At 43.3% G+C, this 126,187-nt stretch overlaps 4 protein-coding genes across 14 annotated transcripts; 2 read left to right on the plus strand and 2 right to left on the minus strand.

The window, feature by feature from the left end:
- Window positions 1-259: 259 nt before the first annotated feature.
- On the plus strand, window positions 260-35,583 carry CTXND1 (cortexin domain containing 1). Of its 6 annotated transcripts, none has more exons than XM_032122567.1 (5): window positions 278-755; window positions 6,007-8,237; window positions 8,885-9,073; window positions 27,252-27,426; window positions 31,906-35,583. In XM_032122567.1, exon 5 carries the CDS (start codon window positions 31,960-31,962, stop codon window positions 32,137-32,139), a length of 180 nt encoding a protein of 59 aa, XP_031978458.1. In that variant the 5' UTR covers window positions 278-755; window positions 6,007-8,237; window positions 8,885-9,073; window positions 27,252-27,426; window positions 31,906-31,959; the 3' UTR covers window positions 32,140-35,583. The 6 variants fall into 6 exon arrangements, 5 of the variants coding, with proteins under 5 accessions (XP_031978462.1, XP_031978458.1, XP_031978459.1 ...); XM_032122568.1 differs by having other exon boundaries at window positions 6,007-6,105; XR_004242744.1 differs by lacking the exons at window positions 27,252-27,426; window positions 31,906-35,583 and adding an exon at window positions 11,101-11,398 and having other exon boundaries at window positions 260-755.
- A 6,047-nt stretch (window positions 35,584-41,630) lies between these two features.
- FAH (fumarylacetoacetate hydrolase) lies at window positions 41,631-58,337 on the minus strand. The gene is made up of 14 exons (XM_032122559.1): window positions 58,166-58,337; window positions 55,827-55,937; window positions 55,119-55,240; window positions 53,953-54,002; window positions 52,377-52,467; window positions 51,756-51,853; window positions 51,450-51,502; window positions 49,941-50,040; window positions 49,121-49,251; window positions 48,297-48,372; window positions 47,665-47,711; window positions 46,569-46,670; window positions 45,445-45,562; window positions 41,631-41,850 (listed from the first exon to the last, which is right to left on the minus strand). Exons 1-14 carry the CDS (start codon window positions 58,334-58,336, stop codon window positions 41,771-41,773), a joined length of 1,350 nt encoding a protein of 449 aa, XP_031978450.1. The 5' UTR covers window position 58,337; the 3' UTR covers window positions 41,631-41,770.
- Window positions 58,338-61,236: 2,899 nt separating this feature from the next.
- On the minus strand, window positions 61,237-95,978 carry ZFAND6 (zinc finger AN1-type containing 6). Of its 6 annotated transcripts, XM_032122562.1 has the most exons (8): window positions 95,882-95,978; window positions 94,289-94,331; window positions 93,107-93,197; window positions 70,741-70,910; window positions 69,682-69,793; window positions 67,507-67,607; window positions 62,822-62,935; window positions 61,237-62,237 (listed from the first exon to the last, which is right to left on the minus strand). In XM_032122562.1, the coding sequence occupies exons 4-8, from the start codon at window positions 70,889-70,891 to the stop codon at window positions 62,089-62,091; spliced, it is 627 nt and encodes a 208-aa protein (XP_031978453.1). In that variant the 5' UTR covers window positions 70,892-70,910; window positions 93,107-93,197; window positions 94,289-94,331; window positions 95,882-95,978; the 3' UTR covers window positions 61,237-62,088. The 6 variants fall into 6 exon arrangements, with proteins under 6 accessions (XP_031978453.1, XP_031978452.1, XP_031978455.1 ...); XM_032122561.1 differs by lacking the exon at window positions 94,289-94,331 and having other exon boundaries at window positions 95,882-95,974; XM_032122564.1 differs by lacking the exons at window positions 94,289-94,331; window positions 95,882-95,978 and adding an exon at window positions 95,403-95,545.
- Window positions 95,979-121,718: 25,740 nt separating this feature from the next.
- BCL2A1 (BCL2 related protein A1) lies at window positions 121,719-124,475 on the plus strand. The gene is made up of 2 exons (XM_032122922.1): window positions 121,719-122,263; window positions 123,721-124,475. Exons 1-2 carry the CDS (start codon window positions 121,844-121,846, stop codon window positions 123,823-123,825), a joined length of 525 nt encoding a protein of 174 aa, XP_031978813.1. The 5' UTR covers window positions 121,719-121,843; the 3' UTR covers window positions 123,826-124,475.
- Window positions 124,476-126,187: the final 1,712 nt, after the last annotated feature.

The raw sequence follows: 126,187 nt of genomic DNA on the forward strand, positions 1-126,187 counted from the left end.
TCTGCCTTTTCATTATTACTGCTCGTCAATTCTGCCCCATCTGCTGCAGGAGCCCCCGTAAATGACAGGCACTGCAGACAAAGGACAAGGGTGACGGTCCCTCCTCCAAGACTAGAGCAGTGCTTGGAGCCTGTTAAATGTGAGATGTTAATCCATGAAGTTTTAGGCTACTACTTTTTGACTGTATCCAGCAGGGCTGGTACAGTACGTTTCAGAGCTAGGAAACCCCTCCCATTCACTTGTACTTCTGAAAAACAGAAAATTTAGTTCAATTGCCAGAGCACGTTCCTCAACATTTCAAAATGCATTGGCTTGAATTTGTATTCTTAACTTGAGGTCTCTCTGAAACGTATAAATTAGCCTTTGGCTGAGAATTCCACTGTAATTTGCAGAATACAACAACTTGCACGACACAGAACTGTGAAGCAAGATGAAGCATCCCCAGCCCCTTTGCCTTTAAAATGCCATGGAAGCACAGAGGCTCTCGGCAGAACACCTTATCTGCTCTCGAAAGCTGTGACTCTTCATCCTTTCCTTATGAAGACCCAGGGGATTGCTTACTTAGCATACACCAGAGGCAATGGGTAGGGTGAGCAGCCACTGCAGCCAGAAACCCCCAGTACCGAGCACAGGCAATTCCCCTCCACATGCAGAGACTTTGGAGCTGAATTGTGCTGAATAGAGAACCCTCCGGCTGAGCGAGCCATGTGTGCCCGGGAGGAGCAGCCCCTTTCGCTCCGCTGAAAAGCAATGCAGTAAGTGCTGGGATATTGCAGCAGGCACCGCTTCCCCGGGCTAATTAGGAGCTGAAGCCTTTTGCCGCTTCTGCTGGGAGAGACACAACCTCCAGTCCGGGAGCAGTGTCAGGGCTGCATGATTTTTGTTGCTCTTTCTAAACGAAGTGAGCGGATGGAGTGGATTTGCAGTGCCAGGGACTGTGTGGTTTGCTTTGTGTGGCTGTGTGGGTGTTGCAGGGGTGTGCTTGCTGTGTGTCCTGTGCTGAACTAGGACTGCTCGCTTTGGGGGGGTTTTCTGTAGTCATGTTTGACAGTGTTTGAACAGAGATGGGGCTTAATAACTTAATGTCAGCGGGCATTTGTGTTCTCCTTAATCATGCAGCATGTTTCCTGTGCCTGGGTGCAAACTATTTTCTGTACTAGTACTAGGTACTCTGATGCTGGCTTTACAGGGGCTGTGCCTTTGGGTAATGATGAATTGTAGATGGAAACTACGTGAATGAGTGCCCTGATGGTGGGTGATACTTTTATTTCACTTCAGCAGATATGGCTGATTTCTAGTTTGTGGTAAATTCTTCACCGTGGTCTGAAACTGCAGATGCTTTTTTTGGTAGATAAATGTTTGTAAGCAGCACTTTATCATAGGATAGCTGTGGCTTTCTTCAGATTCAGATGCTCTGTTTCTGTAGTCTGCAGTAGCAGCTTTCTGTTTGTACTGAGTAGGAGAGGGAAAGCATGAGTTAAAGTTTGCTTTGTATGAAGAGGGATTTTTACATAGTTTGAAAGTGTTTGCAAAATTAGCATTTGGGCAGTAATTGCAGGCCTTTGGAAAGGTCTGTGCAGCATTTAAAGCAAATTTTTGTTCTCTTACTTACGAACTACTACCAAGCTTCATTCCTCTGGTTTTTTGGTACAGCTTCCTCAGTGACTTACGAGCTCCAGCTTTAGGCTCTGGCACTGCCATTTTGGGCTTCAGGCATGTTTTACTCTTTAAGGCAATGTATGGTGATTTTTTTAAAGAGAGCAGTACATGCGACTGCCAAAAGTTAGGGATTCTGGTTTTGCTGCTCAGTCAAATGTCAATAATAAATAGCCATTGGTCTCTTGTAAAGGAGCACTAACGAAAGAATTCCTTGGTTCTCCCACTCAATTTTTGTTTAAAAGTTGGGGGTTTTATTTAGTTATTGTAAAATACTGGGAAACATATTGGAAGTCTTCACATACTGAAGAAAGAAAAATTCCTCTGCTTTATCTGTCATTTTAGGTTTGAGCAAAATTTGTAGCCGTCACTATATTTGAAGGGATAATTCCCAAAAATTAGACAAATGAAGTTCAGTTTTTTCTGAAAGAGTTTTTTGCAGAGATGCTGCTGAAGATCTGTGTAATGTTTAGTCCCAGGCACAGCTGATAACACCAAGAAATACCATAGAAGTTATGGCACCTTTTAATTCCTGTGCAACATGCGTGTCTTGGAGAGTTTTCTCCTTGAGATTAATGCTCAGATGCTGAAAAGAGCTGTTTCCTCTTACACTGCAGTCAAGAGGATTTTCTCTTTTTCATCTAAGAGAAGCCTTGTGACATATGGTGCTATTGAGCTGCAATTTCCAAGATAATGCAACATTAATAAGTGATAATTATTCTTCATTAGCCGTACAACTTTGAAGATGGACAAATCTACAGTGAGGGTGGATCACATCTGAATCTGATCTGCTCCCCTCATCCCTTTCTCTCCAATCCCAACTTCTCCCCTTCTGTTTATGAGCACTTGATAGGTGCTACAGTTGCTCTCATTTAAGGACCTGAACCTAAGATCAGTGCAATTTTTCCAGTCACAGGCTCACAATCCGTGTGTGTCTCATCTCTCCCTGTTTTCTCCATCTAGATTTCCAGCAAAGCCAGTAGCAAACTTGGAACGTATGAGGATTTATGATAAGATATATCTCTGACTGAGCATTATAAAGCCAGTGTTGGTATATCTGTCATGAGGAGAGAGCAGGCGTTTTAGCTGTAACTAGAAGGTGCTCACAATGCACAATTTTGATGACATTATCATCAGATATTTTCAGGTAAACTAACTCTGGTAATTTAACAAGCTGCTGTTTTCAAATTATTTTCTCTGAGGAACAAAATGGGGGAGGTAAAGAAATGCAAATAAAGGTTTAGATGTTGGAAAGTCACTGGATTCATAATGAGAATCACAAGACAAAAAGAAAGATTATGTCTGGTGTTATGCTTTCATGCAATTCTGAGTCTCTAATCAAAATGTGTTTCCTGAACTGGAACCTCAGAATTATTTGCCAAGTATTATTGTTCATGTCAAAGGTAAAATGGAGAACATTAGGTATAAAATCTAATTTCTCAGTCTAGAATAAGCATATTAGTAAAGAAACATTTTCACCTCATCTTGTCTGTAAGTAACCCTGGCAGGAGCCTTGCCTCGGAAGTCAAGTTCACTTTATTGCATTGCAACCTGAGAGAGAAACACGCAAAGGGAAGTTTACTAATTTTGTCCTACATCGCCAGTAATGAGCTGCAAGTCAATTTAATTAATGAAGAGTAGCTGCTCAACATCTGTAGTCACCTGAACTACTTTAATTTGCATCACTGTATTTCCACCAGCTTTTGACGTGTAGAAGCACGGACAGCGTTCCCTGCCAGTAAGAAATACGACTGTCATTCAAGTACCAGAGACAAAACTTCCAGTCCAAAACTGTATAAAAGAATATACAGTGGGTGGATAAACATGCTGCATAATTTCAAAGCCCAGTGAAAGTGTGTGTCGTAGTTGCACCAGGAACCAACGGCGCAGATGATGTCACATTCAAAGACACAACATTCGGCACATTCTCAAAGAGATAAGTTTAGCTGTGTTCCTACAAGAGCAGGGAATTTTTGTACCATGCTTAGTAGAACTGTCATGTTTATAGAGAAATATATCTTACAGCTAGTGACATCCAAAATGTGCCACATGCATAGTCAATACTTTCTTTCTAACTACAAAAGAAAGGACATTTTCTTCCTTTCTTGTTTTTCAAGGGTAGACTTTCTGGTGGCATCAACTACTTAGATATGCTGCATAGTAATTATTTTATTCGTAGGTATGAAAGAAAATCTCATAGAATCTTCATTGTACTTATCTGTTGTGAGCATCGATTGAATTTAATTGGGATACATGCTTAGACAGTCCATTTTCAACAACAAAATGAATATGCTATTATTTTCTACTATCACTTCTTACCAAGGGCAATTACTTAATACTGCGTAATAGCTGCAATTTGGGATACTTCATTTGCCACAGTGACTCTCCTCACTTTCTGCACCCACACAAACCCCAGAACTTACTGTGAGTAAAGCAGCAGTGCAGTAGCATTCAAGGAGGATTAAAGGACTAAGATTGAGTATTTCCTAAAGCCTGCTGCCTGAGCTGTCATTTAAAACAGGAGCAAAAATGATGTGCCTGCCTTTCCCAAGTGTTATTCAAAAGGTGTAGATATGCACACAAAACCCACAAAGAAGTAGAAAGATCACACGCTGTGTTTGGCAAAGTATCTTCAAAGTGCACCTGCTAAGGCAGGTCGACCTTCAGAAGGTGCAGAAGAGCTGGTCCAGGATCCCATCACCTTCTGCATCCATTCCTTAAAGCTTTAGGCAAGAATTCTGGCATCTGGCTTTTTGGAAGATGATTCAAGACATTGAGCTTTAAACGAAGGCTGTGGAAGTATGTATTCTAACACATAGTCAAGAGCAACAAACTGCAAATCAGTATCTGATTTTCAGTGAAACATCTGGAAGAAACTCCAAATGCTGTGTGCTCAGCTCTGAATCTTCATGAGTTCGTGGAACCTTTAATGATCTTTTCATTCCTTTTGGACACAAATAGAAAGGAAATACGGGAACTAAACAAGGGTTTTCTTGCACAATGGCTGCAGAAACACACACCTCTTCTCAGCATTGTTTTAGCATTTGAGTTTCAAATCTATTTCATCCAGCCCTGGGGAGATTAAGCCTCTGGGGATCCTATCCATGGGTACTCAGAATTCATAGTAGTCAGCCAGAGGGATTCCTAGAAGGAAGAACATTGTATCCCCCAGTGTCAGCCAGGACTTTGTTCAGAGGGGAAGATGAGGAAATGAGACAGAAGGTTGCTGAAAACACAGATGCTCACATTTCTTCTGCTAGAAACAGGGAATGATTTATTTCTTTTTATCATAAATCACAGGTTTTCCTTCAAGGCTTTGCTTTAGACTTTCAATCAGCACTGATGGCTGTGAAGTATCACATGCCCAAGCAAATCTAAACTACCTGGTGGAAAAGCCTTCCATTTTTCTCCCTGCCCCATCTGATTGATTTCATGATTACTGGAGAATTTGCTGCTTCACGCATTTAGTTTGTCTTATAAACCAGTCCAAGGCAGCCAATGTCACCCATCAAATTTTGCCTCCATATTCAAATTCAAGCTCCCACTCCCTCTGTCAGCATCACCAATATATCTATGCCTTCTTACCAAATAACCACATCACACCATATGCTGCAGAATTGTTTTGGATTTTCATCAGTTTAGTTTAGAATTCAGCCCTCAGTCTGAGCATAATTCAGCTGGGAGGAGATCAATTATAGAATCACAGAATGGATTTGGTTGGAAGGGGCCCTAAAGCTCATCTCATTCCAACTCCCTGCCATGGGCAAGGAACCTTCACTAAACCAGGATGCTCAGAGCTCCATCCAGCCTCTCCTAGAACACTCCCAGAGAAGTGATTTTTAAAAAGCCTGGTGAGACCCATGAGCCAAAAACCACATCAGGGACTATGAAAAATAGTGGGAATGAAAACAAGAGGAAACCTCAGCTTTCAACACAGAGGGAGCCAATTTTTGTAAGATCTTGTCAGGAAGGTGTCTCCCATTATTAGAAGTCCAAATAATGATAAGTCATAATTACTCAAAGTCAAGAAACTCAAAGTAACCAACCAAAATTACTGAACTCTGAAAAAATAAACATTGCATTCATCTTGTCTTCCATTTTGAAATATTCTTTAGGATTTATGCTTCAAAGCTTTCATCTTCAAGCACATGAGAGCATTTTTGAATAAAGTATTTTATATCCTTGCACAGTAACCTTAGCAGAGCTTCAAAAGCATCACCGCATATGAAAATCACACAAAGTTAAAATTTAGATAATCCCTATATTTAGAATCACAATTTTACAAAACACTGCTTGCTTTTGGTTTGGTTTTTTTTTACAACCTTACATGACCATCTTTGTGTCTTACAGCCAGCAGAAAAGTTTCCCAGGAAGAAAAACTGAGAGATTTTCTGCCATCTGCATCAGCAAACCACCAGAAAATGGTGTTTTCTGGATTATATTCTGCCTGTGAGTTCACTGTATCATCACTGCAGTTTTGCAAGTCTCAAGCAAAAGGCAGCCAGAAAGGAAATACCCAAGTAAAGTTGATCCAATTCTTGTTCAGCTGCAGAAGTATTCAGAAATCTCTCTCCTTACTCTTTTCATGTGCTATATTTGGTCAGCACACTGAAGATGACTCGCATTATATCCTGCCCCATTCAGGCTCTGTCACACCATTACAGCATTGACAGTTCTCATCTCCATGTTCATTATGGGTATTTTCTGGAAAGAAGCAGATTCTCCAGTTTGGAAACACCTGCTTTCTCTTCATATCATTTTCCTTCTGCCACATCTTAGTAATGAGCTCTTTTAAGAATTGCCTGGAGAATGGGAACAGGTTGCTAATAGCAAGCAAAAAACAAACAAAAAACCAGAACAAACTCAGAATTGCATCTGTGAAGGAGTTTTTCCCCAGCTGCCTTCTGCTTTGGGTCTTCATCCCATATCCATGGAAGGCAGTGAGGAGACTCCCACTGACTTTGCATCAGAGCCCAAGAGACTTCTGTGGAAGGTATATTGGGAGCATTTTTGGTGATGTTTATGATGCAGAAAAAAAGAAGTGCAGGAGATTGTGACCTTGCAAACCCTGGCCATGGTGAGCAGCCCCTCCTGGGCAAACACCCAGCTCCCATCAGGGCCTTTATTTGCCTAAGTCCCACACACATTAAACATTCATAGCTGGACTGTTATAGACAATTAAGTTTTGTGCCATCCTCTTGTTTTCTAATATTGTCTTGATTTAAATTATGTGTGGAACAAAGGAAATAATATTTTAGGAGAGGAATGAAAGCATAATACAGGCACAAATAAAATTTGGTTACAGATAGAATTAAAGTAGATGGAGTAACTCTTCTTATGCAGAAATACTGCACCTAGGGAGGGTGTTTTGTATAATACTTCATAGCTTGGGATTTGATTTAAAAAGCCTTTTGGACATCCTTAGATCTCAAAATGTAGAGAAAACCAGCAACAGACTCTTTTTTATATAGATTTAAAGCATTTCCTTCATATAATCCTTGTAAAACCGAGATTTTGGTGAGAAATAATAAGTGCATACAAACGAAGTAGATTCTCTGAAAGAAGCAAAACCCCAAAAAACCCCATCAAATCAAGATCTGGCAAGAAAATGCAAGCAGCATATATTCCGCAGTAAGTTTCCTGAAGCAATATTTAGTGCTGGGGCATTTTCTGTCTCTAAGCTAAGAGCAAAAGCAGTGGGTCCCAGCTGGATACACCTGTTTGTCTTGACAAAGCAGCTGAACGTTTCAGCAAGCAGCCAAGGAAGGGGTATGTTCATGTGCTGCTTCATTCCAAGCTCACTGGACAGACTTGCACAGCAACTTGTCAGGGAATGGCTGACATCAGTACTTGTCTCCAAAACTACCCCGTGACACTGTGATTGACTTAAAAGGACACTATCTAGCTGTTAGGAAGCACAATCTGTGCAGGAAACATCACTGTCCATGAAAGCAAGAGGCTGAATAGTGGTAAAATACAGAGAGGGCATTTAATTTATAATTGTGTACGAGTACATACACACAGATGCAAACCTCGGCGTTCATCTTTGGGGTATCCACCAGCTGCCCACTAAAAAGGGCTGCTAAGAAGGACTTGAGAGCAACTGGAGTCCACAAACACCACAAAATTCTTGTAGCATTTGTCTACGTTATGAAGACAATATACTGAGTTTCTCATGAACAAAGGAAGCTCAGAGCTCTTCTATTCCTCTTTTTTTTAAACACTCCTAGTTTCCTTCCTTGAGCCTGTAGACCTGAAGGAATAGCACCTTATGAGTACTGCTCCTTAGCCCTGCCCATGGGCAAGGGAAGCACGGATTAAACACAGCAGAGATCGAGCTAAACGTGCTGTCTGACTCCACAGAAGAGCCTTCTGCTTCCCCCACCCCTGGGATCCTGCTTTAAAAGCAATGTTATGTTTTCAGGTGATATTTAATCAGTTGCCATCCATAAGAAAACACCTCAGCTGACTGCTTTTCTTTTTGTTCTGTTTAACACTGAAGTATGCCTGTAATGAGCATGGAACAAACTCTTCTGTGATACCTGCCTGGGTTTCAAATGCCTGGACGTGCTCCATGTGTGGTAGGTGAAACTTATCAGCCTGCACGTTGCAAATACAAAGGATCAGTCTCACCCTTTATCTGCACTGCAGTTACCATTGCTGTCAGAGCAACTTGGCCCCATATATTTGAAATTAAAGAGTGGATGTAAACCTGCTGCCCTCAAAACCAATTCTGTGTGCTCCAGTGACTTCACTGGGCAGTTTGGCAGCAGAGGACCACATTGAACTCTGAGTTAAAATTCACAGGAGTTATAGTTTAACACTGAAAGGGACAGACTGGCTGTGTAAGGGAACCACAGGAGCAACCAACCTAGGCGGAGGTTTTTTATGAACTCTGATTTCATGATTTAAACTTATTTGGTTTCCTGAGATGGTCTAGAGCTCATAGGCAGTCTATTACTCTGTTTTGGCTGACAAGAGGTAACTTCTAAAGATACATGACCTTGGTTTCCTGCTGTCTTGGAAACATAGTAATAACCCTAGCACACTGGAAGTAATACTTTTTATTAAAGTTCCCTACCCCATCTGCAGTTATGGCCACGTTATGTGCTATGCCACAGTAATAACTGAAACACATCGACATGAACTTTGCTGGAAATAGCTCTAGCACAGCTTTGAAAGCCATTTTTTCAGGTGAATGAAGTAAAGAGAAACTTTTCATCTCCAGGAACATATGAGCCTTTCTAGTGCACTTCGAAGCTTGGCCAACTGGAAGCAGGAGCTGTAGCAAACTGCTGTGGAGTCTGCTTGGAAGCTGACTCCAGCACAGGAATTGAAAGAAATGAATTTGGCATCTAAAAGGAGGTTTTGTGGAGTCAACGCTTTCCAAGCAGAGGACAGAGAGAGATTTGGCAAGGTTGGTACATACATTATTGACATTTTAATGTCACAAAGGGGTAATCCCAGGTCTAAGTCTGAGCCAGATGAACTTGTCGTGGTCTTGAAGCCCACCCTTCTCAGGTGGAGGGCTGAAGTGATGCTGAAATGACAGCCTGTGTGGGAAGGGGAGTGTTAGAGACTGTCAGAAAACACACACATGCCAAATAAACACCCCACCCTTTTTGTACTAACCTGTGATTTTCTGCATTCCCTACTACCCACCCACCAAGGACAAAGCTTTTATGTGAATAGTTGTCAGAGAATGAGCATGGGAATGTTGAGAAAGGAAATAATTTATGGCTGCTTTTGGTTGTTCAAACCGAAACACTTTTGTAAAGGAATCATTCCGAAATGGAAATCAATGATGGTTGGCATCATTCTCAGAACATTGCCTTGGGACACTGAAGTGCACAAATGCTTTGCTGATATTTTGGACACAGTGCAGAAGAATTTTCCAAGTGATTTTCCATCTTCCAGGAAAAAAAATATTGTATTTTCCTATTTGCATTTGGACAATTATTTGTATCTTAAAGCAAGTATCTGCAAAACATTCATGCCTGCAGAATTTTTAAAATTAATAGCAGAGAAGGAAATAACACTGGCAGTCTAGCAGAATTTTATCTGTTGGATTTGGTAAGAACGGGATACTCTGTGTAAAGAAAGTCTTGTTTCCTTATTTGTATAGGGATCAGAACCGTTGTCTTTAGCTTTCTTTTCTCCTGACAATTTGTTCCTGTAATCTCCTTATGTTCCTACATTAAAACCTTAGGCTAAATTGAGAGGTAGCTTAACTGACAATTTAAGCTACACATTAGCAAACATAACAGGAGGCAATGGAACAAGTCATCTCACAAAGAGAGAAAAAGAGTGAACAACAGGAATCTGTGCTGCCTCACCTACTTTTTATTCAGTTTTTAAAATAAAAAAAAATGTGTCCTGCAACACCTTTCTTCCTCCATTTGCAAGTTACATCTGCTCACACAAAGTTCATGATGTACAAAATAGTTTGTACCATGGTTAGATCTGTTCTAGGGAGATAATAAATGGATATCAATCAGTGGCAAGCATGGGAACTGCATGTCTGGAGGACAGTGAGAGTCTGAGCATGCCCAGGGGAGTGAAGCAGCAAGATTTGAGATGGCCCAAGTGACCTTGTCTGGGGGCACATAGAGCTCCTCAAAATGGCTCAGCATTGGCTGAAAGCATCTTCTCCAAGTGCAAGGTGTGTGGTGTTACAAAAGCCTAACTCCAAAATCACACAGCAGGTAATTCCAGGCCATCCCTTCTTAGAAGTGGAGAAGAGGCAGAAGAGGTCAGGGAACCTCTCAAAGAACATTGCCATCACTGTTTCTCTGGGAAAAGATTGTGGTCTGTAACCAACACAGCTGATACTGTACTTCAAACCTGCTTGCTGCAAGAAAACCAGGATTGCCTCCCTTGGAGCTAGAGCCATACCACCAAGGTTCTCTGTTCTTCAGGGAGGAAGGGGCTTGGGGAAGGAATAATTCTAAATCCTCAAACTAGAACCCCAGCTCCCTAGCTAGGACATTTTCCTTGCTTTTCCCCCTCTTCCTCACGCAATCCAACAGTGTCTCACCCATTGACTGGAAAATGTGATAAGTTTGATCAGGAAAAGAAAAATTTCTCCCCCAGCTCTATTAAATTCTGTGAGTGACCTGAGAGAAGATGATCTTTGGTCAGCAGCAGAATATATGATTGCAAGCAGACAGTAATTTTATTACACAGCTGCCCAATAGCACTTCTCTGAAATATTTGGAAGTTCAATGGCATAGAGAAAGTCAGCATTTTTTTAAAGCAGTTTAAACCATAAAACAGAGTAGTAACCAGCAGGGGAAAATAAGAAGAGCTGTTCCTTCAGAATTTTTGAGCGATTAGCCTAATTTCCAACCTTTTCTGTACATGATCTATTATTTAATCTCCCACCTTACTTCATAGCAGCAAACAACAATCTAATCTAAACTTCTGTTTTTCCTCCATTATTAGAGCATCACTCTCTAAAAGAATGGATTTTTGCAAAATGCTACTGTAAGAGAGAAGAGAAAGCAGGAGCAGCTCCAAAAAAGCTTCAGATGGCTGTGCCAGTCCTTCTGCTGTGCCATGTCACTGCCGCTGTCAAGAATATTCCTCACCTTGAAAGCCAAATCAAAGAGAATTTTAAAATAAGGAATGAAATTAGAACACTAAGCATGTAGAGATGAGGAAAGTGGGATCTGGTCCAGTACTTACTATATTCTTTCCTGTATTTGTGTTACCATGAAATAAAAATCAGTAAGTGCTCTAACTGCAATTTATGTCAGAGTAAAAAGGAGAGGAACAATCAAGTTTCTACAATTTTTTGACTTTTATCACATAACATGGGCTAACTACTGCACTTTTTTCCCCGACTTGATCTCTTTGTAAGGTTATCTTAAGGAGTTTCCTCCCCCTTTATTTGAAGAACGGAATACAAAGCATGAATTCTATTTCTAAACAGATTTGCTCAGCAAATTTTTCTGATTTCTGTTCTTATAGTTTCTTTTCATTGTATTAGCACTTTCTTTTCCTGCACAGTTCTTGCTAATATGAACTGGCATTAACATGTTGCTCATTGGACCCATAAGCAAATTGACGTGCAGGGTGTTGAATAACTACTAAAGGTCTTGTAAAAATACATTTAGTGGGCGAGAATGTGTTTGAATGAATAATAACCACATCAAAATAGCAAAGGTGATTCTATATTCCTCTTTCTTTCATATCTATTTTTAGATCTCGGTAACTTTCTGAGAAGCTGTGCTTAAAACACTGGTGGGACTACAGAGCAGAAAATCTGGAGTAATTTACTTTCAGTCCTTCTCAAAAATACGCTGCATTTGCTTGTACAGCAGAACAACTCTGGGGACGCTGAAAGGGTGCTGTGAAAATCACTGCCCCGTAAAGTCCTTGCTGGCTGCTGTTTAGAAAAGGAATTTGTGAAGGAATAAAAGCACTTTTTCACCAGGTTACAAAGAAGGAGAGGGAAGAAATAGTTTCCAGTTGCTGGAACTAAAAAAGGCGAGGAAGTGCAAAGCATGCAAAGAGGGAAAACCACAGTACTCCTTTGCAAAAAGGAAGGGATGATGAGTAAAGGCATTCAAGAAAATACTTCTACCCCAGCCACAGGAAAGATTTGTATATAATCAAGTTCTGTTTGCTGCAGAGCAGTTGTCGATGTATTTTCATGCAAGCTGAAGTTGTTTTCTCTGCTTGAGTGGCATAGCAATAACAAATACATTTATTATTCATTAAATGCCTTCAAAATATTTTAATATGCCTCAGCATTTCCAAGGTGTTCAAATCACAGCAGTACAACACCCTGCTCACATAATTTGCTGCCTTAACAACCGAATATTACAGTTTGTAGTTTAAAGTTTCTGAGTGAACATTTTCAGACAGAGTGGAGAATCACTTTAGGTATCTGGAGTCAAACCCTTAAAAAGATGATTTTCTCTTAAAAATCACACCCCACCCACCCATCCCCCCTCAAAAGAAAAAAGCTGGCATTATACACAACTCAGTTGTCCCATATTTTAAAACAGGATTCATAAAATTCACCAAGCTCAGAGGGTGGCAAATGAGGAAAAGGATGTTTTTAAGGTAAAGGCAGATCAATAGATAGGTGCTGTGCTGTGTGCATGCATTTTTTTGTGTGATTTGGTTTGATTTTTTTTCTTTTATATGCCCAGAAAAAGAAAACAGGAAAGGATCGAGGAATCAAGATTCAGTCTGGTGGTTTTCTTTGCTTGCTGTTAGGAAGCAAGCCTTCACATTGCTGACTTCACTGGCCACAGGGTCCCAGCCTATATTTGCATGATGGAGAGCTCTGCATAGCATTGCCTGAGTGCCACTGCATGCCAAAGCAAGATGGAAGGTGATTTATGGACTTCATTGTTTATGGGGATAAATGAGGAGAGAATTATGCCTAGATCACTGTGTCCCAAATAATTCCTTAAGGTTATCAAGTTTGCACAGCTCTGTCTTATGTTAAGTTTATGCCAGAAAAAAAAAATAATCAAAATAAGGGGAAGTGAAGCACTGAAGCAGAATGCACAGGGAATGTACCAAAGCACATAGTGCTTATTTATCTACAGCTGAACCACATCAACCAGGGAGAAGTTTTATTCCCAGTCACTGCTCAGAGCTTCCAGTGAAACACTTCCAGAATATATTATTGTCACCAAGTCCAGCATTTGGTGAACTTTATCTACAGTTAGAGTCTGGCAACATGTAGGGCATAAGCAAATGAATCTGAAAGCTAAATAGTTTTTCTTCTTAAAAGATTAGCACTTGAAACATCTAACAGCAGTTACCAATGTTGTGTCCTGTGAAATATAAAGAGAGAAATCATTCAGAGACCTAAGAGCAGCCTGTGATACAACGAGCAATATAAATGAGATACTCAGCTCTTTCAGCAGCCTGCAGATGACTGCTGCCACTCTTGAAAAGGGTTCAGAGACACTGGAGACATGATTCTGCATGACTGAAACTGGCAGGAACCTCTACCAAGATGCGAAATAAGGCTAAAAATGAATATGTAAGTCCATTGGTATTGGTGTTATTTACTACGTCTCCCAAATAAGAATAGGGAACTCCAGGTATCCAGAGGATGTTTCCCAGAGGTCTGGCCTGTGCTGTCTTCCGAGTTCTGACAGTGACAGAACTGCCATTCATGAACTTCAGCACATCCCAGGAGCCAGGGCTGGTTTTGTCATTTGCGAACATCGCTGCAGTCTGAAACTTCAAATGGAGCTTGTTACCACCCTGGCCAAAGACTTATCACAGGGAGTTCTCTTTTTGCTACAAGAACTCTTGCTTTCATACTAATAAAGTCAGGCATTGACAAATTTGCTGTTGTTGAGGGCAAATGCTGCTGAAGGGGTTGTGTGAGGCTGTGGTCTCAGTCAGTGTGGGACAGGATTCACCATTCAGTTCCAAAATGGAAAAGCGCAGTTAAATGCTCTTGAAAACGTCCCGTGCTAGGAAGAAAAGCCTTCCACAATAGATTTCTATCTACTTGGTCCAAGCCCATGGTTCTTTAATGTTTCTGTAAGCAGTAGTGGTTTTGTCCTGCAAGATAAATTCCCATTGATTTGAGTTTCTAATGACTGCTAGGTCAGGCTTGCTATATATTTGCTTAATTAATTTCTCTGACCTTCCTTCCCTTTAATACTTGGGATGACAAACTTCCACTTTAGCAGCTGTGTGGATGTTAATCTGAAGCACCTATGATGTCAAAGACTTTGTATCCATTTACTAAGCAAGTTATTTTGAGCCTTTTTTTAAATAATATGCACGGTCAGCACAGATTCATGATTTGTTTTTTCCAGCTTAATCTCGTATCACTTATCACATGGATTGAAATTAATTCATACCCCTTAACGTACAGGAAAGAGATGGTTACTGTCTCTTGAGATATGAGGAAACCAAGTGAATTCCAGGGAGGATTTCAGTTAAATGCATTAATTTTTAAAGTTGAGAAGTTCCTTCCTACTTTAATTAGCAATGCTTCAATTTTCTGCCTCAACATTCAATGACAAAGGTGGAGAAGTGCCATGTCCAGTACAGAGACTGCAATGTACAGGCAATTCCTGGTGCCATCCAGCAAACCAAGCACATACTTTAAACCTGACAGTATTAGCTGGACTTAGGTTAAAAGTCAAAGGCATAGGAGTAAATTGGTTCTTGAATCCTTCCTAGAAACCCCTGTTCTCATTCAAGTCTTAGTTGGTTTGAGCAGGGTGCTGCCAGCACCAAGCTTGTGGGTTCCATCCCCATATGGACCATTTACTCAAGAGCTGGACTCAATAATCCTCGTGGGTCCCTTCCAACTCAGAACATTCTGTCAATCTGTGAAGTGTTAAACAAGTTTACAAGAAGTTAGGAACCTAAATGCAGTTATATATCTTGTCCTCACTGCTTTATTCTCGGGACTGCCCTTAGTACCTATTTAAAGCCAGGCATGTGCTTCAATCCTTGTGTGAAAATTGCATTCAGATAAGTGATCTAAAATTAAAGTATCAGCCCAGCTCTTGTCTATTTGCAAATCAAATTTATTTTGACAACAGGTTAATATAGGACACAGATGAGACATGGAGCCTGGAGCAAGATGGGTCGTGTGATTTAAGGCTCTGCAATTAAAAGACAAGGCCCAGAGATGCTGCCTTTCAAATGTGGGTGTTCAAGTTCTGCCAGGACTCTGCTGTCTGCATGCCTGCCAGTGAACTGGAGCAGTTGCCATGCTATTTCATGGAAAATTATTTATTAAGTCAGTGATTTATTTAGTCTATTTAAAGTAGGTGGGATAAAACACTGGGCTGGCCATAATGATTATGCTGTTGTTATTTCTTTTTTAATTAATATTGGGCAACCTGTACTGCAGCCAGCTTCAAGACACTTCAGAAGTGCACTCCACATTCTCTGGCTGGAGAGCAAAAGCCTTGGTAGGATAAATAATGTTTTCATTCTAGGACCCTACAGAAAACTCCTTTTCCTAGTATCTTCCTTGCACAGAGAGAAGAGACTCTTGATTTTCCTACCTTATCTTACAGGGAAAATACTCACCTTTTTTCCACCATCTCTGAGATATGAAATATAAGACTCAGCGAAGATGCAGTCCCAGGTCTGAAGTTCCCACAGAGGAGAAACTCAATTCCTGTCTCACCATGCTTCTTTAACTCAATGCAATATTTACCAGGACAGAGCCAGGCGTGGTCCCCCCTCACCCTGCTGACCTGGGATAAATGTTTTGGTTTTTTTCCACTTGTCCATCCCAAACCATTCATCACTCTCCCCTCCCTGCAGTTTGCCAGGGTGGCTGATCCTGTGCTCACTCCCAGACTTGCTCTGGGTTATTGAGGGGGAAGTTAATATTAACACTTTCAAACTCAGGTGAAACCCCACCCAGTTTTGTATCAGAGGCTTGCCATTGGGATAGAGGGAAAGAAATAAAGAAGAGAGCAGCTGGGCACAATGCCCCCAGCTTGGCACGTCTGGCCACCAATCTCTGCTTTCTAGAAGCTGAACTTTACATTAACCACTGGAAAAGACTCTTCCAGCTTGCATGGAGACAGCAGGCTTTTGGTGCTGATATATTGCAGTTGCCCCTCTGGTGAGGTCAGTGGGACAGAGGCAGGTGACTGTCAGTACCAAGTGATACGCTCTGAACTGTGGAAAACTCTCTGACCCAGAGAAGAGACACGTAGTTGACCACAAGCTCATCCTGGTGCAATGGTATAACATCACGTTGTGTTAGATCCACAACAGAACCGCCTTCAGAAGCTATTTTAATCAATTAAGAACAGTTGGACCCTTTAGCACATGCTTACCATCGTCTACTTATTATGCACTTAAAATGCAATTATAGACAGGAAAATAATGTTCGTTTTCTACTGGCCTCGTTTTCCTTGAGTGAATTAAGTCTGCTTCTCATCTGCATTCACAGTCCCAGCTGCTTCCTGACTGAAGCAGATCCTGTAGGCTTTTTATATCCAGTAGCAATGCAGCAACACCATATGTAAGGTCAGGGTGTGTGGGGGAGCTAGGATGTCTCCTGGCTCCTGAACTATTAGGCTGTTCCAAGTTCCAGTGAGGAATCATTCCCTGGGTGGTGATTTGTGAGGTGGAAAAGAACCTAGATCCAGTCCCCAGGCTATGTTTTTAGGGTCAGAAAAGTGATGTTGCTTCTCAAGCTTAAAAAAAAAAATAACAGAAGGGAAGATAGTTTTTAGAGTCCCTGCCTATAACAGAGCCGGTCTCTGAGGCTGTTAATTATCCAAGACTGGTGGTAAAGTAGAAAAGGTGAATGTCTAGTGAAGGAGTTTTTCTAAACATAAATAAATAGCAAACCATTACACTTTCACTGGAAGAAGAAAAATTTGCAGACAGGGCAATGCTCAAGAGCTCCCAAGCCCACAAATGCTTGTGTTCCCTGAATGTCATTGATGCAAGTCACTTGCTGCCATAATTAGCTTTGTCAGAAACCTGAAATAGAAGGGGGTGGAGAGGAGTCCCTGCAGCAGAAGCTGACAGGGCCCTGTACCAGGCTGGTGTGTAGTGAGGATACCCCCAATTTCTTAAAAGCAGATCTGCTTTCCTTCCTAACCCTGGCATTTACAGTGTCATTTGATGGACAGATAAGCATAGGCTGGCCACATTTCACCAGTAGTCTGCTCCACAGTTTCAAGGTTATATTTATAAGAAACCTGCCAAATGCTTTAATTGGTGTGCACTGCAGCAGGTCACCAAGGGAAAAAAAAGAAAAATCAAACAAACCCACCCCAGGGAAGCATTCAGGAAACTACTTCATAGGAGAAGTTGTGACAAGACAACCTATCAGACTTCTGGAAGACTTACTTTAAACTATACCTTCAGTAGATGCCAAAGGAATCATTTGGACACCATTCTTTGTGGTCAAGTGTAGGTTTTTATGCTGCTACTATAATATTTAAACACTTCCTATTAAATATTGCATATCAATAGAACTGGCTCTGTCAAATGGCAGATAATTGCTGGCACTTATTTTTCAAAGTCAAAACTCTGCTTGAAGTTCCCTTTGAGAAAATTAGGGTTTTATTAGCTGGCAGAGAAGGGGAAGTGATTCCAAGGGCAATTTGTCTTGGGAATGCAGTGTTCCCATCAGAGCACCCTTTCTGGCAGTAAGGCTTTCCTCAGAGACAAAATTCAGCAGGGTTTCCCAAGGCTGTTTAACTCTCAGACCTGATTTTCTGGAAGGCTTGGAAGATGTTGAGATGGTACCTTCAGACATACAGACCCAGCACTGCACAAACCCCACTGTCTTTCTCACTGCATAGTCAGTAGTGAGTCAGGGCACGGAATAAAAAAGGTTGAGGGGGAGGAGATCTGAAGTTTGTGTTTGTCATACCAGTGCAAAATGTGGGAAATGCCAAGTGTAGGCTGCCAGCCCATACATCCCACTGATTTCACAGAGGTGTCTTGGAAGCACAAAGTTTACCCACTGAGTATCACACTCTCCTCAGCCCTGACCCACCAGATGTCAAAGTAAATGCTGCCCTTGATTTTTGTGCTCATGAGAGACATTTACCACAACCAGGATGACATTAGTGTGTTGGTTAGCCCCAAAGCACTGGGTTAAAGTGAAGCAGTCAGAACTTTCTAGCTGCCCACAATCTGCCTGGTTGAAGTCAATGCAGTTTTTATGAGGCATTTTATTATTAAAATAATTTCTCTAGAAATCAACCCTCCCACTGCCAGTCCAGCATTTACAAAACTAATTTAGTTCAAGGGTGCTCGCAGTCATGTAGATAGAAGCCAGACATTTTTCTCTGCTAGGGGAAAGTCATTCAAAGAGAGGTACCCAGCCATGCACAGGCCGTATTTTAGCATGCCCATAAAGAGCTTTTTTCTAGCTGAGTGCTGTATATCTCACTGCTTTCAAATGGTTTGCAGTTGCAGTGTTCCTTCAGCCCAGGAAATGTGCCTGAGGCAGCTCTGCCACACGGGCCCCATTATTTACTCCACGTATCACTCCAGGGTTGCTGACCTTGTTAACACCACATGCATCAGGCTGTGTGTGAGCAGGCTCTCCACCTCCTTCCTGCTCTCCATCTGCTTTAGCCACCAGCCTGTACATGACTTTCCTACTTGAGTCTTGGCATTCTTACAAGAACTCAATTTTATAGCAATCTCGGGCTGCTTTCCATTGCTGCCCCACCTCAGAGCTGTGGGGGCAGGTGGGACAGTGATGTACACGGACAGAGATGCTGGAGGAAATCTCCATTTGCAAAGTTCAGTTTGCAGAGCAGACCAAGAGGAGGCAGAGCCCAGACTTACAGACTGTGGGGCAGTGTTGGAGATTTCTGCTGTTAGAAGAGCTCCCTTGTATCTTTGCTTAACATATTATTCTCAGTTAATAATTAGTTTCAGTAATTCAGAAAAACTGAAAAAGTCATAGGATTTTATTTGCCTTCCTTTGGAAGTGTTAACTCCTAGACTCAGCTAGAATTGAGGTCTGTGCTTTCTTGTTACAGGCAACTTGAACAATCCTGCTCTAAACAGACAACTTGAAACCAAACCTGGCTCCTTGCCTTGTCCTGCCATAGATAATCCCTGTGACTGTGTTCGCTGCCCCTCCACAAACCCCGAGCATCTCACACACCTCTGTGTGCCAGCCTGTACCTACACAGAGGCTTCCACCCTAAAGAGAGTGTCAGGGTTCTTCAGAATAGAGGGAACCATTTTTTCCCAGCCACTGCATCCAGGTAATTCTTTGTGCTAACCTGCAGTGACATGGGAGAAGATCCTGAGGTTCTGTTATTTCTGTGAATCAGAAACACTGCAGAACTGGGCAAAACCAGTTACCCTTGTTTGCCTTCTAAGAGAAGGCCGATGCTGAAGCATGATGGAGTTATAAATCTCCTTCTGCCACTTCGCTCCCCCCTCCTCAATCAAACCCCTGTTTTAAGAAGTCTGACTGTTGCTGGAACGTGAGCACTAACATCTTCTGAGCACAGCCCTGATGGAGCAGCACCAGGCAGAACTGCAGCTGAGCAACTGAAAAGTAAGGGCTGCTTTTGAGCTGTGTCCTGTCCTTCCAGATGCTCCAGTCTCAGCTGCAGCACACTGAACCTGTGGGAGATCTGGAGTCATCCCGTACCATGAGGCTCAGCAGTAGGATCATCTAGAAGACCTTGCAGGGAAAACAGTCCAAGGGGAAAGAAAGAACACAGCTAAAAAAAAAATCAGTTCCAGCTCTGCATTTGCACATATATAAAAATTTGCCTTAGAAAAAGCTAGTTCTGTATTGAGTCATGACTGCAGTCCTGTTAGTTCCTGTCCTAACATAAATCTTCACACAGAAGTACACCAAATGAGGTAGGAAAATACAATTAATCCTAATGGTGTCATCATGTCGTGCTCCCTGCACAGTTTTAAAGATCACTGGCTGGATGCTCTGTACCGAGCTGCGTGCCTGGCGAGATGGTGCTCGAGGGTAATTGTCTCTCTTTCAGCCCACACAGACATGGGGATGGAATTCCTACATGTTAGATGTATATTTGCTTCTGGCCCAAAGTCTACTGTACTGCAAAGCACCTCTCCATCACCTGAATTTGCAATTAATTAAACTTCCAAGAGTGTGGGCATAAAATGAGCCTGTGACAATAAAGAAATAGCAGCCATGGACAGGCAGAGACCCACTGGGACACATCTCACCTTATTATTCATAGGATTGAGCTGTTTGAGTTTAGTTTCTTTTCATGCATGAAAAGCTTTTGAGGAATCTCCTTATTGCACTGAATATAAATATATTCAGTAAATATAAAGAGACAGAGTTAAACTAGAAGCAAAGATCAGTGCCTGGTTTTAAAAGTATTAGATCTATATTACTTACAGATACAAATAGAAGTTGAAGTTGAAATTGGATCAGATCTTAAATATCTTCTCATTTCTTAGGGGGACTTTTCAGAGGCAGCCCAAAAGCATTATCAATCCAAGAAATAAGAACATGAAAACCTGTTGCTGGGGCAGCCCAGTGGTCTGAGGGGAGATGCTCACTGGGAACCCTGTGTTAGCCTGGCCACGTTTTGCAGCCCATCCTCCAACACCCACAATTGCTCTATTAGGAAGTCATAGGGAAGACCTCTGGTTCATGGTTTCAGGGTCTGTTTCTGGATCTGTTTTCTGTAATTCCTCCAGCTCAAAAAGCCTGCTGGCACTCTCCACAGACCCCTATGGTAGCAAGTTTGGGAAGTCACTACCTGCTGAATAAAGAAGTCCTGTTTTCAATTACAAGCTGGTTGTCTATTAGTTCATTGAATGCCCCCCACTGTTTACCTATTTTTAAAAACTGGTAGGTTTTTTTTTTTTTAATTGTGAGGAAACAATTTTCCCACTCACCTCGTCTATGATTTTTGTGTGGTTCAAACATGATTCCTCAGCCGCTTTTTTCCCATCTTCTTCAGACACTTATAAAGTAACTGATCGCCCCTTTGACCATTTTAGTTATCCTGAAGAAAACTCCCCTATGGCAGGTATCTATTCCTCAAACCACAGTGATCCCAGTCCATAAAAACCAAAATAATAAAGGCACCTACAAGGGGAAAAGAGCACTTAGGTTTGAGACATCTGAGCACATTCAGAAGTCAGTGTGATCCCTTCAAGGGAGAAAAGACCTTCCAAACTGCTGAGTCAGTCCAGGCAAGCCCTCGTGGCTCCCTGTACGTTAGGTTCACTTAAAAATGTTCCTTGTGGCTAATGGTGCATTAATAAGGTATTGGCTGTCTGGGACTGTTGGGTGCTGTGCCAAAACCAGTCTTTTATAAATTGAACCTGTACAAAGGTTCTGGCAGTCTGATTCCCAGTGACCCACTGACAAGCTACTGATCTAGCTGAAGATGTGGAGATGGAATGTAATTGCCCACAATCTTTTTAATCAAGGACTACACTTACAGTAATCTGCTGCAGTGACAGAGAAAACAACATCAGGCTGTAACACACGTCTGGAATCAAAGCTCCTTTCAGTACAGTCTTAATTAAAGAGTGTTTCTGACTACAAGTTTTACAGAAAAGTCAACGAGCTTCCAGCTGAGGAAAGGACCTTTCTTGATGTGGTGAAAAAGCTGCACGTATACTTAGAGTGTGTACATGAGTACACAATCAGAAAAAAAATCTGTGTAGAAACACAGGTAGCACTCAGGCTGTGGGTTATACTTGGGAATATCATCAATACAGATTGGGATGAGAGGGAAGGAGAGAATGAAACGGCATCAGTCACCCCCAAAACCCCAAGCACAAACAAAGCTCTGGCCAAAGCCATCACCAGCATGGATCAGAGCTGCTGCAGGGATGCTGCATTGGAGCCTGGCCTGGAGCACCCCCAGGGCATGGGTGCCTGAGGATTCACCTAAAGGTGATCCAAGGAACATGCCCCAGAAATGACAACCAGGGTAATAATCATTGGGTGGCTTTTCACTACTTGGACAGTCTTCAGTGTCAGGCTGTGCTGGTGATCACTAAATTGGTGCTCTGCCCACCTCCTGCTGCCAAAGCCCAGTCACAAACAGGCCCATTTTTTCACCATTCTCAGAGATCATTTTTGTCTGTTCTCTGTCTTTGATTAAACATAAACTGCATTTTACACCCATCCATCTGGCACTTCTCATAAATACGTTCTATAGCTAAAAGATACTTTAAGTTTACAGGTTTAATTTGTCATCCCTCTGTATAATCACATTATAACAACCTGCCACAGAGGCCTAATTTAACAGGATTTCATAGAATCACAGAATGGTTTGGTTTGGAAGGGACTTTTATAGGTCATCAAGTTCCAAGCACCCTGCAATGAGTTGGGACATCTTTAATTAGATCAAGTTGCTCAGAGCCCTATTCAACCTTACCTTGAATATTTCCAGAGATGGGGCATCCATTACCCTCTCTGGGTAACTTGTACCAGTGTTTTACCACCCTCATTGTAAAGATTTTCTTCCTTATATCTAATCTAAAAAGACCCTGTTTTAGTTTAAAACCATTACCCCTTACCCTAACACCACAGCTAAAAAGCTGGTCCCCATTTGCACAAGCAGCTCTTTACCAGCCAGCCTTGATGCCAAAAACCAGCCTTGGGCACATTTGATTTACTGCAATAGATGTTGCCCACATGTCCTAGGGAAGGACAAGAGGCAGAGAGCATGAGCAGCTGGGGCTCAGACTCAGGGTCCTGACTGATCCTCACTCATCTCAGCAATGGGCCATTTATCCTTTCACCCAGCCTCACCTGGTGACATGCCACATTTGGAGGCTGCTATATTTGTTACCTACCTACAGAGCTATAGACTAGAGCTCAATTATCCTTAAATTCTTATCAGGATCCTTCACTCCAGCCAGGGCTGTCACGGAAAATGTAATGCATGTCCTGAATCAAGGTTTTGGTTCATTTGTAATAAAAATCATCTGGCCTCTCTCTGAAGGAAGATGCAATCCATCCCTGCTGGGAGACAGTGGAAAATATAGTTTATGTGGGTGCCAACTGGATCCTCATCAGAAAGAATCTTTGTGCAGTGTTCACGTGCAGAGCTGTACAGAAAGGGGGGTCTGAAAACAGGAAGGTTTTCTGTGCTGTTGAGCTGTTTGGCTGCTCACACTGGTTCCAGATGGTGCTGGAGGCACTCAGTGCCTCTGAAAACAGGCCAACTTTCATTCTCCCAGTTCTTATAGTAGCAAGGGAAAAACTGTTCTCTTGAGAAAAGAAAACAGGGAAAAACTAGTAACGATGTTTCTGCTTCTCCCGTTGGCAAATTATAGCTGAAATTAGATAACATGCTGCAACAATTCTGGCTTTCCAGCTGGAGAGAGAGAAGCAGCAAGCTGCTGTGGGTGTCCCACGTAGCACAAGGCTCTGCACCCTGAAACGGCCCTAACCCAAACTCATTTGGATCACCTGGGGCCCCTAACTTTTCATTTCAGACCTTCAGTTATTCTTTCCTCCTATTCCTCGTACCAGTGAGCAGAGAGAAATCTGTTTAAGCAGGGCTGGTTTTGCCATTGTTTTCTAAGGGTTTCTCATCCTTACCCAATAACAACTCTGGGCTCTGGGGCTGCTCCTCCTGGGGGTCCATTTTTGCCCAGTGACCTAGAAACAGATGCTGACAGTGTTTAACCTCATGTCCTGCTTTGCAGTCAAGTCCTTATTTCTGCTACATCTCAGGCTTATTCATTCAGTCTTTAAGACTCCTTTGCCAGCCTTTTTTTTTTTTCTCCAGTTTAAGATCGGGTGTGGTTCAGCTGGCATCACAGCCCTGGGTACATCACCACGAAGAATCAGAGCAATAGCACAGCAGGTTTTGTGCATGAGCACAAGCTACAAACATCCATCCTTCACCATCCCCTGCAGACCAAAGCAGTTCAGAAAAGGAACAGAGAGGAGCAGTGCCTCTGATGGGAGCTCTGTGTGGAGCCTGGGTCAGTTTGTCTTGTTTTGAGCCAAAACACGCTCTGGACTTTGAGCTTTATTTTTGCTTATGTTTAATTGATCAAAGCCCTCTCCTCACAAATTTCTGAAGTACCTGAGAAAAGTCTGTATTTAAAAAAGTGTATGAATTAGTTATCAGTATGGATTAATGTGTACCTGCAGTTATTACAATGGCAAAGCAACCAGTAACTATTTTGGATGTTTTGCCACTGACTTATTAATTTAAAACTTTCTTGACTAGGAGTTACCTTCATTAGCAAGAATTTAACTTTTCATTTGAAATAAGTGATTCAGAGATGAAGCAGGGCTATATGATTTCTTTCTGCCTATATTTGTGTCAGTTCTACAGGTATAACTCAGCTATTTTGGTGAGAATTCATCCACAATACTTTTCCTCAATTGGAAAAACATTGATACAGCCTCAATCTGATCTGTATGTAGCTTTTCAAGAAGAAAGGGCAAAAGATGTCTCTCAGAGGTATCCTGCAAGTTAGAGAATACTGGACATCACCACCACAAGTTAATATTTATGTAACAAGGGGTTGCTGTTCTACCTTGAAGAGAGCCTTTTGTTTTTGTAAAACTAACAATAAACAAATTCAGAGCAGTACAGAAAAATATGGGTCTTTTTTCCTCCTTGTCAGCTTTGCTGCAGTGAAAAATTTCTCCATAGCTTTGCTTATAATTCTCCTGGATAACAGTCACTGCTTAATTTATAAAATAACTGCCAGGACCAACAGGCATGTTTGTCTCCTTTCAGAGGATTTAAATAGCAGAGAGTTTAAAAAGCAGATACTCCATTAAAATGAGTTTATATCATATCTATTCAGACCTTACAAGCCCTGGCTTTAAAGCCTAAATCCATTTGTTTCTCTAAGGCTCCTTTGCATTTGCCACTTGCCTTGATGAAAGGGGATGCACACACTGCATCTCAGCAGTGATAAGGAAAGCAGCTTCAGCCCCCTTATCAAAATACACGTTGAGTGAAGGATGGTCCTGCTGCAGACAGATGTTCCTTCTCATCTAAACTTTTCGTATCACAGGTATTGCTCTGCATTTTCCAGGCATTATCTGCTAAAGGATGAATCAGTGTCCCCAACAGCCCCAGGGTGGAAGCCAGTACTGCAAGGAGGATGGGTTGGACCACTTTGCAAAATCCCTGCAGCTCTCACATCGCAGCAGAAACACAAGCAGGGAACCAAAGGAATGTCCCTGCAGCCTTCACAGGAGACACAGAGCTCCCTTCCCCAGGGATGAGCCTGGCCAGCCCAGGACAGTGCCAGGGAGGGGTAGCAAAATCCCTGAGCTGGGGTCTGAGAGAGCCCTGGATTTCCTTCCTCCTCCTGCTCCCCTTTGGATTGTAAAGCAGCTGATACAAAGACAACCCCATCCTGGATAACTCGCCCTTGTTTGTGTTACTTGAGTCCTATCACTTCCCACCCTCGTGTCCAGCCAGCAACCCATAAAGTCCATCACTGATCCTACCCCTCTTTTTTGCCTCTGAACCACCACTTCCAGCCTCTGAGAAAGATTCCCAGATGTTCTCACCTCGGCAAAGTTTAATCAAGGATTTTCCACACAAGCTGAGCTCTGGGCAGCTGGAAGCACTTTTTACTCCAGATCCACTTGTCCAGCAGTTCACTCAATAGTTCTGAACAGAGACTTGCTCCCAACCACAACCTTCTATTTTTTAATCTTTTGTTAATGAATAATTCCACGTGCTCCTTGAAGTGAGGGAGAAATGGTTATTTGATTCAGGATGCTCTCAAATTATAAGCAGCCCACAGTTATTTTAAGTGTGTGCTGCATCTTTTTTCTCAATGAAGATCAATGTTATTCTTGCCATGGGCTGTGTAGGAAGGAAACATTTGTGCAACAGCAATTTTTAAAACCTTCCCCAGATTGATTTATGTGTTTATTTGTTTTCAACTTTTGGGCACTTGCAAATGATGTCTTTAGTCTTCTGATGGAATGCTGGCATCCAGTGATTTACAACTGGCTAAAAGCAAGCGTGTGGAGGGAAGACTATTTGTCTCTTGACTGTAACCGAGGGCTAGATCGAATAGAGGAGTTTGCATAAGCTAAGCTGAGCATAAAGATTTAAAGTCATTATGTAAAGCAAGAAATAAAATAGTCCAACAACCAAAACAAAATGCCAAACAGTGAGTTAAAAACAAAGATTAAACCTGCCTTCAGGAACGCAGGAGAAATCATGCTTATAGGAAGGCAGAGTTACTGAAATGAAGTATCGATTTTCTGCTGAAAGAATAGTAAGTATAAAAGGACAATTAATTTTTAGACTAAGCTAAAGGTCCTATTATTGCTCTCAGGGTGTAGCAGGAAGCTCATCTGTCTGTATCTATCTACAGCATTTCACTCCTGTGCTCAGAGGCAGTGAGTTTTTAATCAAAACTAGATTGTTAAGAATATTAGAGTATGATCAAGTGTCCAGGCTATTCCTTTATAGATTTGAACTTCAAATTGAAGGTGACTTTGTTTGACAAACACACACAATACCTATCTGGAGCAGCATTTCACCTTCCTGCCTGACCAGTCACCTCTAGCCCCTTGCCTGAGCAGCAGCCTGTCCTGCTGAGTTCCCTCACGAGGGATTGGGGCTCATCGTTTGCCTTGTTCTTCTCAGCCTTCCCATCCTACACCTTAGAACTCCTTTCCACAGCAATGTGTAAAAAACCAGGTTTGTCATCCATCAAGTTTTAAAAGTTTTTCTGGTTGAAATTATTTTGTGTGCATGAAAAATAGAATATTATCCCAAACCAGACTGAAAAAAAAGTGCAAATAATTATTAGTTTTTCGGTGCTGGTGTGTCAGTTCAGACAAATCAAGTAGTTTTGTTTAAACAAATAATCCAGGCCCCAACTAAATATGCAGACTCCTGAGCAGGATCAATTCAAACCTGGCTGATCTTTCACTATGATTTAAAAACAGGACTTTTTGCTCGTTTAAGAAGAAATATTGATATGACTTCAGGCTTGAACATTGTTCTTCCTATCATAAATGTTCTTCTAGGGAATGCCTGACAAATGAATCCATCTTGTGCATGAGTGGATCCGATTGCCTCAGGCTGTCGCTGGAGCGGTTCCCAACCGCTTAACGAGTCCGTCATGCCCACATCCTGCGTGAGGAGCAATTGTCAATTATTATTTTTTTTCAGAGCACCCCGGTGAGAACTGCTTCCAGGTCTGGGTAGAGGTGAACCTGAGCGGAGCCCAGACGCCGTTAAAACCCCACTGACTGACAAAACTTTTAAAATATGACTGCAGGGAGGATTTTATCTCCACAATGCTGCTATGCTGGGATGTGAGAGGCTTCCTACCCAGGTCTGGAAGGTATGGATCTGTTTGCATACGTGAAATCTCATCATTTCCCTTCCTTCCCTGTACAGCTGTTGTTTTGGGAAATGAGTATAGAAGGGGAAAAAAAAACCAACCAAGAAACCAGAAACAGAGAATGTTTTGAAATAAATCCTTTGAGCTGAGTTGAAACATGATTAACCAGCACAGGAACCAGCTCTCTGCAATGTATGTGGTACCTTATTAGTTTATATTTAAAGTGACAGTGCCAAGATTGTCAGGTCAGGAAAAAAAATAAACCCATATCTTCTAAAGTATCTTGGAACTGGAATCAGGTGGGGCTGATTGCAAAATGCAGACACACTGGTGAGCACAAGTGTTACAGAGAGCCTGTAACAGAGCTGGTACACTAATGAGGGTGCCAATGTCATGCATAAGGTCATAAACACTGAATACAATCTCTTTTCTGTGGCAATCCCTCCTGAAAAGGGCACTGGGACACAAAACAGCCAGCCAAGAGCAAATGCTCAGGATGGAGTCTTCAGTGAGGTACCAGGGTTCTTGGTCCTTGGGCCATGCACCTGACCCAGCTCCAGGGTCTCCTGACTGCCAGAACAGAGGCACAAAAACAAGTCAGGGGAGCAGGGCATCAAAACTCAAGGATTCCAACCCTTCTGAAGAGACACAGCTGCTGCCTGGTCCTGGCCTTCTGCAACCCTCAAGGAGCCACGTGCACAGAGCCACTTTTGGTGCCACTCAGCCAGCACAGCTCCACCCCTGGGTGAGCCTGCCTGCAGCACCCACCTACTCTCAGAGGAGTTAGAGGGGGAGAGACAGCACTGAAACACCTCGGGGTGTGCAGCAAGACATACACTCAGGACTGCTAAACTGCCTAGTTTGAACCAGGGATTGTCCTTCTTCATCTTTTGGCTTTGTTTAGACCAAATCACGTTTTCAACAAATCCGAAAAAACTTTTAAAAATACAATTCTACGGCCCATTGCTGTCAAGCTAGGAAAAAAAGTAATTTTCTACAATTCAGCTATTCAGAGAAAACTTGATCATTCAAGTGTGAAACTTTATAATTGTTTCTACAGATCTTTTTTTTTTTCCCCACACATACAATGCTGTCGACATCAACCCTGCTGGTAAACAACAGCAAACATTCAGCCAACCAGTCTGTAGCTGGAGAGAGAGCTAACTTCAACAGCACTGATGGATTTCACAAGCCAGACTGAGAAAAACCGACTGCAAAACCCTTCTGCTCACCTGCACAGCACATCCCCCGGGGCTGGGATACAGGGCAGGACATGCAGGTAGAGCATCCAGCATGGACCCAATCTGCCTCAACCTGTGAGACACTTCCACAGCCCACTCCAAGGCTGGCTGTACTGCTGGGCACCAAGGAAGTGAGAAAGGGGAGTGGAGGTGCTGGCCAAGGAAATAGAAGTTAAGCAGGACAAGTTGTGCAGCTGTTACAGAGATGGAGAGCCACAAGCACCTGGCAGAGAGCAGGACACAGCATGTCCATGGTAATACCTGGGAGCTGGACTTTCCCAAGAGGAAACAGCCCTGGTGAACACATGTAAATAACTCCTTTTGCATTTGGGGACTGTCCCTTGCCAGTCCCCAGATGCCTGATCTAGAACAGCGATGCGTTCCAGGCACAATAAATTAATCTGGAGACAGCTGCCTCAGGCACAACCCCATTCCAGCACCCAGCTCTGTTCAGCACGGAGGACTCCCTGCACTGCCAAGCCTGCTGGAATGCAGTTGCAGTGACTAACAGCATGGAACACCACCAAATGCCTCCTGGCACCCAACCCTCCCGTGAGCACTTTGACAGGCCAGAGCTGCAGAGGTTTCCACTCTGACAGTGCTGGTGCGCTGAGGGATGTGGGTCAGCAGCCAAGCTGAGAGTGAGGACAGCCTCCTGGAAAGGCAGATCCTTCTGGCCAGCCCCTAGAAACACACTGGCCATCAGCAGTGACTTAATGCAGAATAGTGCCAAGCATCAAAACATTAACAAGTCCGTGGGGAGACCAGAAGGAGGGAAAACATGTGGTTTATACAACATCAAAAATACAGCTTTTTGGAAAAAAAATATTTCTAGTCCCACTGAAAATGCCTACTTTTTGTCAAAACAGATCAATATAAACATGGAACCATCAGGTTCAAGCTGTCACCGTAAATTACTGTGCAAACTACAGCTCAGATGCCGCAGCCTTTCAGCCTTTTTCTCTGGGTAAAGCCTTCTGCCTGGCCTATCCTTTCCATAATGTGCTTTTCCCTTCCAGCAGGAGAGAAGCACCCTCCAGGCACAGTGCTGGGGGCAGAAGGAAGCAGAGGGATGCAGCACTTAAACCAAACTCCCATGAGATTGGGTGATGCCATTTTGAAGAGAAGAATCCCCAAGGGACAGATCTTTACTTGAAACCTCTGATCATTTTCTGAGTAAATGATTCATCTTTCCAAAGAAAGTACATTTGAGTGGAAATGCAGTTTTCCCTCCAAGATCAGTACTGATGGAAATCACCAGGTAGTTCTGATATTCTGCAGGAGGTCACTTAGGGTAAAATAACCCCACATGATACAACAGCCAGAACATCAGGAAGGCAAAAATAAAAAAATTAAAAATCACACCCATCCTTGTAGGACATTCACAAGAGCACTGCAGGAAAAGATTGGGATACATTAGCAGTTTTGATAACACTTTTTTCTTTCGTATTCATAAAGTATTCATACTTAATACTCAACTTTGCTGACAAACCCTTTTTTCATCAAATGAAGTTATAAACTGCAATGTAAGATCTCTTGGCTGGTGAAATAGAGGGGTAGCAGTCTCTTGGGAATATTAGACCTCTGACCAGGCAAGGTGAACATTACAAGCCTGACCTCACTCCTCAGAGATTTCTTCATGAGCTCCTAAAGATGTGACTGGTAAATACATGAGATCATGAGATGTCTGCTTGGTTTCATTCGCTCTGTGTCATCAGCTTCTTTCATTCCCCTGCTGCAGGACCGGCTGTCGCAGTAATTTCTATGCTTTCAGGAAATTAAAAAAAAACAACTGACATCCTTGTGCTTAAAATAAACTCAAGAGCCCAGCTGATTTGTACTTGCCTTGTGGGATCTAGGAGGTTGTGAGGCTAGAAAGCCACTTGAAAAGGAAAAAATTATGAGACAGGGAAGAAACTGTGCACTTTTAAAATAAAAGGTCTTCGGTTCACCCTGAGGAAGATTCACAGGGCACAGGAGTTCAGGAGTCTCTGGGACATCACTGGCAGCTGGCACAGCACAATGCTGCAGGAACACGATGCTCCAAGCCAGATGTGAACCACCACTGCAACAGCCCTGCCAGCAGCATCAGCTCACTGGAAACATAACCAGGAAAACTTGTCTGTGTAACAAAACCTGGGAGTTCCTCTCTGTATTGATGTAGAAATAGAGAGCAGCTGAGCTGTTTGATACCCCAGTTTCACCCAATCCTCCCTATGGCTCAACAGCTCCTTATTCCCATCTCTCCTCTCCAGTAAAAGCAGGGACTGGCTCTCAGATGGATTATTGCATTTAATGTGAACGACTCCGTTGTTTTGCTTGCTGTAAAGAGGCATTCTGTAGTCCTGATTTTCAACACTGTGATCTTCAACACTTCTCTCTCCCACCTTGGCCAAACATGTCAGGAGAAGCCCCCCCATCCCTGGGCAGTGACTCAATTCTGTGTAAGGTCAGTTCCTCTCCTTCAGCACAACTGTGCAAAGCAGTTTGTGTTATCAGCTGATGAACTCTCCAGAATCGAACTTGCAGAGGGATTCAATCACTGCTGAAGCCATTTTGGTTATGGATTCAGGAAGGCCAGAGGAGACCTTCAGCTGTGCAGACATCTGCAATGAATAAGATAATCCTTGTTCTGATCACATAATCACCTGTACCTCTCTGGATGATAAAACATCCACTTAAAAATGATATTGCTCCTAAAAAAATCTACTGCCTGGAGAACCTTGAGTACCGGAGATTAAAAGATTATGGAAAATAAGTATGCATAATTTCCACTTTGCTTTGCACCAGTGAAAGACAGAGAATGTTTGGACAGAGAGGAAAATTGGGATAGAAACAGTCTGCTCTGCCATGTGTCTGATCTTTCACACTAGCAGAGGAATGGAAATATTTTTCTGATTAGGAAATGCTGAGACAAGAACAGTGTCTGTGCCTCTTTTAAGAGATGATAATTCAAGTGGATAGTGCTCATTCACCACTGCTTCTCTTTTCCTTGTTAACATCTCTTTTTAGTGTCTAATATTTTAGCAAGAAGCATTTGTGGGCTAAATTAAGGCAGAGATGAGGATTCTTCTTCTCACAGCTCTCAGTTACCTGAGCTACAACATTTTCATTGGGTTTATTCCCCTGCAAGAATTTATCAGGGCTACAACAAGTATCTGTGTCCAGTACAACCCCTGATTTTCCCCATGTGCAGGAGCTGCAATCACCTGTGCCTGACACCGTGTTTGTTTTGCAGGTGGTTGATGATGTTAGGAGTAAATGCAAACCCAGATGAAGAGCGGCCTAAGCAATGGAGGGACCAACCCCAGAGCCCGTGTACGTTGACGTGGACAAGGGACTGACATTAGCATGTTTTGTCTTCCTCTGCCTCTTCCTGATTGTGATGATCATTCGCTGTGCAAAAGTCATCATGGACCCTTACAGCGCCATCCCGACGTCCACGTGGGAGGAGCAGCATCTCGACGACTGACAGGGATTCCCCAGACAGAGCCATAGAATGCTGAGGTCCTGGAGGCCTTTACCCACAGGGAAGGCTGGCACATGAACAGCCATTTCTAGATATGCAGGGCAAAGGCACTATCTCCAAGAGCACATAGGGTAAATTATTTTTGCTCAACAGGTCAAGATATCAGCAAGCCATCGTGGCAGCAGAGTTTACTACTATGCAGCAACTCTTATTTTACAGTTGTCATTGTAACTCAAGTAGCACAAGATTCTCCAGACTTTTCCTAACATAACTCTTGATCTAGCACAGTTTGTCCCACCCTCAATGTCACCCACAAACCCAGGGTAACCATCAATACCATGAAAAAGCAACAAGGGTATTCTGCCTTTCCTGGAAACAGATTCCCTCAGATATCAATTGCTTTCTCAGTCATTATAGTTGCACTTTAGGAAAGGCCCAGATTTTATATACCAGAGCATCACTAAGTAGAAGTGCTGAAGTACCTCTGGTTAAGTAGAATTACACGAGCAGATTTATTCTTGGCTCACTTGGTTCTGCGCATGCACTCCCTGGCCACTGCAGCCATATTTCCAGTGACCAGGACACAGGAGCACTCAGACTGAGGGGGTCCTGGACTGCTGTTGACCCCATAGCACCACCTTGCTCTACCCTACTCATGCAAAACCCCTGCACATCCTCTGCCATGGACCCTTGGATTAGTCAGGCCACTGACTATGAGTTTGGTAGGCACCAAAAGTCCCTGGAGCAGAGCCTGGACACTGCTGGTGTCAACTATGTAGAACCTGCTGTGATTTTCAAAGAGTGATTCCACATGCAATTTCACCCATCTTTTGCTTCAGGTGTACTTCAGTGGGATGAGACAGGACTAGAATGACAAGGACAGTAAGCAGAGAGACTTTTGTCCCAGCTTTGTCACTCAGACTCCTCAGCATAACATTTACAGTAACACACAATAATAAGCATTCTACCTCAGAGAAATTCAGCTCCTTCAAAGGAAGATTTTTCCCCACATACTTGTAAGGTACATTTCCTTCTCTCAATTCATTAAGACAGCCATTATGCAAGAAGGCATAAGAGAACATGGGAGCTCTGGAAATTTATTATTTACTTTTGAAGAGTGGGGACTGCAGGATTCCAAAGTCCTCTACTCCTCAAATTCTAAGGTTTGCTCATGGCTGCCTTTTCTTCATGGCTACATGTTCAGCTTACGGGACTGAAAGGAAGCAATTCAGAGCAGGTACTGCAACAACAGCAAGCACCATGAACTGACAAGACTTGAAAGCACAAAACTTCAAGAAGGGCATTTCTGCATTCCTCCTCCTCACCATCCTACCTGACCCCCAGGTTCTTGCCATAAGACAACGCACAGTGGGTGAGAAAGGTGGAAGCAAAGGCTGTGACAAGGAATTGGGACACAGACTTTGTGAAGCACTGTTCTAGCTCCGACACATTTGTTTGATAATCTCACAAGTCAATTCTTTACGTGCCTCAGTCTACTCATCAGAGAAATAGGTGCAACAACATGATCTTGTCACACCTCCTTTTGTCTATCTAATAATACCAGAAAGCACCTGGAGAGCCTTAGATAGGGACACAGAAATGAGGTTCTTACTTACAACCCTTCCTGCTGAAACCAAGAGGGAAGTTCTGGATCTCGTTATACTGCAGGGGAAGTTCTCCCCAGGCAGAGGACTTGTCCAGACCCCCGTTTACTCTCTCATTGCAGCATTTTGAGCCAAGCCAAATGGCACCTGGCTTTTTTACACAGCTCACTGATTTCTGAGGATGCAAGGTGCTCAACATTGCGAATACAGAGATCCCAAAATAGCAGGCTATGAGGCATATGGAAACTTTTGCATGGGTCTTTTGAACCACACAATTTTTGCTGATCTCTGTTGTAGGAGATCCCATTCATGAGGCAGGAACTTCGAAGAGTAGCTTTCACCCTGATATCCTCCACTGCTTCCATTACCCACTGCAGAGTGCTCCTCAGGCTGTTATTTAGCCTCAGCTTCTGCTAGCCAGGTAATCACCAGTAACAGCACACTTTTTCAGGCTTGAATGTTAAATATTCATCATCCTTGGAGCAAACCCACTGTTCTTGTATTCGTGGCTGAGGCTACCTGTACCACAGGAATGGGTGTCCTAGCTCAAAGAATGACACTTCTGTTCCCTGGGCTAAAGTTTGGAACCTGGTTTTTGTCGTTAAATCTCGTATCCCACTTGTGGGGCTACTTACAAATTCAGCAAAATAACAAAATAATGTCCAGGCTAGAGACACTTTCAGTTTTCAGGTCACCTGGCTGCGTTCACAGCTGATGCAGAGCAAGGACAGAGCTTGTCCTCACACCTCCCAGTGCCAATACTTCACTTGGCGTTTATCTGCATGCAGGACTCTTTGGCACTGTCACATGTCACTGATAAGCCCCAGTTCAGCTAAGGACTTATTCAGGTGCTTAAGTTTAAGCCTCTGAGCAGACTGCCTCACTACAGAGACCAGGGTCAGTCCCGTGCCATGTCCCTGGCAGGGCAGGGACGGCAACACACAGTCCTTGCAGGAGCAGAGCCTGTGTGAGAATGAAGGGTTACAAATGCTAAGGAAGCAAATTGATAAATTTGCTTTGCAAGAATGTTTGCCACTTTTTCTCTCTTTGGCCATTGAATGAACAAACCATTTTATGGATTTCCCTGAAAATCCTAATGAAAAGGCCCCTCTGGGTAGCTTTGTTTTCTAATAAAAAGGCACTTGTCCTCCTGGCATAGCCTGTCAAGTCCATCCTTCTGTTGACAAGAAAGGTCTTCATAAAACTTTGAATATTCACTTACATGACCTCATGAAAGTCAACAAGATTGGTTTTTTAGAGATAATGTCAATCTATTGATCTCTTCACTCTTGTGACCATTGACAGGACTCAAGCCTGTCTGAGTTCAAGGAGCTTTTGGACAACACTCTCAGGCACATGGTGGCATTCTTGGGGTGTCCTGTGCCGAGCCAGGAGTTGAACTCCTTGATCCTGATGGGTCCCTTCCAACTCAGCATATTCTATGATTCCTTCTAATTTCTGCCTTTCCCCACTGGTTACAATCACACAACCTCACTACTCTTTAACCAAAAGCAATACTGAGCATCATGCCTAAGCCAGACATTTTATGCTCCTTCCCCTGGGAGCCAGGGCTCTCCCACCCAAGGTGCATCGCTGCAGCTCCGGCTGGTGCCGACCCCGCCGGCAAATCCGTGCTCACAGCCAGGGAATGTCTCTTTCAGCAGGAGCTGCATCACCAGGCTCGGTAGTAATTTCAGCTGCATGCAACAAGTGCCTCTGCTAGTTTTGGTTCTTTTTTAATCATTGTGCCATACTACCAGCAACTGCGCCCAGAGGATAGAACTCAAACTTGTTGCAAGTGTATTTATCTAACATAATAAACAGCTTCAACATGGAAAAGCTCCTTGCTGTCTCTGTTGTGGTTTTCTTCCAGTTGCCAGGACATCTGTAAAAACACTCACAACACAACACGGCTTACAAGAAGGGTGTACATTCGTGACAGCTCTCCTTGGAGAGTGAGAGCAGAGAAAACTCCCTGTGTAGCTGCACCACTACGGATTCCTGGGAGCTCAGGAAAGAGCTGATGGAGCCCCAGGTGTTCCTGTGGCTCTGCAGAAAATCAGCTTTTCCAAAGGGGCTATTTCAGGTTACTCCCTTGGTCAGGAAGAGCACTCAGCTGAGCTTCAGCTCAGTGGGGGACTGCAGCATCTGTATTTCAGCAATTCATTATCGGTAACAAATTGCATACCAAAAGAAACAGGGCCACTGAGACCAGAATCCCTCCTGCTAGCAACTGAAAATGAAGAGCATGGAGCCTCCGTGGGGGTCTCTTTGAAGAAGCCACAGAGTGTGGGATATGCAGGGTAAAAAGCACCCAGGGAACTCCTCCTCTTGGAAAACATGAAGAGATGAATTGCTAATTCTTTCATCTTGAAAAAAGGCTCTGTTGCCTGAAAGCTGGGTGCTTTATAGATCTGCTTGTCCCTGCAGCAAGTCCTCTGGCAGAAGGATCTTTGTGCCTAGAACCCAGTTTGTCACAAAGACTAAACCCCACTGATAAATCATGACCTCTCTCCTAGTCAGAAGCAGAGGCTGGAGTCTTCACTCTGTTTTCAGTACAGCTACTCTGGCTAAGGTAAGAGCAGACCTGAACTGAGGCCAGCAGCAGCTGAATTTGAGGAGACACCCTGGAAACGTTTTTTTCTGAAAGAGACAGGGACTGATGGCAAGCCAGGGACTCACATGAGCGATGCTGCTGCAGCCTGTTCTGGCCAAAGGGTCCCCAGCTTGCTGGGTCATTACAGTCTCAGCAGGCAGCTTCAGCCCAGATGCCAACACATGACTCAGATGGGGAAATGCTGTGCTCAGACTTCAGCCATCTCCTTTGCACCTTTTGTTTTTTTTAAAACCATTTTCATTAAAAATGGTCAATACCTTGCTAACCAGGAGAAATCTGCTCACACACACATTTTTAAAGCAACAAACAATTTGAAATTCCTGGTATTCTCAGGTCATCGTATATAATTCAATCCACTACGGTGTTAAGAAATATTGAATGACAGTTCTTAGTTACAAAGCTCCATGTTTCATACTGGAACCTGGCCAGGAAGCCCACACAAGGAAATCAGAAACCAAAAATGTATTAAAATTGCATTAAGTGTGCCAAAGTCATAAGGAATGCAAAGTTTTTCAAAACTTATTTATATTTAAGATGAATTGGATTTCTCCAGCAGCAGCCGTCTTGCCTCTGCAGATCAAAGGGAGTACCTGGCAGGGGTGAGCAGGCAGCAGAGCTGGGCACACTTCAGCCCCTGCAGCAGATCCCAGAGCCCCCCCAAACAGGGTCCCAGGACACGACAGCTCCAGGGCATCCAATGCTCTGCAGGGCAGTGGCGGTGCCAGCTGGAAGTGCTGAGCCCTGAGCACACCTGTCCTGGATCCAGCACACAGAGAGGACAGGAAACCCTCCCTGTGCTTGCAGCTTCCAGCCAGTCCCTCAGTATTCATGGACCAAGGTGTTGATCCTCCAGGCGGACCCAAGGGATGCCCAGCTGCCACCAGGGACTTCTGCTCCTGCAGCATTTCCCTTGGATGTTCATTAACGGTGTTAACAACTTCTCTGTTTCAGCTGCTCATGGAGCAAACAGTATCAAGAAAGCAGAGTAAAAATCAGAAAGCACAGGTCTGTCATTAAAACTTCATGGAAAACCAAACAGAGAAAGAGTTGAGGTGAGGAAGTTCTCAGGAATGAGGGAAGATGAGAAGGAGAAGCAGCTCACAGCAGATTTGTATGGAGCAGCATGGTGCCAGTACCTCAGCATGTCCCTCACGTACTTCCAAAGCCCTCAACCAATTTTAAAATCCCAGAAATGATCTCCTCCTTTCTCACTAAGCAGCACCTGTGTAGGCATTCTGAACAGAAGCAGCAATCAAACCTGAGAAATGGTCTCCTGCCTCACTGCTTAACACCAAAAGCCATGTGACTATCACCTACCAGCTCTGTCCCTCTTCACAAAGCCACTACCTTGACCCTGAACAGCTACTGAGAGAGTGTTTGACTCGTTTCTGCCTGGGTAATGGAAGAATTATGAATATTGCTGACCCAAACACATCAAAAAGAATTTTTTTTTCCAAGATACAGCATCCATTTCTACTTAGAATCTCTGCAGAAAATGACTTCAGGTGAAGAGTGCCTGCATTTCACAGCAAAAAGCCAGTGGCTCCTTTAAATTCTGAAATACATTTTAGGGGTTTATTCCATGCTTTTTTTTTTTTCTGACACTTAATTATACCAACAGCTCCGTTATAAATTACACCCAGCTTTTTCGCTACGCACCAACCAGATGACGCTTTGATCTGTAAAAAAATGCATCTCAAAGTACCAAACTGCCCTCAGTTTTGCTGCCGGCAAAATAAGAAAATCAGGTGGCATGTTCTCAGGCAGGATGATTTATCGCCTCTATGCCCACCCTGTGATAAAGCAGCACAACCCAGAAGCAGCTCCAAGACCTCTCACCCAACACCCCAGCTCTACTCACCCCCGGGATCGCTGTGCTCCAGCACGGATTGCTGCTGGGAACTGCTGAGCTCTGCTGAGAGGGAAACACCAGGCAGGAGAAGGATGCTCCAGGGCTGCACAAGAGCTGTGGTTTCCACTTAGACACACATTTCCATTCCCTCTGATCAGGAATGCAGGGTCTGTCTCCCCACACAGCATTGCATGAATGAGGCCTCGCAGGTGGCTGACACAGCAGAAAGGTTTTATTTTTTTCCTCCAGGCTTCTGAAGATCCAGGAAGGATTTTCTTGTTCTACACATGGGTTACAAACCCACAAACCTGGTGCTATGACAGGCTGATGGAAAAGGAGCTTTGGGTTTGTTTGTGGGTTTTTTCCACTCTTGTTGGAAGCCAGCTTGTAAGCAAACTAAGAAAAACAGATCTAAATCAAATGAAAATTAATAACCTCTAGAAGCAGAGACAGCCATGCTCAACCCTAACTGCAACAAAAGTTTCCCAAAGTGCACGAGAAGCTCTTGTAGAGGGAATCAACCCAATTGAAACTGGCACCTCAAAAATAAACTTTTTCCAAGCAGCCAGTCAGCCTGTTGACCCGAGAGCACCCTCTTGTTCCAAGAGCCTGCTTTTTTCACCCCTATTCAGCTTCCCCCAAAACCAGAAGAAAGCTCCATGACCTTCAGTTTAAAGGACAAGGGTGCAAAGTGGTCCCAGCTGCCCCAGGGGAGGCGGAGCAAGCGGGAGGTGCCCAGAACACCTGTGTGTTTCCCAAAATCTGGGTCAGAGGCTGCTTCCCCCCCAGGCAGTGGGTGCTGCTGGTCCCAGGCCAAAGCTATTTTGTGGGCAGCACTGGGCATTGCAGCACAGATGTGCCCTTCACTCTCCCCTTGACACAGGGCACCCCGGCAGGGAGGAGAAGCAGCAGTGCTGGTGGCCCCGGGCTCGCTGCGTTGGGCGAGGGCAGCATGGCCATGGGCTCCCCTTCTCCACAGTGCCCACCCAAACAGAAGCCAGCTGCCGCCTTTGAGGGTGAAAAGAAAGTGGCCTTCTGTGGGCACACAGAAAAGTTTGTCTCGTTTTTTATCGTCTCCTGGCATTTTGGCCCCCATCCATGCAGCAGGCGGCAGATGACTCTGAGCTCTGTCCTGAGAGAGGTTTTGGACTTTGGCCAGCTCACCTCTGAAACATGCTGTGTCTGAGGTTCTTTCCAGAAATTACCCACCTTCTGGGATTCTGGGACTTCTCCAGATGTCCCTGGGCTAGAGAAGCTCAGCTCAGCCACCTTGGGGCCCTTCCACCTCCCACCCATCCCCAGCATGGTGCAGGGGTGCTTGGCCCAGGGATGTGCAGAGTGGCCACTGCAAAGCCACCCTCCTCCCTCAGGGCTGCGGCATGGCAGGTTGGCTCTGGGGCAGGAGCCAGTTTGGAAGGGTCTGTGGCTGGGTGCCTCCATCCTGGCCAGGTTTGGGGTCTCAGCACCACTGACCTTCTGCCTGACCAGGCAACGAGCCCAGTTTCCACTTGCTGGCAGGAATTGCAGCATCCAGTTGGCTCTTTGGGAGGGGAACTCATTGACTGTGTACAGGACTCGCCTTTACCTTGCCCAAAGTTCTGGAAGAGCACTATGGATTTACAGTTCCCCTAAGGATTCCTGCACCCAGAAAGCCTTGACACCACGGTCCTTCTTGGCTGTGAAGTGTCTTACAGCAAGGTCACAGCTGATGGCTGATGACATATTGCCCTGACATCAGCTCCTGGCTCTCTGAATAGGTGCACCCCTCCCCTCAGACATTTCATTTCCAGAACATCAGATATGCCAAGCTGCACCGTGGATGTTGCTTCTGCAGACAAATTTCTCTCCTGGATAAACGCTTTGTGTGTCCTGCTGCTGCCAGCAGCAAAGCTGGGCTGTGCTTAGAGGAGCAGGATGGGTTATTTCTAAATCCAAGAGGGAAGGTGTCAACTCACAATTGTCCTTTGAGGTCAAAAGAGAGCACAAAGCATCTATAAATTGATGACCCAGTCAGAGTACATTAAATAAATATCTGCCTATTAGTTCAGCTCCAAGAGCCTGAAGGCAAAATAGCTTTTCCTTGATAAACAACAATGAGCCAATGTTTTCCTGGCCAGGTCATCCTTGATTTGGGGATGAACCTCCCAATATCATTCTTTAAAGAACCATTATTGTTGCACACTAGAAGAGAGCCCATTTCAGTGCACATGCCCCATTAGCAGTGATTTATCTGCACTGGCACTTTAATTTTCATTTCAAATTCATTTTCCTCTTCTGCATGGCCATAAGGTTCAGATTCCTGGTCAGCCCCAGGTGCTCCTCAGGATGACATCACACACCCTCATGACCCACATCAGCAAAACTACCTGGTAGGCCTTGGGAGCAGCGATGGGCCAGCCTGGAAAAGCAGCAGCCTGGGCTCATCCTGCTGTCACCACGTGGAGCCAGGAGCCTCATCAGGTTCTTCACTTTGAGGACCAAGCAAATATTTAACAAGTTCCCCTTGCACTATACCAGAGTTCATTATCCGGTCTCCCGAGCTCCTTCAGTCAGTAATATCCTCTAATTGATGTGATTTGGCACTTGGCCATGGAGTTAAATTGATTTGTAGGCCAGCAGGAGACAGCAGATGCCCTTTACACTTGAGGAAAGTGGCATGTGGCTTTGTTTACTGGCTGCTGCAAGGGGATGCCGTGGCACGAGATGCCTTTTAGGGGTGGAGGAAGGGGGTTGGCCTCCTTGGTGTCCTCTATCCACAGCCCCTGTTGGGTGGCAAGGTGTGACTGCCACCAGTGAGTGCCTGGGGATCACTCCAGTGATGAAATTCCACCCCCCCACCCTGACCCCTGGGATGCTGGTGCACAGGGTGAGAGAGAAATAGGGAATTCCCTTCTCTAAACCAGGGCAGGAGGCAGGAGGGATCTCCATGACCTTTTGAGGGGTGCCCCAACACAGGCTCCCATCTTTGGACTGGAATAAATCTCTTTTGGGGCAGGAGAGTTGCTTCTGGTTATGTAAGGGCAGGAGGAGCAGGGACCTCCTGCCTGTTGCCTTCAGTTGTGTCGATTATCACATTCCCAAATTGCTTTGTTGCAAATTATTTTAGGGCACAGTAATGTAGTTCTTACTCAGGAAGGTCTACAAGTTTTAATATCCATATGCAACTCGCCTTCAGGATTTCACCTCCAGCATATTAACACTGTGGAAAAAGGAAGTCAGCATGGAATCTCAGCTCTTATCATCAGCCTAGTACTCTGAATATTTAAGCTTACTTGAAAGCCTCTTTTTATAATTATGAAAAAAACATTAATATGGTAGAAGAGTTAAGAATCTCACTTTCCATTTCGATCATCTTATTCATATTCTGAGAATTTTAAGCTAGTGTTGAAAAATCCTTTTCTTATCACACCAGAGAGCCACATTCACCTTTCAGATATTTATTGATAATTAAAAATAGTAAGATTCCAATCACTCATATAAAAATAATAACCCCGAATAAAGCATGATGACTGGTAGAGCTGGGAGGAGGGTTCCTCCTTGGATGTTAGATTATTCCAGTCCTCATGGATTCGACAGGGCTGGAAGGATTTTTCCCGAGCACTGGCCAAATCCCACGCGGAAGCCGTTGCCCTGGCAGTAACCTAGGGACAGAAAACAACACACAGCTTGTTCTGTAAGGATTTTACCAGGAATAAAAGTGAATAAAGGCGTAAAGAGACCAAAACCAAGTAAAAAACATTTAAGAAATGCAATGAGGGGTAAAAAAAAGAGAACACCTGGAAGAGTTCAAGTAGCCCAGGAATATGAGAAAAAAAGAAGCACAAGCTGTTAGACACAGCAGTACGCAAGTTCAGTGAACTGATCAGAGAACAAACAAGATGTGCCTGCAATATTTCTGTTTTCAAACCTAACCTGCAGCACCATCAATCTTACCTGGCAAACTGATTCACTGCCTGGCCCAGCCCTGCAATTAATCAAGTAAATCTGGATTCTCTTTCTGCAGCATCAGGGCTGCTCTTGGGATATCCGGATGCTGACAGCCAGAGAGGCAGTCATTAAACCCCTCAGACAGCAGGACCTACCCTTGCAGAAGCTGTTTTGCTTGCTAAAGTCAAGTGGTTTAGTTCCATGAGAAATTCTGCATCTGACTCCAAGTTCTCATTAATCCTCTGTTATATAAGAGGGTGTGGAAGGTCTGCTGGCTGCTGCTGCAGAGCTCACGGGGCTGTGACAGCATCTCTGACTACAGGACAACTCCATCTCTCCCTGCTCCTGTGTGATGGAGGAGATGACGCTGGGACAGGGATGCTGCAGCTCCTCGTGCTGCCATGGGCCAGCCAAGCTGCTCCACAAACAGCAGCCACCAGCAAAGCTGCAGGCAGAGCAGGGGAGGGACACAGCCAGGGCCTTCTGGCCTGTCCGGGAAGTCTATTCTGGGAAGAAACAGCTGAGGAGACCTACTGTAGCCTTCTGCTACAGCAGCTGATCAAAGGAAGGACAAGTGGCATATGCTGCATTTTAAGGACTGGTTTCATAGCTAGAGATGGATTTTCCTGATGAAAAATCACCTGCATGTGATAAAAAGCAGCTGCCTTCAAGAAGCTAAGTAGTAGCTCAAGAGAACAGACCCTAATTCCCACCCTTAGCACAGATCAGTGGAAACCTTCTCTGAGGAAGAAAAAGGGTGGGCTCAGGCTGCAGGGCAGCCAAAGTTACTGCAGCACAAAGAGAGACCCTGCCAGCTCTAACCCACAGTGCAGCTCTCACAGCCAGGCTGAAACGAAGTTTTCCAAGGACAGTGGTGCCACAGACACCGTCCTGGTGTCTGCCAGGTAATCCTCATCCATAAGTAAGGCACTGTAAGGCTCAGCTCAGCTTCCATTTGACTCCTTAGGCTTCACTGCCAGCTTTCCTTTGAGCAGCAGCTGATTATTTCAGTCCAGTTTGGTTATCCCTGCTGTCAGGCACAATTTAGAGCAGCACCAAGGAGCAGCACACTGAACAAAGCGAGCCCTGTGCTGCCAGCAGCCCTGGCCTGAGCTCTGTGTGTGCCAAGGAGTTACTGAGAGGGCTTTGCAGGCAACTGCCAACACCAGGAGCAGCTCTTCCCCTGAAATGCTCCCTTCCCTGAGACACTCCTTGGGAGAAATATATTTCTCTCATTTTATGCGTTAGGTCTCTGAAATAGGTCCCACACGGGGCATAAGAATACAAAGCTGAAACAGGAAACTAGAAATGATGTGTTGAGCACTTGGCAGGAGCTTATGGCAGCGCCTTGGGAGAGGATGGAATAGCACCAGCCCTGCCCCAAGGGTGCCTTAAGGCACTGGGCCTGCTGTACATCACTAAACAGGAGTAGCTCCCAAAGTGCCCCAGCAGCACCGGGCTCCTTGCAATGCCCTGGCGTGCACAGCCACAAACTGTGCTGGTGTAAAACAGCCCAGCAGATCAATGAACGTGGGACTGTCTCACTGCCTTCACCCAGCTCTGCAGCAATGCCACCATGCCATCTTTAAAGACATTCAGGATTCAAAGTATTTAATTAATTAACATAGCTTGTCCTGCGTGTGAAGAACAATATGGCTCAGGCACTGGTCCCATTTCTTCTTGAGCTGGCTCCCCATGCCAGCAGCCCCCAAATTGTGAGGTGCTCCTTGCCAATAGGGATATCAGGGCGCAACTCCACAGGGATCTTCATCACTGTACCCTAATTTAGGGCTCCTGGCGTAGTTACTGGAGGGAGATTGGCGACTCTGGAGGGCAGTGTGGCACTTTGAATTGCCAGGGGAGTGTCCCTGGGTATATGGGGAGCCTGTAGAGAGCACTGTCAGATGTCTCCACGTTGCAGCATGAGCAGTCACTGGGCTGCTGGGAGGCTGAAGGATGTCAGAGGCATTTGGGAATCCTCGGGTTCATCACTTATGGCTCTCTCCAGTACCTCTCAATCTCCAGTTGTATCAGCATCTTCCTCTGTCAAACTAGCAGCACCTCACAGGAACACGATTTTCAAGGCTATTGGATGGGCTGCCAGGCAGGAGCCACGGGGCCTCTGGCTGCAGCACCACCAAAACCACTAAGGAGTCACTGTCAAGGGACTGGAATACATACATTACTTCCTTTTTTTTTTTTGCCACAGAAAATTCTTGGCTTTTGTTAAATTTTTTTCAGAAAAAAAAAAAAAGAGATCATAATTTGAAACTGTTTTGTCAAAAATCCTGAGAGTCCTGGCTGGATTGAGCAGGTACACAGGCACATATGAGCATCACACCGTGAGGCAGCTGCCCGGGTGTTCATCACTCGCATTTTCTCTGCCCTCAGCCACGCCTGTGAAGTGTTTTCCCATCGCTTGAGCCATTTGTTCCTGTGCAGGTATCTCTGATCACATCAGCAGGATGGAGCTGCTCAGAGCCAGGTGTGGCACTGGCTGGGCCTCAGCTGGTGACGCACAACATCCCACAGGACATTCCCTAAAATCTCAGTAGATGACATAGCAAAGACATTGCAGGCTTGAACCAAAAGTTTCTCATGGCTGTTCTTGCCAAATATTTGCTGCCACAAAGATGAGAGGAAAGGAAAAAATAGATTTGTTTTGCACTAGGCTTTGGGTTAAGAAGAAGCAGGAGTGGGATTTAGATCACAAAACACTGTGGTAGATTTTAATTCATAAAATCCTTAGATTATCAAGATGAAAGCTAAAACATGTCTCAGCATGAAACAGCTCTCAAGCAGAGCCCTTTTCAGAGGGGAGCTGGGCAGCTGTTCCAGCAGGCTTCATGCTGTTTCCCACATACTTCATTTGCAACACACTCCATTGAATATGCCTAGGTTACAAATGAAATATTATTTGAAAAATAACTTTTTTCAGCATTTGCCAAGCTCTGCTCCACATGCGAACTTGGACTGGGGTGGAAGCAATACATCAACTGCTCCTAGTCCCAGGGTATTTTTGCCCATAAAGGCAAACCTACCTCCATCATCTCCTTGGTGCTCACACAGTGGCATAACAAGAGCATTAAGGACTTAGCAAAGCAAATAATCTCATCTAGAAAGCATTTATGGCAGGGAAATTTCCATCCACCTTCTTGAGCCTCCTGACAGGTAGGATGGAAACAACTGTGCTTGCATAGCAGGTATGTATAGAGTAGCCCAGCTCCACACCAGGTGCCTGTCCTGCTGGGATCAACCTATGGAAATGTGTCCTTGCTGCAGTGTAAGAGGAGTTATCCAGCCATTACCTGTCAGAATTACTTCGTCTCCATCCTGCAGGAATTTACGAGACTGTCCACTGCCAAGGGGGATTTCTTTTGTTCCATTCCAGGACAGCTCCAGCATGGAGCCAAAGCTCTCTGGCTCCTGCAGCAAGAGTTCATAAACAAATAAACAATTTTTTAGTATCTTTCCTGCTGTTCAGCTTCTTGCTGCTGGGAGCAGACACACAAGTATGTTACCTCTACAGAACAGAGTTTTGCTGTTGATTTAATTCATTGATACATTGGGTCCTTTTCCTGACTTTGCATTTTAATTGCTGGTTGGCTATTAGCAGTGGTGCTTACAGCTGTTACCTGGTGTACTTAACACAGTGTTCAACCTGTTAAAGCAGTTTGGGTCTGCCACAGCAAGAATGGAAGCAAGTGGAGGAAACTTCTACAAATCCAGTGCTTTTATGTTGTCACGTTTAAGATTTTTAATTACATTTTGTTCTTCAAAAGAACAAAAAGCTGGTGAGTGTTTGTGAGTCTTTAATGTCATTCTGCAGTACAATAATTTGAAGATTCAAAAAGCACCTCAGAAATGCTCAAAAGAGAAGTACAGGCAGCCCAGCTTGCAAACAGCTTACCTGAGGCTGTCTTTGCAACGGCGTGTACAGGATTTGTATTTGGTGTTCCAGAAAGTGAGAGCTGGCCATATATTGCAGCCACTGTCCATATGGCAGCTCAAGGGGAGTAACAGCTTGTGAAGCTGGCTCCAACTTCATTGCAGAAACTAAAAGTTGCACCCAGGCACCTTTCACATTCTTTTCAGAAATAAAAAGCTGCGCTTCATAGAGGGTAAATGGATTGGGAGGATGCTTCCACACAGAAGTTAATCTGCATTTGTTGGAAAATAGTTCTTAGGGAAAGAAGTAGGAGAGATCAAAACCCCAAAACTCAACCACATGAAAAACCAGCCAAACAAAAACCCTATCCAAACCAAACCACTTCTCAGGGTGATTTTGGGGCTACCAAAGCAGCAGCCCAGCGTGCCAGGGAAAGAACTGCAAATGGTTTTGTGGTGCTCAGGTCAGGCAGGGCTTAGACCCAAGCCCTGCTCAGTTGGTTTCAAGTTGCTGACCAGTGGCTGTCATTGTTTCAACACTTACAGGTCCACTGATGGTGCCAGAGGCCAGGAGGTCTCCAGGTCTGAGGTTGCAGCCATTGATGGAATGATGAGCCAGCTGCTGTTTCATGGTCCAGTACATGTGCTGGAGGAAGGAGGAAGAGGAGGCTAAAGCAAGGAGGCAACAAAGGATGAACCTCTCGGGTGGGCCATTAGGCTGTGCAGAATGGAGTCATGTGGCCTGGCCTATGGCATTCATAAAACCCACACTTTAACATGCAATTTAAAAATCCCTTTAAATTTTTCTTATTTCAGCTGGATGTCATTTTCCCTCTTCTTCCTCTCTAAGGCCGGTACTGCTGACCCAGGCTCTCTGATTACACCCAGTATTTTAACAGCCTTATAGGAAAATCTACTTATTACTGATTTGCTGACTACTGATTTACTGATTAAGGTAATTACCATGCAAAGAGCCAAATGTGAATATGAAATTGATTGAGAATTGCTGCAGCTGGCACATAAATCTCCTGGCTTCAATCAGGGGGTGGAGGCAGAGCCACCACACTGCCCACAGAGGGGATGAGGCAGACCCAGGCTGGCAGCAGTGAGTGGCATCTAAATTAGAGCTGTGGCTGCAGAGCTGTACTGCAAGAGGCATTTCCCTCTTCCTGTAGTCCTCTGTCCTCACAGCTCCCCACCAAATGGGCACAGAGCTAAGGATGCTCTGAGCACCCCAAAGCCAGCAGCAGGAAGAGGTGCCCCCCCATCGAGCATTCAGGTGTTTCCATCTCACAGGGGGGAGCTATCACCATCTTCCAATTTTTTCCCCCTCTGTCTCCTATGCAGACTCAGATCTGATCTTCAGCTGCACTGGAACAGGCTACCCATGGAAGTGGTGGATTCACCATCCCTGGAAGTGTTCAAAAGCTGTGGGGATGTGAGGGACATGGTTTAGTCGTGGGCTTGGCGGTGCTGGGTTAACATTCGGACTTGATGATCTTGGAGATCTTTTCCAACCTTAGTGGTTCAGTGATTCTGTTCTATGACTCTAATGCAAAGAGCAGTGTTTGAAATTGCCTAGGGCTGGAGCTGATGGCATCAGCAAGATTGCAAATAAACAAAAGATACTGGAGTCTTACCTTGAAATTGGATCTGCATACAGTAGTTGGTGTGCTCATTCCTTCTCCTGCAGAAAATAAAGAATAAGAAAGAAAGAAGCAATTTGTTTGTGTTGGATGAATGATGTTGGAGTCTTTTTATTTTACAGATGGATGGAAACTTCTTTTATCATTGTAATCCCTAGTGAGAAACCAGTAATAACATTTTTTATTGCTATAAAGACCAGGATTTCATAGAGAACAAGTGTGGGGATTGCACTGCAGTAGCATCAAGCTGCCCATTTCCTACTCTCTGCTCTCCTATAGGAAAACCACCTGGACCTAGTGGTCAGCAGGGCCATAAGGTGGGGGCTGAGCTGGGTTAACATCTGGATCCCACACAAACCTGCTTACTCCACACCCTGATGACCCCTGCTGATGCAAGGAGACCCCTCAGGGACCCTCCTCAAGGGGAGCTGACCACCTAGGGGACATTCCCTGCTTGGCACAGCAGGGAGCAGGAGGAGCTCTGCCTCTTTCTGTGACAGAGGCAATCTGGGCAAAGAGGGAAAAGAAGGAGTGCAGAGCCCAGAGCAAAGCGCCTGAAAGGTGTGGTGGTGCCACAATATTTAATTGGCAATTTCAGCTTTGCAACCCACTCAGCTTTGCCCTACCTTTAATAGCAACAAAGAGCTTGATGTCGAAAGTGTAGGGCTCTTTATCCTGAAGGTAGGGCAGAGGCTTAGGATCCTAAGAGCATATAAAACACATCATAGTCTGAACAAAAAGAAAGGAAAAAATCCACAAGCCATTCCAGTGAGTATTTGTGTACCCAGCCTGTGCTGCACAACCCATTCACTTCACCCTTCCTACTGCTCAGATTATCACTGTGTTTGGTCTCATGCACACACTTCTAAAGTTCTTCCTGAACAGATATGATACCCATATAATCCAATTCCTTTTTCTGCACAAGGTTTGCAAAAGCCATGTCCATCATTTCAGCATGGATGTTAATCCAACACAAAGGGAGTGCCAGCACACCTTTGCTCTGTGCCTACACAGAAAAGATGGTGAGGTCTCTGCAAGACTCTGTTATCTTTTCCAGTTTTAACCACCTACATAATGTAGACAACTGGAAATGCTTGAACAAAATGTTCTGGCTTGACTCCACCCTCCCTCCACCACTTGCTGGCTGCTAAGTGCTACTAGAGACCCAGAAGAAGCTCTGATTAGTTTATTTTCCAGGTGTTTTAGAGATGATTTTTCTGTCCTGCTCAAGCAGGATGACAGCACACCATGTGCCAGGGCCAGTGACACCAATGAGCATTTGAACTCAGAGGCCTTCATCTGCTCAGAAGCAGAATCACAACTGTAAATTCCATGGAGACAATCCTTGGCATGGATACAGCTCAGTGATTTCTACTGATGGGATCTTCCAGCTCTGCTGACATTTTCCCAGCACTGCTTTTCCTTTATTTCAGCCCTTTCCCTTGCTGACCTGGACAGGGTTTGGCAACACAAATGGCATGAGAGCTTCCATGGTGACAACCCACGGAGAGATGGTTGTGCCAAGGCTCTTGCTCAGGAAAGGACCCAGAGGAACATATTCCCACTTCTGGATGTCACGGGCTGGGAAGAGAACATCCAAAGCAATGCAGGTAAATATATCCTATGAATTGCACATCCATCAGACCCATGAAGCAGTAACATGAATTGAAAATGTTATCCCCGCCCTTTTCCAGCTGTTGTGCCCAAATCCTAATTTAAATCCATCCATTTCGAAGCTTCAACCCAATTTTCTTACATCAGATAGATTAGGAAGACAAACCAGCAATAAGTAAAACAAACCAGGCCCTATTTAACCAGTATTTTTACCCCCAGTTTAATTAATGCTTTTATACCCAGCTACTTGTCTTTGCCACTCATAGGGAGAATTTCAACAAGTTAAGTCCTTGCAGAGACTGAGGGATTTGTGATTGCCAAATCCTTTTCCTGACACTGAAACCAATCACCATCCTTGGTATCACCATTCTTAGGACTCCTCCATCCCTGCCCAGAAGAAACTAGACTGATATTAGCTCTTCCATAAGTAAATAAATCTTCATTAGGCAGAAATTCCTGGTTCTGCTAATTGATCGAAGCCAGATTGATACAGCCACTGAAAAATACAGGCAACACTTTATTTTCATCCCTTTCAATTGTACCCAGTGGTTTCAGGGATCAGCGTTCTACTACTAAAATATGGAATTTATCCCTCTCCAGGGCTTCCCATGGTGCTGTAACCCCCTCTCCAGGCAGATCCCCACAGCACCGGTTACCGCTCCAGTCGTTCATCAGGACCATCCCAAAGATGTGCTCCTGGGCTCTGCTGATGGGAATGGGCTCCCCATACTTGTTTCCAGGACCTACAAAGAATGCCTGAAATCAAAAAGCAACATGTTGATTATGTTTTTGAACTTAAAAATCTTTACTGCTCAGAGAGTTACAGACAGCAGCAACAGAGGCTGGGCAGGATGGGGTTTGCACCATTTCCCACACACATTTGGACAAAACCCATGGCCTACTCCCCTTTTCTTCCCCTCCATGAAGCTGGCAGGCTTGAATTACTTAAGAGCTCTGTGTTGCTAAGAGACAGACATTAAACAAGGACACGATGTTGTCAAAATGCAGGAGGAGAAATGTTCCCTCCTAATTACAGTCTGGATTCAGGACAGGTTTGCCCACTGAAGGGACTGATTGCTGCAGGCAGTGACCGGGAAGGAGTTTAAAGTCATCCAAGGGGATACTGAATGTGGCTGGAGCCTGGTGAGACAGTGGGGAAGAACAGGCAGGTGGAGAAATGTGCCCAACCAAGTAAAGCAGGCCATGAACTGGGTGCCTGCACCGGCTCCGTTAAGAATCTACAAACTGCACATGCAGAGGATTCCACAAGGAATCTCAGCTGTCTCTTTCTGTCTACAATGTGGAAGTTTTTCCTTTTTCTTTCACAGCAGGCAGCAGTAGAACTCAGGCTGGGAAGCAGAGCTATGAAGCAGAGCTATGGCAGCACCACAGGAACCCCACTTTATGGGACTTCATCCCCCCCTTATAGCACTGATTGGCAAAGCACAGAGCATTAAAGACTTTCACTTCATTTTTATAACCATTTTCATCAATAATACACTTCTTCCACTTCTTTTTTTTTAAAGGGGAAAGATTGGGAATAAATCATTAAAAAATTATATAAGCCATTAAAATGATATAAATCTTAATGAACAATCCTATGAAACTCCCCCTTCTGGATCACACTAAGCCACGGCATGATGTGCCTTCCCAACATGTCTTTTTACAACACCCACAGCACAGGTTTCAGCTTTCCAGGCAGGAGAATGAGGATTTGAATCCCACTCCCAAGAACTCAGGGCTTCCTCTGCTCTAGCTCAAGGTGCAGACAGCCTGTACTTCCAAACCCCCAGCTGTCCACTGAAAGATCCTGGCTGCAGTGCAGAGGTAACTGCTAACCAGGAAACAGGCTGTGGTGGCTGATGGAAAGAATTCTGCTGCCTGACTGCACCACGGGTGCTCAGCTTTGGCCAGGTGAGCTTTTTCCAGCCTGAGAGCTGCATGAGCAAACCTCCCAATGAGCTAAGGCACCCCGCTCCTCATCCAAAGGGAAGGTTTGCACCACAGAAATCTTCACTGCCTGTAGCACTGACAGCTCAGAGAGGAACACAGGAATGGACCCTATGGGACATTCTGTTTAGAAGAAGCTAAACCCACCCTTTCTTCCCCGTTTCTATTTTAATGTTTTTCAAGTCATAAGGAGAAAAAAAAAAAGACCCACTCACCATTTCTAACTCGATATCCAGACGTTTACAAGCACCAAACACTGGAGGTTTATCTGGGGGTAGAAGAAAGAGTATTTTACATCAGGGGCACAGGTAGGAAAATAGATGTCCAGCAGAAACAGCAGCTGGTGCTGCTTGGCATGGAACAGAAAATGGGCTTAAACCAGGGCTTTCTCTTGCCCTGACCCCAGGCTGGGCTTTAGGCAAGGAATCCCAGACCCTTCCACTTCACTAATTTATGATGCGGAGTAAAATTAAAAACCAAAGTAAGTAACAATCCACATTAAAATCCTCCCACAGACTCACCATTGTCAGGTTTCGTTTGCCCCACAGGTCTCCGGATGGGCGTCCCAGACACCACAACAGACGATGCCCGGCCGTGATAACCCACAGGTAGGTGCAGCCTTGAGAAAGAGCACCACAGTGCCTGGGTTAGCTGTGTGCCAGAGCAGCTTTTTGGGCTGGAAGCACCAAGGGAGTGTGAGGTACAAGGAGAGGGAGCTCTGTATAGATGGGCACAGACCTCAGCACCTCACTGATACAAGGATGGAAGTGAAATGTAATCCAGAGCTGTGTTGCAGTCTTAATGCACTTCTGTGCCACTTCTCCGATTAATTCCTTGGATCTTAAACTCTGCTTTCTTGTCACTCAGCAAAACCTTTTTTTTTTAGGTGTATTTGTCTTTGAACTGGGGGGCTGCACAGTAACTGCTGTGGGGGGTAATGAAGGGCAGTGCAGATTCAGCTGAGGCTGGGGACATGTGGGATTGGGTTCTGGTATTGAACTCTGGACAACATTGATTCTCAGCTGCTGTGAACTGAAACCAGTGTGATCCTGAAAAAATACTCAGACCTTTAAAACATCACATATATGTACAGATAAGCCTGCAAAATATCGCTGCACTAGAGAATAATCCAAGCCACCCACCAGTTTGGCATCAGAGCGTTCTCCTTCCCCCTGAACATGATCCCAACGTTTGTGGCATGCTGGCGTGAAGAATAGAAGTCAGTGTAATCTCCTGCAGGAGGAAAAAAGCCATAAAATAGGGATCAGTGGCAGGAAAGTCCCTCATCTGCGGGGGCTAAAGCACATCATACACTCCTGGCAAAGAAAAGAGCAGGAGAGGAGACAGCGAGAGCGCTCGGGGGATGTCATTAATAGCATAAAGGGGTGATTACCAGTTCACCTATAAATTATGCAGGCAAAAAATGTCTTTTTTTTCCTTAAGTCTCCGGTAGAGAATAGGAGGGAAAACGCAGGACATAAAGCAGCAGCCCCCTTTCCAGAGACAAGGCAATTGCCGCTGCTTTTCCTCTTGCCGGCGGTACCCGGCGCAGGGACTCGGCAGATACTCAGGGCATCTGCTGCCCTCTGCTGCCATCCCTGCAAACAGCTCCCACCCTCCGCATCCACGGGAAAACCCAGGCAAGGAGGGGGAAAGCTCAAACTGGGAAGGTGCGTTTGCATTTTGCTCGTTGGTGAGCCCAGTGAGTTATCCAGCAGCGCCAGGAGGATCCAGCAGAAAGGTATCCCCTGGATTCCCAGCCTCGCAGAGGAGGATCCAGTCACTCAGGAGAAGCAGGAACCACACACAGGACAGAGCTGCTCCTGAGTGCTGTGGAATCCTGAATGCATTGTGTCTGTGTGATACAGCTCCGTCACACCACGGCAGGGCTCCGTTCCCAGCACTCGTGGGAGCCGGGAGCCAGCAATTTTCTGACATGTTCAACCTGGAACTATTTTCAGGAAGGTATCACACCTATGGGAACTCCTCATGGTTCCTCTGGGACAGGCTAGACTTTGTCCCAAAGCAGGGCTGTGCCCCGTGGAAGGCAAAAGCCAGATCAGAACAGAGTTTGGATGGAAAATGGGCGAGTTCACATCCCTTCACAACCCTGTGAAGGTTCTGCCCTCAAGTGACTTTGATCAAGTTGGTTTGGGTCCAAATACAAACTCCTGTTGAAAACAGAAAATGCTTATGTATCTATATGAATATATTAATCCCAAAGCAGTCCATGGCCTCATGGGAGTGGAGGCAAGATCTGGGATGCAGAGTAATGGTCTGGGAGTGGAAACTCATGCTTGTTTATAAGGCTGTGCTGGAGTATCTGCCTTGGAAACTTTGCAATCCCTGAATTATTTTCTGATGGCAAAAGGGGAAATTTTTGGAAACTGAACAAGTGTTTCTTGCCTGGCTCTAGTCACAAAGGCCTTCAGTGATGCCAACCTGATGACAGGAGTTATGTACCACCAGACAGCCCTGATTTAGTGGAAATTGCATCCAGGAGTGTTCTGGCTGCTATTGAGCTTCCCCAGGCTTTTATTCTTGTGCCACGGACAGCACCTACCTTTCATTATGTACAATAATCTACTTCTGGCTGCTGCAAACCACATTCCCTGTCACAGCTATGATCTGTCTGTCTGAGCAGGCTGGAAATAAAGCAGCTGCTCCACGTGGGAGCAAAGGGCAGTGCTGAGGAGCCCCTGGCTGCGAGGGACTCACCGATGTGGGCGGGCAGGTGCATCGTCGCAGAAGCTTGAGGTACAAATGCTCTGAAATGAAAAGTGATGCCTTCAGATCTCGGAAAACTTGCAGCTCCCACCCGTAAGAAGTGTGGAAGAGGCTGGCTCACTCTCCCAGCTCCTTCCTTAACTTAGTTTGCAAAGCCTTGCAGCAAAAAGACCTTGCAGAAAAGCTGGTGACTGCCCAGGCTGCTGTTACTGGGATGGTTACACCAAAAGGAGCAGCTGTCAGGGCGTGAGTGAGGAGGGGGCATCCCTGGGGCTGGTTGGATTCCCAAAGGGTGCAGAGAACCCCCCAGTGCCCATGCCCAGGACACCACCGCCTCTGCTGCATGGGAAGGATGAGTTCATGGCATGTGGCTCTTGGGGTGTCTGATGTGAACTGCTGGCCCTGCTCAGGGAAGATCCATGTGGCAAGCAGCAGTTCAACTCCTCTCCTGCACAGGGGAGCCTAAATCCTCCCAATTTCCCTGGCAGGACAGGGAGGAACAGCTCCTGCTCACTGCCAGGGCAGGCACTTGAGGTGTTAAAAGCATCACTCTGGACAAACGAGAGGTGTGGGATTAATGGACACACACGCTTTCCACCAGCACAGCACAGAGCACAGTCCTCCTCTCCTGCCCCTACACCACTGCACTGCCCCAAATCTGAAGCTGATTCGTGACCACATACTCAGTTTTAGCAAAGTCGAGTGGTTGCTGAGGACAAACTGGGGGGGGTCTCCCCATGGCTGCTCCAGGTGTGACAGGCAGGGAGGGAGGCACAGGGGGAGGTAGGAGAGGTGGGGACCCTTGAAGCTGTGTCTCCATGGAAGGCCATGGTGAAGGGGCCGTGGTCAGAGGACCAGCCCAGCCCACGCCTGGGCAGCCCCACTCAGCCTCCACAGAGGCAGCAGGTCCGGACACACCCCAGGGCAGAGCTCGCTGTTTCCAGCTGGAGGGTGACACCCTGGATCTGCGGGCAGTCACAGGATTAATCAGAGATTAATCTTTACGTAATTAAGAGAAGGAAGCACTCAATGTGCACAAACACCAGTTAATTCCCATGTAGGAGGCAGGTGGCCACGTCAGTTGGTTTTGGTGCCCTGTCACTCAGGTGACACAGGTGACATCTCACTGTGCCTGCAGCCACTCTCTGTTCCCTCACCTTCTCCTCAGCTCCACGTTGTCCCTCAGGGTGGGCTCTCCAGCTGACAGCAGCCTCTGCAGGAAAGCCCTGGCTTCACTCCACGCCGGCCGGCCCAGCCCCATGAAGGCGTTCAGGGTGGGCTGACAGCCACACAGAGGTGGGGGGAGAGAAAAGACCACATTTTGCTTATTCTTCACATGCAGGAAGATGTCCCACACTTTCACCCTGGTGTTGGAAGCCCGTGGCCAGGGTTATGCAGCTGCCTGCACCCCCATCCACACACCACAAGCCCTCTGCAGCAGGACCTGCCAGATGTTTGCATCACCCCATCCTAACACACCACTGCAGGCCCTGGTGGCTTTGGTATCTCAACCAGCTGCAGTCAGAGGTCGTTCGTATTTGCCTTTATCCTTAACATAACCTCCCTGTCATTAATATCCCATCCGTGGAGTGTTGAAGGCACAAAGAGGAGTGAATTAACATTTAGGGCTTCATGTCAGACCCCTGCATTGCCAAAGGCTGATGACACTTTCCTGGGAAATGACCTTTGGACTCCTAACACCCCTGCTCTCCTTGCTATGATACCTGTGATGGTTTTTGCTCTACCAGAACCCGCCTGACAACATATCTCCAGTTCATGTTCATTATCTCACCACAAGTTGCTAAAGCCCCTTATGGAATATTTCTAAAATGCGTGTGGAAATTAGAACAGGCTCTGATAAATACCTGGTCAAAGACGTGCTGGTGTTTGGCAAGAGCTGGTCCATTGAAAAGGTGTTTAATGACGCTGAGATCCAAAATCTGGTCTCCAATTGCTACCCCAAGCCTGTGCCGAGGCTGCAAAGCATCGAGACATGGGGGGAAGAGAAGAAAAGTTTATGCTTGTACCCAAAAATGCCCCAAAGAGGGCATAGAGGAAGACAGTGACCACAGAGGGTTTAACCCATCCAGGACAAAGGTCTGGTACCACAGCAATAGACCACCAAGAGCCAGTCTGAGTCTGGCTGCTGAAAAATGCTCAGACCCATGGGCAAAGCAGCACTGGCAGACCTTGAGGGCTGGAAAAGAGCTCATCCCCACCTTTTGGGGAAAGGACAGCACAACAAGCAGAGGTTTCTTTCCCTGCCCTCTTTCCCCTAGAAGTATTTGTGACAAGCATTGCAGAGCAAGCTCATAAGTCTGGAACAAGCTGTGAAGTAGGAAAATGCTCCTGCTCCTTCTGCAAGCAGGGAGGGGCTACGGGCAGGATGGATCCCATCCCTCTGGGCATGCCATTGGAGAAACAGGCATTTCTGCACCCCCAGCTCCTCCGCAAAAGACTGAGGATGCTCTGGACTCCTCTGGTGACACCAGGAAGGCAGCACATCATGCTCGGGCACATGATTCCTGTGCCACATCGGACGAGGCTGCCCTACATCACCCATCCTCACACCATGCCAGGAGCCCAGGACCCGCATGCCAAGCCCAGGCTGGATCCCCGCTGGATCCTGGCTGCAGGATCAGCATCCCACACACACGGGGGAATGTGGCTGCAGCCCCTGACAGATGCAGCCCAGGACACAAAGCTCCTGTTCATGTCCCGGGCGCGTGCGGAGCCGGCGGCGACGGCGGGGCAGTAGCACCGACAGACCCACGGCAGCTGCACAGGGCAAGAACACACCACAGCCCCCATTTATTTGTCTCTAGGAAACAAATAGAGACAAACTATTGCAGCCACTCTGAAAAGCAGCTCACCAAGGTAACCATTTTCAAAGATCCATGCTATTAAACCTATTTTTTAACCTTTAATTTCCAAACAAGATTCCAAAAGTGGTAGTAAGTATTTATTCAGCAAACATTCCTGCAGAAAAAAAACTAAAGGTCACGTCAGGTTAATCTGTAACTGGGATCGTCAGGAATGACACAATTGTTTGAGCCTGAAATCATTAAAACATTCAGCTACTATCAGAACATTGTTCTCCTAAATAATTTCTCTAAGTCTTGCCTGTCATTTCATAGGGTATGAGTGAAGATTTTTTTTCAGAGAACAGTAACTGAGGAAGGCAGAAAAATAATCCAAACTTGCCAGATAACAGCACGCACATCTAGGAATAGATTAAACACCATCTCAGCTTTATCTTTGGAAAATACCACATCAGAAAACACAATCTTGTGGTTTAAATTTTTTTTTAAATCTACACAGATAAGCAGTAGAAACCAGGAGATAATCATGAAGTTTCCATAAGCAATGACAAATAAATTCTCCACTTTTTCCTTCTGAGAAGCAGCTCTTGGCTTGTTCCCCTTTCTCCAGGACACACCTCTGGAGCTCCATCCCATCAGGCACTCGGAGGTGTGAGGTTCAGCCCAGCTGGGCTCAGTTCTCATGAAAATTGGGAATTGGGAGCTACCTCCTTGGCAGAAAGGTTGAGCCACGTTTTCTTATGTGCTCATAAAATAGAAGGCCTGGAGCTGGCTCAACCTGCAGGCTTTGGGCCCAGCTTTAAACAGGACACATTTGTACACGTTTAATGCAGCATTGCATAAACATAGGCAGCAATAAAACAACAGGTCAGCTGCAAAAACAGGTAAAACACGCATTTGGTGTCCTGCTTTAATGCTTTTGCAGCCACCAACAAACTCCCCAAGAGCAGTAGTTAATGGGGCTTCTTTAGGGTCATGGTGTGATTACAGTCACAAAGAAAATGGACTGAGTTAAAAACCAAAAAAACTGAGTGTGAAATGCACCATGCCTCCACGTAGGGAGTGAAAGGGTCAAACACAGATCTAATGATGTCACAAAAATGGTCAAAAACACACAACAACAAATACTGTACTTATTAACCAAAGTACTTCTCAGCAGTAGCAACACTTCTGATTCCTCTTATGCAGTTTCAAAGAAGCTGACATCAAAATAACCACCCTAAGGAAACAGACAGTGTGGCAGCCACAGTTTTGCCATCAAGTCAGGAAGCCTGTGTGTCAGGCTGGGAAGTCTTCCTTTATCCCACATTGCTGGCAGATTCTGCTCCCTCATAGCCCTGAACAATTACACCACTTCAAGAACAAAGTTTGCTGTTACTCACCTCCTCCTTCGTGGAGAAAACCCCATAGGGGAGATTTTGGAGAGAAAAATCTGAGTCCTTGTCTACCTGGATGAAAGACATGCTGAACCCCAAGCAGTCCGTGCTTACACACAGCTCCCTCCTCCCAGGTGCTAAGTGCCTCTGAGGAAGAAGATCCTCTCCACGTGGCATAACCCAGAGCAGAGGAGCATCAAATCCCACCCCTCTGTCCTCAGACACAAACCAATCGCTGCTCTGTCACCATCTCACCCCTCTGCCTGGTCCCTGGCAGTGGTTAATCAGTGCCAGAGATTTGCCTGAGTCAGCAGCTGTTAATTGTTCCCAGCCAGGCAGTGACCCTGGTGAAATGGGGTCTTCCTGCTCACAGTTACCTCTCCTGGAGGTATTTAGAAGATGGGTAGATGTGGCACTTAATTTAGGGGTGGACTTGGCAGCACTGGGTTAGGGCTTGATGTTCTTGGAGGCCTTTTCCAACCTTAACACTTCCATGATTTTACAAACCCTCACATGAAACCGAGGCCTTCCCATGACAGGGGAACCTCGCTGCGGGTGAAGGATCCAACAGCTCTAAGACAGAGGCAACTGCCCTCATTCACCTTCAGAGGGGTCACTTACATGCCAGGGCCCTGGTGAAATGACTCCATCACACTGATTCTCCCACCACGAGCTCAGGGGCCCTTGAAGTTGCACAATTCACACCTGAAACTGCACTGTGTGTGGTTTTCAGTTTTGCAATGCTGCTGCACCGCACTGAGTCCTTCCATTTTCTCCATGTTAAAACCAAAGACACATGTGCAGCCAACCATAAAGAGCAGGGAGGCTGGTACTTCTGCTCCCAGTCCCAGCTTTCTCCTACCTGCAGGAGAAAATTCACTCATTTTCCAAAGTAGAAACCAATGAGGAAACATCCTTGAAATTAGAACTAAATAGCAAAGACCACCTCTCTCCAATAAAAAGAGGAAGATACTTGTGAATGCCAAGCCAAAGAATTGGTTTGCTGCTCAACGTTTTTTTTTTTTTTGGCAGAAGAGGCCTTAGAAAAAAATGCAGCAAATTGTACAGCCAGGGATTCAGTGCAAGATAACCTAACAGCATCATCTGTGACAGCTGCTCACTTGCTGAGACACAAGCTCACAAGGTGCTGTTTAAAAAGGGGTCTTATTTAAACAACACAATGCCCCTAGCATGAACTTGTGGAGGATTTCCTGTAAAATTTCCCCCGACTGTTGGAAATGCTTTAAACACAGTAAAGATGTTTTGTAGCCAGATTATAGGATCTGGGTTATAGAACCTGCTTATTCCAAAACTGAAACAAAACCACATTGAAAGTCTGTTCCAATACAGTGTCCAACGTGAGGAGACGGATTTACTCAAGCGTTTTGTAGTGCTGTGAATGTGCTAGTGTTAATTAAAAGGTTAATCTGCTAACCTCAAACTGATGACACAAAATACAGATTGAAGTGCATATCAACCACCAGGATAAACACAGAGCCGCTGCCAAAGCAAATAAACATGACACGTAATTCTCAGGTGTCACGGAAAGGTGGATATCCAGTCTAAATGTAAGCTTAGACAACAGGACCATAAACTCCTTCAATATTAACTCTGAGCCCCTGCACACGCCAGGCCAAAGAAGGTTTATGAGATTGCTTGGAGAAGGACAGGTGTGGAAGCAGTGTGGTTCTGCCGCACTGTGGGCACTGCCAGGTGAGGATCCCACTGTGTCATCAAGAGCCAGAGGAGCAGTTGCTTTATAACTGGTGGTGGTAAAGGGAGTATGTGAATACTTTTCCTGTACCTTTTCTTTTTTCAGATACCAGAAAAGACAAACATAACAGGTTTTCCCCACCCTCCTTGGGAAATCTATGGTGTCTCCACTCCGCCTGGCCCAGAAACATCACCATCAGGTGAAAGGCACATTGGTCAGGAGGGCAAAGAGGAAAGAGAAAAGGACATGTTTAGGAAAAGAGAAACCAGAAATAGGGAAGAATCAAAGTGAGAAGGACTAGAGAATATGGAAGTAGCAGCAAAGAGGAAACAAACACTCACCAAAGGTGATGCTGCTGCTCTTCCACGCTCTGAGCTGGGCAAGAGGAAGTTTAGCAAATGCTCTGAGGAAATACAGGATCTCTGAGCCATGATAAGGCAGTTAAGAGTTATTTATTCCTTCCTTCCTTTACTATAAACTCCATGTGCTTCGTAGATTGTGGTTAGGCCATTTTTGCAAGCACAAGCTACTTCATTTATTATTGAGTCTTGCAGATTACTTTCTGTAACTACCACAGAAAGCTCCTTCTGCTGCACAGTTTATATCCTAAATGTAGTGCTTTATCTACTAATTGCCAGCCGTAGCTTTTAAAGAGCATTCCAAATTTTAAAGAATGGAGCCAGCTTTGATTAAAAATTTAATGTTTCAAATAAAGCTGTGCAATCACGTTTGTTTCACAAATGCAGCAGCAAGTCACCCAGTGAGACTTCAACTGCACATCAGGACCACCTGGAGAGGAGCTGGTGCTACTTTATTAGTGTACAGTTAGATCTGGTGACAAGCAGCACTGGCTGAAGTTTCCATGGCACTACATAAACCACCTTTGAGTGACGGAGATGACCAGGGTTGAGGCACAGACTTCGATCTCAGGACAGGCAGCCTTGAAGAAAGAAACTTACTGAGCACCCTCACAAGACAAGAACAATTCCTCCAACACTGCTGTCTGTCAGACAGTAGATCCCAAACCCACAGCACCATTTCCTAGAATCACACACATGGCTTCACAGCCTACTCACGGCCACATCTGTTTTACCTTTAGGTCTGGCCCAACTGAAGTACATTGTCACAATGTCACAAATGCCCCAAACTCCTGCACAGGAAGCACGGAGAGCTCCCTGGGCAGAATCAACAGACAAGGTGTGGAAACTGCAGTGTCTCTGGTAGTTACAGGTGAAGAGGCTTTAAAAAAACACCAGAATTTAGCTGGCATTGGGATACACATGGTCACTGTGAATAAATACACTTTAAGTAAAGGAACCACCAAGGGAAGGTCCCCATTAAAATAAAGCAAGAGAAATCCAACTTACATATTCCAGTGACAGCCACAGGGGCTCGGATTTTTTTAAGTTTTATTTAATCAAAGTTAAGATGTGGATAAACATAAATACAGCACAGGTATTTCAGATCATTCTTCATATTTGTGTACAGACAAACTGATGGATGTAATCCCAATGAAAACTGCAGTCAATGAAGTGCATACAGCCTTCCCCCCACACACACAAAAACAAACCCAATTAAAAAAAAAAAAAAAAACAACAAAAAAACCCACACAATCTCAGCACACACTCTCATTACAAATGATTCATACATAAATAGGTAGAGGGTGCAAACAAGCTAATATGCGAACATGTATAACCTCTCGTTAATGGGAAAAAAAACCAGAAGCAGCCATAATGATTAAAATACATTCAGTTACTGATAACTAGTTGTGCCATACAAGGCATTATCAAAAAAAAAAAAAAAAGGAAATTGTGCTGCAGAGAAAAGCTATATACAACAAGAAAATAAACTGCAAAGTTAATGCATGCATGTTTTATCCTGGAAAAGCACAGCCCTCCAATATTTTCTCCACGTTTGTTATAAAAGCCCTCTGCACTCAACTAAAATTAAAATGATCTTAAAGGATAATACTTGTAAAGTTTACTTAAGTCTTCAGCCACAGAAAACTGCAATGAAAATAATGTTCAGAGTCATTTTCAAAACAAAAAAAAAAAAAACCCAAAACCAAAAAAATCTATTCATCTGATGACATGCATGATTAAAAGGTCTAGGCAAGATACACTGCTCTACGTTCCTGATGACTAAGGAAAAAAGCTCAAGTCAATTTAATCTGCAGATGGTCAGAAGATTTTTGTATTCCAGCAGAAGCAGCAGTTCAGATCTTCTGGATCTTTTCCCCAACAACTACAGGATTCTCTTTTCTGATTTTCTCAGCAGCATCAGCTTTGTAATTGTAAGAGCAACTGTGTACATCTGAGTAACGGTGCATTCCACAGTAAACGTTCCCACACCGACATTCGAACCCTGTGGACAGAAACGGCAGCTCAGATATTTCAACATTCTTATTTACATTGGTTTGCTTTAAATCCTGAATGTGTTCACTCACTAGCAGTAAATCTCAGTCACCAGTGTCAATCAATCAGCCAAAGAGCCTCTGCTGCAGAAAGCATAAGAATCACAAATACATTTTTAAGTGATTACAGCAAGATTTGACTTGACCATCCCTCTTTTTGCATGACACTCTAGCACAGAACATTCCTAGAAAACTCCTGCTCTTTTGCTAGTGTTTATGAGCCCTGAAGAACTCAGGCCCTTTCATTGGACCACTGCAAAGGTGGCTAGTGAATGGCAGCAAACTATCAACCAATTCCTCAGCTAAGCAGACTTCCAAAAGGAAGTATTTGGAATTATGAACTTCACTTTAAGACAGGAGGCTGAAAAACAAAATGATACACGCATGACTAATCTAGTAAGATTCAGCTGAAAGCACCTTTGACTATTACTTCAAATCAACATCAAATGACCATGCCCCATTTTCCCTTTAAGATAACATTTCAAAGGTCCAAAGCCTAAACAAGCATAAGGAAACTGAAATCAGTATTTCTTACCAGTAAGTCCAACCTTCTTCCTGCACATGAAACAACGATTCTTTTTCTGTTTTGGTTTGTCAAGCGACTTGTCCTGTTCTTCAGGTGCGGGCTCTGCATTCTCTGACACTGAAGCTGACATTAAAAAAGTTAGTAAGAACAGTGGAGAAAAAAAAAGTCTGTCTCTTCCCTTTTAAGTCCTACAACAATCTAAAGCCCATGTTGTACATTTGGCCATTTTGCTGCAGCTTCCATGTCTGAAGTGTATTGGTCTCTCTGCAGTGACTGAACTCTCTCCTTCTAGACCTTCAATGTAATTTAAGCAAAGAACTCACCAAATGCTTGAAAATACCATAAAAATACCAGAGTAATAAACATTAGGTTTAACAGTAAGATTCAGCACTGTCAGATTCGGGAAGAAAATCCAGCAGCCAAGTGCTTCCCCACAGTGTTACTCGCCAAGTTCCCAAAATCAGCTTGTAAGAAGCACTCTGTGTAACAGCATCAGCTGAGCCAAACACCCTCTTTCAGATCCTGAATCAACATTATTTTTGCTGAAGGCTGCAACACGGAGGCCACACAAAACACAGTATTTCAGAACAATCTCAGCTATTGTGACACTGTTGCTCTTGCACACCTGGAAAAAGCCTACACAGAACACAGTCACTACCTGGGGTGAGAAACACCAGCTCAAGAGACCCAGACTTACAGGTTGGAACTACATTGTCCTGGAGCCCAGAAGGAAGCAGGTGAAGACCTAATTTTAAAGACATTTCTCCTAAGGCAACTTTCAACCTACTTCAGTGTTCTCTCACATCTAAAAGAAACAGGTTACAGGTTGTGTGGGAGAGTACAAACAAGTAATGGTAGTATTTGCCTGACTCAGGTAAAAATAGAAGTTGGCTGGTTTCCTCAAGTATTTCCACATTCCTTACATTACAAAACAGAAATAGAAACAAAAAAACCCCAACTTCATTTCAAGAAGGGCAAAGAGCCAACCTCTGCCTACCAGACATAGCTACACCACAGCAGGACAAGTCTCCAGGGAGTAAGATACACAGAAGCTGGGAGTATCTGCAGCAAAGAACAAAAGCAAGCTCCAGCTGGGAGGAGTGTGGATGGAAGCAGAGCTAGAACCAGTGCTGTAAGGAAGGGAATACAACAGCAAGCTCAGACATTTGTCAGGGAAAAAGCTGCAGGCATCTCTGTGCAGCTGGACTTTTGTTTGTCAGAGACTGTCAGATGCAGTTCTGTGCTAGTTCTACGCCAGTTGACAGCTCTTCTGCATGACAAATCCAGTGGGGTTTTTCATGCGCTGCTATTCTGATCTTTTTTTTTTTTAAAGGAAAGGGCACTCACCACTTTTGCTATGTATCAAAACATTGTACTAAGCAACATCAATGGATAGTAAGATACCTGATAACCAGCAAAGACTTTGCCTGAGGGGACAGCATATTCCACAGGTTAATCTAGCAAAGATACTATTATACACAGTCTATTAAGTCCTTCTAAGTCACCACCTATGTTACAAGCACAGCTTCTCTTTGTCCTGAAATGTATAAAAATTCATAGTTTGCAAAAAAAAAAAAAAAAAGGAGGTTCAATGGCTTTAAATGGCTGTTACAGGGCACATTTCTGACTGGGGATAGCATCAGAAGGATTGCAAGGTAAGAACCATAATCAGCAAGGACTAAAAGAGGTGAGACAAATACCAGAAGGGGTAAGACTTACTCAAATGAACTTCTGCAGTTTTATACAAAACAGACATTGCAGTCTTAATTCATTAAGACATCGTCATGCCATGAGCTAACATTCTCCAGTCTGCATTTCCCGTTGTAGCAAAATCCAGTTACCTCAATGTAAGTTTCACTGAGAGCCTCTGTAACTATTAGCTAAATTTAGGAAAAACTGGCACTCTTCCCTGCATAACAAGGCTCTCAAACACCCTTACTTACATTTTCTTTGTGCGTATGGCTCTCACATTAAAAAAAGTTTAAAAATACTTAAGCGCTGCTGCTCAGTGTAGAACCGAGTGGGAAGATTCTTCTACTGCACCACAAGTCACTCTGTATCTACTGTAGTAACCATAAATTTTAGGTCTCAATTTGCTTTTGAATAGAAGCCAGAGATTTGAACCAAAATCCTCTATGATAATCACAAATATCCCAACCATGAGTTTTATTTTACGTCATCTTTAATGGTATGTTCATGGTATTTAATAACACTAAAGTTAAAAAAAATTCTGTTAGTCCCTATCTTAGGGCATCTGGGCTTTTTGCAGTGTTCCACAAGCACCATCATACAAACACTAGCTCTGAAGTCTAGACTTATTAACATATTCTAGAGTTTTCCTCTATTTCTTCTGCAATGCATAAGTCCAACAAAGACAACTCTGAACTGCTCTTTGGGAACTTTATCCCTTTGTAGTTTTAGCTTGACTGCAAACAGCAAGGACTGTTGCACACAGCTCAAGTCCCATTTATCTGTCTGCTTTAGAAAAGTAATAACAGTAATCTAAGAAAGATTAATTGTTCACCCAGTCTTTGGTTCAATGTTGTTGCAGCCTGGTAATTTCTGTTACATGGCAAGTTAAGGAGACCTCAGCTGAACACAATACATTAAGTTACACCAGCAGCATAGAACAATTCTCCTCAGAACAGACATTCCCAATAAGGCAAGATTTTATCTAAATAAATACTGACATTACTTCTCCTTTTGTTCCCCTACATCAACAGAAATACTATGAGACACACTTCACTCTGGGATCAACTAGCACATTGCCGGGACTTTATCTTTTTCTAAATGTTAGAAACTTAGGCAGTACTAAAAAAAACCACTTGGATTCACATGTTTGTATTACATTCTTGTCAGCAACCTAAAATTCAAATTCCAAAAAAAGGAGAAACTTTAGGATGCACAACTGTTAGAGCAATTCAATTAAATTCTCTCAGCATCCATTCTAAGCTGCTTTCCTTCCAAACTTATATTTTTCAAATCAAAATGCTTTAAAACTGGAAACACTACATTTCCTATGATTTTCAGTTACAGGGCAACACAGAAGGAACTCTTAAGGAAATAAGGCTGACCCTGCCAGAGAGTTATAAATAGGGATGGTAATTTAGAACTGCAACTATATGCTGGTGATGTTCTTAGTTTAGAAACGAGGGTACAAAGAAAAGGACAGAGGACACAGCTGAGTAATCTAAACACCTGATATAGGTTGATCCTTGAAAAACATACTGTAAAATGCAGATACGTCCCTAAATTCAAAGCTTCTGGTTGAGAAACCTCTTTTCTTCTCATAAGGAGAATGAGCTTGAGAGGTCGAGAATCAGAAGGAGCACAGATTTACCCAAATGGTTAAGGAGAAAGACATGCCTCTGAAAACCTGCTGCAAAAAGTCTTCTCACAGGCCCAAGTCACTTCACAGTGTAAGGGTCAATAAAGTAAAGTATTCCCTCTGCCTCCCAGCGAAAAGCCCGTAGAGGCACTGTCAAAACTGAGACAAGAGCTCTCAGCTCCAGAACACAAACTTCCTAACAGGCATTAGAGCGTATCTCTAGAACATATATTTTCAAGAGTAAACATGTTTCTAATAATTAACACCTCAAAGGTTAGTAAAAATGGTAAAAAAAGTAGAATTAAAATCTTCTCACAAGTTTATGTGACTAAGGAGATAGCCTTACTTGGCACAGTAGCTGAATAATGACTCTTATATTCCACCCTACAAAAAGGGATAGGTCAGGTTTAGAAAAGTATCTGAGAAGTGTAACTTTGATACCAGAGGTACAGTAGAAGAACTAATATTTAGAATGTTTAAGTGGAATTACATGTTGTATCTGTGAAAAACCTAAACTTCTGTGTTTAGACTAGTCCACAAAAAAATAATCCTCCCCACTAAAGCCTAAACTGTCTCAGTAGAAGGCAGAATATTTACTGTCTTACCTTTAAATACCTTTCATAATGTCTACAGGTTACCAGTCTGAGCACATTTTGTACACTATCTGGCATTTCTGCATTTCCTAAGAAATATTACTAATTTTTTTTTTAGTCTTAAGCTCTTAAAGTCTGCATTTAGAAAGAAAAAGGGAAAAAGAAACTTTATTTGTACCAGCAAGAAGAATTTTAGGCCAATATAGTTAAAATAACCTACTCAGCCATTTTCCTTCAAGTAAACATAACCTGTGGTTTGTTAATTTTATACTTGATAAAGTGAATTTCAGTAGTTCAAAATATTACACCACTACAGTTCCTAAGTAAAAGGTTCTTTTCTAGGTATTTCCTGTTCATAAAAAATACTCACCCTGTCTTGCAATGGCTGTGTCAAACACCCTCTATCACAAATATGCTCATAAGCTTCTGGTATGTGCTGTAAATGGTTACTCTGAGAAGTAACAGATACTCAAAACTCTACTTACATGTAATAGCCATGGCATACAACAGGATGTCCATTTACAATGTGCATTTCCAACACCAACTAACACACTTGTTTATGGCAGACACTGACCAATCACCAATTAAACATAAACATAAGGTTTCAGCTTGACTTGCCGTTCAAGAAAAGAAACTTTATCCTTATTTTGCCTTCTGACTTCACACAATATTTGGGTTTGAGAATCAGCCATCTCAAACAGGAGTGTATTAAGAACAGTCAAAGTTTAAAAAACATTATTCATAAATTCTGCCTCTGAAAACTAGGCACCAACCTTGCAACTCTTCTGTCTCAGGTACTGTTTTGTCCACGGCCGTACTATCCGGTTGGGATGATGCTACGGTTTCTGTTAAAAGTGACTGACTTGACACAGGGCTGGGGGGCAAAAGAAGAAAGTTACAATTTTTATTATGCATTTCCACGTTCTTTTCCTGTAAGAGATACATTAGGGCACCTCCTGATGAAGTATCCCAGAACTTTTCACTCTGAAGCTGTTTCTGTAGCCACTTAGAACAGCCACAATCTGAACTGACACAAAAGGTAAACATTTTTTTAAATTCATATTGAATGCAATAAAACAGTTCTACTACAAAAAAGGAAGAACATTTTGGGTGGTTTGGCATACCATCATTCCACACAGAAGCAACAATGCAACATTCAATATGCAAGGATCTTTATAACATAAGTCAGCAAGATAATTGTAGAGGAGCTACTTTCAGTGTTCTGGTGATATGAACAAGAAAATTGCAGCATGTCAATGTTTCCAGTAATAAAAAGCTGCAGCAGCTGCACACAGAACCCCTTGGATTTTCACAGTGTAAAGTGGTGCAGGCAAAACTTCCCAATCCTTTGGCCATACTGCTAAATCACAGCATGGCTGAACACTCACCAATGAACACCCCGAGCAGCTGAGAGAGAGCAATTCAACACTAGCAGTCACTCCCAGACAAGCTGCTCATCCAGCAGCTCTCCTATGGAACAAGACAGAGCTCAAGCCCCAAGCAAGAGGTAGCACTATCTCATTTGCATTGTTTTTTTTCTTCCTTTTCACTGAGGGAATTCACTCTGAAGGCAAAGCCCAGCAGCCCATGAACCAGCACTCCATGGCACAACCAGAGCACTGGAGTCACAATTTTAATTGTCAAGAACTGCATGCAGGTCTCGAGCTGCCTGTCTGGCCACCTGCAAAAGGACACTGTCAATTTAATAGATCTGTCCTTAGAGCATCGTAATTCTGAGGTATTTCCAGAGACTGAAGTTGAATTCCTGCTTTTTTATTTTGGAAAAAAAACCCAAGCAAGTGACACTGATTTTTCTGAAGTGCAAGTCCAAGAGGACTCACTTCTCCTGCAGACAGTAATCAAGCCAGTGATCAGTGAAGTACTTCTGCTCTTTCATGACTTTATTGAAGTTGTGAGAGAACAAAGGCAAGGCACCGTAATTGGTTCACATCTGTGCATTGACCTGGATGAACTTTTTTTTTTTACACATACCAGAAGAGTTGTTTCAGGGTAAGATATGTATTTTCTAGCCCAACTAGAAACCTCAGAATGGAAAGACTAAATATAGCATCAAGCATGGCACCTAGCTCTCAGTTCATATGCAGGATCCAAGCATGAGATAACACCTCCCATAAAAAGATAGAGAGCAGAAAACAGTCTGAGCAGAATCAGTCAGCAGTAACTGATGAAATCGCCCTCAGCCTGTGTTTTGCTACATTCATTTTTCTAAAGAAAAGTTGAAATGAGTATTACTACAAGTTAGCTTCCATGGTATGTAACACACTAACACTTTTCACTCAAAAAATTTCCAAAGCACTTAAGTTGCTGTTGGTTGTGTCATTCTAAACTGAAATGAAGCACTAAATATAAACAAATATTTAGCTTTTACAAATGGAGAACACTTAGTAAGTCTGAGTGATTTACAAGAGGACATTATGTATCCTTGAATAATCCTGATGGAAATTACTTGCTTAATAAGAGATCAGTTCAGTAGCACAACTTGTACCAAGACTTGTATCTTTCCCCTGTTCTAGTACTCTCCACTCTTTGTGAAGCAACTGGCTTGTTAACACATTATCATACATTTATTTATGAGAGCTCTAGTAAACAGCTCTCTGCCATTTTACAAAATCCTCAAATTTCTAAGATGAAAAGAGTTCTCCTTTGGTAAATGTATAACTACAAGTTGTGGAATCAGAAGAGCAGCCAGATAAATCTCTGTAGAACAGAAGCTGGCAACTTCTATTTGAGGTTAAATTCTAAAGACAAATTTCCATTTGAATGCCAGATGAAGCCCTGACATCCCATGCTTTAAAGTCAGCACTGAAATCTTACACCTTTTCCTAATCCTGGTTCCAGCATTTAATTATGCAGGATCAGTACACTTCATTTAATCATTTTGACACAGATTTTTCTGTAAAGACACAGAGCACACCGAAGTGTCTTACCTTGGCTGCATAGATGGAGTCGATGTGGAATCTAAAGTGGACTGAGTTTCCTGGGCACTGCCCTCTGTGCACTGGACCGGTAAGGACTCGGTGATACTACTGACAGAGGCTGCTGCAAGACACACACCCATGGAAAATGTGTTATGCTACTTCCTGGGACTACAACAGTTACACACCGAAATCACTCTTCAACCCCTGCGACACCAGTCAAGAAAGTAATTGGATCTCTGCCTACACCATAATGAAATGTAATTTAAAAAAAAAAAAAAAAACACACATTATGTTTGGCCATATTTTGATCTCATTCCAGCCCCAGGCCCCCAGAACTTACACTGCAGAAAATTTTGAAGCTGGAGTTTTAAAATAGTTATTATTTTTGCTAATTAAAGCATCTGCAAGCAGCTTTCTCAGCATAAACTGCAGTATTCTGACATGAGAAGTTGGTGGTTTGTTTAAAAAACCAAGATGGATCTGTGAGAACACCAGTGTAACATCCTAATGCCAACTCCAGATGCATTTTGAAGGTGTAGAACCCAGATCCTCAGATTTCAATAGAAGCTATTGCTTCAGTTTAAAAGGTCAGGTTGTAGGAAAGGCGACAGTACACGGGGCACTGGGCCAAAAAGAACAGAAAGTATATGAAGTTAAGGAGAAACTATCAAGTGTTTACAGGTTAATCCTTCAGCATGAGGCTGCAGAGACAAAATACCTGTACTTTTAAATGCTTTTCACAAACATTCCCCAAGATCAATCCTATCTCTACACTCAGTAATTCCAGGAAAAATATGTTGGCATAGTGTTTTTCTGCATTTTTCCATCTTCAAATCAGAAACACTCGAATACAAAAGGTATTAGTGAGAGTCTACTTCTGAGCAGATTAGTGGCAGCACAGTTACATTATGAGCATTCCATCCAAGCTCATTCTGCACGGTAAGATGCTGGAATGAAATGGTTTGCACTAATGGTCCAACAATCAGTATTTGGACATGGCCATGAAGCTGCTGCCTGCTGTGTGTCAGGTTGAGCTGTTCACACACGTGTACAGACGGTGTTACTTACCAGGAGGGCTAATTCTACCATTACTGTTCTGCCTTTGAAGGTGCTCTTTGTAGCACACTGAACACATGCCATTTGTGCGAGGATTCCCGTAAAATCCGCAGCCAGTGGAACAAAGCATAGGCACTTGGCTACGGTTAGTTTCTTGAGCCATTTTCCCTTCTTCTATAAACCTGAAATTGATACAGACAACCCAGTATTTAGAGGCCTGAGAAAACCCTTCTTTTACAGCTGACATTTGAAAATCTGGAATTTCCTATAGCTCAGCAAAAAGACCTTCCAGAAAAAATGCCTTGTGGGTAACTTGGTGCCCTTTCCCAAAAAGTCTAAAAAGTCTGCCCAATAACGCAAGTACAGTCATATGTAGGCTTTACATTACCCACCCTCAGCCCCACCAACTTATTTTTGATATACACCCCGCAAAGAAAAGTAATTTTAGCAAATATTGGAACTATTACTGCTTCTAGCAGTCAGGTAAGGGGAAGAGGGGAGAGGGACACTTATGCTGAAACCTGAACACCTGACACTGTGCATGAGAACTGTAAAATAAAAGACAAGCATAGTAATACAGACTTACTTGCTGCATAGTAATTATAATTAACAACAGTCACATGAATTCACATGTCACTGTGTCATTAGTGAAAGACAACATAACTGCTTACCACAAACCCTGTATTATGATTTTTCACACACTGAAAAAATCACCCTTTCAGTCAAAAATATTAGACCAGGTACACATAACCATTTATTTATAAATTATGTGTGAAAATATAACAAAAATGAGAAGTAGAAGATACATGAGTCGCCTCATTATTTAACATCCTTAAATTTGGTTTTCATTAAAACTGCATAATTTATTTTTTTCCCGTGGCTTGTATTAAAGTAAGTTTACAGATATTTGCAAGATATTACAAGAAGATTACAACAAATTACCATTTCCATCAGTGTTCTGAGGTTCCTAACTATTATCAAGTGGTCTAACTTGCAAATCATTTCTGTCACGTCACTGCATGAGATAAAATCAGTTTCCATTTTTCCCACATCCATAAATATACAACTGCCCTTTTTTTACCGATTTTCAAAGAAAAAACAGCTTCTCATTAAGAAACTAGGTATATCAAGGTATCAATTATTTAACTCAAGATCAACTTAGGTCTACCATTTCCTGATTAAAAAGTAAGCTGAAGCATAGGTAATTTTAATTCTTGCAAGTCAAGCCAAAGATAACCAATATTACTGAAAAGAAAAAAGAAAAAAAAAAAAAAATCAATCTTGCAAGTAACATCAGTATACATTTCAAACAGAAAAAAAAAACAGAGGGAAAAGGCTTTCAAGATCGTTGAATACTTCACCAAGTGCCACGTTATAAAACTAGATTAAACCACAGTAAGAAGTACCACAGTAAAAAAGACTTCCTTTTACATAAGAGGTATTTGAAGCCAAACACAAACAACTTTCCCATTATTTTGTTTCCAGAGAAATCTCATCTCCTCTCACACCCACATCCACCCCATTTTGTTTTTATTTCCCCAAAACATATGAAATTGATATCAAGAGCAAACCTCTGGGTTGCAAAGCCAACAGCAACACAGAAACAAGTCACGTCTTCTGCTCACAGCAATAAGGTACTCTATGGATGAGGAAGTATTCAAGATTTAAGACAAGGAAGATGTACAGGCAGGAAGACAACCAAAATCTGATAGCATCTTTTTCAGCTCTTCAACCTGCAATTAAGCTTATTTCAGCTGTTGACTGCACTCCCCCACCCCGACAGAGAAGCACTTGCTTTTGACATACAAAGCCCCCATTGACCTCACATGACAGCTAAATTTGATTTTTGCTGAAGTACTGTACTTGTAGTTGAAAGAACACTTTCATTCCTGCCTTTCTCCAGACAGTCTTTCAGAATGAAACTGCAAGTAGTGCAGGTGGAATTTAATTCTTATGTTGGGCCCAACATTCAGAGAAGCCATTTCAGGGGAGAGCAAATGAACACAAGTTTTCTGTGCTTTGGTAACCAGAACCAATTTAAAGCTGAAACCTTATGCATGTCACTCTTGGGATAGAATGTTTAAGATTGAAAGACTAATGAAAAACACTTTTGAGTGAGTATTTCAAGAGCTAATAGAGATTCAATGTCAAAATACAAGTATTAATCCTTTTAATTTTAGGCAGCAGCATATTAAAGAACCCTATGCTAACTTTCAGAAGGCACCATGATTGCCCTTCTGTTCAATACTAGCTTCAAGCAGCACACAGGAACTCAGTTAACAGCACCACCCACTGCTAATATTTCCCTACAGAACGTTGCTGAAGGGACCAGGTGCTAATGCAAACACAGAATAACAATCTCTAACATGGATGTAAAAAAAGACGTTTGGGTCCAATTCAATAAACAAACTGTGAAAGGTGCCCAAAGATGCCCAGACGAAAAACAAGAAAAGCTGGCCTCAGTTCCAGCTAAGCCAGTTCCCAAGCTCATTAACCAGTGGATCCTGTCACCCGTCAAAGCACAAGCCACTGGCATGAGGCTCCAGAACACTTCAATCTCCAAGGGGAAGTGCCAGGGATTCTTCTGAAGAGTTTTAATAAGGGCCACAGGAAGTGGAAGATCTTTCATTGGTTTCTAATATTCGAGAAATACAGTGAATAAGAGATAGGATCAAACTGATGCAATGTTATGAAGTCAAATGAGAACGTGCACCCAGACAACAAGTTCGAAGAGGGCAGTTGGCTATAATCCCCCTCACCCACACTATTAGTGCTGTGAGCTACCAAAAAAACCCACCAGGAAAAAAGGACCATCACCAACACAAAGTTTTCTGACAGTTCAGTGAGCTCAATCAGCTCACATGCAAAAACCCAAGTAGAAAGTCCAACACAAAGGAGAGCCTCTGGAACTGATGTGAGGGAGGACATGTGACCAGGAGGGACAACACATGTTTTAGCCACCTGTAAGCTGCTGGAATGGCTGAACTCATCTATTTGAACCCTAAAGCCACAAAATGCCAAACCAGTATAATAAGCTCTCCCATCCTTAGCCCTCCCTTTCAGTGCTCACATGCACCAAAATGAAACAAGGAAGTGATCAAACTTTAAAAAAAAAAAATCAACCACTTTACCTTGTGCCAATTAGTTTCAACACAGGTTGGTTTCTGAGCTCATTTGTCACAGGTGTGCTGTGTGGGCAGGAGACAGGGTCTAGCTAAAGACAAGCGTGGAAATGCCTGTTTAAGCAGAAGAGCAGGCTTGAAAAATTAAGAGAACCACTAGCCAAAAACAGGCATTGAAAACAGAACGAAAGAGACCCAAGTACTGGCAGTTCCTGCCAGTGCCACTGCACTTGAGCCATGGCTCTCCTGCACACGTGCACTCCCGCAGGAGGGCCAGGGCCGGATGACAGCACTGCCGCAGGGACTGCTCCTCCTCCCGCCTGGGCAGCGGGCAAACAGCGCGAGCAGAGCAGCCGGACTCTGCCCCATCGCAGCAAACATCAACAGAGAGAGATCGTGGAACAGATGTTTTTGGGGGAGGGAAGGACCTCCCATCAGCCCAGTTCTTGGCTCAGCTTCAGATGATTTTTGTTTCAAAACTGTCTGTAATTCTTCACCCAGGAAGACCCGCAGTATCACCGAGCCCAAACATCCAATAAAGCATTAAAGGCAGGCAGTCACTGCTGGAACAGTGCTGTGAGAGGGGCGAGCCTGCTCCCCCAGCTCCAGCCACTGCTGCCCCCCTGCTCCTGCCTCCAGCCACATCAGCTCAGCCATCTGATGGAAACAACACAAATATTTGTTCTAGTGCACTGGAGAGCTTGCTGATCTGATAGAAGATCAGCTCCAGAGAAATGACATACACTGTACAGGAAGTGACATGGCTAAAAATAGGACAACTTTTTAGGGGCAGCAAGCCCTTGCTGAGCATCAAGCCTACTGTAAAATAAATCCCAAGTGCATACACTACGCACATTTCAAAAATCCCAAGTGCATACACTATGCACATTTCAAAAATGGTCTCCTAAGCTTGGCTTCAGTATGACACTTGAAGCAGCTTCATAGATGAAGTGACAACAAGGTCTTGGGATCAGCATGACTACATGTATGTCCCCCTCAGTTTGAGGTGTCACAAAAAAAACGTGGACCTTGTCAAGCTCCTGGCTATGCCTCTGGGCTCTGCCTGTTCCCCCAGAGCTGTGCTTGCACAGCATTCACAGGGTAACGCTATGAATTCTGAAGGTTATTCTGAATGCAGATTTGATTTACCTTAAAGAAAAAACCCCTAAACAACAGAGCTCTTTACAGTATTTTAAGCACATTCCCTGCTTTGCTTTACAGTATAGTTGTATAACCAGTTGTACCAGCACTAATGAGAAGGAACAGACTTGAGGGAAGTGCAAGAGCCTTAAACAACTCCTCTCAGTGCAACCCCAAAACATCCACTTCGTTGAAGATTATGGAATAAACAGCTTCTTTTTGTATTAGCTAAAAATTGCTAAATTTCAGCTGAAATTACCTCTAACTGTTTTCTAAAATATATTTATTGCCACCAGAAGCATGGCAGCACACAGCTCTGCAAGCTAAGTCCTCCTTTTCCTACAAATAAGGTGCTTAAAATCTACCTGTTCCTGTTACTCCTGCAATACCTAACTTCATGCATCTAATCGTGCCCTCTTACTGCTGCTACAGGTCCTACCTCTCCTCCCTCACCACAGCACATCCTCAGAGTATTCCTCTCTGTACCAAGGAAAAAAATATGCAAAGGACATTCCTACAAAATGTATAGAGGTGAAGCTGTAGAAACACAAGAGCAGTGCAAATCTTTTGGACATCAAGTTCTCTGGAGAAAGAGACACGTCCTCCAGTACTCTGTAAAGCAAGTAACAAAATACTTGTGGACATCCCCTCCCCACAGAGCAGGCACTGTCTTCCTCCCCACCCAGCTTTCTTCATTTCCTTTTACTTAAAATGTGTACATGCCACTAGTTTCAAATAACCAATACCCTAACTTTATAGGCTTCAAATGTTAATCAGTAAGATCACAGAGAGCAGCATTTAGCAGGATTAAACACACAAGGTTTAGCAATAATCTCTTTCACCCCCCCATTCTCGACAAGAAAAAAAAAAAAAAAAATCCAGCACAGAAGCCAGCTCTCTCTTCATCTGTCTTCCCCAAAGAAAAAGGTCTCCTGCATACCAGTTATCATCATACTTCAAGTTGTGGCAAGGAAAACGAACAGATCCTTACATCCTGCAGTACAGTCTTGAGTTCTGCAAACACTTCTAAAATCTGTGACTGGTATGGGAAGGATCCCTCCCAAAAGCTAATGCTGAGACCACCCAAACAGCATTGTGCCTCAGCACCACAGCAGACGCTGTTTGAACCCTTCTGATGCCAGCTTTGAAACCGCTGCTCAAAGAGAAAGCAGAGCACTGAGTGTGAGCTACTCTTCACTGTCAAAATCAGCACACTGACAGTTTTACCTGACACTCACCTCAAATGATAAATCCAATTTTAGCAAGTGATTAAAATATTCCCTCCTCTGTCATAATCACCTTTATAAGGAAGCAGTTCAGCACTGAGTGAAGTAGCACCAATACTAATGGTCATTTTCTCTTTGCGCTAATGAAGCGAGGAAGAAACTGCAGAAGTGGTAACGTGTGCTGCTTAAACATACAAAGCTTCATTCCAGGCACAAATAAAGCAAGACACAAAGTTGGGCACACAAAAATACACTTCACTTTAGAGCGCATACTGGCACAGATATCCAATACCACCTGTACCACCATATGAAAAGGCATGCTGGTACAAAAAGCAATAAATAGGAAATGCATTTCCCTACAGTCTTATCAAAACAAAGGGTGAATAAAGGCTCAAGAGCAGAGTTCTGCTCCATCTTGCTGCAGAAGCTCCCAAAGCGCTGGCTGTGATCGAGGATACCGCTTCATAGTGGAATTTGCTGCTCAGATGTCCTGCTGGAAGCAGGACACTACTCAGGGTATAAAGCACTAGACTCACAGATTAATAGCAAGTTACAGAACAGTCCTGTTTTCTTTTACTCCATTGCTGTGTCCCAGAAAGCTCCAATTTACATTCACTGAGCAGTCATTTGTAGCTGCTTTAAGGCATTATCATGTCCCAGCAACTTGCTATGGAGCCAAGAAGAACTGGCAGATTTGAATAGGGGCCTCAGCCATTACAGCTCAGCTCAGCTTGCTGGTTGCAGTCAGACATGTCATTTCATCTTACAGCTCACCCTGGCTAAAGCACTGCAGCTGGTTCACATTTGCCAGCACAGCTACATGTGTAGCTACACTCTGACCCAGTTTCATCAGAATGCTTTGAGTTAAAAAAAGTGAATATGGTTAAGGACCAGCTATGCAAGCAGATCTGTAAGGGCAGCGACCTCTTTGTTCCTGTAGCAGCAGAACACACAGCTGCTGCATTTTTCAAAACATGGGAGTTCCAACTTCCTCAGCACCAAGAGAATCCATACATTTTAAACCGTTCCACTCATTCCACCGAGCCTCTGGTTTTCTTGCTGCTCACAACAAAGTTTTAAATTGTAATTTGAAGTAGAATTTATACAATGACTTCATAACAAAAACAAAATACTCAACACTAGTGACCAAAGACTCACATAAGATGTTCTCCTAACTCACTTGACAAGTCATTTAATATCTACTACATTCCTGTCTATTCCTGTTGAACAGCTTTTTATTTTTGTTTCTTGCACAGACTTATTTTAGGCCAAAATCAAGTACTTATACTAGACATTCCTAGCAGAAACTTTACAAAAAGATGGAAAGAGTTACGGAAGTCTTTTCTTCACTTCAAATTTTTAGTAGTTAGTAAGTTTAAATCCTTCCAAACAAAAATCAAAATATAAATAAAATTTGGACTCTTAAGAAAGCTGTATCTCAGATTTTAGTTGTCAGACTATGAAACAATCAGGCTAGTGGAAGAGACACACAGATGAGAGAAAGTGCCAACTCAGAAGTGGCAGATGGACAGAAAAAAGACAAAAGTTCAGGTCTTAGGAAGGGAAGGAATATTAGCAACTTTTGTAACTAATCTGAGCCAGAATATCATAAACCCAGGAACACCTGGCACAGACAAAGCCTCCAGTGTTAAAGTGTGTATGCTGCTAAGTACAGCTGACTGCTCTTGTACACAAGGTTACACGAGGAACAAGAGAACATTTCACTACAACCTCTTCACTCTTACTAAGCAAGAACAAAGATGCACAGATTCTACACTGGTATCAAGGAGATCACTGATAATAAGGACTCAGCTTTCCATGCTTGTCTACATACACTATTAATAGATGTTACTTTGAAACTGTAATTACTACTTGTGACCACGCTTAACCTTTGCAAAGCACTGATTACTGGAGCCAAAGATTAACTTCTGTAGAAGAGGTGGTACTACAGACTGTCATTCACCTCATGCAAACGCATCTAATTGCTTGCAGAGACCACTTAAAGTCTACAAACAAAACCAAGAAGTATAAACATTTTTCATATTGAATTTCCAAACTTTCTAGTATACTCAACACACCAAACAAAGGGCCAATTCCACAAAGTTTACTGTTTTACTGAAAATTAATTCAAAAAAATCCCAATAATTAACAAGCAATGTAAGAGGTACATTTTATTACCTAACAAGAGGAATCGTATTTTATTTATTTTGGATTTCAAAGAGGCAGAGTACAGGTAACAGGATTTTCATGGAAGTGTTGGAATTCCAGAAAGCTGCCACATAGAGCTACTAGTCTGATGATGGGTTTTTTTACAAGAATGACCACTGCTTTATGCTGGAGCATCTGCTAACTGCTGAGACACCTAAAAGATTAAGTGCAGCCTGTGTAAAAGACTGTATAAAGCCTTCAACACACCTATTTATCATGCATTTCAATTTGAGTCTAAACCAGCAAAATACAAGTCAAGATGGCAAAAGTTGTAGCTGTTTATACATTTAAGCCTGGACATTGGGACTTTCTAGTTCTAGGCTAACACTGCAGCACCACTAGAATTAGACCCCTACATATGACAGTATCCAAACTTCCTGAGATTCAAAGAAACATCATTTTTTCCTCTGACTTAGAAAACTTAAATACCTCTTATTTCCCAATAGCATAATACATTTGTAGGCAACCCAGTTCATTCAGCAAACTCCAGTCCAGAGCAGCACAGAAATGCTTTCAGAAAGAGCACCACCAGAATGTTCTAAGTTTCTGTCTCTTCAGTGATGATTATCAGAAAATCTAAGCTGACAAAGCTGCCTTTTTGGAGAAGTCAACCTGAAGGCAAGTGAAAACAACAAAACAAAACCCATCCACACCACGAAAGTCACTTCTTGGCTTCAAGAATAAAAACCAGCAAATAACCCTTGGAGCTGGACACGCTTGTTTACAGCAAGCCACTACAGGGACCTTCAATAAAGATAACTAGTTAAACATTAAAAGCACTGAGAACACCACATAACTATAGTTGTTCTGTACAAGGTAAAGACAATGTCTAATGAGTTATAGACAAAGAAAAGTGAACACAAGAAAAGGGTATCTCATGTGTTTCGGGAGGCTGGTTTTGATCTGGTATCCCTGGGAGAGGCATGGTGAGAGAAGTTCAAGAGGCATATCTGAGGAACACAGAGAGGACACTGGCCAGCCACCCCACTTGTGACACTGTCCTACCCAAAGCACTCCATGTCCATACACAAGCCAGAGAAGAGTGTTCTCCCCCACAAATATGAAGATGTACTTACGCAGTTTAGCCTCCCCAGATCACCCAAGATTTAAGGCAGACAGGCTGAGCAGGCCCATTTTTGGAAGATGGCTGTCTCTGAGACAAGACTGCCACAGAAACCTTGCATGAAGTTACACTTGTGACAGAATGTGCAGCTACTTTTAAAAGAGCACCCTTTTAGGGAATGCTTGCTCTGGCATCTCTGCTCAAGAGGAATAAAAATCAAACCATGTCAGTAATTGCTCATCAGCAGCTGGCTATGTCAGCTCACGTGGTTTCCATCATGTGTGGCTGAACTGGTGTCAAGCCGCACAAGTCACAGATATTGCTTGAGGAGCCCTTTTCTTTCCTCTGGAGTTTGTCCCATCTCATACCTGTATTTTGGCATTCAGGTCCTGCAGGAATCCTTGAGTTGCCCTTCCTATTTCTACACAACTCCATAAATGTAAGGTTTACTTGCAATCCGTCAGATTACAGAAACGCCTTCTTTCAAAATGCTCTAAAAAAGGTAAGAAAGCTCCTCTGAAACAGACCAGACAGGGCTGCATTCTGCTTTCTCTGGCATCGGATGTTGAAGCTGGCCATTTCAGAAATCAGAGGCTGTATAAAATCAGAATCAGGATATTCTAGAATTCTCTAAATTCCTTTAAAATACCAAGCCAAAAGGGATGCAGGAAAGCAACTCTATAAACTCTCTTTGGTGCTGTATTTTAAAACAGGTTTGACTTTACACACTGATGAGAAATAATCTGTAAGAAGGATTCAAACACTTACAAGATTACTCTCATAATTATTGGAAGAATAGATACAGATTCAGTAATCGCTTCTTTTGAGCTTCAGTGAATAAGTAATCTTCTCTCAATACAGCATAAGTTTCACTTATTTTAAGCATATCAAACCCAGAAGAGATAAAAGCCGCTTTAACACGAGTTCCCAAAATAGACAGCTTCTTGTTAACAAAACACCTGTTGCTGAGAACTGACAGTAAGCACAAAACATATTATAATTTGTTTTTATAAACAGCACTATGTAGAATTTTAATTAGCTTATAATGCCACAGTTCTATGTGGGCCTAATGCTAAGGGAGCTCCTTCCCTAATATCGGGGCTCCTATGCGTTAATAAATAAAACTGTCATCACTTCTGGCTAGGGCATCTTCAATTCAGCTTAACTTCCAAAAACACTGTGATTATCATGCATGATGTGTAGTTCTATTTAGAATTAAGCACTATGTCTAATTTAAGTGTGCAAAATTATACAATACCCTTACTGTGGTTTGATGGGGAACTCAACCTAAAGCTAGAGCCTGACCAAAGAAAGAGGGTATGTAAGGACAAGTTTTGAGCAGAAGAGGTATAAGTACAACGTTCCCTTTGGCAAAGCTGCATTCCTCATCTCTTGCAATACACTTAAATTTAGTCAAGGGACTCAAAGGTATTACTTTGTTTTAACCCCAATGCTATTCTAGGGGGTTTTTTTGCTGCTTTTTTTATCCCTTAATTATTATTTCAATCACTGGGGAAGCCAGCTTACATGATCCCAAACAAATTACATGTAGTATGTAGATGTCTACATTCTAAAACTCACCACCCTGCACAAAGCATAGGAAAATATTACACAGGTGATCAGCAGCTGCCATGTTGGGACAACTGCTATTTATCCATCACTTTACTATACTGTCAAGTTTCACTGAAGATATGAACAGACCAACTGGTCCCACTCTGAAGTTTTGCATCTTTCCTTAGCTTCCTCTCAGCTATCCCTTTACACTGCCTGAAACAATGGAGCGTGTAAACATCCAACTTCAACCTATACATGTCCATTCAGTATCTATTTACATGCAACTAATGCAATGGTTTCGTGATACAGGTAATTTGGGCTGTAGATACCTCGGTCACAGCGTTGCTGGGACAGAACTGATCTACCCCCCGAAGACTTCATTCTTCAAAAGCTTGGACTGGCTCTCATATCTGGTTTATGGTGCAGCTCTGTGCCAGAAGAGTCAAAGGTAACAGCACACTGCAGGAGGAAGGTGAACCTACCAGGTCAGTAACAGAACTGAAATTTAAGGCATAGCCTCACTTAGAGCTTAAGCCAAGGAAAAATGCACACATCACCAGGAGGTCAAAGTGAGAATTAGTAAGAGTTGCCTTAACTATCCAAGCACTAAGTTAATAGATAAGCAGCGAGGAAATTATCAGAAATTTGCAATGAGACACTCTCCCTTCTGAAGGTTTCCAAAAGTACACCACCTACTCAGATGGAGAGGTCACTGCTTAAGAAAAGCTTAAAAAAATACTGGAAGTAACTTGATTGAGGACAACTGGCATTTCTTCCCCCACTGCCATCATGGAACAAAAAATAGTTTTTTACACTTCTTCCCTAAGCCCATACAGAACAGACTGTACGTATTTCAGTTTCTCATCTGAGGAGAAAGCCAGAGCTGACAGCTTTCAAGTAAGAGTCTGCATTGCAAACATTGTGCTTTAATCACTAGGGCATCCTTTTTACCTACAAATACTCCAGTTACAACTCTGTGAACTGCCCTCCTGATAACCAAGTCTGTTATTCATTCTGTTTCCAAACAAGATTCCCCTATGCGAGCACACATTTGTAGTACAATATCTCCCCCACACACTGTCCAGAACAGTTAGATCAGCAAGTTAAGAACACAATCACCTAAAAATAGCATGGCTGGATGCCACTGTCTCCCCAGTTATTACTATGCTACCTTTGTACAGAGTTCTTGTCTACAATTCTACATGGAAAAATAAAGCCATAAATGGCTTTACAAGAGGGACTTGTAACCAAAAAGACCAAGCTGTTAAGTAGGGCCATGGGATTTCCCCTTTTTCCTCAAGCCACATAAACAGAAATTTACATTTTTAGAAGCATTTTGAACAATAACTCCTGAAGTAGATCAAATTTCTATTTTTATTCTCTTGCCATAGCGATTGTATTCTGCCAGAGAACAGATTGACACATGACAAAGTAACAGCACTTTCTAGAGAAAGAAAAGTTCATGATATAAAGGAAAAGTACACAAACAGAAAAATGCAGGCCAGATCTCCAATTATTTTGCTTGCCATATTAAAGCCAGTACCACACTTCAGAAGGGATAAAAAGGAGGGGGAAAAAACCCTGCTCACAGGATATTGAGCTTCAACTGTCAACAATGTGTGGCTTTCTATCATGATGCTCATTCCCTTCCATTCACAAACTATGGCCTAAAGGGCTTCTATCAGGAAACAATGGAAAAAAGAACAAAGTATTTTCCTTTTTATTATGGTACCAGGTCAGAAACAGGAGGGCCATCAGCAAGAACAAGGCCCTTTAGCTTGGCCTAAGGATGCAGGCACAAGCACAGCAGCTTAAGTTACGCTGATTCCACAAGTACAGCGTCCTCACTATGGCTTGGAAAAAAGCCCAGTGCCCTTACACTGTCTCCCAGAAATCCCTTCTGTCTCAGACTGCTTTTGTGAAGGCAAAAATCCACACACAACTGTTGAAGAATATTTGTATCCCTTACATTAAAAAAAAAAAAAAAAAATCACTAATTTTAACCCATAACCCTGGGTTTTAAAAACCAACTGTCCCATTTTAAAACTAACTTGATGCTGCTCAAGAAAACCCAGTAACACTGCAATGCACATTTTACACTGCATATGCCACCCTGTGTAAGGTCACCAGGCTGAGCTTTCAGGCCACACAGAAACATTTCAATAAATTCTTCATTTCAGGCCTTGACAGTCTGAGAAATTAAAGTGTCAGAGCTGCAGGAAGGACACAGGTATTATTCAGAGCAGACTGATGTTCCAGCCATTCTGATTGTGTAGTGTGGGATCTGAGGATGAAGACAGAAGGATAAGTAGGTAGCAACTAATCAGGGATTTATTTATATACAGAATGACTAGGTATAAACTTAAGACCATGGGTCACAGTCACATTATGACTTTGCAGAATAACAAGCTAATTCCTGCAGGAAGAGACAAGGCAACAGCCAGAACTTTACAGATACCAAGTAAGAAAAAAGCAAATGCAGAAAGGCAACAAAATCAACCAAGTGACCAGAGTGTGAAATAAGATTTTTTTGTTGTTATACTGAAGAAAAAAATTAAAGCTAATTAATCCATTGCTATGCACAGAAGTTTTAAATCACTTTTAAATGCACTCAAAACACCAAATTTGAGTGGACTTATTAAGAAGGCAGCAAAGTCATGCCCAGCTGCCAGACCATTCTGCAACAAATCAAACACTCCTTTATCTCAGGACTAGCCTTAGCCCCTGCATGGTTTGTCACACACAGCTGACAATTTATTTGTTATGTAACTAATAATAATACACTTACCTTGACCTATTGTTACTAACGCTGCATTCCTCCTCTCCCAGGATACTTTAAACAAACCCCATGAAAATATGCTGATACTCAAAACAATTCTACTGAGCAATTCTAAAGTCTCTTCCCTGAAAAGCATTTCAGGTAAGTCCTTCCACGCTGTCACAATTTTTTCCCCTTTCTTTGCAAGTTAGTAATCAAGTGCTTTGGTACTGTAGAACACTAAAATAAATACTTTTCTTGTCACTTTTCACCTGGAGAACAACATTTGTTTGTTAACTAATTCTAATTAATACCTACAAAATCACTTTACTTAAGGACTTGACACCAATATCCAACAGCATATCATACTAGTATAGTATTTGGATAGCATAATCCCAACACGAGAAGTCTGGTGAAATTCACTTAGAAAACTCTCCTATATCAGCAACTAAAGCTACCCCATAAGCATCTTACCTGATTCTGAAGGAACTGGGCAAGGAGAGCAATCTCCAAACCTTTCAGTTTAACAGTCACAATCACTACTTTTGCCCCACCTTGATAATGATGCAGATCCCAACCCAAGGTCATCCTGTTGCACAGAAAACATTCTGATACATGACAACATTGCATTACGGCCTTGATTATAAATGATTTTAGAGTAACATGTTAAATTCATACAAGGGATAGTAGAGAAACAATCTTGTCCTTCTTTGCAGTCCCATATCTCTCCTGCCACCTCATCCTTGAAACCAGCATGATCAACAACTCCTTGAATGTTTTCTTCTGACAATCTAAATTAGAGATAGCCTTCTGTATAAAATGCATTAATGCGTCCAATTTAGGTACAAAATGCTCCATTTTTGCCTGAAGAATCAGTGGTTCTCTTGCCCCAAACATCACTTAAAACTTTACATAGAAAATATCTGCCTTCCTCATGCAATATTCTGCTTTCATCAGTGTAATTACATTCCACGGCACACACACGAAAGTTGTCCAGCCTCCTATCTTTTTTCAGGCTGATGGTGAAAACTTCAGGCCTTAATAAAAAACCCCATGCAATGCAAAATGTTTCAACGAGCCCAAACACCTCACTTCCATCTCACAAATACCTCTCTTAAGCTCCCATTCCAATTTGATTATTAAGTTTATATTTGTCTCCCTAATCCTTCAGATAGGTAAAGATGCATTAGCATCATGAATTACAGGACACACTGGTGCACTGCTGTCTTAAACCCTGGGCTAGTTAAACTGCTGGGGTGGCTGCCAGGGCCTGCCAAGCCAGCCACACTGTTTATAGTTTAGTTCTCCAGATACAGGATTATTACATTTCAGACTGACAAATACCATATCCTGAAGGTTAGACTCCTGTGACACAAATACATCCTGGCAGGGCAGAACAGCTGAGCCAGGGTGGTCTTCAGCACAGTCTGAGCTCCTGCAAGATTGCTGAAGCATTAAGTTAAAGGAACAACTGTGAGTTTATAAAACTGCTGCTTAAAAATCAGCTTTTTTTAGGAAATACTCAAACGAGTGCGTTCATTTGTCTAAGTAATACTCAAAATACTGTCTTAAGTTGATCTAAATGGAGCAGAAGATGGATCAGGTTAGGATTTAACTCAGTTTCTCTCTTAATGCATAATTTAATAGCCAAAAAAGTTACTTTTCAAATGAAAAAAAGCCTCAGTTTCTTTCAAAAACTGGAGAATGAGCAAAAAAAACCCAACATGATTGAGAAGAAACAGTTTTTGCACTGTCAAAGCTTTGTTTTAGCTAATCTCTGTTTAGCTCAAAAGCCCTATAAACACACTTGGAAGGAGGGATCTGTTAAAAATATATCACCCCACCCCTCCAATTAAGGGCTGAAGCTTATGACACATCTGAGAGATCCAACAAGAACAGGGAAGACAATGTTCCTGATACTTCTAAAGGTAAAAAAAAAAAAAAAACAAAGCAGGTTTAAAAATCCCAAACATGTTTCATGCCTCTGTTAAATGGATTTTAAACCAAGAACAGATCCCAACTATTTTTATTCCTTTGTAGGTCATGTGTAATTAACTGCTTATTTTCACAAAACCTTATTACAGTGTAAATACCACTGGGCAGATGATCCACCCCACCCAGAGCGAGCTCCACACCACAGGAGGATACACAACTATCTCCTGAGGAGCCCTTGTATCTGCAGGAGAGGGCTGGTCCTCGGCACCAATCTGCCCTGCAACAGCACCCTAGTGCTGATCACACCTCCTCAGCTCACCCCTTTCCTAGAAACTGCAAGAAAACCAGTTAGAGGCCAAACCTCACAGCTAAAACCATGGGCAGGTGTTCGTTTTTGGGTATCACTGACATGTTCTAGGATGACATTATTCTTCTCCAGCCTCCCTTCTGCCTTGGGCACAGGGCAATTAGCAGAAATGATCACTAAACCACTTGGGAAACAGGGGGGGAAAGAGAAGAGGAAAAGAGCCAGTTGGGTTGGCTCCAGCCACCAGTTCAGAACAGTTTGAGCCAGCCTAGTTGACTTTGCCTGCAGTGCTCACAGAACCCACTCTGCAGGGAGCAGGCAGGAGGCCCTGCGTGTGGCAGAGAGGGCCCAACAAGCAGCAGGGGGGGGATCCAAAGCCCCAGGCCCTGTTTTCAGGGTGAACTTCTGCCCTAACTAAGGCGCAGGGGTATTTTACAGAGATAAGCTCATGGCAGGGACAAGTAGCCTAAACAGAACCAGAGTGCAGGGTCATCCTCCCAGCTCATGCTTGGCCGCCCACCTCACAACACTGGGCAGTGCCACCAGCAGACTGTAGGGCACAGATGTCCTTTGTCTCAAAGAGGGGAGATAAAATTTGGTCCTGCATTTTGTACACACGGTTACTGTGGATTTGAAGAATCTCTTATTCGCATCAGAGATGTATATTCCATTCTGGCACAAGAAGCAGACACATAAATCCCACAGCAAACAACACATTCACAGTGTTTAAGATCTGCAGATGGAGCATGTGCAGGAGAAGGTTTTATGAACAAGAAATGCTGGAACAACCAATCGTCATGCAAGGACAACACGGGTCCTGCCAGCAACGGCTTTGAATGCAGGCAAGAAACATTTGCTGTAGCCTGAATACAGAAGTTGTACAGCTGTGCCAGCAAAGTGGTATGTTTATCCTTTAGGGCAGATTTGCTTTCTACAAACAGCCTGCATTAGAACTGTATACATGTGGCAAGAGAGTTGAGCATTTCACTCCTGTGTTGAATAAATCAGGAAAACTGGTCCCAGATAATACATCTTTCCTAACTAAGTTGGGGGGCAGAGGGGGCCCAAGAAACACGGCTGCTCAGTGATCAAGCTGCACGAACCAAGTTGCCTCACGTATTCAGCTTTTATCTTGTTCAAAGCAAAACCAGCTTTTGGCTAAATGTAATATTTAATAGCACACAAATACTTCAGTTGGCTGCCTTTAGTTTCAGCAACTCTAATACACATACTCCCAAGTTTAGAGGAATTCCACCTAACTCTACTATTCTTCTTGCCCTCACCTCATACACCTGATCTAGTCACTTAGTCTTAGGCCTAGCATCACATGGAAGTTAAGAAATTAATATCCAGGTATTTAAACACTTACATATCCTGGTCTTAAACCCAGTACAGGAAACCTATCTCAACTGTCAGCTAAAAGACCATATACAGTCACTGCCCATTATAAAAAAGTATTTCCAGTATTTAAGTACAATGCAGGACATCTAAAACATGCCATGAGCAGATAAAGACAACAAGAACAATTAGTAATTCAGACCTACAAGCCACTGGCCCATGGCAAGACACCAGTGTGTCAATAGATAGATAGACAGATATATGAATGCAATCTATACCCAGCATTTTGGGAGAAAACAGCGTGGCTCAATGTAAAACTGAAAGAGTGAGCTATACTTTCAAAATAACACTTGTTTACATTTGGTAAAGGTCTAAGCCATTGCTTTCCACGGTCATTTGAAAGACTGTTGCTCAATTTTTCACATCCATTCTTCTATCACCATGACTAATCATACAAAACCCATCCAGCTTCTTAGACTCAACAAGTATCAGGGACATGAGTATTTCTTTCCAATTCCCAGGAGCAGCTGTGTATCAACCCAAGTGATTTTATAAAAAACAGGAAATATTTAGGGAAGTAAGAAAATAGATTTCCCAATCTGAAAGCCTTGTTCTATATGCGGCCTCATCTAATATAGAAAGGGTGAAAATTAAAAGAAAGTCTTCATTCTCATTAGAACCCCTCTGTTTCCTGCCTCACCACTTCCTGCTCTCCTCCCTCTCACCCTATCCCATGCCACCCATGGCAATTCATACTTTTCCTGTTCCTGAAACCCTTTCAGATGCACAAAGTGTCACTAAAAATACTATATATGATATAACTGGTACAGAAACTGAAAATAATCTTTCCTCAAATAAAACGCCTGCTATCATTAGGCAATACAGGTTTCCAAAGAGACTCAGACCAATTCCAAAGCAAAAAAAATCCCCCCCCCCTTTTATTTCCCTTGGCTGGAAGGGTAATAGCTGCAACAGAGAGCAGTAATACTTAATTTTTCCTGCCCGTGTTTGTAATCAGAGCTCTGACAGACCCAGACACCCTACAAAACTGATTAAAATTGAGAACAATTGCCATGTTTTACATAGTTTTTACATATCTTTGTTCTAAATGCTAAAGACCTGCGAGACATTCTTCTCATCAAGAACAAACACACAGACAACAGCACAGCAGCCTTCAGTGATACAACAAAGGACAATTTAAGACAAATGACTTGGAGCAAATGCTATCACTGAATAATCCCACAGCAGCTGTCATAATTAGTTACCTCCAATCTCATCAGAATCAGGGAAGTTAGAGTTAAAATCGAGCTCTCTTCCTGTAACATTGTGTAACTCCAAAACAGCAGCATTATCCTCGCTATTTCAGAATTAACATTTCTCCGTAAGACAATGTGGAACCGCTCGATTCTTCCACATCAGAACACCCGGTGAAAGCCGAGAGATGACAAAAGAAACTCGGTCAAGTTTGAGCCTCTCAGCACCTTATTTCCTGTCTAAAGAGCCCTTTTGTTCTGCTTCCCTGCATAAATGTTAATATCCTGCCATCATTAGAGAGCGAAACGACGAAGGAAAGCCCCACGCACATGAACTCCACTGCCCCGGAGGGCGGAACGACGCCACACGACGCGATTAGAACGGCAAAATTCCTACCAACACGATCTCCACAATTTTCTGTTCGCTTCACCCCAGATTAACTTCACTTGGAGCTGCACTTCGGCGCAACCTACCCTGGGCACGGGGCCCGCCCTCCCGCTCCTATTGGCCGAGGCGGCGGAGGCCGGCCCCGCCGGCCGGGCCGCGCCCGCTGATTGGCGGAGCGGCCTGTCCGTCACGTAAAGAACTTTTCCTTGCTAGCAGGTTAGGCTGGGCGGGCTCGGGCACCCCGGGCGCGCGCTCTTAAAGGGACCGTGCCCCGCTCCCGCCGTGACAAACCCGAGCCGCGGGCGGGCGCACCCCGGGACTGATGCCCGGGACGGACCCCGGTCCCCGCGGGGCGCCCACCGCTCCCGGCACCTCGCTCCCGGCCGGGGGGTCGGGGGTGGAAGAGAGGATAACACCCGAGCAGGCTGGGAACGCTTCTCCCGCGGCAATTACACAACTGCCGCTTGCTCCACTTACGGGATAAAATTAGCTGTGGGTTTGGAGCCCATCCGCGCTTTAAGGGTGACTGGAATTACCCTGGGAGGCCGAGCACACTATACAAATTAGTAACCCCGGCTAAAAATACATCGGGTCGCCGGTTCCAAAGACTTCCACCCATTTAAAGCATGAGTCAGCAGGAGCTCCGCAGGAAGTGACTGTCTCCATCCCACAAGGTACCACGGTTTCTGCCAGAAACTTTTTGTGCTTATTCAGGCTTCACTTGACTGAACAAATTTGCAAGATCCTGGGCACGTTATGACAACAGCGTTTCTCATGGCACAGCTTCCTCTCAGCACTACACAAAATCCTGTCCCTTTAGATTAAAAGTGCTTCTTTTTCCTTTGTGCAAACATAGATGTGGTTCCCTACCCATCTATCCAGTGACAGGATGAGTAAAAACAAAACAAGGCTTAATACGTATTTCACAAGTGTAGATATGACACCTGGTTCAAGACGAACCTTGCCCCATTCCTATCAAGCAACACAGGGAAGATCCAAAACACAGTCAGTGTTCCCTCCTGCACCCACAAGTATCATCATAGTTACACAAGACTTATCTGGGTAGCATGGTTGCCTTACATAAAATATTTTCATGTGTTTAGTGTAAAATCACTAAAAATACTAAGCTAGAGGAAGATAAAGCACTTGCCAGCACAAGCACATTTGGGTTGTTTTTGTTGTGTGCGAAGGCAGAGAGGAAAATCTTGTTTCTGGTTCTTGCCACCTTTCCTCTCCCAATGCTGGAGCTGCCTGCCTTCCCTTACTTCACCCACCACCAACACCACAAAATGGGGATATTTTAACTTCCCTAATACAGATTAATAAAGTCCAAGGCAGTCCAGCACACTGTTTCACTGCAAATACCATGCAATGCCGGAAAATATTTACAGCTAAGTACTCCCTTGAGCTGTGATACACCAAAAAGAGCATAAAAAACACCTTCAGGAAGGACATTTACTTCTGCTAAAATGATGAAGTAGCACATTTTGTGTTACCTATTTTAGAGCAACCTATCGTGCCACAAACCCAAGTAGGACTGAAAAGCAGCAATCGGTTGTAAATGGATATGTATGAAACACTACAAGAACAGAATTAACAATGTTCACATAACTTCCCCCAAAATACCTATATAAGCTGAAAGAACCTTAATCCTTGCATCTGAATTCAGTGCCCTGAGAGAGCCAGCACTGCTGGAAGCTGATTTGGGGTCCCCTGAGGATAACTCATACTCGCATGACACTTTTTTTGACCAACCTTTATCTAAGCAATCAAAACCAAGAACACAGTTCACACAAACAAAACAGACCAGTAAAGTGTCCCTCAAGTATCTCAGTAACCAATCTTGGAACGCTTCAATTTAGAGCACATTAACTTTAGGCCCATAAAAACAGCAGCACAAGTCACAAATCATATCAACCAAACTGCCAAGTGCTAGAAGACACGACAACCCTGAAGTCAGCATTGTTGTTAGGGTACTTTAAAAAAAGAGAGGAAAAAAACCCAAACCAAACATACTACTCCAAAAGCCTCCAGCTCTCTTTGCTACCACAGCAGTCCCACCTCCTTGTAACAGCAATGAAAAATAATTTTTATCATCAAACATCCCACACTTCAGATCATGCTTCTGTCACACAGGCAACTAGCAGCTCTTATCACTACAAGTTTCATCCCTTTTCCTCCCCACCTCTTCCCCCACAAGCCCTGCAGTCTGGCCAACTCCTGAAACCCAGCTCTGGTGCTCATCAGCCCCTTCCACCTGCCTTGAGTGTCTGAGCTGGCAGAAGTTTGGCCAGCCTCTGATAAGCAAGAGTATGGCTTACCCAGAGCAGAAGGGAGATGGCAAAGCAAACTCTCCTCTGCTCAGCACAGGCCTCCCAGATTTGCTTACCTCATTTAAAACCAAAACACAAACACACAACAAAACTGTCGTATTAAGAAAGCCCCAGGAGTACTTTGTTATCCTCACAAAAGTGAAGATCCCCACATCATTGTGAAGTGGATTCATGGTTGACACTAGGTCACTGAACTAGAAATCATGGGTAAAACACATCTGTATCTAAATGCTGGGAATCCATGCATTAAAAAATTGCTATTCATTATCCCATGCTGAAGGAAATGTAATGAAAGTAGACATTAGAAAGCCTTATTTTTAGCCTCAGTTTCTGCAAAAAGCCATCTATTTTCCCTCTAAACACACGTACACTGGAAAAATGGCACAGGCACATTTTAAGGTTCAGGCTCAAGTTAAGCCTTTGCTACTCTTCAATATCTGTAGCAATGCAGAAAAAATGAAAATAGAAGATTGCAGCTACAAGACCCCTAAGCAGAGAAGCTTTCACAGCAGTGTTAAAAAAAAAAAAATCACTTTGCTGCCACCCAACTTTTCATTTGGACAGTAAGAGAGCACCTAACTCTCATTTGACTACTGTAATCATGGAACAGCTAAAAGGCCATTTGTCCTGTAATCTTACACATGCAGAAGACAGCAAGTTTGGAAGACTTCACAGCTCAAGAGATCAAGGAACAGAGCCTTTCATCTTTAAGTTGCCCGTTCAACAGAGACAAGAATAGCAGTGATCAAAAGCTACATGTGATGGCTGTTCAAGGATTAGATGAAGAGATGGTTACTCAACGTCCAGATCCCAACAGATCAGTGTGAACCACAAGAGCTTTCTTCACTATTTTGCACCTGGTTTTCAGTCCTGAATCCATTATACCTCCTGGATTCTGTACATGTTAATAAGTAGCAAAGAAACTGATCTGCTGCATACACACACTGAACAGGCACTGGAGAAAAGGACTTCACCCTCTGGTTGTCAATTATGTCTGCACTACAGCATGTGCTGAATTGTTTATTTATTATTATTATAGTTCTGAATTTTAGCTTTTCTTATTACTAGAGACAGCTTTCAAAGCAGTGTTTAGCTTCCCGGCACCCTCAGATGCTGTAATCCTGTTTATAAACAGTAGTTCTCAAACTTGCTGTGTATTTTTGAAAATGTATCAATTTTAAAAGCACATAGCATAGGAATTTCAGAACTTCGGCATCTGAGAAATGACTCTGAGACAACATTATTAAATTTTTTATCAAACCTAAAAGAACCATTAACTTAATGAGGGCCATGACTACATAAAGGCAGTGGAAAAAAAATTCCCTATGTGAAGAAACAAACATTCCTTTTCATATTATGCATTCTTCAATACATCGGTGTGCAGTCTCTGCAAAGTCTGCTAGCAATAGCTCCTTTCCAGCCTGACTATAGTTTTGAAAGTGTGCAAGAGTACCTGGAATTTCCAGGCTGGATAAGCAAGATGAAAACAAGTTCAGAGTGTATGTTGACTGAAGGTCCCCAGAGCATGGGTTCATTGTCCTGTTTCAAACACTACCTAAAACAATCTTCTACACAAACCCAACAATGCACAGTTCATAGCTCTTAGTAGCACATTACTTCCCAAGAACGAAATTGCTGATGAAAAGCCAAGATCTTAGAAACCTAGCAGGAAACTTATCCTTAGCTGTAACTAAGGAGGCCCCTACACACAAAGAATTCAACTTGCTATTCCAGGAGTTTGAAGAGAACATACCAGACTGATGAGTTTTCAGTAGTCTCGAACTTCTGAGATTCCTCTTGCTGTTTTCAATCCCAGATGTACTACTGCACTAAAATAATCAGATCTGGAAATAACAAAGAGGTGCACATGGTAAATACAGAGAGGTCTGCTGCGCTGTCTGGACAGCAGCACAGATACACCAGACACACACATTTCCCTGGATGTTTTAGCAGTTATCTTCAAACCACCCAAAGCTTAGCTGGTCTGATATATTATTAAAGTTCCAGAATGTTGAATCCCAACTCTTTCTATACAGGGAATAAACCCTTAACAGAATCATCTGTCCCTGCCCCATAAGGCTGGACATCCCTAAGAGGTCTCAGTCTCTCAGCAGCTGCCACATTGGTTTGCTTTGGGGTGGTTGGGGTTTTCTGGGGGTGTGTGATTTGGCTGGGTGTTTTTTGGTTGGTTTTTTTTAAATCAGAACATGGAATTGCATCTTGTACAGCTGCACGACCGAGGTCTCTGGTGACAAAGGGCCACATCACTTGCTTCAGCCAAAGTCCTTGAAAAAGGATCTAGACATTTTAAAAGACACTTCCTTGATATCAGGTATCTCTTGGGTGGAGCAAAAATAAGTACACTGAATTCAAAGGAAACTGTAGTATAGTCCAAGTGCATTTATTTGTAATCTATAATAATCTTTGTAGGTCAAATCACATATCTTGAATGCAAGTCATAGCTCATTCAGTATTAAAAAAAAAGGCTGCATAGCAATTAACTGCCAAGAAAATGGAGCCAGAAGTTTGTACACTTCCAATTCTCTCAGAAATCACACTGATTAATATAGCTGTTACAAAACGACACACTTTCACAGAAACAGGGATTACCTTTATCTGTAACCATAGCAACTTTTCAGTAGTTTGTGTTAATGCTACTCTCCCTCTTGATAACTTGCCACTATCTCTTTCAAGCTATTTGTGTAAGGTTTTGAATGTGCCATCTGAGACCACGAAGTATCAAGAAGTTGAAATATAAACTTACATTCTTCAATCACACTCCTGTAAGTATACTATGTCATATACAATGTTGTTAATTTTTGCCATAAATTCATGATTAGTCAAGAAGTAAAACAGTAACAGATTAAAATAAATTTAACATGATTCACAGGTTTTTAAGACAAGCATTTTAAGAAGTATTCTATGAAATACATACAGGAGACAGTTTCTCCAGTAGTGAAGAGTATCTTCTCCCCTATCTGCAAAGTAATAAACCCAATTACGCCACTGACATGTCAGAGACTTTGTTATTCAGTATAAGGAATAAAAGTCTTCCCAATATACATTTATTTTGACCTGAACAAACACAAGACAGATCAGAAAAGAGCTAGTCCCCTTGTTCTAAGTTAGGTGATAATAAAGAACAGGTGTAGGTACCTCAGCACTACAAAAACAAATCAGATAAAATTCAAAGAGTAAAGCTGTAAAAGTTAGAGGACAGACGAGAAAGAGACAAAGGAAGGAATTGACATATTTACTTCCTCAATTGTTGACTTACCATCATCCACAGCTCAGAAGAGGATTAGCACTCTGTACAAAAAATTACTTGACACAAGACAAACAAAACCATTTGCTTGTAAGTAAGAGGAAGAAGAGAATAATTTCTTCTTTTTTTTTTCCCCTTGAAGTTCACAGGGCAGCTTACCAAGCTGTACCCTTCTCTTTTCAGGGTAGAGTTTGGCACAGTTAAGATGTGAGCACAGAACCTTAGAAGAGTGAAAGAAACTCGGCACGCTCTTTGCTCCCTGTAGCTCTTATGCAATGACACCTATTATAGGACAAGCCTGGACAAACACTCCGGGAATGGACTTCAGAACACAACGGTGCACTTGAAGTCAATCCATGCAGGGGGTGAAGTAACTACCACGGCTTTGCTGAATGCCTCCACATTACATCAGCACATATGGTGGAAGCTTCTGTATTTCGTTGTTGCTGCTGTTGTTATTAGCACTAAGATAACTGCCCTTTTTATTTTCTAAGGTTACCCAATCCTAACATCCTGTGGAAACACGAGTGGATGTTCACACCCCTTATCTATCACTCCAGGCTTTTGGCAAAGCCTAGGAGGTAAGATGGGTTAAATCTCACAGGGTTCCTGGGCCAACACCAAAACAACAACAATAACTTTCAGAAAGCAAAACGCGAAAGTACGACAAACGGCGTTAGCGTTAACCCTTGGTTTAACCAGAAGAATGGCACAACACAGACTGCATGCTGATTCCCGAGCACCCCTGTCCCCACACCAGCCAAACCCGCCGCACTGGGCTCACCCGGGGGGCAGCGGGGCCCGGACCGCAGCGGGGGAACCCTCGGGCCCACAGGGCACCGCCGCCGGGTCCAGCCGCTCCCAAAACCCCCGCGGTCCGCGCGGAGGACGCGGGGCCGGCCGGCGCAGCGCTGGCGGCGGGCCGGCTCTGCCTCTCCCTTCCACCCAAGGACACGAGTACAAACACCTCTGCCCCGGGATGGCTCCTGCGCACGCAGCCGCCCGCCGGGGGTGGGGAGAGAAAGACGGAACCACCAAAAAAGGCAGAGAAAGAGCCGCGGGCCCCGCGCCCGCGTCGCCCCGCAGCCCCTCGCCCGCAGGGTGCGGGGGTCAGGGGTACGAAGGGGGGACCTTCCCCACAGCCCCTCCACCGCTCCCGGGGGCCGGTGGGCGGGCGAACCGCCGTCCCCCCGCCCCGCCGCGGGTGCGGAGTCGCTGCCGCAGCCCCGGCCCGGCCGCCCCGGCCCCACCGCGCTCCCTCACCTGCGCCGGGCCCGCCGCGCCCGCCGGCCCCGCTCGCTCCTCACCAAACTTTTTTTACCCCTTTCTCCGTGTTTCGTTGCCCTCAGAGTGACGCGGGCGGGCGCTGATTGGCGGAGCCCGGGAAGGGAGGCCGCAGGGAGCGGGAGGCGGCGCTACGGCCCGCGAGTAATTATTACACGGCGACGGCGGCGACGTGAACCACCGAATGCTATTTAAAGGGACAGCGGCCCGCCCCATGCGCCCCCCCACCCGCAGGGGTGACGTGAGGCGAACGCGGCGGCGGGAGGGCGAGCCGGCGGCAGCTGCTGGGGACGGTGGTGTCCGCCCTCCTGCCCCACAAATAAATTTATTTTGCTGTAAATACTGACCGTGAAGGAGAGGGTGTCTCCGAGCGGGGTCGCCTGGGGGGCTCAGGGCGCTGTGTGAGGTCAGTGCCTCACAGCCCCCTCGCCTTCTGTGCCCTGTGGGAAGGCAGCGATGGGCTTAGAGTCTCTTGTTATCTATAATGTCACCTGCTTGTTTCTGTTTTCTTTGCTCTGTGTGGGGCTCTGAGGCAATCCACTACAGCTTCTTCACATGCACAGCATTTCCACCTCACACCCGATATATATGTATACATATACTTTTTTTTTTATATATATATATACACTCTCCCCACTCGTCACAGCCAGTTGTAGCCCATACCATGCAGGGAGGTTTTAAAGGTGAGCTTTAAGGATGATGAGTGACTTGATGGCTTGGAGCAGATAGGAAGGGAGTACAGGATTCCAGGGAGATGAAAGAAACCAAATAAAAGCAGAATTTTGTCTGTGGATAGGGGAGAGGAGCAGGCCAAGACTGAGGAACTGCCAGGAGGTGAGTGGAGTTTGCAGAGAGTTTTAGAGGAAGGAAGGAAAAGTGTGCAGTTGTGAAGCCTGAGAAGCTGAGGCTGGGTAAAACAAGTTTCCATTTCATACAATCACAGAATATACTGAGCTGGAATGGACCCATCAGGATCATTGATTTCCTAGGGGTACTGTGAAGAGATTTAAAATTTGGGGTCTTGCAAGCAGACACATAAAGATTTCAGCAAAGATAAAGTCCAAGCAGAGACTTGCCAGGAGTTTGCTATCATCCACATTGAGAGCTGAGTAGGTAGATCCACAAACCTGGAAAAAACACTTAATGGGAAGAAAACACCTAGTTTGTTTGTTTGTTTGTTTTGAATATCTGAGCTTGGATCAACACTAGAAAATGCTGGTGCAACCAGCATGGAAGTGCTAGCATAGTTTTACAGCTATTTTGGTAGAGATTATTCAGTCTTGGCTGTCTTTGCTGATGCAATAGGTTTTCCAAATGCCAGGCTGCATGAGCAGAAGATGACCTGCACTGCATGTGGGTATCACAGCATTCACCACAACATTATTTGGAGCACTTTCATGGTCTTGGCAGTAATCATACGGAGCTGTGAGGAGTGATGATCACATTCCTCCCAGCCTCTCCATGATCACCTTTTGTTAATTTGATTTTTTTAAACCTCAAATTCCCTCTGCTTGTTCTCAGACTGCTTTCTTTGTGTCAAGTTTCATCTCATCATTGGAAATATAAATGCAGAATAGCAGGGCACAACATCCTTAGTGTTTAGGAAAAGGCCAATTGATTGTTCTGCAGTTGTGAGCGACCAGCACAACAGCTGGCAGAACAGCAGCGTAAATACAAGAGAAATGCAAACAGAGAACAAGGCGGACACCTCCTGCCAGGAGTTACTGACCAGCAACACATGGTGCAACAAATGTTAAGTTGTGGCATCAGATGTCAAGGGGGAGCAGCAGAATGTTCAAATGTGATCTTACTTAAGTTGTGGATGACGCTCATCAGTTCTCATGTGACCGAAATGAGAAAACTCAGTTACAATAATGCTGGAGTAAGTGGGTTTCTTGGAGCATTCAGAGTCACTATGTTTGGTACAGTCAGAAGCTGCCACAGTTCAGAAGAGGCAAACAACCTCTAGGAAAATAGAGAACACAAAGTTTCATGCCATTTGTGTTAAAAAAAGCCAGTAGCCTCTGAGGAAGAAAATTCCCAAACAAGATGTCCCAGCTTATTCTTGGGGTAGAATAAAGGATGCATTTAAAAATTAAATGTACATATTGTTGCACTGTGAATGGAAAGCATAATTGAAGAAATAGTGAAAGGTTTCCCAGCTGTGCCAGTGATTTGATGATGTATGGCAAAATGGTGAGTGGTAATCAGTGAACATTACTTCCTCTTCTATAACGTCAGAACTGGAATGGTGTTTATTCTCCTTGACCTGCATTACTCAGATCTGCTTTCATATATTAATGCTCCCATTACCTTCATTCCCCAGCACAACTTATTTTCATGGTTTTAAGGACTATCTATTCATATACCTCTGTGGAAAATATGGGCATAATTTTTCTGAAAGATGTTTCTTCTGATGTTTACTCCCTTCTCCCAAATCCATTTAATCCATCTGCTAACACAGAGGACCTTTTCCTTTGGCTCCTTTTATGTTTGCTTCTGCTATAGTGGCTTGTTATTTCTTTTGCTAAAGCTTTGGAAATCACTAGAGGAATCTTAGTAATGTATTCATTTTGAGGTAAATTCATCTCCAGAGCTGGTAAATGGGAAGTCTCTTCTTCACCTCAGTGGGCTTTGGATCTGATGTTTAGTGCTAACATCATTTCAGTTCTAATCTTGTTGTTTGGGGCCCAGTGTGCAGCTCCTGACACTGATGAGATTTTTACCATAGACTTTATCATGAGCAGAATCAGCCCCTGCTTCCTGAGAGACAGCCTATAAACATACAGAAGAAAAAAGTACAAGGTTCTCTTGAACAAATGCATCTTAAATTTTATTTGATTCTGAGTCTCACTGTTTTGGTTTTTTTTTTTTATCTACAGGTACTCTGACCTCTGTTCTACGCCTTATCCTAACAGGATGAGCTGGAGTTTCAGCTGCCCAGGCCTACTGGAAATTGGGCCCAGCAGTTATTTGGCAGTGGCCTTCATGAGCAGCAATGCCAGCTTTCCATTGCAATGCCCACATTCAGAGATTTGCAGAATTAGAGTCCAAATTCTGCTTGTATTTGCAAGCCCAGAATGCCACTGACTTCAAGGGGGTTGTAGGATTTTAGCCAAGAGCAGAAATTGGCCCAGGATTTTTTCAGACTCCCTCATGCTTCTGTTTATATGGTATTACCATCAGGCTCTATTAGCATGCTCTGTGATGCATTTTACTTTTAAATTACATAAAGGATATTTACTGTGCTGATGCTACATAGTTTGCAAGAAAGATGCACATATGGAAATGAAAAAACATCAATTACCATCAGGATTTCCAGCTTTCAGCATTCATTTTCCAAAACAACCCAGGGACTATTTCTCATCAAAAAAAAAGCAGAAATGAAAATCTGATTTCTTGGCATTTATGTATGGCATTCTGGAGCCTTGCTCATCAAGTCTGTTGTGAAAATGGTTGGAATAAAAAAGCCTCATATTGTACAAAACTTTAATACACTGCTTTTATTTTCTGTATGCTGGTTTCCCAATCAGAGACATGAGTCCACCCCTAAAATTAACGAAATGTTTTTCTGCCTCTCAGAGGATGGGAGAAGAGATCATCTGGGGAAAACTGAGAATGACAGGTACCACTGAGAATGACGGGTACCACCAAGAGTGACAGGTAAAATCACAGGCAGAGTTTGAGAATTAATGGATGAAACCTGTGAAAACAGGCAAGTGAGATGCCAGGCGGAGCACGTCGGACAATGCCCACCGAAAGCCGGCAGTGGAGCCAGGTCAGTGCTGCCCTGCCCAGAGGGATGGATGGCACCGCTTCAGGGCCAGCAGCTCGGGGGTGCCCTTGGAGCTGCACAAGCTGAGACCAAACCGGCTGCTCGCTGTCTTTCCCGAGCAGGGGGCAGCGAAGGGGAAAGGGATTCCCCAGGGCAGCGCTGCTCTGGTTCGAGTCGGAGCCACCGGGCAGCTCAGCATCTTTCAAAATGAGGCAGATTGTGTTGCCACGTGGTTACAAATCTGGGAGCTTCCTTCTAGATAGCCTTGTTTAGAAATCTGGGCTGGGGCCTTTTAAAGCCCTAATGACTCCCTACTTAAGCTTTTAATATCCATATTAAATATTTCATTGAGCGCGGCCTGGTATTCAGGAGAACAGTGTGCCATTGTTGGCTGATGAGTAACTTTAGCCAAAGAAGTTATTCTGTACCTCTGTGCTTTTCCTTCTCCCGCATCTGCTTTGTCTGGGTAGATAGTAAAGTCTTTCAGGGCAGGAGTGGCTCGAGCTGTGCGTGTCTAGTCATCAGCACAGCAACTCCAGCCTCACTGGGAGCCTCTCTGCGCTCCCCAGTCTCCTGCCCATAACACAGCCCTCTGAACACGTCGGCTTCTGCCTATGCTTTCTATATGCTACAGGCTTTTAGTATTAATTACTATTAATTACTATTTAAAACTAAAACCTGGACTCCAAAATCCTGTAACATTAAAGTAGCCATATATCATATGCATAAACCCTTCCACAAATAGGTCACTGTACAGAAAGCCCAGAGGCTACCAACTGCTCTGGCGACCAAGTGCTTAATTGTGAGGACACCAGAGATGCTCTAACAGGATGTCTTCGGCCACTGGAAAGTCTCCATGTACTCAAGAAAGCTGGCCCTACCTGTTTCTGCTCTAGTCCTTGAAATTTAAGGGGAGCAAAGATCCCATTGTGAGGGCAGAAGTGCTTGGTGATCCTTTAATAGCAGCACTGCCTCAGAGACCTTTAAATCCAGCAGAATTTAGTGCATCCCTGAAGGTACTCTGAGCCAATTTTTCTTTTGCAACTTTTTGTTGTCTCCACTGCATGTAGGAGAGCTCTTAGCTCATATTGTGTCACTGGATTTTTGGATTTAGAGGGTTGCTCTGTGTGAATAAACTCAGTGCCTGGACACATCCTGGTGTCTAGAAAGCAAACAATATGCCCGAAGTGCCTGTCAAGGATCCAGATACAAACGTTCCAAATGACAAAAATGTTTGTTCATCCCTCTCCCCACCTGCTTAGGAATGCCAGGAGCACCAGACTTCTACAGGTTTGGCACTCTTGTTTGTTCTGTTCCTGTCCATCTGACCTTGCTAGCTCAGATAGGCTATTTGTCAATGCCAGGGAAATCTGCTGCAACCACAGAGGGAGTATCTGGTGTCAGTATTCTCCAGCTCCTTGAGGGAACCTCATTAGGGAAGCTAAAACATCTCTTTGATTGCTTAGAAGCAAACCATTTGTTTTGCAAAACTCTCCAAGCAGTTACTCACTTATTGTAAAATTCTAGTGCCTGAAGTCTTTTTCTAAAGCACTCTTGGATACTTGAACGGCTAGAAATTTGCAGCTGATAAAAAGTTTTACAGCAAAGCAGATCTGATCAATGTTTCTTTAAATGAAATAATTATTATTGTCTGTCAAAATGTCATTAGATTTTGATGGATTTAAAAGAAATAAAATGTTCTACTGGAGAAAGTTATAAAACAGGACATTTCTATAGCTTCACAGATCCTCAAAATGTGTATGAAATTTTGTTTGCTTTCTTTAGGAAATTTGAAGCTGAGACTTTTAATATACCTACAGCACATATTTTTGTCCCACAATACCCAAGTATTGTGTCATGATCAGCTTTGAGCTCTCTCGTAAACTTTGGCATGGGCCATCAAGCTGAGATGAAATGACTGCTGTCCTGGTATTCTCCCTCAGAAAAGAAGCCTTTTGGAAGATTGATAGCTGGGGCTGCCTTTGGGTAGTACCTTTCATTCAAAGATCCTAAAGCAATCACAGAAATCCCCAAGTCCTCCTAGCCAGAAATTTGGCACAGCCTTCCTGCTTTTCTGCAGTGTACTTTGCTCATTGTATCACATCAGAAGGGACAGAGTCTATCCATCTCTCACCTCTGTGCTGGCAGTTTCCCAGGGAATTGCTTGTGAACACAGATTACAGACCATGCTCCCTGCACTCCACATAGGGAGAAGGAAGGTCCAGAGAGGGAGAGGTATCGTGTTCCTGTTCTCCTGTAACAGATGGAAATCCCTTGGGTAGTATCACATTTGGGCAGCTCCTGCACAGCTGTAGCCTATGTGAGGACCACAGTGACAGAGAAATCAGAGCAGAGGCCTGTCCATCCTCATTCCTACCCTATTCCTGATACATTTTATAAAAGCAGATCCGGTCCAGCTGATATACTGTTTAATTTAATTTAATATGAAGAAACTCTGATGCCTGATTCCCTATACTGTCTTTTAATGTCTTGTGCACTGCCCAGGACATATTAAAAAGCTATACTAGCAACTTACCTGAGTTACACACAGGAAATGCCCAGTGGACTTCTGAGCAAAAGTACACACAGAACAAGACTGAGGATTTGGATCATTGACAGGTCTACAGTTGAAAAGCAATAAATCACACCTCTCTCCCAGCTTGCTTCTCTCTGCTTCCTCCTTACTTTTCTATTTCTGCTCTTCTAAACAAAAGGGGACATCTTACAGGCTTGCAAAATCTTCCCTCCTGTGTGAAATTGCTAATTATCAGAGTTGCCACAATAAAGAACAAGTCCTGCAGAAAGAGCAGCATACCACAGTAGAGTACTGCAGTTTTTTGGTTTTTTCCTTTTTGCTTAGCAAAACTCTGGTATTTCTGAGAGTCACACCTCCTAGCACAGTGTCATGAATGGGAAGATATAGTGGGTTTCTGTGCAGTTCAGCCATGAAAACACTGGGGTTTGTTAAGTAATGTAAGGTCTTCATAAATAGTGCCTTGTAAAATCTGCTTTATACTGTCTTTGTTCTTTTATGTAGCATTCTCTAGAATGTGCTTGGGAATATTTATTTTCCCTAATTTCTTTTCCTTAACTGAGGCAAAATATTTACACACCCCACACCAAGCTCAGTAGCTCTCGCAAAGAATAGTGCTTAGTATACTGCTGCTGTTAATTTGCTGGCATACCTAATTATACAGTTGAAAATGTCAACATTAAGTTATGTCTGCATGGCAGGCATTGATGTGGCTGTTATGTAACACAGGTGTGCTCAACCCACCTTAAAGCAAAGCTCAGGCACTGCTACCAGCAGCCGTCGCTGAGCCACGTGGGCTGCAAAACAAAGCAGAATAATATTTATTGAGTCACTAGCCCATGCCAAACTCTGGCTTTAACAACCTAGATGCTACTGGTAATCAAGCCAGCTCATAAAGACCTTGTCCAGTGTGTAGCTACACAGCAGTGATCACACCCCCGGGTCACAGCTCTCCAGAGGAGCACTGGTGGGCCTGGCCACAGAAGGATTTGGTTCCTCACCACCCTCTGCCTGCATCTTTCCTCTCCGTGAGGTGTTTTCACCTATCTGGTAGGGATTGGAGAAGGGGATGGTGACCTAGTTTATAATTCAGCTGGCCCAGCTCACAGCTTAACGCAGTGATGGAGATGCATTGGTGCTAAAATGCTGGATTATGAACTGTGGTACAGACACACAACCCTTTGTGCTATTTTATGCTACAATAGTGTCCTGCAGAAATACCATGAGAAGCACTGACCATATACAAAACTACTGCTAACGGTGCTGGAGCTGGGCTGCCAGAGCCCATACTACCAGAAGAGAGGAATTAGGAGAAACACAAACCATAAACCAGAAAGCTTTCTACTAACAAAATATCCCAAGGTAGTTCAAAATCAATATTAAGTCTTGAGTAAATCAGAGAAAGCAGAGCAATAAGTAAACCAGGGGAAATAATAGATATTAAAGACATATGTATTAGTCCATATCTAACAAAAAGTTACTTCTCTGGGATGTTCTTCTGAGTGCTGCAACAGATCTTCTGTATGATCTTGCATAAAGTGCATATTTCTCTCTGCCGTGATGTTAGATAATACTTCCCTACTTTATAATCCCTCATGTTGTGAGTGGCTGAGTGTCAAAGAGTGCTCATTATGTAGGATTATATCAGGTCCTAAAGAAGGGAGAGGACCTGAAAAAGGCAGATAAAAATGGGATGAATTCCATTGTCCTTGAAGACATCAGCAGCTGAGGACATGGCAGATGCTCAGGCGCTCTCAGGCTCAGTCTCTTGCTGAGGAAACATTTCTCTACCAGCATCCAGGGAGCAGGTCTAGCATAGGTGCAAGTATTTACACTCACAATGCTCAGTGGACAACTTGATTACTTGCCAAAAAATGTTGTTTGATTTCTCTTTGACAACACTTGTAGAAAATATTTCAGTAGAGTCAGGACCGATTCTTCCACGGAAGAATGAGCTCCTGGTAAGGTCTTGAGAAATGTCTGAGTAAATGTCTGGAAGAAGACAAGGGTGAGTGTTAGCAGGTGACAGGGCATGTTGCTCCTTACAGTGTTACATATATTAAATTGAGTAAGACACAATAGGAAACACTGTAGAGTGACATTTGGGAAGACACCCGTACTTGAAATTCATCTGATGGATAAATCAAGTGGTATTTTTTATGACTGGGTTTTACACCCTTCAAAATGATTTCCACCTGTTAGCAGTGTAATAACTATGGGCAGATCAGAACAAACAGCATTGACCATTTCTGTGCACAGACCACAATCTTCTACCTGCAACTCTGTTCCCATCCCTGTCTGTTACCTTTATTGCCTTACGTATAGCAGAGAATTAACACTTCAGCTTTGCAGCATTCCTTGTCATGCCCAGGTAATTAAAAGAATGCCACTGCACCTGGTAGAACTATAAAAATGTCCTTCTAAAAATCTCAGCAGCATTTAATATTTTATTCATTGCTGTGTTGTTGTGTTTTGCCTGTGGTAAAACAACCTCATGGAAGTGAGACACTACCACTGAAGGCTAACAAACTTTCTCCCTTCAACATGGTATGTTAGCTCTGTGCCTTTTTTGTCCTTCCATTTTGAATCCTTGTTTTTAACAATCTTTCTGTTTTCAAGCAAGGAAAAAAGCAACCCAACATTTCTATTGCTGGAAGCAGGGAACCAGAACAGGCAGTGTTGAAGCGTTCATTCCTTTTCCTTATGTGGAAAAGACTGTCTGAAATCTTTATTTCCCAAGGAAATACAGTCCACATTTTCATCCTGTAATGCCTGAATAATTGCCCTGCATATAACAGTATCTGTCCTGTTAGTGACTGAGGAACCAGAAGAAAAAATAAAACAAGTTTAACATACACAAAATAACATTGATAGCTTTATTAGAGAAGGTGTAGGAAGCCAAACCACGCAAGCACAGACACAGTTATTATAGGAAAATTAGAAAGTTGTCGACACAAGCTGTTCAGAAATAATTTCAGGTCTCCCAAAGCCATGTGATTGGTTTGCAGACTTTCAGTCTTCAAAATACAGGTTCAGTGTGTTCTTTTTTGACTTCACTTTTTGATACGCTGGGAAATCACATGAAACCAGCTTTATTTTACAAACGTGGAGGCTGAAAACTTTTTGTTTAATAGAGATTCTTGAGTGCTACCATGATTCCAGAATCTGGAGATTTCAGAAAATCATCAGCAGGGCCACATGGCCAGCAGTAGCATGCAACATTAGTCTATTTTTCTAGCAAAAAACCTGATGTTCCACACATGCAGCTCCCTGTGGGCATGCTATGTTTTTCGATTCAGCAACCTCATCTCAGAGAAAAAGGGCTCTGTCTAGAATTTGCAGACATCTTGTTGCACAAAGGGAAGCAAAAGCAAGTTGGGACATCATTAAATTGCCATTATGTTCTGTATATGTTCTCAGAGTGCCCATAAGTGCATATGCAGTACGTGTGACTCATCCCCAGATCCTGGATGTGAGTATAGGAGCCCCGGGTGGAGAGTGTGCCAACAGTGCAATAAGCAACATGACTAACATCTATCATATGTATTTTGTTTTCTCATCTTTTTTTTCAAGGGAAGGCCTGCATGTCTTGGCAGGTATTGTTAGTGCTCTCTTTGCGTCCAAGAACACAAGCTCTAGGAATTGCACCTCGCACAGGAAGCAGAAGGTGGTGATGTTTGTGATGGCCATGAGCCCCTGAGGGAGCTCATTATTGACTTTGGGATGTGGCCTGTCCCCTGCCCAGACAAGCTGCATTGTCATTTTGCAGAATCCTATTTACCCGAGGGACGCAGCTGCCAGTGAGGTGTTTAATCTGAAGGTCTGGATGATGGGGTGTGAGGATCTTGCTGTAATGTCCAAAATTTACAATGACAAAAAGAAAATTGGTCCTCTCTCCTTTTTTTCCCCCTTCTTTTTCTCGTTGTAAATTCAGAACGGTATTCAGTCCAAGGGTATAGAGCTGTGTGAAGGTGAAGAGGTGAAATCAATATGCCAAACCCAAACCAAAGCAGTGGCGCAGTCAGCCATAGGCTGAAAGTGCAGAATCGGGGGTCAGTCCACCCCATTGTCACTTTCATCCAAACCAACCCATTGATACAATTTTTAAAAAGCCTCAGCAAAAGCAATCTACACTTTCTCAAGTAGTTTGACATATCTGAACACTGAGACAGTGTGCTGAAGTGAAAAGCAAAACCCTCATTCTAGATGGAAAGGAAAAAAATCACACATTTAGTTTCAGTAAGTACATTCAGTGTCAGCACCAGTGCTTCCAATTCTGGCCATTAGGTCTCATAATATTTCCTGTTTTTCTGAAAACAAGAATTATGTGTAGCTCATGACAAATGAATTTCTAGCCTTAATGATTGCAAAGAAGGGCTTGAAGACATGAAATGGGTGTGCCTCATAAACCTTAGAAAACCCAAAGGCAAATTGAAAATATGCATTTTATTGTTTTTGATCAACCTTGTGATTTTAAGTCATGCATGACTTTTCTTGAAGGCCTGACTCACAGCTTTTAAATGTTCATGTGGGGCTGCAGTGCCCCACAAAGAATGAAATGCAGCTACAAGAGCTGTACCCAAGTGACAGGTGTGGGGCATCCAAGCAAACATGAAGCATTTGTATTTCTTAGCAATTTTTGTTCCATGTTGGCAAACGTGAGGAGCCTGACAGTCTAGCGCTTTATAGGAAGAGAGAAAGATGAGGAAGAGCAAGGCAAGGAGAAGAAGGATTCCTGCCCAACTCAAAAAATAGGTGAAAGTTCATCTTGAGAAAAAAAATAAACTAAATCTAACTGCTACCGCTGTTCTAATGAAGGGTTGGGAAGGCAGAGGGAAGGCGTGTGTTTATATCGCAGAGCTGGTAATAAGGGATTCTTCTTCTTGCCCTGGTTCTGCCACTGACTCATCCAGCAGGGTTAGGCCTATGTCAGTTCTCACTTCAGAGCAGATTAGACTTAACTATAGACCCAGCTGCTGTCACATTTACTTGTGTTGAGTAACACTTTCTTCCCTGGTGACAATAGTTGTGATGGGAGAAACCCCATCGTTCACAGGAGGTGAATGACGGAGCCCCATTGTAGTTACAGAAAAGAAGCATCTGCAGCACAGAGCTGCTCTAAGGCTTGATTAGCTCTATGCCTAAAGCATCTCTTAATTAGTTGAGCCATATGTAGATACCAGGATCTGCTCCTCTCCAGGCTTCTCTTTAGGAACAAACAATCGGGAGCTAAGGAAGATCTGTGAGCTGAGGTTTGCTCAGTTGGCAAGCCCACCCACTCAGCTGAGTAGCTGGCAAGGTGATGAAGGATCACCTCGCCTCTCTTCCATGCTTCACTGAATCAGCAACAGAAAGGCTAAAGATCACAATATATTTATGGAGATGCTTCTAAAAATCATTGTACTTAAGCCTAAAATGCTCTGCTTCAGGACTGAGCTGAGTTTGGAGCCCAGTACAAGTCTCCTTTGTAGAGCTTCTGCCAGCCTTGAGTGCACACAGCACACAAACGCCCAAACTTGTTACCAGTCAGCACAAGAGCACAACTCAGGAAACCCTTCCAGGGAGGTTTTTCTCATGTTAAACAAATGTTTGGCTGAAAAATAAAGTTTTAACAAGCAGCCAGTTGCACAGATCCCCAGGCATCATTTGTTCAGGGATTGTTTGGTGAATAGTGATGAGTATTATCAACACATATATATATATAAAAAATTCAGAGGTGTCAATGAATATGATATATCTGCTTTTGTCAATGCTGGCACCCTGCCATGCCTCATTCCCCCTTTGTAGAGTGGCTGCAGATTTGTTAATAAGCACTAGATTAGAAACTAAGTGTCATAGAAACTACATCAGTTGTAATTGTATTATTATGGCTATGTTGCTTAAACATCAAAGTGAACTTTTCTCTGGATTGCTCCTCAGATTTCAATAAACCACATGTGTAGTGAATTTAGGCCAATGCCTCATTTGTGCTCTTACGGAGGCCTGTACATTTTTATTTTTTATTTGAAGTGTTTCACATCTCCCTTTGCTCTTTTCTCAAAGAAAACATTGCCTTGCTACAGCTTCCAGCTCTTACATTATCTGCTTCACCTTTATTGTTATTAGTCCAGTACACAAAAATCAGGCTGAACAGCTAAAAACTGTGCAGTATTAAATGCACACTTCAGGACTTACAGCTGCTGTAAACCCCTCACCTCTACGCTTACTGGCTCAAGAACTTCATGTTCCCCTTTTATTACACACCCATAACTTACAGCAATATAAAAACACATCACTGTTTTTCCTGATAATTTTGCCACCCTGCTATTTTATGAGCCAGTCGGTTGGTCTGCGAGTACATGCACCAGGTACTGTATCTTGATGAAGGAATTGGATTATTACCAAATAAAACAGTCAGACTATTATTATGGCTAATATGCTAGAAGTGTTTGCAATGGGTTTTTAAATAATCCTCTACATTTATATTGCACTATTCATCCTGAAGAGATCCAAGGTGCTGTGCAAGGCTGATAATGGGTCTTTTTGCTCATTGCTAAAACGTGACTGCTGCTAAGCTGGAGAAATAGTGACCATCCTGCACAAACACCATTAGCAAGCGCAGCAGGTAATGAAGCAAACAATAATATTGCCATTTGGAATTGCAAGGTAATTGCTTGATTTGGAATTTGATGAGGACATAAGAGCTGATATGCTGCTGCTTGTAAAAATATGCTCCAAAGTATTTTGTGGTCGTTTCATCACTTGTGAGTGATGATGGCACTTCCACAAGCATTAGATTCCCTGTGACCATGCTCGGCACAATATTTCCAACTGAGCTCAGGGACAAGGCTGTGACTTGGAAGGTTCATTTCTAGCAGTGCATGAATTTCTCTGAAATATTTCCTAAGCAGTCCAGTGACTTGTGAAGCCCAGCTCCCTTTGGCTCAGGACCTGAGCACACACAGCTTTACTCACTACAGCCCAAACACATGATACGTGTGGGAAGGTGGATGACAGGCAGCCTTCAGCCAGGGATGTGTAGGTGCTTTGCTGATGTCTGATTTGTAATGCAGATAATACCACTTTATTTAACAGACAGCAAATCATTTCCAAGGGTAGTAGGAGGATATGAAGCATTTTACTGGACTTAGAGAGATGTGGCATCATTAGTGCATTCCCACAGTCTGCTCTAACTTCTGTTTTGTGGCTGGCTCTGCCACGTATACTTGAAGGATTAGAAGATCAGGGCTGAAAATAGGGAAGGTGAGAAATTCTTCCATTATGTCACTTTTAAAAATTCACTGTGTTGCTATATGTAGTTATGCGAGGACTTAGTTATTACCTGAAATAGCAGATAATTCCTAACAGACCATCCATATCATGCTACCTGTATAACCTATCATTACATGAGAGGAACTGTACCACAAGGGAGGACAACTAATCAGACCTTCCCTTGAAAAACTATTGCCAAAGGCAGATGGGAAACACCAAACCAGCATACACCAAACATGAAATCCCACATACAGGGAAGATACAGGAAAAATTCGCCGTAAAAGTAGTGGTGTATGTCCAAATTGGATCTAACGCCAAATTCTTTGCACATTAAACATTTCCTGGAGCTTACAGTTTGAGTGCCATTTTGAAGCCAGGAGCTTAAATCAAACAGGTGTTGCCCAGCTGGACCCTTGAGACCGAGGGTAAGAAAGGTCCATCCCCCACAGCAGGATAAAAGCTGAATCCAAAGCCTGTACCATGAATCCATTGCAGTGTGCACTGATGTCCCAGAATATGCTTATCCTAAAGCTCATCTTCTCCCCTCAGTCCCAGTACTGGGAACTGAGATACTCACACTGCAGTGCTGCTTTCTCTCTGGCTCCCGTGCATCAAGCACTGTAAGTCAAACAGTTTCATATGGTGCTTGTTTTTTGTGCTTAACTGAAATCATTAGGTAAGTTATGTACCAGGGTGCACAGGGATTTAGCAGTAGGATTCCCATTAATTTGGTCAGACGTACATGGCTAAACTCTTGGCACTAAAATTTCCCTGCACAGTATTGCCTTAATAATCTTTTTAACTTCAGTATATTGTTTTGTCTATGCAGAGATGCTACAGACATACTGAAGGTAAACTTTCCCAGATTTTAATCACTCAAATGTCAATATTACCTTTCTTCAGGCTCCTCACGCAAGAAGAAACCCTGTGATGACAAAAGGACAATGTGCCAAATTAAAAGCACTGTAATTATTGAAACCAATTGCTATAATTTACTTTTCTGGAGGATGATAGCTCAACTGGTCTCTAGAAATAAATTTCTACAAATTCCTTAGGAGTCAAAACTGATGCAGTCACTTATTCATAGTAAAAAGGCTGTGGCTGACTCAGCATTCTTCTTCATCTATTTATGTCAGAAGGTATCAAAATAACCAAACTTTAATAAAGGGGGAGATGGAGGCTGGAGAAATCAGTAGTGTTAATGTTCACATAGTGTTAATGATGACAGAAGGTTTTGTCACCATACCCTAACTCAAATAAGTACAGGGACATATAGAAACACAGTCATAAAGACACCCCCAGTGAAGGTATTTAGCTTTGATGGTGAAATTCTTATCTACCATTTCAGTTGTTCAACCATTGAACCCTCTGTAAAACTTACCAGTGGTACAGAACAAACTTTGGCTGAACATCAAACAGGTGCCTCAGGGTAGAAAGGAGGTTTACAACCCTACTGCACCAACACTCAGGTAGCTCCAGGGCCAGTGCAAGAGCCAAGGGGGAATGCTCTGGGAGAAGGAACCACAGCAGTTGTTGCGAGGCATGCGTGAATCAGAACACTCTGGAGTGTTACATTTCTGCAAAACCATTAAAAGGAATGAAATTATAAAACTGTGAGGGTTCATCTAGCTAGCAGAGCCTGTCTTAGCTCATTCATGAGCTACACACAGAAGGCAATAACTGAAAATCTCTGCTTTGTGTTACCAAAGAGGGCAGGCTGCATGCTCCAATTCCAGCAGGTGTACATTTATCAGAAGGAAGGAACCTATTCTGACCTTTTTCACATCCAGTTGCAACCACCCGGTTGCAAATACAAAGCAGAAGCAAAGCATTACCAAGTCAAGACTACAACACCTACCTGGGGAAACGACTACATGGGCTACAGGGCAACCAACCCAGAGCATTGCCCCTTTATATGGCTGGCAGCTAAGAAATAAATATTGTACTTTTGCTTGTAAACTGCTTACATTTGGTCAGGACTCAGTGAGAGCAGCTTCCTGCAGCTTGGAAGTAACATTTTTACCGAGTCAATTTGCACATCAGAACACAATTTTCAGTGTATTACTGGGGTTGTAAATGTTTGTCTCAGCATTCTTGTCTTGCTAATATCACCAGGAATTAGGGAGTATGTTTGCTGAACCCTATCCAGGACTGTGAGCTTCTGGGCCACACTTTGTTACCCAGCCCCTCTTCCTCAGAAGTGTTCAGAACTCTTTAGAATTGAGCTAGAAGCTGTCCAGGTTGGATCCTGCAGCTGCATTCTACCTCTTTCCATGCAGGAAACCTCACACGTGCACGTGAGGCTGCAGAACAGGGCTGTAAATCCGCAGAAAGGAAGAAAGAGACAGGACAGGCACGGATGTTTTAGGATGAAAACAATGTCTCAAAGAGAAACAATAGCTAGAGGTCCACAATGCATCTAAAACGCGTCCTGATTTCACATGAAGCCATGGCTAATGGAGAGAGCATTGTTTGGCAAGGAATTGCTGCAATAAACCCCCAGACATTTTCTTTGTTGGGTATCCAGCTGGACACCATAAGCAGAAAACCTGACTACATCATGCAAGTGTGTTCTGTTTTTACCTTCCAGGGAGATTAGTTTCTCATTAGATTACAAGTTAATTAACAATAAATGTAGTTTATTGTTATTACAATTGTTTCCAATTGCCAAATATTACATACTAGCAAAACCATTTCTTTATTTTAAAATGAGATTTTTACCCTTTTATGAAATCTATAATTCTAAACTATTTTGGAGAGCTAGACAACAAATTAGTTTAGCACACTATAAAGAATCTGACCATGACTGAATAGAAATCCACTCACAAAGTGACTATCCAGAAAAAGTGATTAGCAAATAACAAAGGACAGAATACAAAAGAAATGCTGTTCTACACCAATTTCCAATTTATGCAAAATTAACTTCTATCTAAGTGGTTAAAAAGGAAGAATGTTTTCAGGAGCAAGTACCTTGGATCAAAGATCAATGCACAAGAAAAAAAAATTGCTTCAGAGTGTGGTAAGTTTAATGGAATAATTTTACAGCTAGCAAGCCATATTGTGAAATAACAGTGATTTGAAAAGATGAACTTGATAAAACTGCCTCACTAGCACTCAATCTTAGGTGACTTAACCAAAACGCGTCCAAAGAATTATGAGTTCTACATCTTTGGCATCTCTAAGGCAGATCTAGCTGCTATCTACAATGTCATGTGGGAGAAAAACGGGACTCAAGACATATACACACACATACACATAAATGCCAAAGCCAGCCTCTCACTCCACAACATGCTACATTAGGCTATGTATTAAACCAGCACCTAGGCCTGGCTGGGATTAAGGTCCCAGCGTGCCAACTGCTGCATAAATAAACAGCTCCAGTGACTTCCAACAAAGGATGGAAAACAAATATTAGGGCTCTGACTCACACACAGATGGCAAATGACTGGAGTGATGCACCTGTGAGTCAGCTCTTACCTGCTTCAGCTCCACTGAGCTTGTGGCTGCACAGTTAACATCATCAATAGCCTGAGCTCGGTCCAGCCCAGCTGAGGCACCACATCCAGAACCCCCCTGTCCCAACAGACCTCCTTGGGAAGGCTGCTAAATACAGGCAACAGGCACAGACCTGAATGTAACTCTCAAATTTCCTCTGTTTTAGAAGTGGGGAACTGGGTCATAGAGAGACCAGTGGTTTTCTCAAGGACATGCAGGCATAACTAGAAAGTTAAATTGCATTGCCAGAGTCAGCAAATCTTTTGGAGAAGCCCATCCAATAGACGAAGGAACCAAAACTCAGCAGGTTAAGAGGTCTGCCACACCATAGGAACACCAAGTTTTACCCTGGATATAATGATTCCAGATTTCGTGTCTTGCCACCTTTTGTAGCAAACACGGGCCCTTGCCAATACATCCCTCAAAGAACTGAGTTGTGCTCAAGTGAGACAACAACTCTCAACCCCCTGTAGGCAGCCAGAAAAATTGACTCCCTCTGGAACTGCAGTGGCCATTTATTAGCTCAGGAATATAAAGGAGAGACAAGTAAAGTAAACTAATTACATTTCATGGGGGCTTTTTGGGTCTGGATTCTGAGTTATGGAATAGATTGGGAATGGCTGTTTATTGTCAAGCCTCCAAAAGGAGATTGAGGGCAAAGGAGAAACAAGGATGTTGCTATTATTTATGTTGCTTGAGCACTGGCCATTGGAAATGCGTTTCTCATTGAGTGATTAACAGTTATCCAGCACAAAGAGCAAATAAAAACCTTGTCTAATCCAGTCAGTCCCATTCTCTCTGCCCTTACTGCATTAAATCACGTGCAACTGGCTGATTTATTTACTGTTGCTTTTTAATATCATTACTCTGCTGTGATGCCATGTTTTCAAAATCAGGAATAATTAAGAAAACATAAGAGATTTTTAACTAAAGTTCTTTGCTCTTGAAAATCGATAACTTTAGGCTTCATTTAGCTCCCTGTAAATAGATTCACATCCCTGCACAGATGAAGTTACCAAAATCAATAGAGCTTTGCAGAGGCACGGGGGGTCAGTCTGTGCAGAGCTCCTCTGACTTCATGAGCAAAGCACTCGCTGCTGGGTCCAAGCTTCCATCTGCATTTGGGTTTAAAAAGGTTTCTCAGCTCCAGAATACACTGTGAAAGCCCTTGATTAAGTCATTATGATGCATAATTCCCTGGCATGCCAAGAATCTAGTCCCAAATTGATACAAAGGTAAAGTCTGCTGAGGATGAGTGGGTATTCTGGGGTTTTATTGTGAAAACTCAGAATTACATGCACTGAGCTGCTGGTATGGAGTTTGCTTGCTCTTGCTACCGATGGCCATTAAAATGCCTCCCAGATTAAAGGCAATCAGCCTCACTGTTGCCTAATGAAAGATCATCATAGTCCCACTCCTGCTGTTACGTGAGACCAGTGGGGTTTGTGTTGGCTCAGTGCCTCTCCCCACGCTCAGTGAGCTGGGGCAGGACACTCCTCCTGGCTTGGGCAGGTAAACTCCCAGCACAGAACAACCCCCACGCCTGGCTGGGGCATTTCGGTGTTGCTTTATTGCCTGTAACAGCTGGCAAAAGTTGAGGTTATTTGGAAGGGTCTAAAAGAATTCAGCTTTCTTAAAGACAGAGCATTTTAGGGCCTGAGCAGGCCCTGGGATCAGTATCACTGCTAAGATGCTTACAGGCTTAATTCCCTTGATGACCCCAGGCTCTGTACACAGCCATGGCAATGAAGATGGACAAATGCAATTCAAAGCACAGAGCACTGTAAAGATCCGTCATTAAAAGATGAGCTCAAAGCAAATCGCTTTTATTCTGCTTTGGTTAGAGAATGGCAGCAGGTTTGGATAACTAGTCACGGTAGCATCAGCTTCCTTCACACTTATTTAGCAGGACATCATTTCACTTAAAAAGATCAAGGGGACAGTGTTACATGCTCAGACAGCACAGCGATGAATGTGGTATAAATACCTGGGGAGACAGATTAGTTTGCTATTTCTGCTCACAGCCTTCTCCTAGGAGCACAGAAATGCCATCTCAGCATGCTTTTTGGAGGATTAGAAAATCGTAATAAACACAAGGATAAAAATATGCCATGGGAGTTACAGCTAATTTCTTGCTATAATTTGCAGCAATTTACACATAATCGTTTGAAAATACTGCACAGTGCCAACAGCCAAGTGTCTGCTGCAATGGTGCAAATCAGGAAAATGAGAAATGCAGTTAGGGCTGAAGAACGCTCCAGAAGGGTCTTTTGGGATATTAAGTTCACAAATTCTTCCTTGCAGTTGAGTAATGCAGGAGATTTTATTCTACCACATGGAGCCCAGTTTCTTAGGCTATAGATGGATGGAATGACCTTCACACCAACTGATTTTAGACTTCAGAAAAGTCCTACCAAACAGCAATGTAGTCTATGTCTTTCTCTTTCTTTTACATGAAGGGTTTTTTAAAATTTTTATTTTAAAAAGCAGTCTGCAAGCAGTAGGCACTAGCACCATGACATTTTCATGCAAATACACATTTGAAAAGGTAATAAAACTGTAGTAAAATTACTGAATTAGGGTTCAGATATGTGTTGTAACACCAATATTTACTTAGAACATATGAAAATTACTGAAATCCCATTACACATTCATTTCCTAATCATAATTTCCATCCAAAGATCTGGATTGCTTACGAAAGAGGAAAATATCTATACACTGTACATTTGTATTTTTGTCTATTTTATAACTTGAAATATTTCAAAACAATTTGAAAGGGGAATAAAAACAAATGTGCCCCTAAACTGGAACCCTGCATGTAAAACAAACCAAAGATGAGTTATGAACCTCCATGAAGAGGAATTTATAGCAGAAATACCAGTGTTGCTGCAACCCTCTTTTATAGGACCATCAACAGAGGGGATATGGAAAAAGGGGGGTGAAATGATTTATTAAGAGAATACATTATCTTCTAAAGAAAAGATATTTAATCTATGGATCACTAACACTTGACCCAGGGCAAAGGTTACCAGTAGTACCAGGAGCAGATGCAGCCTTGATTTAAATAATGGAGAAGTGCAGGAGCAGATGCAGGGCTGATTTAAAAGATGGAGAAGCATGGAAGCAAGCACACTCCTGGGAGGGCTGATGTCGAGGACTGCAAAGCTCCAAGGCACCCAGGTAAATTGTAACTGGTAAAGTGAGCTTGAATTTTAAAGTGATTTATTTTAAAAACATGAGACACATAAGCTTCTCTTGGAAAATAAAGCAGCAAAGAATTTAAAAGCATGCCTAGCTTTAAACTGTTAGTAGCTTCAATGAATAGCTGCTTTTTGTTTTTTTTCCAAAGACACCTAAAGGAAATGGGCACCTGTATCTATCCTATCCATGCTCAGTGGAAACTCTTGACCTAAATCTTGTTCATATTTTGGAATTGGGATCCAGTGGGACTCTCTGTATGCTAAGCAAGGCTCAGATAATGTCACTGAAATGCTGTCTCACCACATTTTGAGTATCACCAGTGTCTAAAATAGGTTTAGGTGTTGAATGCCTGTCTCTCCTGGCAGAATTATGTTGCTGAAAGACACAGATCTGAACTAAAGCTGCTGATCAATCACAAATGACTGTGCACATGTTCACCTGCCACAGGAGAATGAACTGAAACTCAAGACCACCCTTGACTCGTGGGTGCAAGGGACACACAAAGTTTTGATCACCATTTTGAGGCATGAGCTCTTGCCTTCTTATTTCATGAATACTCAGAAGCAGATTTTTTTTCCCCCTTCTGGGAGCAAGTATTTTCAGCCATGGAGCTGACTTCAGTGTTTCTGCTGGCATCTGCAAGAACTCGCTAAGCTTCTTCCACTACTTGTTCATGCTCCATTGTCTGGGAAGCTTAGGGACCTTTACATTTCTGCGGCTCACTGCTGGCAACTATGACTATGTGTTCAAATTCTCCTAATCCGAGATAAACATTTGGAAAGGCTTATGAGAATGTAGAGCATGTGTCTGCACACATGCACATGATGACCCGTGACACATGCACAGTGGAGAAGTATGTTTGGCTGCTCCTTGACTCATGGTGATGACAGAACCTGGGGTTCAGAAGAAAACAGGCTCTGACTTGAGATGAGTTACCAGGGGAAGTGACGAGGCAGCAGCTGAATCCTGAGTAACACAGCCAAAGCTGGCCATTCCTACAGTTCCCTCAGGTCTCTGAGTGCTACAGAGGAGTCATACGGGAGCTGAATGACCATCTTCTCATGTTTGAGCAACGGAGCATCTCCATTTGATCCCCCCTCCCAGCCTTTGCTGTGTGGTATTTTGGGAGCAGGAGAGAGCTGATGCCATATTGCTCAGCCCTCAGTCATTCTAGATGGCACCACAGCTCAACAGGAAGCTGGAGTAGTTACCTGCTTTAGTTTATGCCAGGGACCACTTTGGCTTTCCAATTATCCCAGAACGCCTCAGTTGGCCCAGAGGATGCAAAACCAGCTGCATCCTCCCATCCTTCCTGGAACTTGCCTTCAGTGCATGCCTGACCCACAGAATGCAAGCTGGGTCAAAGTCTCTCTTTCAATTGCCACAGAAATTGAGATCCAGGCTCCTGCTATTTTGTCTCCGTCCAAGAAACATTAGGAGATGGTCTTAAGTGTTTTGAAGTTAACTGCTCCCAAAATTTATGGAGATGACCTTTCCATGCTTTGGACAGGAGGCTTTGATGTATCCTGGCTGGCAGAAATCATAGAATCAGAGAAAATCTGAATGGTCTGGGTTGGAAAGGACCTTAAAGATCACCTAGTCCCAGCCCCCCTGCTGTTGGCAGGGGTACCTTCCACTAGACCAGGCTGCTCAAAGCCCCATCCAATCTGGCCTTGAACCCTTCCAGGGATGAAGCAGCAACAACTTCTCTGGGCAACTTGTTCCAGTGTCTCACCACCCTCACAGTAAAGATTTTTTTACTAATATCTAATCTACACCTACCATCTTTCCGTTCTAAGCCATTCCCCCTTGTCCTGTCACTCCACGTCCCTGTAAATAGTGTCTCTCCATCTGTAGGCACCCCTCAGGCTCTGGAAGGCTGGAACGAGGTCACCCCTAAGCCTTCTCTTCCAGGCTGAACAATCCCAATTTCCTCATAGGAGACATGGTCCATCCATTTAATCAACTTAGTGGCCTCCTCCGGACCTGATCCAACAGATCCATGTCCTTCCTGCCCCGGGGACCCCAGAGATGGACACAGCACTGCAGCAGCGTCCCACCAGCGCCGAGAGGGAGAATCCCTCCCTCGATCCGCTGCCCGCGCTGCTTCGGCTGCAGCCCGGGGCACGGCCGGCTTTCTTCGGGAAACACAGTATCACTTCTTCACTTAGCTGCGTCCCCATCCCATGGGACTTCAGGTCTTTGCTGCACAGAGAGCCCAAAATCGCGGATGTGCAGCACAGCTCCTCCGGCGCTGCAGCGCGGCCGGCTGCGACTAGATGTCAGCACTCCACTGGGCAAGCGGCCCCAGCGCAGCAAAGAAAAGCCACCAAAAAGCCTCCTCGAGTCTCCTACCAGGGCAGGGCAGGACAGCTGCAAAGCTACAAGTGAACCGAGCCGTTCTTCCGCAATGAGATCCAATACCACGCAAAAAGAAAAAAAAAGAAGAAAAAAAAAATCATGCCGGTGTGGACATCAAAAAGGGAAGAAAAGCAGGAAAAAAAAAAAAAAAAAAAAATCTTTGATCGTTTTCTTAAGGCCTCGGACTGTTCTTCCAGACAAAAAAATCACAGTTCCCACAATAACCTGGAACTGGAACAACTCCGGCAAAGCAGATGCAGCACGGATAGCTCAGCAAAGCTTTTGTTATTTGGCTTGGTTTTGTCTCGAACACGATGAGATAACATCGTCTCTCACAAGTCAATTTTATGAGGATCTGTCGACTCAGTCCCCATCTGTTCTGGAAAAATAAGCCTTTTCAGGTTAGGGTAGGATGTGGATTGAAATCCACAGGGCACAGATTTAAATCTAAGTATCTGAAGCCACTTCAATTGCCAAGTAGAGAGGGGAGGGTTTGCATTTGAGATTCCCTGTCAAGCTGGTTTCTGTTTCAAGCCTTTTATTAACAATTAACACCTAAGGTATATTCAGCAAAGAGGAAAACAAGGAGGAATCAGTGCAGTGTATGAGAATGCAGTCTATGCAGCACACAGGAGACAAAGTAGAGTTTCATTATGTTAGAGGTATTCACTTACAACTGCAAAAAGAGAATAAAGTCTGCTAGAAGAAAGCAAGACACTGTCTAATGTAGAAAATGAGACTCAAAGCATTAGAGTGGCATGATGCAAGAGATGCCAAAGCTGATTTCTTAGAGTGTTCAGAGTTTACCACTATCACTTGTGTGTATAGATACACAAACTGTCACTGCTGCTGAACATCCAACACTTGGAACTGCACCCTGCCCTGCATGCTATTGAAAACATTGAAAGAGAGAGACCTGGGGCATTTTCAACAGCTCCATCCTGAGCTCTGGTCACCAGTGTCACAGCTGGCTGTTAGAGCTGTCTGCTCAGAGCTGCCACCCCATTCTGGGAGCTGAGCCCTCAGCTTCACCTCACAGCCCTTTAAGAAATCAAGGGACTGCAAGTAGCAGCATTTGCACTGAAACTGCCAAGGTATTAACACTGATTTCTTTCAATAGTGGTGGCATGTTCATAGTCTTATTTCATCATTCCCCTCAGAATCCTACATGCTCCACTAATGAAGAAATATCTGCATCTGCCTGTACTCTGCTACTGTCAGTGATGAAGAAAACAAAACTGGTCTTCTTAGGTATTTTTCACTGTTCTCATATTCAACTATTACTTATATTCTCAAAGAATACAAAAAGCTTTTCATTAATCAATTACTAAGAAATTCAGGAGTGATCTATAATTTCACAGACTGTGCTATATAGGAAGAGGATTCTTGTGATGTCTGCTCTAGTACCTCTCTCAGCCCTGTTTACAGCAAGCATCTGACAGGAGGGGAGCTGGCTGGGTCAGCAATGACTTCCCTCTGCACCAGACATTCCTGTCCAGTTGGAAAGAGCTAGGGACTGTTACAGCCTTTATTTTTTTTCCATTTGCATTCCTCATAAAAAGTTAGCATTTTGCTGAAATCACTGAACATAACAAAGGCAAAGTCAGCCTGACAGCTCTGCCAAAGCAACAGCTGCAGGTATTGGATAGGGACCTCTGAACTTTCAAAATGAGCTTTGGTAAGAACATGAGTGTATGAAAGAGGGGGATCCAGCTTTCTATGCTGTGCTGGTTCTAGCTTGAGGTTTCAAGCCCCGCTATGATGGAAGATGACTGTTACTCTAGGCCAGACTCACCACATACAGAAAAAAAACTGAGCAGGAAATGGAAAACTACCCTGGTCTACTCAATGAGTTTCTGCAAAAACTGTGATGTCAGAGCAGCAGCACACGCATTTTGCAGGGCTGGCTGAGGTTAGCAGTGTGCTGACACCAGAGCAGTATCACAGTCCAGACAGGCTTTCCCCAGTGTAATTAGGTGCCAGTGCTATCCTGACATCTGAGACTGCAGCCCTGTGCTGGCCACCAGGCACGCAGCTCTGCTCCTCTTAGGTCTGAGCATCAGGGAGCACCCAGGACTGGAAACAGGCTCACAGCCACTCCTGGGACAAAGAAAAGCTGTTGGTGGGGGATGCTGGGAGTGCCTTTTGTTTTCAGAGAAGGAAGAGCAGTGAAAGAGAGGCAGGTAAGAAGTAGAGGGATAAAGAAAGGGTGATGGAGAAAGAGAGGAGTCTCCAGACATCAAACTGCTTGCTGTTTTTGGAAGCCTTTGCAATGGGGTGATGTTGTCTACAGACATATCCTGGCCCTTTAGCAAGATCAGATTGCCTCAGAAGATGTTTGTAAGCAAAAAGCTGGCTAGATGCCCCTGCCTCTTCTCCCAAAAATAACAGCTTGACAGAAAATTTGAATCTAAGAGCAGTTGTAGGGATCATGATACTTCTTTGTTACCTGTCCTAAAAGATTCAGGTGGTATCACACATCACTGGCCTCGTATTTTCCATCCCATGTTCTGACATGCTGCCTGCATTAGCATTGTCTTTTATACTTATAATGTCTTTTACAGCAGAACTCTCCATGGGGGAAAGAAATCTTTGAAGCTTCCCATTCAAATCTTCAAAGAAGGACCTTGAAGAGCACTCTGGAACAGGGATAATGCTATAAAGCTGACTTTCCCCTTTGTCCATCCATAATTGTACCACTGTTGTGCTTCCACTTTTTGCACTTCAGTAAAACTCCCTGAGTGCTGAAGAAAGTTTATCTATTCTTCCATCCTGTTGGGAATGTCTACCAGTTTCTTCACAAAGTTGTGACCAGAAATAACCCATAAACCTGCAATACAGATTGCAGCCTTAACCCCAGCAGCGAGGAGATTGGACTGGGGGTGCTGGGGGGCTGCATCTCCAACAGCATGCACTTATTGGGCATGTTTTTTCCAGCCAAATGCCTAACCTTTGCTAGCACACACCATTCTTGGAATTTTGTAAGCTAAATGCCAAACCTCTGCTAGTGGTGTGTAGCAAAAGTCCCTAGGAAATACCAATTTATGCTGCTAAAGAATGTGGTAAAATCTGGTCAATTTTAGAATCACACTACTTGGAGAAATAAATCACTCAAGACATAAAAGGAGACACTTTTTCTTTCATTTCCTCTGTGACATATTCCCCAACGCACACCATTAAGTCACTACCTTTTACAGGAAATTCTGTGGTGAAAGCAGAAAGATTCCATCAAAACCAGACGAAACAAAACCGGCTGCATGTCCTGTGGCTGCTCACTGCCAACCCTGATTAAGAGAGGTGAACTGCTCTCTGCATTTCATATTGAATGGAAACTGCTGAGTTCTATTACGTTTATTACTTAGCTCAGGATTATCTGCAATATGTGCTCCAGGAATCACATCTTGGGCCAGCCCAGACCAGGGTTGCTCATGTCTTGAGAAGCATTGCATCTTCCCTGCAAGACCAAACCGAGGAAGCTCTCAGGCCACTCCTGGACAGGATTGACATCACCTCTGTAGCTGTTGCCAAGAGAATTTTCAATGGAGTCATGGAGGAAAAGTTTGCTGATGGAAATACTAACTGGGGACGAATTATGACCATATTTACGTTTGGAGGTCTTCTCACCAAGAAGCTTCAAGAGCATGGGGTTCAGCTGACTGCAGAAGAGAAGGAGGAGATCTCTTATTTCATCACAGAGTACATCATAAACAACAAAGCCGAATGGATTGATGCAAACGGTGGCTGGGTGAGTTTCACATTTTCCACCAAAGTCTAGATTAGAAGATTTCATTTTATTATTGGTATAGACACTGTCAAAACAATTTTATTCAGGGTTTCATTTGCTGGTTTAATATTTGGTGCCTGGAATTCTCATTGAGACTTACAGTGAGAGCTTTTCTTCTGCTTTAAACAGAACAGTAAGAAAAGACAACTTTCTTTTTAAAAGGCATTTGCCAATTTTGAATCACAAGATCATATCATAATTCAGGTTGAAAAGGACCTTAGAAAATCATTTGGTCCAGCCTCCTGCTCCAAGCAGGTTAAACTAGGTGTACCCTGAAATTTCCATTATTAAACCTAAAATTAAGTGCCATCCTAAGGTCAGTGCAGCAATTCTGCTTTCATAGAGGAGTTGGTCCAAAAATACTTAAGTTCAAGGTAAGGGAAGAATACACAGGTGTGATTCTCACAAATCAGGTCAGCACTTCTGCTGTGGATTTCAACAAAGCCATTATGTAAGCCTCTAAATCAGTTTTACTTACAGCAAATGTACAGGTAAGTACAACTGCTGTTAAATCTTTTCTGTTTGGACTGAGATAATCCTAGAACTTCCATCTATGAATGGTCAATGCTGAGAAAAAATCTTGTCAATAAGTGGACTATTTTGCCAAGCTGCTGAAATTCCAATTCTGCCAGGAAGGGAAAGTCCGTTTTGCTTTGCAAAGCTTCATCATGCCAATACTTTTTTTTTTTTTTTTTGCAGTTAGGGGAATCTGAGAATCAATGACACCAGTGTCAGTTATTTCCTTGGTACTTTTTCCCTTTACTTATATGTAAATGTTACTTTATCTTTCCACCCCCTCTCATCCCACTTCTCTCATATTTCCTATTACTTTTTTTCCCCGATTTATTTTTTCATGTCTTGCTTTTTGGTTTTTTTTCTTTCTGCTTGTTTAAATCCTTCTCTGTCTGTAGCAGCAAGAAAAGGTGATAGTGACTCACGGCCCCTTGATGCATTGGATTTATTATAAAGGCTTCTCTTTCCATCTCTTTCAAATAGAGCCAATTTTATTTAAGAGAAGTATCAACTCCTGGCAACATTCTGTCATAACAGGTGGCTCATCACACCAGAATAGGGAAGCTTAAAGGAAGATATTTCTGAGTGTATTACTACACCAGAAACACAGTACTTGTACCTTCCTGGAAGATGTAGGCTCAGATGATAGAGTTCATGTTTGTTTTCTATTTACACAGTGAGAGCATAGTCCTGACTTGGAGACAAAACAAACATTCAGCAAGGTGCAGCTATTTCCAGCTACTGTTTTTAAAGCCCTATTCATCTTTTGGAGGTGGAGCCCTGAGAAGCTGTCCCTCAACACACAGGGCTGCAGCACTGTGTTAATCTGACACTAGCAGATGCGGTGCGGTTTCCCTACATGTTGTTTTTAAACTGTCCCTGACTGTGCCTGTTCTTTTCCACAGGAAAATGGCTTCCTAACAAAGTTTGAAAGACGACCACTACTGTCTTTCTCCAAAATCACAGCCCTGCTCATAGTTGTTGTTTCCTTGTTCAAAAAGTACTACTGAAGTAAAAGGATCTGCCATTCACGTGTAACCTAGATACTGCCACAAGCTTCACTTCTCAGCCTTCCTCCAAGCAATATCAACAAGAGAATAATTTCCTTCCCTGATCTGTCTTTAATTTATTTGTATTTATTTTGACTAAATACAATGTTTAACATGCTATCCTAATTACCAAATCTGAAGATGAGATCCTTCCAAAGGGGAATCTGCACAACATCATGCAGAATTCAAGTCCACCTTTCCAGGCAGGATTGCTTTGAGATCATTTTCCACATGCAGACAGCTCTTGGAATCTCTTTGGCATCTCCATGAAAGGACATTGTTTTAGTGAAATACAATCCAATGGGTTAAGAAACAAGTTTTTTATGTCATTTGTTTTGTAAATGAAATACTACTGTAATGCATTTTATTGCAACCTCTGTACAAGAAAAAGGGGGGGGGTGGTTTGTGAAGAAAAAAAATGGGAACTCCAATATTGAAGTGGGTAGTAGAAGTTACTGACACAGACTAAGCAAATTCTATGGGAAGGACTGTTTGTGGGAGCTAGCAACTTAAAAACGTGCACTCACTTACTGTTAATGCAATGGTATGTGTTTTTGTGCTGTATTTTTTTAATTGCTCACATCTACAATGAATGTTCTTTCATATTTGTGTGATGTAGTCATCTGGCTGACTTTTTTTAAACTAGACATTTTAAAATAGGCAAGTACAGGATATTTTTTAAATGAGAAATTTGTGTAAATACACTAATATTTTAAGAAAATACATTAAAATATGTATTTTAAAGGTCTCATTTTTTCCATAAAAAACTGGAGCATGGGAAAAGATCTGCCTGAGTAAGATAATCTTAGAAAAGTTATCACAATGCTACTGGAAAATCCAAGTAGTTTGTGGGTTTGACCTGATGTCCATGGATGTCAAGACATTCATTTTCTGTAGTACTTTTTAGGTGCTATCTGGTAGCTTGTATAAGGAACAGGTACCTTGTGGCAAAATGGATTAACTGGATCAGCTCTGATGACAGTATAAGTGTTTTGGGACATATCATAAAACTCAGCAAATTCAGAGAGTGACATAAGAGACTTCCAGGTTTTTACAGTCTGGGGCAATTAATGTTTTTACTCAAATTCCATTTGCTTTCAAAGGCTAAACAGTAGTTCTTCAAGAATTCATTCTAGAACGGTTTTCTCAGCTGTAGTGACTTTCCATTAGGGAACTAAGGCCGGGTCTAAACACTCTTCTTCTTTTTTTAGACATGTTGGGAGGTGAACCAAACTGAGCCAGCAGCTGCCTGTGGCACACAACAGCATTGTTCTCTGAGACAAATCCCATAGAAAATCCAGGCTTTATGACACTGAGAGAACAAATCAGCCCCTTCTGGTAATGGGCTCTCCATCTTTCATCTCAATATAAGACTTTGTTTTTGCAGTAAGAACAATTGTTTACTAGAACAACCTGCCCAGGGATGTGGTAGAGTCCCCCTTCCTTGGCACTTGTCAGGATACAACTGAGAGGACACTAGATAGTTTCATCTAGGCTCCCTTTTCCGGGAAAGGTTGGGCCACGTGAGCTTTCAAGGTCCCTTCCAGCCTGAGTTGTTCTGTGATTCCATGGTCTAATGTGCTGGGTTTAACCAGGGAACACAAAAAGATGTTAATGTTTGTTAGAATATGGATTTCTCCCTCCCCAGCGAAAACAAAAAATATTATCTAGCATGGAGGCAGGATTTGTGAAGTAAACTTTGGCAGCATTCAGAGGGCAAGGGACAGCTAAAGGAAAATGCCCACCTCCAGAACACCTATGGAAGCACCTGTCAGAAATGACATTTTAAAACATGTTATGACATACGTGTCTTTATTAGCAGTCTAAGTCTTCATGGTAGGAACAGCAATTCATACTCAGTTCCTTTATGAGCACTATTGCAAGCACGTTAGCTAACACCAATCTATTAATACCGCATCCACTTCCTTTTACACTGATCTAGTAACCTATTTTATACCCAGAAGTACAATCTTTTAGTTAACTATAAAGGGTAACTGTGTCTTTTCAAAATGTAGGTGACACAATAATTTGAGAACTTGCCTTCATGGTAAGGGCAGGGCTTAAACAAAAGAAGCCTGGATCATTAATGGTCCAGTGGGCTCCAGGTTAACTTCATCAGGACAAAACCTCCTTTTGCTCTACACTGAAGGGCAAGAAAAGCAGTGATGAGACGTACCACCCCAATTCTAAGCACAGTAAAATGTCTGAAAACAGCAGGGCTTTTAGCTAAGTTTTATAAAATAACACAAATGTAACTGTCATGTAGTTATCCATACATGACACTGAGTAGTGCCCAGGTCCTGGGGCACTGCAGTTCAAGCGA

The sequence above is a fragment of the Corvus moneduloides genome, chromosome 13 (genome assembly GCF_009650955.1).
Source record: "Corvus moneduloides isolate bCorMon1 chromosome 13, bCorMon1.pri, whole genome shotgun sequence".
NCBI lineage: Eukaryota > Metazoa > Chordata > Aves > Passeriformes > Corvidae > Corvus > Corvus moneduloides.

What these genes read in the sequence shown, in the direction of transcription:
- BCL2A1 (XM_032122922.1), top strand. Translation starts at nt 121,844, where the DNA reads ATGGAAACTGCTGAGTTCTATTACGTTTATTACTTAGCTCAGGATTAT. An exon ending in TTGATGCAAACGGTGGCTGG is followed by an intron (nt 122,264 to 123,720) that starts GTGAGTTTCACA and finishes TCTTTTCCACAG; the next exon opens with GAAAATGGCTTCCTAACAAA.
- CTXND1 (XM_032122571.1), top strand. Translation starts at nt 31,960, where the DNA reads ATGGAGGGACCAACCCCAGAGCCCGTGTACGTTGACGTGGACAAGGGA.
- ZFAND6 (XM_032122560.1), bottom strand. An exon ending in TGAGACAGAAGAGTTGCAAG is followed by an intron (nt 62,936 to 67,506) that starts GTTGGTGCCTAG and finishes TTTTAATGTCAG; the next exon opens with CTTCAGTGTCAGAGAATGCA. An exon ending in GAAGAAGGTTGGACTTACTG is followed by an intron (nt 62,238 to 62,821) that starts GTAAGAAATACT and finishes TTCTGTCCACAG; the next exon opens with GGTTCGAATGTCGGTGTGGG.
- FAH (XM_032122559.1), bottom strand. Translation starts at nt 58,336, where the DNA reads ATGCCACGTGGAGAGGATCTTCTTCCTCAGAGGCACTTAGCACCTGGG. An exon ending in GCACCTGCCCGCCCACATCG is followed by an intron (nt 52,468 to 53,952) that starts GTGAGTCCCTCG and finishes TTCCTCCTGCAG; the next exon opens with GAGATTACACTGACTTCTAT. An exon ending in TGGATATCGAGTTAGAAATG is followed by an intron (nt 50,041 to 51,449) that starts GTGAGTGGGTCT and finishes TTTTGATTTCAG; the next exon opens with GCATTCTTTGTAGGTCCTGG.